The 144,179-nt window shown below is 43.7% G+C and overlaps 3 protein-coding genes across 3 annotated transcripts in view; 1 reads left to right on the top strand and 2 right to left on the bottom strand.

Annotated features, from left to right (window-relative positions):
• Nucleotides 1-8,635, bottom strand: part of rb1cc1 (RB1-inducible coiled-coil 1) — a 13,457-nt gene extending 4,822 nt beyond the window's left edge. The window contains exons 1-15 of the mRNA XM_061083807.1: nt 8,328-8,635; nt 7,226-7,358; nt 7,005-7,131; nt 6,729-6,899; nt 6,371-6,573; nt 5,681-6,128; nt 5,415-5,585; nt 5,143-5,327; nt 4,840-5,026; nt 3,986-4,067; nt 3,804-3,868; nt 3,588-3,691; nt 2,867-2,993; nt 648-2,581; nt 268-454 (exon numbers count right to left, since the gene is read on the bottom strand). Coding sequence (XP_060939790.1) covers nt 268-454; nt 648-2,581; nt 2,867-2,993; nt 3,588-3,691; nt 3,804-3,868; nt 3,986-4,067; nt 4,840-5,026; nt 5,143-5,327; nt 5,415-5,585; nt 5,681-6,128; nt 6,371-6,573; nt 6,729-6,899; nt 7,005-7,131; nt 7,226-7,296 — 4,062 coding nt within the window. The 5' untranslated portion in view covers nt 7,297-7,358; nt 8,328-8,635. The remainder of the gene's footprint in view (nt 1-267; nt 455-647; nt 2,582-2,866; nt 2,994-3,587; nt 3,692-3,803; nt 3,869-3,985; nt 4,068-4,839; nt 5,027-5,142; nt 5,328-5,414; nt 5,586-5,680; nt 6,129-6,370; nt 6,574-6,728; nt 6,900-7,004; nt 7,132-7,225; nt 7,359-8,327) is intronic.
• Nucleotides 8,636-59,158: 50,523 nt separating this feature from the next.
• On the top strand, nt 59,159-133,642 carry agap3 (ArfGAP with GTPase domain, ankyrin repeat and PH domain 3). Its single transcript, XM_061084608.1, has 21 exons — nt 59,159-59,279; nt 60,149-60,264; nt 61,177-61,242; nt 61,445-63,059; nt 68,946-69,004; nt 71,971-72,058; nt 75,861-75,946; nt 78,408-78,549; nt 79,525-79,659; nt 82,928-83,055; nt 83,669-83,824; nt 88,909-88,992; nt 93,998-94,102; nt 95,856-96,027; nt 102,366-102,515; nt 108,930-109,085; nt 121,241-121,395; nt 121,869-121,959; nt 123,052-123,274; nt 132,381-132,636; nt 133,418-133,642. Exons 1-21 carry the CDS (start codon nt 59,159-59,161, stop codon nt 133,640-133,642), a joined length of 4,329 nt encoding a protein of 1,442 aa, XP_060940591.1.
• A 7,818-nt stretch (nt 133,643-141,460) lies between these two features.
• On the bottom strand, nt 141,461-143,074 carry gbx1 (gastrulation brain homeobox 1). Its single transcript, XM_061085039.1, has 2 exons — nt 142,621-143,074; nt 141,461-141,975 (listed from the first exon to the last, which is right to left on the bottom strand). Exons 1-2 carry the CDS (start codon nt 143,072-143,074, stop codon nt 141,461-141,463), a joined length of 969 nt encoding a protein of 322 aa, XP_060941022.1.
• Between the last annotated feature and the right edge of the window lie 1,105 nt (nt 143,075-144,179).

Genomic DNA, 144,179 nt, shown 5'->3' with positions numbered 1-144,179 from the left:
AATACAAACACAAAAGAACTAGCTAGGTGTACCTAATAAACTGATAACTAATACAACAGCCTGGCTATAAATACTACCATAAGGAATTGTGTATTTGAAGTTGGTTGCTTAGATAAAGAAACAGAAATGAAAACCAGAGAAACCAAAGAAAACACATCTGTGGGCAGTACTTTTCTATGAGGGGCAATTTGGGGTTTAGTATCTTGCCCGAGGAAACTTCAGCATGCACAGCCGCCCCAAGTTCTTTTCCATTCTCTAAATACAAACCTGCGATTCTGCGATTAGTGATGTCTTGAGGTTCTGTATCTCCTCATTCTTCTTCTTCTCCAGGAGCTCTATCTGGGACAGCAGCGAGGCCCTCTCCTGCTGCATCTGCTCTTGTAGTGCAGAGTCCAGAGACAGAGGCGCTGCGGCATCTGCGAGTTCCTCAGCGTGCAGCGAAGACCCTTCATCACTGAAAGGCACGTAACAAACTTTTTAACCTGACAGGGTAATATGCAAACTATTTAACAGTTCATTCTTAACAAAGAGTAGAAAACATATTAACATATCTATCCGTGTGTCATTTTAAACAAACCATTAACTTTACTCAGGTTTTATAATGTGAAAAACAAACCAAAGCTACATATATATGTGGTGTCATTTACCTTTTTGAAGATAGTCTCTCATGAAGCTCACTCTCAAGTTCTTTGATTTTCTTTAACAGTCTGTTTTCCATCTCCTCCTTCTGCTGCTCCAACTCTTTAAAGGCTTCTGATGATGCCACATTGGTGGACTCTTGTTTTTCTAGTTCCGTCTCAGTGGCTCGTCTGTCCTGCTCTACTTTTTGGGAGAGCAGATCGTTTTCTGTCTGTAGTTTGTTGACGAGAGTCCTCTGCTCTTGCTCCAGTTCTCGGAAGCTGGTGAACTGCTTTTCTTTCTCTTCACTTTGAGCCACTTGCTGCTCTAATTCCTGCTTAAGTTTCTGTTTCTGCTCCGAATGGTTCCTCTCACCATCCTGGGACTGCTGCTGCAGGGAGCAGAGCTCATTGCGCAACAAGATAATTTCCTCCTCGTGTCTGTCCACCAGCTCAGAGATACAGTTGTCCTTCTCCCTCCTCATGAGACTCCTCAGCTCTGCCAGGCCCACTTCATACTCCTCATTTTTTACCTGAAGCTGCTTTTTGATGTCTGCCAGCTCTTTGCCGAGGACATTGGTCTCAGCCTCAACCTGAGACTTCACAGTCTCGGCCTGCTGAGTCTTGGCCTCCTCAAATAAGAGTTTCACCTCCTCAGTCTCTGACTCTTTGAGGACCAACTCCATCTCGAGTTTGCAACGGAGCTCACCAAGCTCAGTTATACGAGCCTCCAAGTCCTTGATCTGGTTTTCTTTCTCTTTAAGAGCAGTGGCATGTTGATCAGCGGCCTCATTTATATTTGCACTGTTTTCAGAAGCCAGATGTTCCAGAGCCTCCTTATTCTGCTGGGTAAGAGTCTCCAGCTGTGCCTTGTGCTCCTGCATCATTCTGACCTCCAACTCCTTTAAGTGAGATTGCTCCACAGCTTCCAACTCCTCTCGAATCCTCTGCTGGCCACGTTCGATCTCAATGTGCAGATTCTCAAGTTGGCTGGTCAGGGAGTCTCTTGCGGCTGAAAGCATCTTGATCTCTTCAGCTTGATCACTGATCATCTGCTCCAGGTTTTTGATCCTATCCGTCTGGCCTCTCTCCGTTTCCATCCACCGCTCTCTCTCATTCTCGAGATGAGAAAGTTCTTTCTCTTTGTGCTCCATACGGCCCTCCAGCTCCAGCATCGCACGCTGGACGTCCCTCACAATGTTCTGGTTTACTTGGTTTTCCTCCGTTAGTGTCTGAACCCGCTTCTCAAGCTCTTGCCGAACAGAGAGCAGCTCACTTTGATGCTGCTCCTTCAACTTCAGTTCATGGGTCAGGCAGAAGTTGTCCACAACGTTGTGCACCTCTGTGGTCATATTCCTCAGGACAAAGCCAAAGTCATGTTGTTCTTTAAACACTAGACCTCGTAAGTGATGGAGGTCATCCTTTACACTTCTTACGTTGGAATGGGACTCCTCTGCAGCAGACTGATACTTCTCAATAACTTTTTTGAGGACAGTGATCCTAAAATTCTCCCTCTCTAGTGTTGTGGTGTCCTGCATACGCTTATTGTCGATGGCGTTGATCACTGAAGAGTATAGAGACTCTACCATCATATCAGGGCTAGTAGGGTCACTGATGGGGTTCGGGGAGGTCAAGTTCCCTTCGATCACAAACTCATTGACAGCAGACATGAAATCAGACTCTGGGCTCTCTGCTAGAGAATCCAGGTCGAGGGAGCCCTGCTGCAGGACTGGGTCCATGTTCGGATGGCCGATGGTTTCAAAGTCAAACGTTTGTGCATCAATGCTGTCTGGGGACAGGTCCTCCAAAGGAGCTGGGACAGGAACGTGAAGGGGTTGGCAGCCTGGACCCTGAAGGCCAAGAGAGGTGGGGGTTTTGGAGGACCCCGGTGTGGTGCTCCCAGGTGTACTTTCAGACTGTGGGGTCTGCGTGGTTGATCTGTGAGCGCTATGAGAATAGGATACCTTGAAAATGAAACAGATGAAGGGAAAGGAAAAGGGGACAACTTAGTACTTAAACGAAGAGAGAACTAAACCATACTTTGTATGAACATTTTTGGGATTTCATTATGTGTATAAGAACCAATATGGATTATAAAAGTAACCAGTATTAAGTGTTTCATATCAATTAACCTAGACTGTTTCATAATGTTTAAAAAAAGTTTTACACTTTTTATAGTGACATAAGACTATGAAAAAACACAATCTCTTAAAAGTACAAATGAAGAGTGCTACTGAGGCTTTGATTACCCTTTGTTCGTTCAACAGGTCAGTGATAGTTTGGGTCATCTCATCCACACTCAGTGCTGCTTGAACCAGCTGGTGAAGCGTCTCTACATGACGATTTAAGGGCTCAAAGTCACACATTGTAGGAACCCTGAAAAGATTTGGGGAATGTCTTTAAGGACAGAATGATACAGTCAAGAGTAGGCGTCCAGAAGTTGTAGCTTTAAATTGTTTCAGGCCAATTTCCATGACCTAAGAAAAGGCTCCTGAAACCATCAATAACATTTGATAGATAAATAACTTAATTTATAACTTTGCTATCAACTTGAATCTGCCTCTATAAAATATACTGGGATTACGGGGAAAAAAAAACCATATCCAGTATGATTAACTACTAACAATCTCCTACACTGGGTGTGATAGATTTCAGTGTGTTAGTGTAGAGAAAGGCAGAAAGTTTTAAAATGAGCTGAAAAACTGAGTGAAATTCAAATTGATCTGGATTTACGTCATTCTCCTTAACTGCATTGTCACTTTATGCAACAATCAAATGTCTTGCAAGTGTTTCTGATAAGTTGTAATTACACCTATTGTTGTTGTTATAATCTCCAAACAAATTCATTTGATTTAGAAATTGGCATCAACTTCATGATCTACCATCAAATACCAGGTTGATTCTGGTAACATTATATAACTGACACAGTAATACCTCAAACCCCTTTAATGACTGAGGACACTGACTTACATAAGGAAAGGCTGCACCTCCACAGGACAACAAGTTTTCAAGAACTGCAGGTCGTCAAGTGAAATGTCTGGAAGTTCATCGTCAAACCTTCTCGGCTTTCGTGTCTATAAATAACAACAAACACCACAAGAGGAGAAACCTTGAAATTCAGCTGAAATAATATGCATGATAATATCACTATCAGCTTGGTCAAAGTACAAACAGTTTCCCACTTACACAGAATGATGTTGGAGGCCATGAATCCAGTCCTCTAAACAAACGATTTCTGAGGAAAGACTTCCCTGAAAAGAAGAACATCAACAGATCAAGGCTGATCTTTCAGAGACTTTTCAAAAGCTCACTGTTCTGTAAAGTGACGAAAACAAATGTCATCAGTTGAGTTTTCAAAAGAAACTTACTAAAGAGTTTCCCGAAGGATTCCCTTTTGAATTTCTCGGCCTCGTACAGTCGTTTGCCATCCTTCACAAGTGCATAGGCCCACTGAAGAGATAAATAGTCAAGAATTTAGTTAAATAACAGGTTTGTATGTTGTGGTTTTTTTCATAACTGTTCTGTTATTATCCTCATAATAAAAAATAAAAAAAGAAGAAACATTTTGAATACTGTTAAAGAAAACATAAAGTGAAGAAATGCAAGAAAAGCAGGAGTGGCTTCAAGTAGCATCAACCACTGTCTAAATACATGATGATGATCTCAGCAACAGAGGACAAATATGAGCAACTTAAAGTCAATTCTTGGCTTCAAAGTATGTCCTACTATGAAGATCCATTTAGACACAGCAATACAAAGAATGAGTTTTAGCATTTTGCTAATGCAGTGGGAGGAGCCACTGCATTAGGACACAGGTCCTTCTTGAGCCTGCTAAATGGGATGTGCCATGTGAAATGGCACAAAGACTCTCAAAATGCCAGCTTATCTTGCCAGCTCAGGCATGAATTATAATATTATCCTATTCTGTTGCATTTATTTTCTCAGAATTGCTAGATAGTGCAAGATAAAAAACTAATCTAAGTGAGCACTCTGTGCAACACTTAACAAAAAAACATAAAGTTTATGAGTAACTCAATCGTCAAGCAACTGTGTCTTATTTTCTCTTCGTCATGGTGGCAAAGTAAGTGAACTGCCCAATTACTTGAAACTTGTCAATTATTCACTCAGCGCTGAATGTCCCCAAAACAGCCGGATTCAGTGAGGCAAGAGAGGGATAGTCTAGACACGCAATTAGTTTCCAATAACGGCATTTAGCACTGACCTCTCTGTAGTGGCGCATAAACATTTTTCTTCTCACAACTTCCACCACCGCCAAGCAGTACATCTGGGGCACAGTACTGAGGGCCTCCACCACTCTGACTCGTTCCAATAGCTCTGTCAGGAGTCTGAGTAGAGCCTGAAGCTTCTCACTGTCCTGGTCTGCATGAAGCATCACGTAGCAGCACCATCTATTTCAAAAATGATGATTACCACCATTAAAGTTTGAAAATATGACTTAACATTTTGAAACATAAAACTAGCACAGACAATGAACACTGGGGGAAAAAGTGGTTTCAGGCTTTACTTGAGTCTGACTTGAAGGTTGTTTGCAAGTTCTTGTTTGGCAGTAGTGCACTTCTTTTTGATGTCGAGCAGCTTCCTGTGGTTGTTCAGCATGATCATCAGCTGGTTGGTGTGACTCAGACACAAGTCGGGCAGAACAGACGTATCCTTCAGGTTTTCAGCACGCTTCTGATTGGCCAAAAATCCCTGTAAGAGATAAAACAGCAGCGCAATTCATTAAAAACAGAAGAGGGAGAGAGTTATTAGATAGTGTTCATGTCTTACTTCGCGTACCTGAGCAAGTTCTTTTTGTTCGTTCACCAACTTCTTGCAGCTTGCAATCATTTGGTCGAGAGCATACAACCTGTCCTCAAGCCCCTTGATGGCTTTCATGTTTTGATTATCCAACTTATTAATAGTGTCACGACAATCTGTCAGGAAGGGTTGAATGACCCGTGGGTCAAGCTGAAAGAAAGACATGTTTTAATGGAAGACTCTCAACCCCCCATGTAAGACCTAACATTTAGAATTCCACATTGATTCATACATCATTGACTCACCCTATTGATGGAGTCAAAGCATTTCCTCACAACTGATTCCACATCATTGGGTCTGTCTTGCACGTTGATCCAGTCTAATAGTGTGACATTGAAGGAGGACGGGTTGGCAAACTCTGGGGTGTCGTCATCGTCGTCATCATCATCATCCTCATCATCATCATCTAATAGCGCAGCTCTCAGCCCACCCCTGTCAGTCATTTCATTTGTTTCATGGTCACCGGTTGGCTTACATGTGGCCGCTTGTGAAGCAGAGAAGGATGCTGATAACTTGGGGGGCCTCTTTGCCTCAGCAGTGTAGCGCGCAGACTCAGAGGACTTTTCTTCTTCTGTCCCATCTGAATCCTTTCCTGGGGTTGGACTGGAATTCTCCATGCTCTCTCTGTAACTGTGTCTTGTCAAACTTTCCAGCAGAGGTATCCTAGCCATTACAGAAACCGCTGTCCCTAACCTGCAATCAGAGAGATCGAGGACGAGGAGAACAAGCTCTTTTCATTTTAGCAGGAACACTTCTCGTTACTGTTATTTCAGACATTATTTGAGCTTAAATTGTCATTACATTATTCAAAATGTCAAAAAATATGTACTAAATACAATAATAGTTAATAATAATTATACAGCACTTTGTATTTCCAATTCCAGACTACTAGCTAGGGCTATCAAAATATTTTTGCTCTCCTTGGCAACACTTACTTTGTAAGTTTCACCTTAATTTCTTCCAACTCATGTTGATAATTTGAGTATGAAGCATCAAACTTCACTAGCAACTTCTGATAAGACAGAGTGCAGTCGTCCAGATTAGCCATGATGGCAGCCCAGCCTTGGTGTTGAAGGTGTTCATCATGAACCAAACGTTCACAGAAAGTGCAAAGTTTCGTGGCAACTTCAAACATTTCCTGGGAGGAACAAACATAATGTCAGGACAGTTATGATTATGAGCATTACATAACCATTTGGTTAGTTGCAATCATTTCAATTTCAAGGCAATTTCTCAGGACAGATATGTCCCAATGCAATGCACATTTAAAAACAGAAAAAAGTAGGTAACTACCAGAGCAAGTTGTGTTCGTGAGGCAACAGTGTGAAAAACAGCTGGCATCAGTAGAGACTCCTCCACCCGGACTTGAATCTCACTCTCAATCGAGAAGGTGGTTTTGGGGATCGTTGGATCCCGGTCACACAAGATCATCTCTTTGTTGAACAAGAATATGGGATTGGTTTCCTACAGGTGAACAATTAGATATCAGTAATCAGAACAGAGCATATGCTTCCCAGTATGCGCTATAGACAAATAAAGAAACACAAACAACAAGTTGTGTGGACTTACAGTGCCAGCACTGTAGCTGCAGACTCGTCTCTCTGCAGCCATACATTCCCCTCCATTGACAACAAGGACTTGATGTTGAGTTGCAATCTTATATTTGGCTTGGATGGCATGTTTAAGCTCCAGTACACTGAGAAAAAAGGAAGAGTGTATTTAGAACACAAAAGTGAGGACGTACTGACCACAACTTTAAACAATGTTTTGCTAAAATGCCAGTGTCTTACGTTTGGACAGCAAGGTCAGTGTCAAATGTCAGCGTGCAGCCATTGTTGACCTGGAACACATACAACTTCATGTTGACTCTCCCAGACTTCTACACACTTGCCTAACTTGCTCATTTAGTCATTCGAGGCCACCCTGTGAAACAAAGCACAAACATTAGATTGATGATTGTCACAGCTCATACATATTTATCAAACATTCTTTATCAGTAAATGAATGACGCTGCCATTCATTAAATGCACAAAGCCACCTGACAAACACCCATGCACAGCGTTTTCTGGACTAAATAACACATGAAGAGGACATTGTTTCAGTCTGTCTCTTCACATGGTCTATTCTTTTAACAGTAAGGTCCATCATGTCACCATACCCGTCCAACAAAACCCATAGTCTCTTGGACACTGAATAATTCAACCTCGGGCAGTCACCTTGTTGTTAGTTACTGGCTACTCTCAAGTTTGTGATGTTACAATTCACCTGATATGTTGCTCTAGTGTCAAACTGTCTTAAGACACACATAAAAGCTATTTAACATTTGCTCACGGTCATCTGAGGAGGTATTCACAACTGCAAAGCCAACTTTAGGACATTACTTCAATTAGCACCACTCACTGTTCACTGCTGTTAGCATGACAACATAAAACACCTCCTCAGCCAAGTTGCTAACCGAGGCTCAGACAACCTGAGCGTTGGTAAATGTCAGTTAATTGACGTTAATCGCAGCTAGCATGTCTCTTGGCCTGCTGTTGTCCCGTGTTACAGTGGGACGTGTTTTCCTTGACCCATTTTAAAACAGAGGACACTCAGTCGTTGCTCTTTTTACCCCAGAGGCCTCCAGTCATTCGCTGTTACAGTGTCAAAGAAGCAGCCAGCGCCAGCAGCTAGCCACCTAGCTTGTCTGGAGTAAACCGCTGACTGTGCTAACTGGCTATTAGCTAACACAGCTGTCAGGCTAGCGCAGGAACGCTATTTCTAATTTCGATGATTTTGACAAATGTGATAAGATTGACCACAACAGCCAACACCAACAGTTTCACACTCATTCAGATGTACAGATGATACCCCCTGCTGAGTTGATAACAAACACGACTGCGAGTGTCTTACCTCGCTTCTCTCGCATCTCCCCGTTCTTGGTCTCCACCTCGCTAGCCGACAAGCTAGCAACCGAGCTAGCTAGCTAACCTGTTTTAGCTGGGCATACATAGAGCTAGCTCGCCAAGCCACTTAGCTCACGTTAGCTGGACTAAATAAGACACGGACAGCTGACAGCCATGGTCAGTGGCACAGGTCAACCCTACTGGGGGTAAAGCAGACTTCTGATTTGGCAAAGTCCAGCGGAGATGTCGTAAGAGACTCGCCGGAGCCCTGGTTGTTTATCTCAGGTAGCTAACTATGCTAACACCCTCTCAGTAGCTCGGTCTGTTTTGTTGTTGTCATCTGCTGATGCGCAGAACGTGTACGAACCGACCAATACACACACAAGTTACACAAGTCAGGTTGACTTTTGTTCTGCGCATTTATAAGATAACTACACGCATTTTATTGTTGTCGATTGCATTTAGAAATATCTACGTGACATTTAAAGAAATACATGATAAGATATTAAAATGTTTTCTGGATTGTAAATGTTCTGGATTGATTTAGCGATCATAAAGGTAGGGTAGGGTTTTATCTTTCCTTCTTTTGCCATGCATTATTGTAAACATTTATAACTTGTATTTATTTATTTCAAATTATTTTACCTATTTAGTTATTCTGGCTTGACATAATCAGAATCCAAATCCGAATGTATTTATTGCCAAGTAGGTTTACACCTACCTGGAATTTGCTCTGGTTGTTGGTGCCTACAATGAACATAAAAACATAAAAACACAATAAATACAACACACATAAGAAAAAACAAAACAATATATAAAATAAAAATATATGAAAGATAAGAGATATAAAAAGTAAAGTAAAAAGTGAAATGCAAAACAGGAGAGCAATGTCAATTTGCAATATGCAATGTAAAACTACCTCCAACTTCAAATATATATATATATTACCAGTCTTTAAAAGAAAAGAAACACAGCCTCAAATATAATCTATACTATAACATTATTGTCCCATATTTTTATTTATGTTATTTTACTCTGTGATCCTTACATTTGTATTCCCTACATTGCCCATTAAGCCTACTGACGTCAATGAATTAAAGCTACTGACACATATGTGCGTTTCACTGATCGGGTTCAAAAGATTCGGCTCTGAAAACGGTGTCTAGTTCCCCATGAGTCTATGCGTTCGTCAATGTGCTTGCCCAGGTGCATTGTGGGAAACCGTGGAGTGTTTTGCTGCAACATAAGAAGGGGTGTGGTTTACGGAGGGCTGCAGTGTGTGGATGATCCTGTTTTGCTGCAAAGACTCAGACTGTTTATAAAAAGATGCAAAGATGAGGCAGTCTGGGGTTTGTAGCACAGCACTTCTCATTGTCTGACACATTACGTGATTTTAGCATGTGAGGGCTTTACATATGAAGTGAAGGACAATGCATGACAATAAAAAAATTAAGAGACATAGTATTATCGCAACTAATTTTAACTTGCTGTGACTGACAGCAAATAAATAAATTATATAATATATGGGCGACCTACCTTTCCAAAGAAAAACAGTACTGTTATACCCCTAAGAGTTTATTCTTAGTGTACCTTGATTATTATTATGACAGACCTTTTTTTTTTACAAAACATACATTTCAATATTGACAATAGCTCAAATAGAACAAAACAATAAATAAATGTCAGACTATCAATATGAAATAAATAAAAGTGGTGCATTATTAACATTAGTACTTCCTTTTGTTCACTATATTAACTGAAAGTATGTTTGTGTCTTACAACGTTTGAAACCAAAATGTGATTGGCATATCAATGGGTAATCAAACTGCATGGTCGTCAAGGTTACTGCATATTCATTATTTGCCATAATATATTATGTACTTATGTGAACTGATCCTATAATCAGTGTAATGTTCTATAAATCAAACTTCCTCTAGAGGTCACTGTGTCAAATGATTTATTTCAACCAATGTCGCAAATGGAAACAAGTGGGTGATTCCTTTATCTACCACTTCTTATTGCATCTAACATCATCTGAAATCAACTGAGTCAAACCAAATTAGGGGGAAGAATCTAAAATGTGATTCCCACAGTGACCTCTTCTGCTGCTATTTCTTGCTTTAAATACCAAAAAGGAGTGGATATTATAATATCCCACATAGTGATATAAAGCGTGTTTCCTAGGCCGCTGAGGGCTCTAACTCCTCATTAAACCTTTTATAAATAAAGTTGAAAAAAGTCTCCAGTGAACAGGATCTAAACTCCAAACAGGGGTAATGCTGCTGCATCACTTCCTGTAGCTGATTATTAAAACAAGCTCAAAATCATGTTTGTAAGCAATGCTCATGAATTATCATTAGTTCCAGCATATTGATGTAATAAAACAACATCTATTTTTGGAGCTGTTAAAAAGGGCCCAGGACCCCAAACAGAACATCAGGGTGACATGCCTTCTACCTCCATGCATTAAAATCCATGTAATCATCTCTTAGGTGTTGCCAAGTATTATACTCTAGCCCATAGAACACAATTTTGTACTGTGGTTCAGATATTTAGATTATCTACAGTAGACGGCTTTTATAAAGCATTGCACCAAGCAGAAATGTTTCAGAAAGTCTCTTGTTTATGCTTGAAACTGAAGCCTGATTTATTGGTGGTGGATGACCTTGTTGTTGTTTGCCAATAGTCCCCACATGTTCCTCCAGCTCCTCGTGAACTTTTAGAAATCAACTTCAGACCTGGAACAAAATTATTGCATCTTATGCCATGTGGAAATGTTGATGCAAAAAAAACCAGCAGTGAACTGGTTAGGTGACAGTTTGAAGGGTGGCAGTTTAAACTGGTCTGTCTGGCTGGTATCCAGCAGGGCTTAAACATAGTTAAGTTCCTCCTTTTTCAGTTGGCTCATGAAACGAATCTGCCTCTTTTTGACACTTATATGTCAGATTTTTCCCCCTCTTTATAAATTTATCCTTGACTGTTTATCTCATAAATTCATGTATGAAAACTCTATAAGTTTGTAATTATTAATATTTATGTACCTGCGTATTTTGGTGGTCCCATGATGTCAAGACAAAAACAAACGTAAATCAGCTCTGAATCTCACTTTCATGTGGGTATTAGGAAGAGCATTTCACTCTCAGGCTCAAGGCTCAAGTATTATCAGCATATTATTTAACTGAGAGGAGGTTTTATAATAATTATCATTCAGTGCCTTTTAAAAACGTCAACACACATCCATCAATTTTAACAGTGAAAGACAATATTTATAACATTGACCCACAACCTCCATCACCAAAGCTTTAAAGTCTGATCACAATCTAGCAACCAACAATCGGCGGTGTGGCCTGGGGGGTAGAGTGGTCGTTCTCCAACAGTAAGGTTGGCAGTTCAATCCCCACTCTTCCCCATCTGCATGCCGAAGTGTCCTTGGCAAGATACTGAAGCACTAAAATTGGCAGGACTTCAAGCACCTATTCATTGCACAATATGTAAATTAAAAATTAAATAAATAATTAAAAAATGTAAAAATTAAAAAAAATCATTATAATTGAAAATATATAATAATAATAATCCTTACAATTTCAATAGGGCCTCACTGTCTGTCAGTGCCTGTCAGTGCTCGGGCCCTAAAAAGACACAAAAACATTTAACAAGAATTGATCTGAAAACAAAATAATCTTAAAATCCTACTAGGTACCATTAAATCCTAGAAGGAGAAAAAAAAATCAACAAAAATCAACAAGGAAAAGCCAAAATAAGATGTGATGCATATTACAACAGAAATCTATAACCCTATCCTATAAAATACTCTTGACCTGACTTGTAACAGCTCCTCTTAGATGTAGGAGCTAGATTTGAACGAAAGGCTCTTCCACAACAAGTGTGTTAAAGAAAGGAGCCCCTGGCTACAGGATTTACTCTTGGCATTGTACATGAGCATACACTGGCCCTGGTTTTATGGCTATAATGAGAATTAACCACTGTCATCTGAAAGCACAAGTATTTAGGAGCATAACCAATAATACTATTGAACATATGATTCAGCTTCTGTTTCTCTACTCTGAGCTGTACTGGTAGCGGCCCTATTGAATTCCTCAATATGAGTAAAAGGGGATGCATTTAACAAACAGCCAATAACATTATTTTGCATCACTTACAGTTTCTTTCTAAGTTTGGTTGAAAAACCACTGTACAAAGCAGAACAGGCATAATCAGAATGACACTGTATTAATGAGGACGCCATTAGAAATAATCAAATGTACGGTGTAAAGGTTTACCAAACAGAAATCAATGGTCACATTTACAAACATGTTAAATAGATAATATACACATTAGATCAATATATAATAAAAATAACAAAACGAAAAAAGACAAATAATAAATGAACTGATACCAATGGGATGATACTTCTTGAATATTATTTCCATTGTTCAGCAGCCTATGTGCCTTACAGTTATGGGTATATTATATGATCAATAATAAAATAACTTAATTTCACCCAGTATGTACGGCTCTTTGCCAGAGGATGTTTCTAACTGCGGTTGGTGGATAAAAATGCAGTGATTAAAGAGTGGCTCCATCTCGTCTCCAGCAAAACATGAGATCAGAGTGAAATATCGTCCATCGGAAGTGGTTTGATCGTGAGGCTTTAATAATGGTTCACATGGAGGGTTTGGCCACAATGAGAAGGAAGAAATTCAGCCTGTCAATTTGAATTTAAGCCACATGTCTGCAAGTTAAAATACCCAGCAGTAAAAGAGACGTTTCATAAATATTTCTATGCTCAAAAGAGGAACTGGGCTGTTCTAGTATTCATGATAACTTCCAGTGTCCCGGGGCAGCTCTCACAGGCTTTCGCAGATCATTTAGGGCAAGAAACTAGATTACTCAATTGTGACACGAAACGCTTAACATGCTGAAGCCATCGTGCTGCGAACCAGGGCTGAACTTTAATATTTTACTCAGAGGAAGAGGAGAACTGCTCATCAGCATTAAACACAAAGTTTTATCACTTAATTTCTTTCAGTTAATTTGAACTTTTTCATAAAAATGGATGTAAAAATTATTAGACTTGAACATGAATGACTATTTTATATATTCTGTTATGCAACATCGTGAGAAAAGCACAGGGGTGTGACGCACATCACTCTGAGTCTTTGAGCCCTTGTGTAGAATAGTTACAGTTGTCATGACATGTCCGCCCTGCAGGCCACTCCTGTGTGTGTCACCAGGTGCCTGGTTGAAAACATAGCCCATAATAGCAGAACTAACATTATAATTTGTCAGATACATACATAAGGAACCAGGGAATTACCTGCATAATAACATGGCGTGCTGTAGGATGATGACAGTGATGTGTTTGAGAGGAGGAGTTCCTAATGTGGTCAACAGATGGAGGCAGAAGGCTGAGGACATTTAAAAACTCTCTGTTGATTGAGGGATAGCTGTCATGCCTTTCTACAAATTGGGGTTGGGTTTCTCTGTAGGAAGCAGTCATGCAGCACGTTGTTGACCTGGAACAGCATCATCCACATTCAAATACTGACCATAAGTAATTAAATTAATCTATAATACAGCAGATTGTTTCGAATCCACGTCTGTTCAGATACAACACAGCTGCAATAAACAATATAAAACTGTGTGTCATGATGCAGTTGGAAGTGTCTATCATCTCAGCAGTCACTTCAAGTTTGGCGACATAGAGAATAAAATAAACTTAGATGAACATACAAAAGTAAGATTTTGCAAGCATTGAAATACTATGAATAATGTACAACTCAAGTACCTCGGGTCAGTTGAAAATATCTTAATCCCTATTAGAATAGTCATTTAAAATACTACTTTTTTCTATTTCTATTTTAGTCTAGGTTGTAGTTTATTCCTCTGTGTTCTTATATTTTTTGCTACATATCTTACTTGTATAGACACTGAGCCACACTACACTTGATAGTTTTATACATCACTTAATTTTTAATCATCTTTTAAACATTTATTATTTTCATTTTTGCAGTAATTGTCGAGCATCAAACATCATACCACACCATACCATACATTTCCACACCACACACCATAACCATACCACAACATACCATAATTATACCACAGCACACCACAGCACACCATAACTATACCATACCACACCACATCAATAACCCACCATCCAGAATCTTGACTGACCGTGACAGTCACAAAGCCTCTAACAGCTGTTGTTGTAAATCACATTAATACCAGAAGGTGGCTCTGTTTCCTCCTTTATAACTGACCCATATAATGCCACTTCTAATTTACCTTTAATGCAAGACATTCAGATTTGTTCAAAAAATATGATAACTAATGAAATTATTGGTAAACTATCTATATATATATATATATATATATATATTGATGCCTTTTGTGCTTGGCTTTAAGTTTGGTGTTTATCCAAAAGACAGAACCACAGACGAACATCAATTCTCTCTTAACTGTGCAATATTCATTCTGTCTGTGCAATACAATGGTTTATGTGCAATCCACTCACTGTACATATTCTCACACTGTACATATTATTTTCTTGTCCTTACACTGGATATCCATATATTCATATACTAGTTTTTATTCCAGTCATATAGTTTTCTATATTTTTCTATTTCCTTACACTCTTATACACTTTTTTTTGCATGTTACTTATTATTACCTACTGATGCCTTTTGCTGACTCTTGCAGCTGTAATATTGCAAGTTTCCCCTTTGTTGGACTAATAAAGGTTTATCTTATCTTATCTTATCTTATCTTATCTTATCTTATCTTATCTTATCTCATCTCATCTCATCTTATCTGACAAGTAACTGCACGTCAACGTCCGCGTACACAGATGGCTGTGAGTGTGTGTGGGCCTGCGTGGGAAACAATCACTTGTGTTTGTTTGCTTCAAAGCCAAATAACAACAAGCCCAAATGTCATCTGCAGTGTGGCTGCAGCATCTCCTCGAGCATCCTGCAGCGGCCAGTTGTTGTTTTGTGTTAACAGTTGCATAACGCTCAGGTAGGTTATTACAATGATGTGCACGTTGCCACCCCCCCACCACCACCACCACTCTCTCTCCCTCCACCAGATCCCCAATCACACCCTCCCCCATCTCAAGTACAATTACGTGATGGGTGACGTTGCAGCATGCGGAGGAGGAGGAGGAGGGCGCTGGGCAGGGACCACTTGGACCAGAGAGGACTGAACGCGGTTTTCATTCCAGCGCAGAGACACACAACGCGTTCGAGGCTGCGGACCAGGAGAGCCCCATTGTCTCCTTCACCCAGAGGAAGACCCGGGTCCAGAGCACACAGCACAGGGCGGCGCAGCCCGGGGAGGAGTGTCCCAGACAAGTGGTGAGGCACCGCGGGTTCGGCCACAGACAAGACAGAGAGACAACCAGGGCCCTGCTGGACAGATCTGGCCAATAACGAGAAAATGAATCACAGTCAAGTCGTGCTGATATGAACACGAGTCGCGTTTCGTTGCAATCGGAGACCCCCTATTGATGCAGACCGAGTCCCAGCCCATCAGATCCCGAGGACTTCTTTTGTTCCTGATTCCCACGCTCGCACGTTCGCGTTGAGAAACAGTTGCAGTCGCTTCCGAAGAGACACACAACAAAACCCCCCCCCCCGAGATGAATTTCCAGTCGGGCGTCCCAGGGTCCGGTCTCTCGCAGCAGTCCCAGCCGGCCATGCCCACTCCGGGCACGGTCCCGGCGCAGGTCCCGGTCCCGGTGCCCCAGTCCATCCCGTCCCAGTTCGGATCCGGCTCGTCCGCGAGCTCGGGGGGCGGCCAGTTCGGCTCGGGGACGGTCTCGGGCCAGGCTGCCCAGCCCAACTCCCAGTTTGTTTTGTCCAACTCGGCGGCCATCAGGGCAGAGATCCACCGGTTCGAGTCCGTCCACCCGAACATCTACTCCATCTACGACCTGATCGAGCGCATCGACGACCTGGCCCTGCAGAACCAGATCCGGGAGCATGTGATCTCCATTGAAGGTGAGTGGAGGGGGGGGAACCATACTGGCTTTTCACTGTCGAGTGCTACCTTTCATTCATTAAGGGCTATGGGTGGGGGGGGGTGGGGGGGGGGTAGTGGGGTTGTTGTGTGAGGGAGAAAGAAAGGGAGAGAAAGGGAGGGGGCTCGTTTTCCTTCTTTTCCCTTTTACGCACACTTGGATACATTGTCGCGGGCTCATTGCCACAGTGTCAACAATCACACTTTGAGGCTGGGGGGGGGGGGGGGGGCGTAGCAGATTTCTCATTGTCCTGTCTGTGGGGCTGAGTTGCCCTCCGTGCACTGCAGTGGTAACAGGGAAATGTGCAGCTGCAGCCAGGAGAGGCAGCCTGTGCCTGCTGCTGCTGCTGCCTCAGGAAGAGCACGTCTCCATCTCACCCACCAAGGTCTGACCTCCAGTGAGGGTCTGGTATTTTATTTTGAAACCCACGCCAGAGAAAGAGATGCCGCCAAATGTTACACCAAGGTATCCTGATGATTGAACAATGCAGAGGCACAAATGGGACATAATAAGATACATTTAATTGTCCCAAACACATGCACAGACATGCACGAGCACACTCATGCAAGGAGGGAAACCTCTGCTTTTAACCCATCTGGTGCAGGACACACAGAGCAGTGAGCAGCCGTGTACGGCGCCCGGGGAGCAGATGTTGGGGGAGTAAGGTGCCTTGCTCAGGGGCACTAGACAGGGTAGGGAGAATCCTCTTGGATTTTGGACAGATCAATCCAGGTTCGTCTTTTTGTTGTTTCTCCGTGGAGTCGAACCAGAGACCTTTTCTGCCCATAGTCAAAGTTTCTGCCACTAGTCCACGGCCTCTAATGATGTGTCCCTGTATGGATGGCATTGCAGTCATCACCCTGCATATTCTCTGTCCCCCCTGGAAGTCAAGTCCAAGTGTCATGACCTGTCCGGGGTTATGACGACAGTGGCTGTGAAGCTGGACCACACATGTACGTGGAAGCTAACCACAGCAGCCTGTCAAGTCCCAGAGGGAAGGAGGATCATGCACTGACGTGTGAGTGTCTTCAATCATGGCAGCGGTTTCTTCCACTCACCCACACTGACACAGCAGTCAGGGTCCACCGCTGCCGATCAAAATCAGCTGTCATGGTCTGGAGGAGTGTAATAGCAGCTGTGCGCCATAGGCTCCGATGCTCTCCAGTGATGGCACATGAAAATCAGACACATTTGATTTATTATGTTTCTAGAATTTCAGGAAAATGATGGAGATCGGCTCGATTGATTTGTTGTTGCTGTAAATTATGAGTTGACAGTGAAATAGTGTAATGGTTGGTGTATGGTAACATCCTCAGCAGGGGTATTCAGCAGTATTCGGCTGTAATGGAAAGTAATGTAATTTGTCTAATACATAGTAATAGGTAGTTTGGTCAGCATTCAACAACTACAGCTCCCATGAAACACTTCCAGCAAACCAGTGGCAAACACTCATGGGAAATGTTGTTGAATTTTGACAAGATAATGCAACTAAAGAGGTGACAGTTATCAGTAAATGTAGATTTGTAATTTATAATAGTTATCAGCGGACCATAAGACTGTCGGGGAGGATTTAGACAATATTTCCTCTATATAGAAAAATGTATATACAAGCAGCTTTAGACACGTTCACATGGACAAGAATATTCCAATATTAACCTGATTATGACAGAAGTCTGAATAAGAAGCTGCCATGTAAACAACATCATTATCTTAACCTGAATAAGGACAATTTGACATGTAAACTATTGTGTGGCTACACCATTGCACATTGTCCTAGGTATATATTATTTTATCAGTTTTTACTTATTCATATCATAAGAATGTTTTTAGTTTGTATGGTATGTTTATTCTTTCAATCTATTCTAATGAGCAGCTACAGGACGGCTTCAAACTGAATTTCATTGTACTGGTGCAGTAACAACAAAATTCTTATTCCGATCTTAGTGGAATTTTGTAGACATGTATACGTTTAGTTGCAATATAACGTCCCATTGAAGTTCTCGCAGCGTTTTGTGACATGGACATATGTCGGTTACCAGCTGCTTGACGACTCAGGCCCTGAGCTCAAGTGTAAACAAGATGGAGGAACAAGGAGGAGTGGAAGCTTTCGCAGAGTTCGAAAGAAAACATTCAAAAGGGAACATAGAGTCATCGTGTATTAAACTATTTCAGGTTTGGCTTTTGAAATTCTCGCTGGAACGACCGAAGCATGACATAGTGGATGTTTGGTGACATAATTAGACTTTGCTCTGTAACATGTAGATGGGAGAATGAATGGAATACCCTGTAAGCAACTCGTGCAAATATCATAATCGCAGTAATGACTTATTCGGAATATAGTCAACAGTTGGAATATTGCTGTCCATGTGAACATAGTCTCCCATAGTATTCCTGAGGATTTATTGGAGAAACTCGAACTTTAAACTAACACTAAACACATATTTAGTGTTTAGGAGTGATGGAATAAGACAAATTAGAATGGAAATGAATGTCATCCTCATGAAGATATATGATCAACTCCTTTCCTTTTGGGTAGAGGGTGAATTTCAGTTTTCTTATTCATCTGATGTCATGGGTTGGTTGCATAATTGAGTTAGTGAATGCCTGTCTTTATTCTGCGTCTTGATGGGGTAACAGTGGAGCCTTTTTATGAGTTATCTCTTAGATGTTCCTTTTTTAGAATCAGACGAGTGCTTCACGCTTCATTCACAAAACAGTTTCCATCCAAACATTTTGTTTGTTCCTCTTAAACGATTAGCAAACACTTGACCCAAAGGAAATGAGCGCTCCTTCACTGTCAGGGCTCATATGCTCGGAAAATATCCAGGAGTAATTTTATGGCATTGAAATGTATTGTGATAATGGGTGAGTATTGTTTTTAGTTAGAGGATTTCTTTAACTTTAGGATATTGTGTTAACGTCTGAATATAAACAGCCAACTAGCCGACACCACTGTTTTACTGGAGCTTCTGTTGGTGAAGAAGCTCGTCCCTCTCGTTGCCACAAGACATGCACTGAATTCCGGACATTCTCCTGAAAGGGGCTGTGTGAGACAGCAAATGTCCAAGTCAATCTCTCTGGACATTCTCAAGAGTTTTTCCTGCCACCCCCCCAGTAAGACCATTACAGCAGAATATTGTCCAGTGAGTGAGTCAACTCATTGATGACGTTTCTCACACGCAAAAGCAAACGATTACAAATATCTTGGGTGCCTTACACGTAGATGATGCTAATGTAGATGTCAATTTGGAAAGTCAGTTAGATCCAAGAGCTTTTGGTGATAAGAACCACATGATGTGCTGCAAACAAAAACGTGTGATTCCCGCCCATGCGCCACGTCCTACCTCCTGTATTATCTGCTCAGGTGCCACACCTCACCTGAACGACCTGGGACATTTCCTGTTCTTGTGAATGCGTCTGTCTCGAAGAATCTCCCAAGTTGTTCTCTTTTTCTGAAAACGGCTTCGGTGCCATCTCAATTTTTCCCCTCGATGTGATGAAAATTCTCCGACTCTCTGATTCCAAACCTTAAGCTGATGCTTACCGCTGGTGTCTGCGGATATATCATTCCCCCAGTAGGTTGTCAAATTGTCCAACCTCTGCAATAAAAACAAAATGATGCTCTCGGCTTATACCAAATGTTGAACTGACAAATATTTAACCTTGGAGCCAAATTCATCCACTGGCAAACAACAGAATAGGCCCAGAAAAGCAATAGTAAATGGATATTTATTTATGAGTCAAATTATCCCATTGTAACAGGGTCAGGGTGGAATTTGGAGGAATGGTTTTGAATTGATATTTCTGTCTAAAGGCTCAAAACATCTTGATTTCCCTCTCACATAAACATTGTAATTGCTCTCAGATCTATTGTAGTAACTGTAACTGGGACTGCGACAGGAGACGTTGGCCAACTTCTCCTCACCTGTGCGTGGATCTGCAGAATCTGTTCCCCCTCAAACTTGCATCATTGCAGTCTCTGTTGCTAAGGAACCAGCAGCTCATGCATTAAGCTGAAAATGCTGAAGGGAGTGAATACAAATTACAGCCCTTACAAAATGAATTCCCATCGATATTGAGGCCTGGCTGTTGTTTTGTTGAGTAATAAGAGCTTCATATGATGATGGCACACCATGCTGGTTGTTGTTAGGTTTTTTTTTGTTGTTGTCTGCCTCACATTGTTCACCTTCACAGTGATTGATATGCAGGTTGCTGCTGTGTGGTTTCTGTGAACCAGCCCGTGTTACAATTACAAATAACGTGCAGGAACAAGCGATGGCTTGTTTTTCTCTTTTGTCTTTTCTTGTTGATACAAGACAACTGACGCCTATCTTTTGGGATTGAATAAGCTTGGATGATAACGACCAGGCTAAGAAATGTTTGAGCCTAATGGCAGTGCCAAATAGAGATAAGTGTATGGTAAGTGGATTGACTGTTAAAGTCTTAAGCTACGTATTTCACTGCTAATCTAAGAAGCTTGAACAAACATTGTTTAGTTCTCTGTGAGGGGGCCTAATATTTACTGCTGGGCCCCTGCTGCCTTCCATTTCCAACAGTACACAGAGCAAGCTGAAGATGGCCGCCTCGTACTGATCCAGACACGCACAAGTCCTCCAATACTGGAATACCTGACCTCAGATTTTCTCTTAGTATGTGTTAATTTGATGGTGCACAGCTTAAACCGGGAAAAGACACGACATATTCGCAAAGAGCAAACTATGTGAATAGTAAAGAGAGGTGCTTGAACCAGATTCTGGGTCATGAGATAACATAACAAGCCCGGAGGCGTGTGTATTCAAGTGGTGCCAATTCTCTGACATTTTTCAAGTAATGACATAAGCAAAAAAGCAACTGACACGTAGTAAACCTGGGACTTAAGTGGCTCTCTACCTGGTTGGTAAAACAGACGTGTGGTTCCAAAAGTCTGTGACCTCTGACCCTAGATGACTAATGAATATCTCTTGGAAATGGCTTCATCTGTATATGAGAAACCAGCTCATAGATACATTTTACCAAGATAGAAAACCATCAGCATTTTAAAAAAAAACATCAAGCACATTAACCAGCAGATTAGCAAACAGCTTGTTCCCGCCAAATAATTATAAATATATTCACAGTTTCTACAATGCAATTCAGGGCAGAACTGATCACAATTTGGAACATTGATTTTTTGGGAATGAGTAATAATAGAAAGTGATGCATAGATTGAATTGGACAATAAATCTGAATTCTTGCAATTACATGGAGTCTAGGAGGATAAAAACTCAATTTAGTTATCTGCATTGAATTGTGTAGACTCAGCATCCTGTTCAATGACAGACAAATCTCTCTCTTGATATCCCAGTGTTCAGACATTGCAGTGTCCGGCCCCTCCCCATCTCAGAGCCTCACTGTAGCGTGGCATGGATGATGCAGGGGGAACGTGAGGTTTGCCGCAGAAGAATTTTCAGCTGTCTGTCAAGAAATGCAAATGTATCTCAGGGTTGCTCCCCGGCAGTGATCAGCTGATGTCAAGTTAAACTCCTTCCAATGACTCACACATTGTCATGGAGAGAAACAGGATGTAAATAGCAATGGAAGTGTGAGTTAAACATTTCCACAAAATGTTCTGCGCATGGCTTTATAAATAGTGTCTGGCCTTTCATGTTGAGGCATAATTATAGTCTGCAAAGTTCAAATATGCACATTTTCAGTGTAAAGCTAAAGAAAGACTTTTCATAATGCATCAGTGTAATGTGTGAAATTGCAGGTACATTTTCTACAAAAGAATGAATGAATATTATGTGTAAATATGTTTCTCAGCGGCTCAAAACTCAAAAATCTGTGTCTTCTGCTGTTTAAACCTGGAACTCGAGTTGTGGACCAGGTTTGCTCTGGGAATTGATTGGAGGGTCAGTTCAAATGAGGAGTAAAAATCACTCGGAGGCAGCTGAAGCGATAGCATCTATACTCTGATTCCAGTTATATTTTTAGCCATTCATTTCAAAGTGGAGGAGCGTTCCATTAACAAGACTATGTCCTGGGAATAGTTTCCTTTGGTTCTATTTGCAATTGGAGCTCCGATTCTTCTACCCTAATTTATATTCCTGGCCAACCTGTTTAGCATGATGAGTTACATATTTTTTTTTTTTTACATTTGGAAGCATAGGAGGTACAAAAGCACTGTAGTCTGTGTATGTATTTCAAAGGGCAATAACTGCACAGGTCAGTGATGGACAGGGACCTTTTTACACTTTTAGCCTCGAGTTTGCTTTGCTCTCTGTTCACAGCGGGTGATGATTTCAGGACACTGACCTTTGTGCATTGTGAGGCTATTTCTTTTACCCCAAGTGTTGTGGGTTTACTTTGTTTGTAATGTTTTCTTGTGTCTTGAGGAGCTGCTGTTTTTTACAAAGCTGCAACAAAAGCCCCAACTGACTTTCATGTGTCCAACTGACTGTCTGTCGCCTAAATCCACTGCTACTCAAGAGGGGTTCTTGGGATTTCAAGAAAGGACTAATAAGCTTACACAATGGGACATTGTGAGCTCAAATAGCAGCAGGGACGACGCAGAGAGATACAGAAAGCACACAGACTGAAGCCTGGCAGCCCCCACTTCTTCTCTCTTGTCCTCAATCACCAAGGAGGGCATGAGCAGAGGGCTCATCGGCTAATCACAAGCAGACAATTATGATAATGCATCTTTCCGTTGCCGCAGAAAGCCCGATTCATTTCCTCATGACCACCGAGATCTGAAACAGAAACATCTTAATTAACACTGTTTTCATTGACCACATGCTGTGTGAGGCTGCAGCTTTTTAATTCAAGATTCATGATGGTGAGTGTAGTACCAGATAAATGCAGGTCTGGATTCTGGAGGTTTTCCATGCCTGTGTGCGTGTTTGCAGGGTTTGAATTTGCTCTGATGCGCTGGCCCCTGTCAGTGCAGGGGCCATCTGTGTCAGGAGCAATCTGCACAATGAGCTCATTATATTTCAAAACTGTATCTGTGTATATGGACTAGAAACTGTTATAGAGTTAGAAATGTCTCGTCAATACGACCAGCTGCGTCCCCTACACGGTGTGTCACTGTAAATTGCTGTTAATGTGGAACGCTGGTGTTTATAAAGCAGAGTGGAGCAGCTCAGTAAGTATTTACTAGTTGTAGATCTTGTGCCCAAATAAAGCCTCACACAAATACATCTGTGAAGCATGGAGGAGGTCCAACCGTGGCCTGTTGGCTCCCTCTTTCATTCTCTGTGTGTGCTGAGCCACATACACAGCACTGACACGGATATCTGTAGAAACTAGATACTAATTATTTTGCCATTGTACTGAGACACTGTACATTGCATAATGACTGGAAGCAGGGGTAAACAGCTACCGTTGCACTCTCTAAAGCTGTTTTTCAAGAGGGGCAGTATTTGAAGATGCAAATATCTGAGTCAGATGCTCTGTGGACATTTTCTGGAAACGTTCCTGCCAGGCCCCTAGTAAAAAATCTGGAAACTGTCCCAGTGAGCCCCTGTGAAAACACAGCAGGACAATTACCAGTGACAGAGTGGGTGTGTTTATGATGATGCTGCAGCACTCGTGAAACTGGAGTTTTGAGAGATTCAATTTAGAAATTGTTTTGAGCAGTAGTTCACCAGGAAATTCATGCAACTCTATGCAAAACTGCAAACTGTGAGAATTATACATGATCACAGTGAGGTTGCGTGTGAGATTTAGATGTGTTGATCTGAACGTTTTTCAGACAAAGCCAGGCTATAGCTGTTTATCCCTGCTTCCAGCCGTTATATCAACATACGCTATATGGGGGAAAAAGCCTCCTGACTCGTGAGCTCCATAATTGATGCACAGACATGAGAGGGGTATTTAGCTTCTCATATAAGTCATGGAGAGAAAATAAATATATGCAAGCCCCTCTACATAATATTAAACTGTTTTTCTTGCCAAATCTAAGAAACATGCATTTGAGGGAGATGCTGAGCTATATGGATGTTGGGGAGTGGCACATGTCTGAGACTGATAGGCCTTAAGGACATAATTATGGTTAATATTTCTGAGAAGTAGAAAGTACACATTTCATTTCAGTTGCATGTATGTTGTAATAAAAGATGGATCCATTTCCTGAGGTGGATAAAAAGCTGCTGAGCTGTATCTCACATTTCAGAGGTCCTTGGCACCACTGTAGATCCCTGAGTGGAGTCTGATGATGGGACGTAACACGGATCAATCTGAACACCACACACGTGTCAGACGCCCTAAGCGTGGATTGATGAGGTCAAATCTTCCTTTGATTTGCCGCTGGCTTGAGGAGATTGTCAGATCCTCGGTAGCTGTTCTGTAGCAGCCGAACCACCGCAGCGTTGTGCACGACCAGTATCATGTTTCAGCCATGTTTTAATCCTCGTGTGTAGCGTAAAAAAAAAAAGAAAAAAGAAAAACTCTTCACATGTGCACGTCACAAGTTTATTCTGGGGAGAGTAGTTGTAACAGAAGCCCCCCCCACCCCCCACCCCGACAGATGCACACCAGATAACAGGGTTTGCACATGCCTCTCTCTTTTCAAAAGACTCCCTGCGTTGTGATTGGCCCGGACAGCTCCTCTCCTCTCGTGCAGCTCATTACATCCCCATTGAACCGACTCTTGACCGCGGGTCGTCAGAGGTGACCCGGGCTGGTGAGCTGTAAACAGAGCCTGGGTGTGAGGGTCTGGGGGGTCCGCGGGGGTCAGAGTGCCCTTTTTGCATCAGCCCTGCTGTCCGCGCCCTGCTGCAGCGCCACAGCACTGGCTTATTGAATGTGACACTATCCTCCACAGCAGAATGTCCCCCATTGTGCCGGTGAACAAAGGCGCCCTCTCTCTCTCCCAATGACGGACAGCTAATTTTTTTCTTGTGTTCTGAATAAGGGGATGGCGGCCGAGCGAGCAAGTCAGCCCCTTTTTTGTTTTTTTTCTCCAAAGAGAAATTTAGAGTACGCTCGTCCTAATCTCTCACGAGCAGAAAGTAGAGGGTTGTTTTCTCTCCATCATTGTTAATGGCTCATGTGGAGTAGTTCTGATCTAATGTTTCACTGAGGCGAAGAGCCATTGAATTTCTGTGCCGAGTTCATTTTGAGTGACTGGGTTTTCAATACAGAATAAGAGACGGTGTTTTTTTGAAATTGTGACGATGGGACTTTAAGAATTCAAATGGCAGTGCACTATAATATAGTATATGCGATACTGTGTGGTGATGAGTCAGTATTACTCCTCTATTGTATAATATTCACCATCAAACAGTCTTTTTACAGTGGAATCAATTTGTAATATTATTTTTGTTTGTTTATTTTTTTCATGAGGATGATAACTCTTTTTAAGACAAAAAAAGCAATTAGAAGCCTGCACCTAAAACTGCAGATGTCATTTCAGCCCAATTAGCTCAGACATTAGCCTCTAACTGTTTCTCATTTTCAGTATTAATTATTTTGCCAAATATTTTCCAGGTTAATTGTTTTGTTTTAAAACATCTGCAAACAGTGAAATAATCATGTTTTTATTTCCCATGGTTCTTCAACAGTTCAAAATACAAAAAAACAATCAGTTGTATGACAACGTCAAACATAATTTTCTGCAAAGACTTTGGCATTTTGGTTAAAAGAAAAAGTAGCTGCACAATAATTTTCTGTCAAGTGATTGTCTTGTGATATTCATAACATCCGCTTTTTACCGTATTTGTTTTTAAGGCAGAGACGGCTGTTAAATCTAAATATACCATGGGCTCTTCCTCTCTCTTTTTTATTTTTTTTAATATGTGCATCATCCATATCCTACGTTGGAAGTGCTCATGTTTCCTGCCAGTGGGGTAGGGCTGGAAACAGATGGCTGCTGACAGAGGAAGGGGTTTGGAAAGCAGTGAGTGAGCAACAGATGGAAATGCGCATATGCCTCCAAGTCCCTCAGCCTGCCAGCAGTCCCGTGACTAACTGTGGGAAGATTCAGGCCTCTTCCAGGTTGGGGACCGTTGGAGGATCATGGTGAAGAAAGAAGTGCACCGCTCCATAGAAAATGTCTCTGAAAATGTCACATTGGGTGGATTCAGACCTCATTTGATTGGGGGGATGAATGTTGAATCCTGGCAATGAGCTGGGAAAGCAGGAGCATTTTCATAAAAACGCTCTTCAGAAGAGCAAGCGGGGATTTTGTTTTTGTTACCTTCATCTTCAGGAAAAAAATAAGCTGCACTGGCCTTTTCACTTTGAAGCGAATAATCAAACAAGGACTTCTCTGGCCCTCCAGGAGCACATTTTCTCCTCTGAATAGGAAAAGGCCAGATAGAGGAAGTGTGGCCAGCAGTGTGAGAGGCCGTAGCTCTGCAGACTACAGTATGCAAGCTATAGCTTTGGTGTCAGAAGGCTTTTTTACTCCTGCTCTTGAAGTGCCATGTAATTGAGAACATGCAGACTATTTAAAGGTTGCAGGGCCTTGGAAAATTCAATGTAATTCCCTCAAGAGCTCAGGGACATGTCGCCGTTTTTTTTTCTCTCTCTCTCTCTCTTGCATCAGTCAATCGTCAAGGACGTGCCCCCAGTTTGTTTGTTTCCACATGAGGCTGGTGGAGCTTTTCATGAAGGTCTCACTGTTCTGAAGAGCTGTGGTGTTCACTATCTGGCAGAACCACCTCCGTAAACATGGATTTCTAAAATCAAAGACATCAAAGCAAGTTCAAATCGGCCACTATGGTTTATTTTTAGTAGTCGAGGCTTAATGTGTATTCAGCAGTTTGACATTTGCTCCTACACGGCTCTAAATAGAAAAACCCTCACTGTTTATAATGTGTTACTACTCCTTAGCTTATCCTAATTGAAGTGAGAATAGTTGAAGTGTTGGCAGCGCTGCGTTCCTGAGGTGAGGCCTGTTGTCAGTATGGTGTGTTTAACATGTGCCAGCTGACTGTTATCAAACAGGTCCTACATTCCTTTGGTACATGTCATTGTTTTGATGGTTGTTTCGACATGTCCTCCGGCCTTGTGCTCGCTGTCTTTTAAACAGCTCACTATAAGGCAACATGTTTGTGTTTTCTAGTTTATTTTGTTAGATGATTGTAAGGAAAGAACACGCCATTGTGTGGGGGGGGGGTGCAGCAGACAGTTGGTTTTAATAAATATTTTAATAAGTTTTTGAGTCTGTGCTGGAGCATCTGTTACTCAGCTTACGTCTGGATTAGCTGTGATATTTTAGTCACTTGTTTTGTGAATCATAACCAAACACTGGTGGAAGGGTTTTGTTGTGGAGAGAATGTTTTATTCTGTGGGAATCATTAGAGCGGAAGTGTAATGTGACCCCCCCAACCCCACCCCTCCACCCCACATTTAGTGTTTATACCCCTGTTTCCTGCTTTCTGTGAATGGAATAAGCCGAAGTTGTTCCACTGCTGAATCCCCCTGGCCGTGACCCAGGACTGGGGGGGGGTATGTGAACCGCGTGTACAGCCCCCTCTTGGAACACAGCGGTTCCCATTTTGGAGCCGACATCTGAGGGGTTTCCAGAATGGCCTCTTAAAAAAATCACAGGACGTCGCCTCGGAACTGTTCTTCCTGCAGCGGCCATGTGGCTTAATGTTCTTCTCTCTTTGCATGTCTGGATTGGTGTTTGTTTCCTTTTATGTAATGTATCAATCAAGACCTTTTAAGACTGAGCTTTGAGTAGACTCTAACATCAGTGGCGCACAAACCAGATGCTGCGCTTAGCTGATAAACACATTAATAATAAGATCATAACTACAACCCTGGAATATTGGTATTGTCAGAAAACATTTTTTGTATTGAGCTAAATGTTGAATCAGGGGTGGATTTTACAGGGGGTCAGGGGGGTCCGGGGCCCTCATCGTAGGAATAACAAAGAGCCTCACTTATCAATAACTCACCTCATTATCAATAACTTTTTAATAAGGATAAGAGTTTTAATTGAAAGCACCAAACCTTCACCTTTAAATGTAATGGAATTTGTTATTGGGACATATTTTTTCCCACATAATGAAGACAAATCCTTGTGATTGATCTGACCATGTAATCAGATTTAGGTCCCCTCAACACAGTCATACCTGGACACACACACACAACCTACACACACACACACACACACACACACATTTAAATAATTATTTGAATCCACCAATCATATTCGTACAAAAAGGATTCAAACATTTCTCAGAGGTTGAATAGAGCTTAGTGACTCATGGGTACAAGAAACATCTCCTACGCCAAACAGCAAGACTACCTATAACAGCTGATACAGAGCAGAACTTTGCTAGTTGTTTAGATCGTCTCTTACTAAGTCCTGCCAGTCGTAGCCCACTGACCGAAAGTTTATGGACACGCCCCAGACTCCAAATATCAATACTACCAGTTTACATGTATAGCCTAGGTCTCTCATTTTAGCAACAATGAGCTGGTATTTGGTCAACTTGTCAAGGAAGGCTAAGTCAATATAGAGGTCATAGACACAGGCTACCTCAAGGACTACTACCTCCCTTTTAACCTTGTCCAACAAAACAACATCAAGGGTGTTAGGGATGCGTGTGTGTGTGTGTGTGTGTGTAGACACACACACACACACTTGTCTCTTTATAGTTGAGAGGACACTCATTGGTATAATGAATTCTCAATGCCCTTGTCCTCACAATGACAAAATGTCCTCACAATGATGGTATTGAACCAAAATTGGCCCTCACAAATAAAGGAATAACTCAAGTGCCTACTTTGCAATAGTAAACTTAACAAAGGGACTCGCAGACCTCTCAGTAGAATAAGACAGATTTCTATTGGACCAGCCTGCATTTTGTTTTTTCCGTACGACCTCGCACTAGAATCCTGGGTGAATCTCTCTGTGGCCATGAGCGGCTGGAGCTGCGTCTTTCAAAGAGCCAGGAGATCTAAACACAATTTAAAATGTTCATAACTCTCTTCATTTTCAATGGATTTTTCACATTTTGTAAATTACATTGGCATATTATATACTCATCTGGTTTTAGGGTCTAAGTTCATCATTGGGTGCAAAAACCCTCATTATCTGACTTTTCCAGAGGCATAATGGTTAATATCTCTTTGTTTGTTGGAAGCTTAATGACTTCAGTGCTGCACTACTTTTGTCTCTGTACGTGTATATCATAAAAAAGACAAGTGTTACAAAAGTGGAGCCCCTGGCAAAAAGACGCCACATTTATCTCAGGGATCAGCCAAAATTACAGTGAGCCACAAAATGCCAGGACACGAGAGACCGACGGCAAACATCAGAAGACCGAAGTGAATCAAGTCTGAAGAAGTTGTTTATAAGAGTCATATTCTCGACAGCCTGCCAGTTAAGTTACTTTGGAGGTTTGAAAGAAAAAGGTTAGTGTTCATCCTGAACCATTTATTTTTTCTAAACTCCGAGTCATGATATGAGTCGGTGCTGCAAACTGAGTAAGTGCATGGTCCTCTGTGTGAATGGACTCTCTGCTGAGCCCATTGGATATGAGCTGTTCAGAGTCTTGCTCAGGGCTGTGACAGAGCAGCTTCTCCACAGCCCCGGCTTTGGATGACGACATTTTATTTTCCTCGCTGAGGCTCCTGGCGTGAAAAGTGCAGTGTTCAGCAGCCCGACACTGTTCTCGGAAGATGAGCTCTCCACTCGATCCTGTGTTCGTGCACTGGAACAAACTGCTGCCCTCGAATAAAATACCGCACAATTAAAAAACGGAGGAATTATGGCGCTCCGTGTCGCCACACCGTACATCCCAGGACCCACTGTGCTCCTGGGCCCATTCTGTTGTGAAATTGAACCTACTGTTGTCTAAGGATGCCCCCCTAACCCTCCCACCCCCCCTCGCTGCTGAATTACAGCACAGAGCTCCATTTGTATCCATTTTCGCAAGACGTTTACAGCACATTTATTTCTTCGGAAAATTGGTTTCTTAGCAGCGCTGTGCTGTCGACTTGCTGAGCTCTGCTAATGTAAGTCCTTGCACCCGAAGAAGAGATGGTTCGAAGCGAGCGATAACTCACATTACTGCTGTTTTTCTAGGGCCTCTCCGAAGGTTTTCTCACTACTAAATAGTGGCTTTTCACATATTTGGCTTCGAGAGACCTCGGCTCAAAAAAGGGGTAGCGTTTGTTTTGTCAGAATCTGGCATGAAATCTGGCTCTGGCCTAAGAAATTGGCAGATAATCTGGGCCCGAGATAATTCAAAGCCACATTTTGTCTGTTTAAACAATAAAAAATAAAAAATAAATCTTCCTGTGGTCTCCTCATGCCAATGGGGCTTTTAGTAAATAGGACCCTACCTTTAGTGGGCTGGCGAGGGAGAGTTTGGGCATGATTTGTGGTCCACACAGAAAACAAATCCCCTTGGCCACACTCACGCTATCACATTTTCAGATGTCACATTTGGGAAAGATCCATCCGAGTGAAATCTTGGTTTACATCGTCAGGACAGACGTGGGTCACTTAGCATCGGCGGCCCAGAGGACATGTCCACGTGTCTCTCCACGCAGAGAAACCGTGAGGTGGATACTTGTGCAGTGTAGGAGCTGTGGTGATGCAGATCTCTGAGCGTGGTGCCGATCTGCTGGCGGACGAGTAGGCAGTGGTGTGTGTTATGTAACACCAGTAGGTGGCTGGAGTAGCTCTGCGTGAGTGTGTTCGTGGTGTTGTCTGCATGTGTGAATTTCCCCACACACACAGGCCTTTGCCCCTGGATACCCCGAGGAGATGGATGCGGTGGGGGGGTTGTGGTGGTAGGGACGCAGAAGGTGACGGAGCAGTGTCATGTTGTGACGGAGGATCATGAATTGGGGTCTTGGGGGGGTTGGGTGGCTTTGCCATCTAGGAAGCCTTCCAACACTACATGTCAGGCACAATCAATCTACACCATTTTGTCGGATTATAGCCCCCCCCCTTTCTCTTCCTCTTCCTCTCAGTATCTCTCTAGCCTCTGTGCAGATAATTGACCTCCCATCACACTGACTGCCGCCTCAGACCCTTTTGTTTGCAGCTGGTCCAGGACTAGACATCCTTATTTCTGACAAAGGAAGGATCAGATCTCTTCAGATAGAGTACCCGGAGGGCGACTCGACCTGAGCCTGAGTGAGCCACAGCTACTGCTCCGATTAGTTTGGATGGACGGGACAATTCAACACCGTATTTGTTCCCTGGAACATCGGCACAGGCCTGTTTGCAGCAGGGAAATTACAAGTGAGAGACATTTCAGCCTTTCAGTCGACTGTGAACATCCAATCATTCACCTTCCATGTTCCTTTATGTCAGTGTGAGTTCACAGGGAGATGGAGGTTGAACTGTGTGAGAGGCAGCGAGACACACACTCACATAACTACAGGCAGTTTCCTGTTTTTAATTTAAACTATTAGTTGATAAATTACCGGGTCGATTATTGGAAAACTAATCTACAACCATTTTTTATTGATTGTTAATCAATGAAATTGAAGGGGTGGGGCAAAATATCAATACGGCATTATATCATTGCCCTGACTCATGAGAAACGATTATCGACATGGCACCGAATGTCGATATTGACTTTTAGAAAGGACTTTGCCAGTTAATGGTGGTTTTACATTGAAATGATGGCACATGTGGACATTGACAAGTTACAGTGTGTGTTGTGGATCCCATCGTGAGTTACCTGGCATTTCCAAACCCTAATGAATACCATCAGGTTTTGGAGTGAAGGTTGGGACACATTCAGGACCAGGTCAGATCTCTCAGGGCCTCATATTCAGCTCTGAATCAATAGGACTAACACTAACACCCGAGTATCAGCTGTAGTTTTAGTCCCCAGTTGTTATTTTTTTGGTCTGTGTGTTCTCTTGGTCACAGTCACATCTCCTTTGCTGCCGTCACAACTAGTCAGGCTCATTATATGATGCAGCATGTGAATTAACTGGTGTCTCGGTGACTCATTGAAAACTGCTCTGGTTGCATATGACCCGTGCTGAGCAATGCAACACCTCAGCCTGCACTGACTCAAGGACGGGGATAGCTACTGCACGGCCAAACATGGAGCGCTTTTTGGATGACTCTGAGATATTGGACGTACGGTGGAAGGGAGAGGAGGCACCGCACACATTCATCTTTCCTCAACATGGAAGCAGTTTAGTTTGTTTGGTTGTTTCTGCAGAGTCCAACTTGGAACATCCTGGATAACTTGTCCTTCGTCTTGTGTCCATCTGGAGAAAATAACACCCACTCCACAAGCAGCATTTTTTCGGTTCCCTTGTTTAAAAAAAACGTAACGGAGCTGATTGAATGTTAAAAATGTTATATAATGTTAAAAAAAACAACCTTTTGGCAGATTATTATTGATCCTTTTTCTGTAAAGTCCTGCAGTAGAGAAGCATGGTTTCCTTTCCACACTCGTCCTGGTGCGATTGTTTGGATAAAGGTGCCTTGTAATATCAAGTCAGCCTGACCTGAGGTGCACAGAAAATAGCTATAAATGCAGGGCGGTCACAAAGAAAGTGGTTTGACGTGACGCACTTTCTTCCCTATGTCTGGCCTGTTTCTATCAGGTTAGATAGAAGCACAGGGGAGGCGGCACAGACAGATACAGATGAATACTCAACTTCCTCAGTTAAGAGTTTGGGGACTGGAGCTGGAACAGCACAAAGAAAGATAGTTTAAACTCTATAAAAACATCTCTGATGACCGGTGTGAAAATGTCAACTGTATGGGGATAAATCATATCCCGACGCCTCGTATTTCTTTGTGATGATTTCATGAATTATTCATGTGGTATTTAAGATACATTATTCAACTGCTTTATTGAGTTATGGCAGACTGATTGCAGTGTCATGAACAAGTATCAACAAACTGAACTGTCAACTGAATTGGCTGATTATTGCATCAATGGAAAATAAAACTTATCGGGTGGCTGATTGAGAATTGATTCTAAAGGGAACAAACCTGGGATCATATTTACAAGAAAAACCAGAATGACTAAGAATAAGCAATGATAAGAAAATTGACATGTGTTGACAGCAGAACTAGAATATCAGGTCTGATTTCTGTTAATTTACCACAGCGCATATGTAATAATGTTTTTTCTGAAATATTCGGTGATCATCAGTGTTTGGATGTGACCACAGATCCCTGGAATGATCAGCAGATAGGCTGGGGGTAGTGTACACATATAGGAGAATAAATACAATTGATTCTTAATGGAAGATGCTGTCTTGATGCGTAACCCACTGACGTCCGAACTGATTTATTTTCAACTTAACATGAATCGAACTCCTCATTGATTTTCTCTCTTTCCTTCCCCTAATGCCCGGCGCTGCCATCGGACCATCTTGACGGATTTCCAATATCATGCATCTCTGCAGGTAAGCCAAACAATCACGGGACATTAACAACACACACACACACACACACACACACACACACACACACACACACACACACACACACACACTCGAGAGCAGCGGCCATATTGTGATAAGTTGTTAAATGACACATCTGGATACAGAGATAGTCGGCCAGTTTCACCTTCCGTCTGCTCTGTTGATCTTCGAGCAGACAACCTGGACTTATTGCCCTTCCACCCTCAGTATTACTAACAACCAGCTGTTAGACTGCATTAATACCTGTGTCACAGGGAGGCCGAGCTCTGTGGCTGTGGCCATCTGGACATTGTGTGGGACAGCAGGTAACCCTGAGGGTCACGGCACTCCATAAGAAATGAATATAATATTTGCCTTTATGAGTTCAAATGCCCAAAGAGTTTTAACTTTCTGTCCCTATTTTATGTCAATTTGCAAACAGCCAATCCACCCATTAGCCTTTTGATATGTTGATCTGGCTACTGCCACATTCTAATCATTTGAGGGGTAGAGTCAAATTAGATGGGAGGGGGCACATTACTCTTTGGTTTCTGTGCTGAGTAGATTTTCAGTGTTATTATTTCTGACACGTGTCTTGTGAAGGGAAAGGAGCATATGGCCCCGGGGCAGGTTATAAGCAGGGCAGTTGAGATGACTCATTGAGGTCTAAGGAAAGCCAATCGTTCCCCATCTTCTTCTGGAGCGTGGGGGGGGGTCTCGTGGTGATCACCACCAGAGAGGATCGCAGATGGGTTTTGCCATCCTCTCAGCTGGCCTACTTCCCTGCCACTCATCACAACACACCAATTTGTCCAATCCGCGTGTTCCTTTTCTTTTGCTAAGCCAACCGTGTAATTATTGTCCACGTTTTGGCCTCGCTGCAGTGGAAGAGGCTCGACTTATTGTATGCAGACTTTCCATATGGTTGGGACGAAGGTGCTGTTAGTTATCGGATAGAGCCCTGCGTGGCATAAGCAGAATATGAAGATGGACAATGCGTCTCTGCTTCCTCCCACTGGCAGAATCAAAATTGCACGTTATAATGAGTCCTTTATGGGATTGGTCTGATTTTGATAAATGCCTTTACTGACTGTTTTTCATGCTCGGCAAAAGCAGATCAAATATACCAAAAGCTGTGACTCATCAACTTCGTTTGCGATTTATCATTCAATATCTGCGTCGGCCTGAGCATTTGCCATTTAACATGTGCACAGGTTAATGTTGTGTGTCAGTCGAGAGCAACTCCTACGACCCCTTCAGCTCTGACTCAGCTCCACAGATTGATAGAGATCCCTCCAGTTGTGTGGCAGCCGTGGGTGAGAGGTGCAGGTTTGAAGCTCCACTTGGCACCTGCCGGGCGATTGGGATTATTTTTACGTCTCTTAATTACTCGCTATCCACATGGGCCGCGTGGACTTGGCAGTGGGTGGCCACACGAAATCTAAAAGGCTTTGTTTGATAGAAATCCAATGACTTTCAGGTCTTTCAATGGGCACGGTGCACGACTGAACATTCGGTGACTGCACACGTTATGTAACAGCCGCTCTCACCTAATGTGCACCAACGGGAATTTAAGAGCAAGGCGTTAATCAAATATCAAACGTGTCCTTATCAGCCCGGCTTTCATGAACCTTTTATTGACTGTTTATCTGCTTCACTCATTTCAATGTCAGCACCACTGAAATGGTTTGTCTGTAATAAATTGAAAAAGTATTAAGTGCAGAGGATGGCAGAGGAGCAGGGAAAAAGACAGGCGTATCTAAAAAAAAGAACGTATTTATTTCGCTAAATGTAATGGGGAAAAGCAATTTTATTTCATTTATGAGACAGCCTCAGCACTGGTCTCATTTTATTATAGTTTACGGACAAACATAACCCTACACCTGAGGTTGTACATTTTTAGAGATATAAAAGATTTAAATACTCTGACATCTTCAAAGGGTAAAGTACCAATTTGTTAAATCCTTTAACAATATGTTGTTGGATCAGAAACTATTACTACTAACGATTCCATCATTATAATGACACCTCCACACCTCAACCTCTCATTTATAATTTGGTTTTAGATCTTCAAGCAGTATTTGTAAAAATAATTACATATTTACTCGCAGCACCGGGCTGTTTGTGTCGTAGCTTTGCTTTTATGTGTTTTTTGGATGCTTTTAGTAACATCAGATGCTGCATGCGCTGTAATTGACTTGAAGAGATGAGGCTTGAAAACAGCATCTGATGGTGATGGGAGGCTTCTGTGATCCACACGTCTTTCTTTACTTGCTTGGCTCTTACAGTCCTGTTTCTGTAATGACTATGAAATCAAAGAGGAAGACGCTCCTCCGGCACACGCGGCGCTGGAGTCCTTCATGTCCGCCCTGTGGTGGGGTTTATGGCTTCTGCGACTGAATGGAGTTGTGTAAGATCTGCAGCCTCGTACTTAAGGAAGAGGATCATAAATCAACTGGCACAGACACAACAGCAGCGCTCAACTTCAGAGTTGCCCTCCTCTTCTTCCTCCTCCGCTCCCCTCGCTCCAGCTCCTCCCGTTATGCCATCTGGAGGAGAAGGAAATGACTGCGAGATGATGGTGTCATTTTTCTCTTCTTCTAAGACCATTACTGATGGATCACCAGGCTCTCAGAGTATGAATATTGATGATGACGGCAATTTGGATGAAACGACAGAAGAATGTCTTTTCCTTTGTCACGTCGACGCTGCTCTTCACATTCCTTCGATGCGCGTTGAGCCCATAATTTGTCAAGTGGCAAGAGTCGCCACTTTTCCTTGTCTCATCGACTTTTCCGAACGAAGGGGGAAGCCTGCAATGTGTGTTTTCGAAGATTCTTTCAGCATCACATAGTGGGGTTTTGGCGAGAGCATCTCCTGAAAAGCCTCCAAAACTTAGAGAAAATAGAAGCTGATGCAATTCTTTCCACGCTATGGTCGGACTTAGCGTTTCCTTGGCCAGATGATTCGCTCTGCTGCTCCTGGAGTGTGAAATTTGCTGTGACGTGCTCACTCTCTCTCTTTTGTGGTCTTCTCACTCTATCTTTTGTCATCTTCCCATTCATTGTACCACACAGTCTGCAACGCTTCTTCTTTTTCTCTCTCTTCTTCTCACGCACACAGATTTGTTCTCGCTCAGGCCATGAATTATTTCAAGTGTTAGTTTTTTCACTTCTGTCTCACAATGGTTATCTAACAACAAAGGCTTTTTAGAATTGATGTTGCACACAGGTGAAAGTTTCTGTGTTAGCTAGAGCATCACTTTGATAGATTTGATTTATTCAACCTTCTGGCTTTTCCCTATTTGTGATATATTGGATAAGAATAAGAAGCCGGTACAGAAGCACACAAGTCATTATAGTTGTTTTCAGACAAATTCAAATATCTAGAACATTTGGTTCAGACATTTTCCACATTCTGCATTTAATGCAGCAGGAAATTGTCTGAGTCAGATGTAACAACAGGGGGAGCATGCAGGACGTGATATAAAAGTTCGGCTGAGGAAATCGACAGCACATCAACCTGAGCGTCTGTCCTTAACGCCAAAAACTCTTGAATCTTGTTGTCTTTCCAAGTAGACACCTTCGCCAGCATCTTCTATGTGTATGGCACCTCTATCTATGTTGTTTCTAGTTTTAGAAAAGTCATCAAAATGCCGGCTCGCTCATTGTGGGTTTTTGGGGACATTTCTCTGCTGTATTCTCACGTGGACTCACTTGGACAATCCTCTGGAAAGTTTACTAGGGGCCTGTTAGGACAAGTGCCCAAAAATGTCAGCAGCAACTGACTCTGATATTAGCGCCCTCTGGAAATGTTCAGGAAAATGTCTGGACTTCAGCGTGGTTGCTTGTAAAAGGTCCCCATTATAATTCCTCAGAGGTAAAATCTTCAGAATCTATGTTTTATCCAAGCATATGACTTGATTTGATCAAATTGTCTGTCACCTTAAATATGTCCTTCTCCCTTAAGTATGTAAAGAATCTTTAAAAAGTACCTTAAAAATGTAAGTTATTGTTATATCTGAAAGCAGCCAAATTTGCATTACACCTTTATCTCTATTTTGTTGAATGGCTTCATGTGGCCTCACGTAGCCTCTCTTGCATTGACTCTGCTACAACAGCATCACGTCCTGTTACTAATAAACAGCTTAACACATTTGTGAAGCACCAAGACACGGGAGCATCCGGTCTCCGTGGCCATGCCTGGCACATGACGGGAGGATGAGGAGGAGAATGGGACTCAGCCACCGGATGTGTAGTCAGGAACCAGTCATCAATCTCTTCCTGATCCCTCCGCTCACCCCCCTGTTCACCACCATCTGGAGAGGATGCCAGGGACTGGCCTGGTGGCCGAATTAGACTCGCAGCCTCGGAGCGCTGCCAGGCTCTAGAGGAAAATCCTGGAGGAAAAAGGCCTCTGTGCACTTCACGCTTGTCTGTCCTGCGTCCTTGCTCTGCGGTGTTGGACTGCAGCCGGCGGCGCTGACGTAGGCTGCCCTGCCTCTCAACAAGACAACATCCAGCTCATCTGGCATCCAAAAAACATGCCCGTAAGAGCAAATCTCCTGAGCGTGGATTAGTGGCGGGCTGCAGGGAAGCATCGGTTTTGGGTGCATTGCAATCAAGCAGCAGCCTGGATCCATGCAGTCGCTCTGTAATCTTTTTTAATCTTTACTTTGCAGGTTTCATTTAGCTGCATAAAAAGGATTTTCTTCTCCTCCTCTCTTTGCGGTGACCACCTAATTTTAAGCAGTTAGGGTCGAACTAGATGTAGAGGTGCCCGCTCTCTTTCTAAGCTCTATTCCTCGGAGAGCGCCGAACTGCAGAGAGCTGTCTTTCTCCAGGTAATGAGAGCGCTAGCTGCCTAATAGCTGGCCGCAAGAATAATGAGACCAAAGATGCTCTGAGCATGTGTTCACAGTGCTGCTGTACTTTAATATCGGCTGCCACGGGCTACTCTCTGTACTAATAATACTCCTCTGTGTGTGGATGATGGAGAATGCGACAGTTACTGTCAGCTCTGACCCTCTTGTCTTTGGATTCAGAGCAGGGCGGCTAATTGGTGATGTGAGCAGAGATGGAGAATTAAGCAATCCGCTCTCCATGGTTACCCAGGTTTTATGCTTACAGCAAAGCTACAGTAAGGAACATTTTGTCTCCGTCGGTGCGGCCGCTGAGCCAGATGGAATTCATGCTGCATGGAGAAGTCACTTTAGTTCGCTCAATGGACCGGCTGCTGCCAAAGACCTCTGATTATCTCCTACTTCGCGCCTATTTCACCCCCATCGCTGCCAGCTGTAGCCAAACTGGCCATAATAGACTCATGGCTACTTCTTTGCCTTCACCTTTCACATCCCGCGGGCTGTGCAGGGAAAAAGAGAGGAGGAGGAGGAGGAACAGGAAGTTATAATCGGCTGTTTGAGGGGGCGGGGATGTTTGTTGGGGAGTGGGCTGCCAGTGTTTGCGTGTGTGTGTGTTCACAGACTTAACAGCCTTGAATATGAGCCATGACTCTCATCCCGCGAGAGAAGCTCATCCTCGCTGATGAAGTGCCTCTGATGGATTGCCTCCTCCCCCCCCGCAGTAATATGGGTCACGGCCATGAGGGATCTTCAGTCAAGTCCAACACGACTACCACTTTACCCGGACTGATATCATTTTGGTACAAGGAGCTGAAAGCCAGGATTTTTTTAAAAACAAGTCCTGCCACCATCATCGGAAAACAATCACAATCGTATTTTATTCATCCATCCGTCCATTATCTCTACTGCTTTTCCTTTTACACTAGAGGAGGAAGTTGGAGCCAATGCCAGCTGACTTTGGGTAGAAGGTGTGATACACCCTGGACAGGTCCTCAGTGTATCACAGGGACAACAACTATTTACACTCACAAGACTCAGAGTCTCAACTAATCCCAGTGTTTGGACAGTAGGAGGAAGCTGGAGAAAACTCACGCTAACGCAGAAAGACCACGTTGGCCAAACTGGGATTCGAACCAGGAACCTTCTGGCTGTGAGACAACAGTGATAACCAGTGCAATTTTTGTTCAATATGAATATCTAAATGGTGCTTTAAACCAATTTCCACACTGCCAGCAATGTAATCTGTGTGAGCTATGGCTATTTGTGTTTCATTTAGTCGACCAAAGAATTGTCGATGTGCACATTTGTAATCTGAGTCTCCTTCCGAGTTGCAAACACAACAAAATGAAGAGGACATCACCTCAGTATTCTGACTGTTATCTACCGGAGCTCCAGCTCGGTGCAGCGCTCCTACCTAACTCCACTGTCACACCATTTTAAGATCTTACGGGTTTTTGCACAAGGTAATTACGAAAGCTGAGTTTCCGAGATTTTCATAATTGTGCTGCAGCGCAGTCAGGATTTGAAATTGAATCGTGTCTAGACGGGGAAAGCTGTAGTTGTGTTTTTTTTTATTGGAGGATTCATGCGTGTTAGAGAGAACACGGAGGAAGGAGTTGTTCTTCTCCAGCATAAAAATAAACGCTGCTCTGACCCGAGGGGTAAACACTACCTGAGCCTCTCGAATTGGCTTCTCGAATAAAAGGAGGTTTTTCTCATTTAAATTAATTTACCAGGAAATTGCTGAAGTTTGCGAAGGGTAAACAAGTCTCCCCCATTACATAAGGAACATAAACACAACCTGTTGGTGTACAGATTTACAAAGCACATGCATTTCCCCTCCGGCTCCGTTTAGCCGTGCAGCCGGGGCCGTGGTAATCAAGGCCTGGCATGCCACCTTGGATTTGCACAATATGTGCGCGTATTGTTTGTAGCATGTAGTGATTTGTAAGAGAAACAGCATGGAGCAATATGGTTTGTCCTCCCATAATGTATCGTCGGCCTCGCTGTGAAAGCAAGGTTTTCTCCTCTACCTCCCTCCCACTCTCTCTCCCTCCCTCCCTCACCCTCTTTTCCTTTCTCTCGCTCTCTGCAAGGGTGAACGTGGGCGGCAGCACAGAGCATGACAGCAGTGCTCTGTTGAATGTAGACTAGAAATGAGGAATAAAGAAAATACAACACCCATGAAAGCACTGAGGCTGTCCTGATAGAGGTGTTTTGTTGTTTTGTCTCGTTTTGTGTTGTGTGCAGTTGCGGAGTTCTGCCTCCATTTTGTGGCGTCTGCGCGCAAAAAGAACGATTGCTTGACTTCTGTAATTGGAAATTGGAATTCTTTAATTGACGCTGATTTTGTGTATTAATCTCCAGTTCGACTGTGGTGATTGGAGGTTTTGTCTGTGTTCATGCCGGAGGATGTTTGCATTCCATAAAGCTCGTGCTTCTCTGTTTCTCTTTTATGTAATCTTCCATTTCCTTCCATCGTCTGCACTCCTGCTGTGATTTGTACAGCGAAGGCCTTGTCAACGTGACACTGATGAGCACCAGCCTCTGTGTGTGTGTGTGTGTGTGTGTGTGTGTGTGTGTGCGAGCTGTGTGCACTCGTGCTTCATAGTGAGTTTGCCTGTGCATGTCACGCCCCCTTTGACAGAGCAACGGCACTGATGAATGCAACAGAGCAGCCGAGCTGAACTGAGCGTTATTTCCGATTCTGTCTCTCCTTTTTTTCCTTTTGGCTTATCTCTCACTCTTTCACTCTGACACAGGAGCAAACAGGAGATTTCAATTTCAGATTTCAATTTCCTAACCAGGGTTGTTTCCTGATAGAAAGAATCAAACGCTGCTGGTTAATCGGACGGCTGTTCAGCGTTCAGACTGGGCGTGGAGCGGTGGCTGCCATCGCTCGCTGGGCGACGAGTGACTGTGCAGAAAATCACTGGAGAGAGGATTATCTGGATGGCTCAGTGAACTACCGTTTAAAATGATGTTTCTGAATGATCTTAATTAGATTTCTAATTTAATGTAGCCGCAGGTCATTTGGAATTGGACGCGAACAACCTTGTCACTTTGGATAACGTATAAAAAGTGTTATAATCTATAAAGAGTGTTTGATTTGTATTTGACGACCTCCCAATGTGTCTCCTGTTATGTAACTGAAATGATGCTGTTTGCTGAGATTACCCATTAGTTTGTGTTTGATAATCGATTTTGATCATGCCTTTGGCTTCTCATCACAGCTTCAATTCTGCATTTATAAATCTCTTTGGTGAAATCCTCTCACAGTCACTGATGATTATTCTTATCGATCGTAGCTTTTTGTAGAGGGTCCATATCATTTTTTAACTCGCATCCTATTTGTGTGAAGATAGAAGACTGTAGATATTTATGCTCTCTGTCATCTATAACACTGAGAGAAAACAGTGGTGTAAATTCAGCTTCTTTCATTTCTCCATGTCGAACCTCACATTTATCTGGAGACGGACCAGTAACAATGAGCATCTGGTTTGCTCACAGAAAGCGACAGGCAGATGTCGGAATAAATTCATGAATGAACGGATGAATGAGAAATGAACCGTTGCGCAAATAAATGTAAAACAGAATTTGTCTTGACACTTAAACAGGCGCCAGGGTTTAGAGGGTTGCCTAGGCAACTGGTTGCCTGTGCGATGGATGGGCAAGTGGGCGTGGAGTCAACAGGGGTTTGTGGGCCGGTGAGAGTGGAGGCAGGCGATTGGCACACGCCGCACGGGGGCCTGTAGCCGGCGATCTGACAGCGATGTTGACCCTCGTCCATCTGCTGCGAAACGAGGAGGGTCGCAACAACGTGGCAAATTAGGAGAACAAACCCCCCCCGCTCGTTTGTGCAGCTGGAGGCCGACAGCGGTTTGTGAAAACACCCGCAGGGGACACCTGGCGAGGAAAGGAGCCGTGCTCTCTTCGGCTTCAGATGATTTTTGGATTATAGTCGTTATAGATGTTGTGGAGAAGTGTGACGCATCAGGGTTGTTGTCATGAGCTTACTGGTTCACATTCAGTGTTGTTATTTGATTGATTAGTGGATGGTATTTAAAATGCAGATTTTCAAAAGATTCATTAAGTCAGAATGTAGCTTCTCAAATCTAAGAATATATAATGGCTGCTTAATCTTACATTTTAAAGTTGCTTATTTGCCAACAGTGTAAAACTTTGTTTGTGTATAAAGTCAAAGCTTATTGTGAAAAATATGCCTGTTATTGGTACGTTGCAGGATGAGAATTGCTTGTCGTATTCCACCAAAACCCACAAACATTCAGATACAACAAATAACATCAACACATCCCCTCATCGAAAATAAATAAACAATCAGTCAATATTCTGTTGTTTTGGACTGTTGGTTACTAATCATTTGAATACCGTATTATGGTCTGCAGGATATTGTCATTTTATTGGCCAACAAATTAATCAATCATTCATTTTCGATACCAATATTCCAGTTCACACTTTCTCTCACTGACCTTTCACCCGTTGGTGTTAAGAGCTGTGAATCCTGTGTGAACCGCTGCAGAGGAAGGTTCAGGATCTTGTGGTTTCTACATTGGTTTGCACGGCAACCACAGTGAAGACCCCCCCGACCACACTGTGTTGATTGTGACACACGCTGCTCTATAAAAAAAACAGGTTGTGGGTTCACATGGAAACAACAGCAGCTGCCGTATAGGTACATTTATAAAAGGCAACACAAGAAATTATATTCGCTCTGCTGTAGGAGCCTAATTAGCATTACCTGCAAACATACAGTCCCCCAGTTCATGTGCATTGAGGAGCGTGTCATTTAATAGCAAATTATTTGCATAAAATCCGAAGCCTCTCTGCTGCGTTTTTCTCCTCGGCCGGTTACCTCAGCCATTTTGTTCTTACTTTGAGTGAGAGGCTGATCAACAGAGAGAGATTTCACCGAGGAGACGCAGTACGTGGGCCACTATCCCACTGATGAGCCTCTTATGTAATAGCTGCGTTCCATCCTTACTGTGCACGCTGGAGCTGGAGTGTCTGCAGTGAGCTCCGGCTGAGAGAGTCCACTTTTGCATGATCACGCTTTATTATCTAAGACCAAGGCTCTAGGCAGTCACTGCAAAAGATATTCAAATAAAAAGCCAAGATTTGGAATATGTCTCTATATATTTATTTACATTAAATAAGCAATATTTTTGATATTTCTTCATTATTTTTCTACATTTAAAACACATTAAAAACAGGTCTATAGCTGCAATTGTTTTGTGATTGTCCTAAAGTATTAAACATTTTCATGTAGCAACAGTGACCTCCTGTGGAAAGGCTCCGCCACCACATGCACACCAGCAGAGTTTTCTGTCTTGACCCCGAGAGGTGAAGCTCTGTTTATGCGCTTCGGCTGAAAGAGGAACAAAGTAGACGCACTCCATCACATTGAAGAGCGACTACGCAGGAGTCGCCGCAACAAACGGTATTACCCATGAGCACCGGGGGGGGGGATGCAGAAGCAGAGGGTCTCTGTTGTGTTACGCCTGTCTGTGCACAGTACGTGGGCAGAGCTTATGTCGGGATTTAGATGAATCTTCTCCGTTTATTGTGTCAAGGCTGTGCTCGCTTGTTGGCTAAAGTCAGATTAGCTGTTTGTTTACGCTCTGCAGCTGTCCCCCCCGCTCCAGGGCGCTGCACAGATGCTATTATGTGTTTTTTTGTTATCTGTGGATCTCGCCATCTATTCAGAGCCTCTGGAAAAAAAAGTGTTCAGTGTGTCAGAATAAGTCAGCGTCCTGTGGCTCTTTGGTTGAGTGGACCGGGACAGATCGGCTCCGAGCGAAGGGAGAAAGTCCTTTTCCCCACACATTGAAATCCGGACTGTTCCTCTGCAGTGGGATTATTTCAGTCTCATTTTCTTTTTTTTCAGGACAAGTTTATAGCAGAAGTGTTAAGGTAGCTCATGTAAGAGTAGCTGTTTGTGTCTTTACCTCCAGCCGCTATATGTTTTTGAGCTTGTTGAGAAGTAGAAAGCAAAGGTATGGAGGACCTACACACCCACCTTTTCCATCAAGGCCGGTTCGAAGGGAGTGCCTAATCTCGAAAGTAGGGACGGGAATCGGCAGGGACCTCCTGATACAATAATATCACGATACTTAGGTGGCGATACGATATGTATTGCGATTCTTTGGGTATTGCGATTCTGTAAATATTGCGATTCGATATTACGATTTCCTGGGATTTCTTTTGGTTATTTTTTTTTTTTAAATACTGGACCATGGAAAAATGTTGAATCATACCTTCAAATACAACACAGTCAAATTCACTTAGAGCTTTACCAGTTTTATTTCAAATATTAACATTAACTTAATGACTGCCGGTCAGCCAATAGAGAAAATAAATAAAAATGTGCCATTATTGTATAGCCCCAGTCAACTGCACACAAACTGACAGATTAAGAAATGTATGCCACTTAGGCTACTTTTAAACAATAAATAAAAGGTAAATTAAATAGAATGAATAAAAGTTTCCTTAAAATATAAACTTTGAAATAAACAAGAAGTAGGCTATTGTTGTTTGCATGTAGCCGATGCAAAGCTAGTGCTTGGGTATGTTTAGATTCTTGTGCAAAAACATGAGCTGGTCAACATGCTCTGGGGTGATGTTGCTCCCCCAATATATCCCCCCCGGTATAAACCAATAAATATGTTGTTTTTTTTTATCGATTTGGGAGGCAGCATATCGATTTAAAATCGTCATTCACAAGAATCGCGATTTGTAACTGAATCGATTTTTCCCCCCATCCCTACTCCAAACCAGTTAATTGTGTTTCTCGGCCAGAGAGTACGACCAATCCCACCAACCTGAATGTTGTGACCACCATTTAAATAATCAAAAAAACAGAGCTTGTCTTATGTGCAGTCCTCAAAGTAGTTTGAATATGTTATGGACATGTCATGTTTGGACACCGACATATGTTTTTGCAACACCTGAAAAAAGACACTGTTGCTATTGCTCCGTAGCAACCCTGGTTCACCTTGGTTAGCAACAGTGAACAAACCCATTAGAACAACAAGCAGATGGCAACAAGCTCCTTCTCTGAAGCATGTCAAATATCTGCTTTCATGCTCTCCTCCGGTAATAAGGCAGAAAGCAAAGTAGGAATGTCTGACTCTCCGACGCTCACATGCAGAAAGGCGGCTGCTCCGTGACATTACTCGTCGGTGAGTAAGCATCGCATCACGAAGACCTTGATCGGTGGATTCATGTTTTCTCTAGGCTCTGTTGCAGCGTGAGTCAGTGTGGGACCATTAGAAGGTATGGAGACACCAACAGGATCACAGCAGGCCGCGTAGCTATTTACATGTGAAGAGGATAATTAACAATCTGTCTCCCACGTATCATTTTTATTGGAATAGACATAAGAGTTGCCAGGAGAGAGAGAGAGTTTATTCACGGTCAGAGCCCCTACAGGATCTCTAGCAGGCCCTAGTCCTAAGTCAGTTGAAGTCGTGCCTCCTCGCTGGTGTTTGTTCCGCAGCGAAGGTGCATGTGTCATGACTTTCCCCGTGTGTGCTGTTCGAAGCAAAGTCTACTCCGAGCCGGGGGAAAGTGAAAAGCCAGCGCAAATCAGATTTAAATCCCGAGAGCAGCTGCTTATCTGTCAAAGTCTTCTACGAGCAAACATGTATTTACCTCCTCGCGCAGTTTACACAGGAAGTCGTTGGAGCAGCAGGAAATTACCATTGAGGCCGACACCGTATATAATCGCTTGATTCTTCCAAAAATGTTCTGTGTTGACACAAACACACACACACACACACACACACACGTATCCTCCTGGGCTTTCATTTCTGATAAATCATCAACTCTAGATGCCCATAAAACCCCTTGAGTCAAATAACTGTTATTTGCGGCAGCGGTGGACTGTAAAAGAACATTTCCATTACCGACAGACTCCTTGTCTCCAGCGTTTACAATGAGGGCTGAATTAATATCCGCTGGTTCGAGAGCCTCCAGCCATACAGGTTCATCACTGCTTTAATTTATGCACAAGAATAAAATCTCCTTTTGAATCTGATCTGATCACCGCTCCGCAGTAATATATCTGCTGAAGACGAAGATCCTCACAGCGATCAGTCATTGTGACAGCCAGGCTTTGTCTTCCAGCTCACATTAGGTCCCAGGGATTATCACTTGACGTCAGCTCAGGATTAATCGAGCTTTGTCACCTGTGGACACGCATGTGGATGCTCAGTGGTGGTTGGCACATAATGAAATACCATTCGGTCAGAAAATGAGCATCATCTAATCGTGCGATGGCATCATCCGTCTCTTTTAGTCGTGGCGATTGATACGAAACGACCCCTTTTTCCAGCTTGTTTCAATTTAAACTTTGGCTCTTTTATTGGCTTTCAGGGAGTTAAATCATCTGTTTGATCCTGGTTAATGGCGCCCGGTGCATCACAGGGTCCACTGTGCCTCTGACTGCATACCAACACAAAGGAATCACATCAAAGAACGTGGACGCACAGTCCTCAGGAAAAGTCTGTTTCTGTGAAGATGCTTCTAATAGGAGGAACCAGTCATGTCTTATTAGGTTTGATTCCTGTTACAGCATTTCCCATCATTCTAAGACTGTGGGTATCAATTATTATCACCATATAACATCATCTATAGCAGTGGCAGATCCAGGGGCGGGGCCAGGGGGCTAGTGTCCCAAAAAAATGTACTTACCAACAATACTAATGATAAATATGATCATTTTAAAGATATTTTATTTTCTAAGCCTTATTGGGAGAGGCGTTGGACTAGTGGCAGAAACTTGGACTATGGGCAGAAAAGGTCTCTGGTTCGTCTCTGGTTCGACTCCACGGAGAAACAACAAAAAGACGAACCTGGATTGATCTGTCCACAAATCCAAGAGGATTCTCCCTACCCTGTCTAGTCTACTGCTCCCGGGGCGCCGTACACAGCTGCCCACTGCTCTGTGTGTCCTGCACCAGATGGGTTAAAAGCAGATGTTAAATTTCCCTCCTGCATGTCTGTGCATGCGTTTGGGACAAATAAATGTATCTTAATCTTAATCTTATTGAATCATACAAGGTGCTTGGACAGGAAACCATTTTCAAAATATATTCATATACAAGGAATAACTTCTATGTGCACCTTTCTGAATCAGGTATTGTGCATTAATTTTGGACAAAGAATTGGCCCCTCTTTTAAATGGTGGCCCCTGATTCACAAAAATCCTAGATCCACCACTGATGAATAGCAATATAACAAAAGGTTCATTATATGGATATCGATATATTTCCAATGCATTTCGCAAGCCCCTAAAATCTAAGAAAGTTTGGTTCGACCAAGACTCTTTAGTTGAACACTCTGCCGAATCTGTATTTGGAGAAAACGAGCAATATAAATATATAAATATATAAGAATATGTGGTGGTAGAGTCCGTGCATGGGGCTAGTATAGCCAGTAAAGGGATGGACAGTTGGTTGGTATATAGTAATGAGAAGAGTAGAGAAGGGGAGGGCAGACTGAGGTAGACTCAAACTCAAACTAATGATAAATATGAATTTGTTTGGATATTTTATTTTCTAAACTTTATTGAAGAACACTATGTGCTTGAACAGAAAAACAATTATTAATATATTCATATATTTATGATATATAGTTGTTGCTCAAATGTATAGAGCCATCAGCTAACAAGGAATAACTTAAATGTGCACCTTGCTGAATCAGGTATTGTGCATTGATGTTGGACATAGAATTTGCCCCTTTTATAAATTGTAGCCCCTGATTAAGAAAAATCCTAGATCCACCACTGATGAATAGCAATATAACACAAGGTTCATTATATGTAGCGATATTGCCAATGTATTGTGCAAGCCTCTAAAATGTAAGAAATTTTGGTTCCACTAAGAATCTTCGGCTAAAAGCTCACAACACTTCGCTGTCCGAATCTGTATTTGGAGAAAACGAGCAATATCCATGGTGTCAGGGACACGGCAACACTAAGTCAGGGCAGCTTTACATTGCTTTGCTCCACAGGCTCCGGTCGGGTTCGGTCACAGAGCAGAACGCCTCTCAGGCTCGGGTCAGGTTCGGGTCGGGCTTGGTTGTTTTTCTCTCTACAGTCTTTTCAAAAGGTTAATCACCAAAAAGATGTGGAGCTGCTCCCCTGAAACACAACAAAGCTGTTCCTTAAAAAAGATCCGCTCTTCAGTTGTTCAGGGCCTGGCTGACGTACAGACGGTTTATAGCTGGGATATTGGATACCTTTCCTCTTGATGAAAAAGATGCCATCATGACAGTCTATTCGGTTCCTGACTAATATCTGGCTGCTCGTTCTGTCATTCATAAACTTCTGTATCAGCCCTCCGACTGTAGCAGCTCTGTTTCATCAGATAGACGAGACCTGCTTTATGAGACAGCGATGATGATGTCGATATAATGCCGGCCATCCTGCAGCTGTCGATGTGATGAGGAGCCACACTGACACACTGCTGCTGTGCTGATCTCATTGGCATGCAGCCGCAGTGGCCGGGCAGCCGCCTCCGACTCCACACGGGCAACTGTTCCATCCGTCAAACATAACAGCCCCCGGTTACACGAGCCTTTACCTTCTGATCCCCGGACGCCGACCTTGACCCTCCGGCGTTTGAACCGCCTCCGTCACACTAGAGGTGGAACAGAGGGAGACTTGGAATCCCAGTTATTTTTATTCTTTTGCACGGCGTGGTGTCTTTCCACCATTGGCTGTGAACCAGTGAAGTGTTATAGCACCTTTCAGCAGGTTTCCCCCCCCCCCCCGTTAGCCAAGCACCTGTCTCTTCCTGCCAGGAGCCCAGAAATAGTGCACTGCAGCAGTTTGCTTCTGCGAGGGGGGGGGGGCGGGCGGCCACGTGACCTCCGAAACCATCGTACCTACGGAGATGCCTGAGTAAAAATAGCCGAGCCGTCGTATCTCCTCCCAGTGCTGTAGATCAGGGAGTGTGCGGGGGGGCTTCCCCTTGAATTGCATTAATCCTGGAGTGACTACAGTTATTTATCACACAGGATTACACAGAAAGAAAATCACATTACGGACTCGCATCTTCCCAGAGGGTGTGGGTGCAAATGAAGGCGGTGAATCTTGGTGTTTTTTTTGAAGTGGCAGTTATTCGTTATGGTCTAGTTAAAGAACAGGTTTCCCCCTCGCGTGGGGACGCTGCTGCCGCTGCTGATGCGGTACTCGGCGAGGGCGGGGGGGCTGTGGGCGGGTGGGATCGAGTTAAGGATGAAGAGACGCAGGAGGTGGGAGGAAGAGGAACCTGGAGGAGATCACGTTCTTGTGTAATTTCTGCTGCTGTAAGGATTGTTTTGCAGTAGACCAAACCAAAAATCCTCAGCTCATTATCAGCTCCTTTTAGTGTGTGTCTGTTTCTGTGTGTGTGTGTGTGTGTGTGTGTGTGTGATACTCAAACACAATCCACTTCAGTGGCGAGGGGGAGAAATCAATTGCTGAAAAGTTGGCATGCACGGGATGTGGAGGAGGTTATGACACTTTAAATCTCAAAGAGGCCGTAATGTTGAGTAATACACACTGCACATGCTCTCTCATACATTAGAACTTATCATTAGGTGCAGTTAAGAGCTCTCTGGCATATGAAATATATATAATTCACTCTCGCTCATTAAACGCCCATTTGTTGCAATTAAAGTTCATTTCCGTTGCTAATTTACCTTTTTAATTCACATCGAAACTTACAGAAATGTTTCAGTCGTGTTTCCGGAAATAAGTGCGTTCCCATGGATGTTTGTTTCACAGTCTTAACTATACTTGTACGGCAGGTGCATGCTGGGACACTCTCCACAGAGCTGCACAGAGTTATTAAATATATCTCTTTGGAACTGCAGATATGCGCCACCATTAAATTGACTAGATCCTGACACTTCCCGACGGGAGATCTCCCCCTTGTCTAATAAAGAGGGCTCGTCAGCATTTGGAAGAATTCAATCCCGGGGGGGAGGATGTAAGTCGGAGCGAGTGGAGAGGATCTTCTTAGTAGTGATTTTCTGCAGAAATGGAGTGTTTAGATTGATATCAGTTAATGTGAATTCTGAGTATATTTGATATTTTTTCGCTCCAGGTTGAATACAGAGCACTCGTCTCTTCTCATGTTATCTCACGCATGCGTTTCGCCCGTCGTGTTACATCATCGGAACAAAAGAGTTCTTTTCATTTTGCTGATTTGGTGTTTGATTTCTGAAAAAAAAGCATTTGTTTTGTGACCGTTATTTAGAAAATAAAGTCTGTGTTTTCGTGGTTGTCAAAACCTGACAAAGACTCTGCGGTAAAAATATCAGACGGAGGCTCAGAAACTGTGAGTTCAGCAGAATGCGATGCCCTGCAGAGGATCTGATCTTCTGATCAGCAGTTTGGATATCCTCACGTTTAACTTCAGAGAGGAGGAAATGACAAAGATGAACACGTGTCTCCATATCAGCGTCGCGTTAAGCTGTGGTATTTGTTTCCCAATGTCCCAGGAAGTCCATCTAATGCATCTATTGCACAGTCCTGGGAGAGGGATCCCTCACATGTGTCTCTCTCTGAGGTTCCTCTGTTTTTCATTATTGTTGAGGGTTGAGAACAGAGGGTGTCACACCTTGTTAAGCCCTAAGAGGCAAATTGTGATTCGTGAATTCGGGCTGTACAAATAGAATTTGATTGATTGATCTTCCGTCTGCTGTTTTCTGACTCAGCTGACATTATATTGAAAACCCCTCCAGCCGGCCTCATTTCTCAACTTTTCCAGGAAACACTGGTTCTGCCACACCATCACTCAGCTTCCACACGTCCTTCTGTGTAATAACACTCAGTGTCTCCGGCTCACCTTGACCTCCTGTCCGTGCCCACATCCCACACGACGGAACCAACAAGCATGATGAAATGCTTCCTCCTCCGGAGTGCCGGGCAAGATACAGGATTATATGTCATTATGTAAAGGGCACCTAAAAATGTCAGGATGTGGGTGTAATGTAACTACTCCATACTGACTTTGACAAATAGAGCTGCCAGGGAGCTTCACCAATTAGGATGCAGATGTTTGCGTCGGCCTCAATGTGTAATTCAGCCCCTGTAGACGACTACTGAGCTGGAACTAAGCTTCGGTGTCTGTGGGACTGAAGACGTGTTCTCATCCTGAATACTGATGCGGTTCCTTCCTGAGGGACGCTCGGAGCGTGTAGGTAGAATTGTTACTTGATCCACCCGAAAGGAAAATACTGACATTCACATACATTAACTTCTATTCTAAAATACATATATACATATAATAAGCAGGGGTAGGTAACATTTCTGGTGTTTCCTGCACAATCCTTTTTTATATCACCTTGCAGCGATCACAGGCTCGTTGCTCGCTGTTGGCTGTTCCACTGAGCAGCTCTGTGTACACATCCCTCCGATGCCCTTAATTAACTGCGGAAAATCCTGCAGAAAAAACTGACACTATTCCAGCATCGGCAACAGCTTCCATAGCAACTGTAAAAAAAAGGAATTAAAGCAAAAAGAGTTTAAACGAGAGTCAAGACAAAAAATGCAATAAAACGTGTGTCACGTGCACACATGAAGTGCACATGCTCATCTGGAGGGAGGGGCTCAGGAAGGAGAGCCTCTATTCCAAGATGTAGAATGTCCCGGGGCAGAGACTCAACAATTAATCAATTATTCCACCTACTTCAGCTTTAAGATATTAATATACATCCATGTGCAGTTAATAGATAATATAAATTTCCTGCTAAAGCCTCACATTTGAATTTGGCCTATGCTAGCTGAAGGAGGGAATCTGTATCCATGGATTCGGTGTGTTTTGAAATTGAGATTTCATATTTGAAGTGGATATTCTGTGGAGGTTTTCCCATGTTAACTCCATCCTCTGCCTTTTGTGTCCACGCTAATCACCAGGTGCCGCGTTACCACGGTGCCCGTCCCACTGACGGCCTCTTAACTTGAACCGGTGGAGCGTGACTCCGCCGCCAGTCACCTGTGGAACTGAATGTCCCAGAGCTGCCTCACAGACTGTGGGTTGGAGATTCTCATCAGTCACAGATATGCGAGTTAAACGAACACAACAACCAATTAATCCCACGTTGAAATCAGAATCCGCGATGCGTCATCATTATCCCAGAGCCATTATCTGCTGAAGACTGATTACATAACCGTTTGCAATGTTGTGTCAGTGGCACTACACACAGACCGAGGAAACGCAGAGTCTTATCACACAGCTTTTTATGTTAGTCAACCTGAGGTTCGTGAACTGCATCAGCTTGATGGAAACAAATAAAGACTGTGTTGGACGCCTCGGCAGCTGCTCCTGCAGGTTTGAATGCTATTAGCACTGTTTGGTGGGGGGGGGTTATTGGTGAATGATGGTATTCCTCCTGGCTCCTTTGTAAACTGGTCTTGTCAACTTCATAACGAAGCTTCCCGGCTTATTGTCTCCGCGTGCATGGGCGGCGCAGGAGCGGAGACAAAAGGCGTGGGCGCTCACACGGGAGCTGGCGTCCAAATGTGACGCTATTCCTGGCCGTCGTTTGTTAAACTGCAAAGAATTAAAAAGAAAATTCATGTGAAAATGAGAAACGGAATTAAACAAAGTGTAGATTTTATTGCTTCTTCTTTATGTAGGTGCCGTATCTCAGAGCAACATCGGATGCTGTGTAGAAGAAAGGGTTTATGAAGGTGTTGTAAATAGCTGAAGTTACTTTACCACGATGTTTTCGAGATGACATCGGTTTGCGGTCGACTGGCGCCGTGATGGACAGTTCCATTTATTCTAACAACTGCAGGAATAGATACGAGGAACAGAAGAAGGGACGAGAGAAAGCAGCCGAAAGCCAGATGGCGCGTGACAGGTTACAGATGTTATTGGTTCGAAGGATGAAATTGGAGAGAGAAGATGATTCAGGTACCGTCACCACTTGAAGGCTGCGGATACTCCATGTTGGGTAGTGAAATGTGCGAAGCTGCAACATTTCCAACCAAGCTTGAAATTGTGATTCTTTCCATTTTAGATTGTGTTTCACAAACTGCGCCTCCTACCTCCAGCCTCATCTATCTGCTGCTTTACAGAGAGGCCAACAATTATAGCACATTAAAGCAATCACTGGCCATTATCCTCAGTGAATTGATTCACAAGTATACTTCATCCTTGCTCCCTGTACATGACCTCTCCGTGCGACGCGCCAGATGATATAGACGGCGGCTGCTTCTCCTGCATTAGAATAAAGAGGACGCCGGGCTATAGCACCATCAAAGCTGTTGCATAAAAGTGAGTCTGAAGGCAAGTTTTGAAAAGATGACACCAGAAGTAAGCGGGGGTTTGAAAAAAACTAATGTGTAGAGGAGGAGGAGGACCGGGAGCCACCAGCCCACACAAACCCGCCTGTAAAGGAAAGGAAAAAACACAAACCACACTGTGCAAAGCGCCGCAGCTTCCTCCCACCTCCTCTCCTCTCACTGGTCATCTTGTCATCTCTCCTACAAACCGTTTGTGTTGCCTCCGCGTGTTTCACAGCCCTTTCCTGGTCATTATTGAAATTCCCGCTGACCTTTTTTTCCTGTGTTTTGATTTCGTTTTTTTTTTTAAACAAATCTGCGAACAACCGGTCTCTCTGCACCTTGAATCTCTCCAGCTGAGTCATCGAACGGATTGTAACGTGCTGCACCAGTCAAAAGGTCGGCCACCCAGTTGGGCGGGGGGGGACAAATACACAAACAAACAAAACACTGACTCCTGAGTATCATTTTCTATTCAAGCAAGTATTTTGAATGTCAAAGATTTCAATGGGGGGGATTTAATGCTTAATATGCAGCTTAGGTTACACAACCAGTGCACACTGATATCCACCGTCTCTCTCCCATTCCAACTGTCCTGCGTCTCCGTCTCACACACACACACACACACACACACACACACACACACACACACACACACACACACACACACACACACACACACACACACACACACACACATACACAAACAAACACACACATTCTATACAAACGCAATAATGCAATCTCTCTGTCTCTCTCTCTCTCTCTCTCTCTCTCTCCTTCCGTCTTTCTCCTTTTCTCAAAAAAACTCCGGAATTTTAGAGGCCGAAGCGTCTGGAATTTTTTTCACAGCCTCCCACAGACGTCCTCGAACCTATCATTTTCTCTGCAGTGGAGCAATGGTGACGTATGCTTGTCGCTAGTGCAGCTGAATTTTAAAAAGGCTCTACGCCCACGCTCGGTACCACTACTGCAAGCCTAATTATCATAAACTTTCCTCGCTGTCTGTAGCCGTTCTGTCTCCGTGTTCCACTCTTCTGCCTTATTCACTTGCAGACAATCATTTTTACGTCGATGCAGAAAGAGCTCGGGTATATTTGTCTTTTGAAAATTTGCAGGTCATGGTGTAATCACCTGGGTGTGTGTGGGGGGGGGGGGGGGTATCAAAAACACGTGTTTGCATATCTCCACTGTGTGTGTTTGTGAGTGCAGCGGTGTTCCTGCACGCACAGATGCACAGATTGGCTTGAATCACACCCAAACTGTTGACATTGTGTCTGCGGGAGATTTTCATTATGGCATTTGGAAAGAAATACTCTTGTGCGTATCTATTTCAGTTTTCAGCGATGACAATCATTCCTGTTTGTGTTTTCTAATCAAATTATTCGGATGTTTCAGGGGAATTTGCTGTTTGTCAGACCCATCTGTGATGTTTGTGGGGAGCGATGGCAAGTGTTAATTATGCCACATTGAGCTGAGTAGTCACACCCAGGAAAACATCAACCTTCCAAAGGAACTTACAATTAGCGGTGCTAATTTATTCCCACATTTTTCTTCTAAAGATGTAGTGGCAGCCTTTTTAAGCTCTAGCTTGGCTGCCACAGCGGAAGGATCCGTCAGGGAATAACCAGGTGTTATCAAAACTAACAGCAATGTGGTAAATCCAATAAATATGGACATGAAGGCATTAACAATATAAAGAAATATCCGGTGGGCATTTAGTGCAGCTCATTTCTCCGTCAAGGCCAAACAATCCCACACATGTCTATCAAACTCTTACAATAGAAGAATAGAAAGAGAAAGAAAGTCTGATAATCTGCGCCACACTGTACGAACTACATCTCAACACTTTTTTGCAGAGCCAGACACGGATTAAAATATAAACTTCTATGTGGAGGTAATAACTCCACAATAATTAGAAATTGTTTTACAGACAGCCTCAGTAATCCTGTTATAGTATGCAAATGAGATCACACTTTCCATAACCGCAGAGCTGCAAGTAATGATTATTTTTTACTGTCAATTTATCTGACGTTTATTTTCCCAGGTTATTATTCCCTCTATAAAATGTAGAGAGAGCGAAAAGTCCCCAATATAAAACTAGGACCAACTAGTGTATAGAGCACGATATATCCAAAGATGTTCAGGTTATGGTAGAGAATATGTTTGCATATTAAATCATGCTATACCTGTGGATACCTCATAATATAAGTAAGAAACAGCAGTATAAGTACTGCTGTTTCTTTTAGAGATTATGTGCTTTTTGTGTGTTTTGATTAATAACACAGTCTGTTTTACTCCAGGTGCTCTGCAGGCACTGGGTGAGGAGAGAGCCCATAATACCAGGCCTCTTATGAAACCACATTTATTTGGCTCCAGACCAAATTGCAGAAACCCAAAAATATCATTCCTCCACACATGCCTGAATTTCTAAGATCCATGAATATTTCTCTGAGAATGAAATGTTGACGAACGCACTGTCTCTCAATGTGAAAGAAAAATGAAAATAATCCTGGATCAGCACCAAAATGTAATCCTCTCCTCAAAGTTTCTGCGTAATCCTGCTAACGGGCAAAAAAAAGATGAGAACATAACCTCCCCGGCTGAGGTAAGAAGTTGTATAAGCCATTGTACTGATAAGCAATAATAAGGATTTAGTAGCTGACAGTCATTAGAAAACTATGCTCAACAATAATACATCAATTTATTCTATATCCGACTATGTGGAAGCTGTTTGAGTTATTAGGGACGTTTTGACCCTAAATGACATTATAATAGTTTAAATGGAATTAGAGCAAGATAAAAAAAAGTATAAACAGAGACATCCATGGAGTCGCAAACATTTCAAATTCAGATGATGTTAGTACGGCTCGTTAAAAAGTTTCTCCGAACGCTTTAATGAGAGACGAAAGAAAATCTCCCAGTCTCGTCACGTTGGTCTCCATTCAGAATAAAGCAGCTTGCAGCCGAACAAGCCTAAATGCTAATGGTTTAACTCTTCATCATATTTAATACATGACCTTACAGCAGATAGCATGAATGCATAATTAGTGTTACACCAGTGAGCTCTGACGGTAATTTATAATAACTATTTAATGTTTTTGTCAATTGCTATTGAGATAAAGTTTTGATATGTATTTCTGGTCGTCATCATTTATTTATAGGCCTGTCCAATTCCTCTTCTTCTCTCTATTTACTCGAAACAAAGTCTCATCATATTATCAGTATTCTCTGCAGATAACATCAAATATGCAGGGGACGGCATCAGGAGTCATTTGGTTTGCCTGAAGCCTCGGGCGGAATCTCGTACACGGGCCCGTTAGCGATTCAGGGCTCGTGTGTCGGCCGTGTGATGACGTTAATCACAGTTTCTGACTCCGTCCAATGAGATCAGTCCTCTCTCCAATCAAGGGCCCGTCTGAAAGCTGTGAAAACGCTCCCCGGTTTCAGGGAAAACTCTGATTTACATTCACATGTTCGCATTGGGTTTATATTTGAAAAGCATGACATCAAGGAAAACATTAGTGTTCTCGTGAGTCACCGCTGAAAAGGTCTGACACCCATTTGTCGCGCGAAGCCTCTCGGCAAACAACCCTGACTGATGCAGCCGAGACACTCAAGTGTGCGGTTGGGCTTTCAGACACTAAATCGCACCACATTTGTCCTTTCGGGTGCTAGACGCTCATCTGGTGTCTAACGCAGATTATTTTTAAGTCGCTTCCTTCTTCTCGTCGTCGCGTTGGCCAGAGGAAGTAGACCGTCCTCTCGGAGAGAGAGAGCGTACATATGTGCACGGCCGTCTTCCTCACGCTGCTGACTCACGCTCTAATTCCGACGGAGGGTTAGGAAGCTTTACTCGTGCGGCGTTGATGCATCATGCTATCTGCTAGACAACATAGTGTCTGTGTCCTTATATAAATACACCCGAGCGTCTGTCATGTCTGCTGCTCAGACATATCTGTCCCTGCTTATAGGAATTATTAAACTATCACGGCCCCTTAAAGCTGCTTTGACACATTCGAATGAAAGCCCAGGATTTGACAAGCATATATCTAGAAGTTACTTTATGATGTGACTATATGTGACAGTATAATTCTTTCCTTTACTTTATTCAACACAGACTAGCTTACAAATGTGGGCCAAGTACAAACTTTAGGCTTCATAACAAAGGACATATCAAATAAAGAAAGTAGTTTAGTTTATTCATTTCGGTGTAATCCCACATCAATTTCACAAAACTGAACAAGACACTTTCGCAGTAATACAAATTCCATGAATAAAAAAGTAGAGGGATTTCTGTGTCACGCTGTGAACCCGTCTGATCCGAACAATCTCCCGCCGCGTTCTTCATTTGTGAAAAACAAGCTTTTGGCATTTTCCATAACGGCTGTGGTGGTGGTGGTAACACACATGATGAGACACGTGATAGACAAAATTAACAGAAAGACCTCTGTGCTGGTGGAGACTTTGAATGTAGCCCGAGGGGAAGTCACACAGTCGGGTCAGAGTCATGTTGGCAAAACAACAGCAGTATGTTTGTTACAGTGACCCTTACATGAGATGAGTATGTGACACACACACACACGCTGTGACATCCGCTCCCAACCGGGCAGATGTGTAAACACGTACAGAGGAGGAGGCGGAGAAGAATTCAGGAACCTCGAAACATGCCAATCCAGTTTTTCTGAATAACCCTCCCTGCTGCCATCAAGATACTATTACAAGAGGGAGAAGCATTTAGCTGCGGGACAGAGGAGGAGGAGGAGGAGGAGGAGGAGAGAGGGGGAAGACAAGAGGAGCTCTGTTACCTGGTCAGCGCGTTAAGATCCCGAGGATTTACCGCGACGCATGCTTCCTCTGGACCGATCCACAACAAAGACAACAGGATAGTGGATTAACCTTAATCCTATCAGGGTTTCTTATGTAGAACCCTGCTGACCAACACCTGCATTACCAATCACCCGGAGGAAGCGACTGCCATGTGAACCGTGACACACGGCCTCTCTGGGCCACTTCATCAGGCTTCTGCTGGTAACCACATTATCAGGTCTGCATGGAGGGAACATCCCGGCTCCGGCACCATGCAAGTGCCAGAAGAGAGTGAGTTGTTTTTTACAGACTTGATGGACAAAAAGCTGCAGAGGACTGACGTGCTGGAGCTGAGGAGAGAAGACAGAACCCAGGAGGACGGGACATCCAAGTGATAACCACAGATTTGGACTGACACCTGATAGTTCAGGCGTTTTTTCTTCATGAATGGTTGTTCTGTGAGTCATGGAGACGTCCCTCAGGTTGTAGGTGGACTACAGTATGTTGCTGTGCTTCGGGGGTCGAAGAAGAAATCGACACCACCAGGGCCAGTGGAGCGAAAAGGACGGCTTGCTCGATGATGAGCCCCATATCATCCTGAACCCCTACTACCTAGAAACAGGTAAAGGCCAGAGGAGTCAGCTCAGGCTCGGCAATAGTTCGTAGTCTCTCACTAATAAGATGCAAGATTTGCCCTGATAGTACATTTGGTTACAGTGCACGGCAAAACATAAAGCAGTGAGTCTCCTTAATATCTTAAATGTTTTCATTTGTTCGACCGACAGTCGGCTGATAAGAACGCAAACGCTGCAGAAGCTATGAAATGGCAAAGACCTTGATTCTGCCAGTTTCAAATGATGGTATTTCTTTTCTCTCTGTTCAACCTGAGGAAATGATCTGTGCGTCATCCATTACAGGGCTACAGGCTGCTTTTGTTACGAAGAGTAGAGTTTTTCAATCAACTTCTTGAATGGAGCGGCTGTGATGCTTGGGCTCAGACTTTACAGTTTCATGGTCATACTGGATTTCCCACAGTGACGCACTCAGACTCAACAGCCAGTGTTTCACTCTGTTTTAGGTTTCTGCCCAAAGCCCTCACAAGCAGTTCTACTCAATTGTACCCGTTTCCAAGTTTTATATATATATTTAGAATTTGAAAGCTTTATTGTCATTGCACGACTCTGTACAACGAAATTAGTTATCTAAAAAAACCCGATACATACTTACACAGATTCTTGCACACACACATTCATAATTAATATATAAATAATAGAAGAAAGGTCTGCGCATAATTTCATAAGCATAACAAAGGAAAAGTTCTAATGAAACTTTTCATATATAACGTTATATATAATATCTAGAGTGCTCCTTGAATATACTTGAGGGAAATTATAGCAACGTTAATGTTATGAATTAGTATTAATTTGGCCTCAGGAAAGAAAACCCCCCGTTTTCTGTTTCCTCCCTGCTATTTTCTCTTTTTGACCACAGAGGGGCAGTGTTTCAGTTCTGCAGAGCTGGTAAAACCTGGCTTCATTCAGCTGGTGCTGTATATTATAAAACAGGGATTCAGCAACTCATCAGAGACCACCACACCTCTAAAAAGAGTGGGAACATGTAAAAGCTGTTTACTTTAGGATTTTTTTTCCTCACTGGCTCAAAATGCTACAGTATTCACTATGAAGTTTGATCCTGAAGAACCTGGGGAGTGGATGTAGAGATATGTGATGCCCAGTGAAGTATTTCATTCCACGGTAACTTCAATTTCCTCACCATAAATAGTTGTCCAGGTCGGCCTTGGTATTAAACTGAAGCCCTCCCACAGTGTGTGGGCCGTGTAGTGGGAGCCACTGGAAGCTCTCTGTGGAGTTGTGTTGATTCACCATGTTACTAACACAGGTTCCGTTTGTGTTGAGAGGCAGAGCTTTTCTTTTTGTAACCACAATCCTTCACTTTGGTGATTGTTAAAATATGGGTTAATGAATAAAATACGTCGCTCGCGCTGCTCTCTCTTGTTCCATTAAATATGAAAAGGGATCCCCCGGTACAGTGAGTTGCCACAGGTCAGGGGAACACAAAGAGCCCATTCATGGCTGTTTTGTTGTGGGCTGCAGTCTCTGTTGATTACAGCAATGTGTAATCAGCTCTGTCTTCTCTCAATCGCATGTTCACCTCTGTCTGTTCCTGTCTCGGGGGGGCTACTCGCAGCTCAGGGGGTGTGTTTAATGCCCGTGGGATCCACTCCTTGTTTTCCATGTATCCAGGGGGGTTGGAAGGCAGCTGAAAGTTCAAACAGAGACACACTCCCTCATGCTCTGCATGGAGAGAGCACAGAGATTAAGGGGTTTGTCTGCACCGACAACAAGGAATGCTCACAGTTCGTAACTTGCCAAAGAGGAAGGATGATTCCGTTTTTTTCCCAAGTTTGCAACTTTTGCAGCTTTTACAGATTTGCCTCTGTTGCATAACAAGGACTGGATACCGTGTTTTTCTTTTGTTCGTCTGCCTGTGTGGGACAGGTAGAACACAGTGTGTGGAGAGAGCAGCTGAGTGAGTCTGCTGAGCAAAGGAGCCGGAGGATGCAGGTGCCAGCCAGGCTTTACTTTAACTTCTTTGAAGTTTTTTTCCCATGTCAAAGGTGAAGGATTATGCCTGGCATAGGAATTCGGCCGTCCAATGAATGACTTTATGAGCTCAACATCTACAACTTCCAGGCAGGATGTGAACATTTGCCTACATGCTATGTGCCTGCAGTAGTGTGTGAATAAGGATGTCTGTGTGAATCAGTGCAGTGCCATGCTATTCTTCAGCAGTGGGGCGGTGGATGCAACCCCAAGGAGTACAACTATTGACCAACTGCAGCAGGGGAAAAGCGTTTACCACATCTCTGTCACCCTGAAAGAAACACAGGGAGATGCACCGGTCTCAGGGAGTGGAATGGGCCGGGTCATCCACACCCTGGTGGAGAAAAGCCAGCCAGGAGGAGAGAGAATGAGTGTAGTGCCAATGGAGAAAAGCCCCAGGCTGGGCAGGGCAAGGCAGGAGCTCAACAAGTGGCCCTCCCTGGGCCGTGCAGGTAGAGCCGGGAGGCAAAGAGAGGAGGTAGTATTGGAGGAGAATGAGGAGGAGCTGGAGGAGGTGGAGGGAAAAATGAAGACCGACAGGTTTTTGAAACCACCCTCCAAAAACTCAGGTAACTCCTCACAGCAAGGAAGAGACGTGGCAGACGTAGCTGCTCAGAAATACACACAGGAGCATCGGGTTCGCAGCTCCACGTTAACCTCTGTCACCGTCCACGCCAGGGGGCTCGTCTTTGGGGGAAATGGCTCGGTCGCCGGACACAGCTCTCTGCCGCGGGCCTTGTTGCGAAGGCCGCGTCAGGATGGAGCCCCGGTCAGCAGGAGGACGGTGAGCATGTATGGCGACCCACTCCAGCAGCAAGGAGATTCTCAACCTGAACCAGAACGAGTGCTGCGGAGGCCCAGGAGTGTTTGCATGCTGGCAGGCCCAGGCCCAGTTCTGTTGGCGACCCAGCAACCCCTCAGCGGGGAAAGTATTTTAGAAAACAACCTGCCGTTCCGGACTAGGAGGGCTGAGCTGAGGGCAGTGGATGGCCTCAGTTCTTTCCTGGCTCAGCGGCCCTCATTCGCTGCAGAGGAGACCCCCAGGCTCCGCCACAGGAACTCAAAGCCCAGGCCTGTCAGCATGACAGTACTGGAGCTGAGGAAGAGGGGGTCTGATGACGAGATAGACAGTCAGAGGAGCTGCGGCCACACAGGAGGTGATGGAGGTTATCTCAAAGGGGGCTTCCGATGGAGGCTGTTTGGTAAAGCACCCCAAGATAACAGCAAAGAGAAGGACAGTGAGAAAGAAGAAAAATCTCCTCCCAAAATCAACAAGACTGATGCTCCAAAAAGTACTTTGAGCTCTTTAAGACGGAGCCTCAGTCTGCGAATCAGGAGGACCCGGCCCCGGGACAAAGCTAATTTTGGTTCTGAGGGGGAGTCAAAGGACGACTCTCGGACTAAAAGTACGGCCGAGGAGACAACAATGCCTCCGCGACCTTTCTCATACCTCACAGGGAGAATGCTCCCAGCCACTAGTGAGCAAACAGAGGATGGGGGCATGCAGTACATTCAGTATCACAGCAGGGGGAAGGTCAAGGTAATGGAGGTCCCCCTGTGTCCAACAAAACTGTCCTCCAAACCGGTTCAGGAAGAACCAAGCATATGGCAGCTCATAGCCAACCGCTTCAGGAGGAAAGAGCAGCCATTCAGTGGCAAAAGTGAATCCCAGCAGTCCCAGAGCAAAAACACTGGCCAAACCCCCCCGGCTGGGAATAATAAGTCACAGCCAGTCGCCATAGAGACTCCTGTAGGCATTGACTCCCACAAAGGTCAAGGTAAGACCTGCAAGATTGCTGAATCTATTTCTCAGTTCCTTTCTTCACATTTTAGCTCCTTGTGCACTGCAAAGAAAGCCACAGCTCAAGAGAAACATGGAAATGTGCTTCTCCCCCCCCCCCTTCTTCTTCCTTCTTTTCTTTAGTCGGACAGGCAAATGAAAAACACATGGGGAATTGTGAGTTTGGACGGCGTTCAAAAACGTCTGGTTCCAGAGAGTCCTTTTGGAATTTCTATTTCGGGGGCTTCTTTATTTCCCAGTGTCGTGAACCGCCTGTTTGTTTGCACTTACGCAGCAATTACTTTGCTTTACGTAAGAGTTTTGAAGTTGAGTAAATGGGTGGGCGAGCACAGTAAACTGGAATCACCAGATGACTGATAAGATCACATTATAATGGTTGGTTTTACAGTGGCGTAGCACAGCCCCAGAGCTGTCTCTGTGTCACCCGAACACAGGACAGAGACTGGATAATGCTGTCTGCTGGCCCGGCGCAGCCACGCAGCTCTAAGCAGTAGCATTAAAGCAGTTAGTGGCTGTGATGGGGATGCGTTTGGCAGCTGAGCAGAGCTAAATTAAGAGGGCTTACATGCTATAATGATGGGGAGAAGAGAAGAGGACTTAAGCACTGTGTTTAAAGGTTAACTCTGACAGAGGAGTGCGTTTGTCCAGTTGCCTGGAAGAGCTCGGAGACCAGAGGCAAATATTTGTAACTGTGAATTAAAAGGTGCGATTTTGCTACGTTTTCTGCGTTAAGCTCCGATTTCCCCACGTCACGCTAAAAGGCCTCATTAGTCGTCCGTGACAACTAAATGACGTCTTCCACCGTGCTTTGGTTCATTCTCATTAAGCTAACCTTTGAGTTAGCCGAGCAGATATGTCATTCTCCAGCCAATGTGGAGCTTGTCATGGGTCCTGAGGTCAACCCTGTTGTCGCGGTCTATTTGTGTTTGTGGATGACGTGTTACCAAGGTTACCTGCACCTTTGTTGTGCAGTGTCGGGTTGTATTCGTCCATTTATCCCTTTTGCACAGTCAGTCAGTCAGTCAGTCAGGCACCAGGAATGTAGGAGTGCCGATCAGCTTGAGCAAAGTGAGGCGTTCAATGCCCTGGGTGGGACTCTGTGCCTGTTGCTACCTGCTTAAGTGCTCGCTCCCTAAATTTAATCCAGAAAGCTGAAGCCCGGCCCTCCCACCGCTAAACACACACATGTGAACACACACACACTCAGTTTAAATGCGTCCTGATGATAACTTGTGAGTGCGGCCTGGGGGAGGGGTGCTGACAGGGGGAAAGGGGTAGAGCGCATCCCTTCAACAACATTCCTCTAATGAATCCACATTTAAATATCAGTCCCTTTAACATGAGACAATTTTTTCGTCAAGATCCATGAATTATTCTCTGATAAATTAACAAAAATGTTGAAAAAGTGAGATCCGCCCCTGATCCACATCGGTACCAAAATTGAATGAGTTCTTCCTTGGGTCATTCCCTCCCCCCCCCCCAGACCAAATGTCACGGAAATCTAGTAGTTCCTGCATTATCCTGTCAACTAACAAACAAGCAGACAAAATCAGTGACACACAGTCTGGACATGAGTGGAGGGAAATCTGTAAATATCCAAATATAATTTGTAATTGAGCATGAGCCACGGAAAAGTCTCCTCTCGGGTAAATGTTGTTCTACATTTCCGTTGATGAGTAGCATTGGGGTGTTCTCCAAACTAAAACTAGCTTTTGACAACAATTCTTCAAACAGTGGAATCAGCTTTGAACTCGAGTGGGGTCTGAAACTTGTTAGCGTCTGAATCCGCGGTTGATTGTTTCCTTCAGTTTGTTCTCTTGTCCTGTTCCGTGTCCCTAATCAGATGAGCTAAATCTGACACATTCCTCCCTAAGCTCCGCAAATGGAGTCGATCAACCTGAGCATTGTTGTGCGACACGTCTTGAAAACCCAATTTGCAAAGCTCGTGTTAAATTAGAACCCCGTTTGAACCAGGATGTCGAATTTATTTTCAGGGGGGGGGGAGTGATCAATGCGCGTCGTGCAGACAACACAAGGATTTAAGAGCTTTAAGTAGGGCAGAGCGTCCAGGCCGCATTAGACTGGCACGACATAAATGTTTTTACCTTGTTCTCTGGTGATTGTTTTTCCTCACCTACCTGCTTTGATGGAAACAACAGAGTGATGTTTGGGAGCCAGGTGGAAGAGACATACAAGCTCCGACTGTGATGTTCGCCGTGTATATTAAGCTGCAGTTTTTCCTACAAGCTCCTTTGCAGAAACTCTGACTGATGTGTGATTGTTTGCCCATGTGAGAATACAGCAGGTTGTTTTATTCTCAGCGAGTTGATGGGCGCGCCACAGACATAAAACTGAAATAAAAGAAAACTAATATTCTGGTATGAAAAATAGCTTTGAAAGGTCAAAGCCAGAGTCTTTCTGCTGTAAACAATAACATTTGATTTCTGGAATTCATACGTCATGTCCTGCCTCCTACACACTCTACCCAGGCACCCCTCACCTGAATGCTCCGGAGATCCTCCTGTTGTTGTGCATGTGTCTTACCTGGAGAATCTCCTGCTGTAGTGACATATCAAGGTCTGGACCCAATTGTCCGGACATTTTATGGGGTTCATGCCTACGGAACCATTTTGTAAAGACGTGGATGATGAAAGTAGATCGACCTAGGAATGTCGGTTGGTCGTGAGGTTGGCAAATCGAGGGGAAGTAGAATTACTAATTGCCAGCTAAGAACACACTCTGTAATTTATGACGGTGGGAACGCACGGTCGGAAAGTCAGTGGAAGTTTTTCGACCTCAGCCTTGTCCCCTCTCATTCCCAAAACCGCTCCGGAGTCGCTGCATTTAGGCAACGCGTGCATGTGTGTGCATGCGCCCGCACTCCAATCACCATCTGCGCCGGGGTTTCTGCTCACATTGCATTTCCATTTTTCGTGAAATGGAATAAGTTTGAGCAGGAGGGGAGGGGAGGGGTTTGGGGGAGTTGATTGTGCTCCGCTACCTTCAGACTGAAACGGTCATTTTTATGTGAGTGGACATGAGCAGTGAAGTGAAAAACAGGACAAACAAGCTGGCAGCCCAGTTTTTCCCCTCGCAGAGACAAAGACACTGGTGTCCTCTGTGAGCTGTACACACGCTGGGGGCTTCCTGTTTCTATCGGCTTTCTGGGACACGGTAATGTGGGGATGCTCATATTTAAAGGATGACGTAACACGGAGCACATGGTTTCAATTTGGGCTCTTTTTTTCTTTTCTGTAGCAGGCGACCAAACTGGTTGTGCTGCCGCTGCTATAAAGATGGCAGCGAGTCGGGCACGTTCCCAATGCTGTAGGGTCTGTTTGTGAGACGGGAAAAATAAAAATACACTTTTTACAGTGAGAGATTTGATTGTGTGTTAAGTCTTTTGCAATTTTGCATAACAGATCCTCATTTCCACTTCCCTTCTCTGTCTTTTATCTTTTTATGTCCTTGAGAGCCTAAGTGCTGTTGTTAGGATCAGCGGTGAGGGAACAAGCTCGTCAGCAGAGCAGAGATTCAATTTCTGCCGAGGCTTTGATGACACTCGGTTTCCCTGCGTGGTTTTCTATGAACTGGTCATTGATTGAAATTGTCCCCTTTGAGTCTGATTACCTGAAGTGTGCATTTTTACATCTTTGCTGTTTTTATGTGTATGTTTGTCTGGAAGTTAGCAGCTTTACATAAAACTACAGGACAGATCACTACGGAACTCGGAATGACATTGGGAGATGGGGCTTTGCAGGTTTTTGGACGTTTTCACCAATTTCCCAGGAAATAATTTATGGATCTACATAAAAGGAATCAGGCATATTTAGGGAACTAATATCTGAGTGTGTGAAATTTGGTGCAGTCTGTATTTCAGGGGACTGTTGGGCCTCTACTGAGGGTTATCCTAGCTGCCTCTGTGTTAATGTTGGGTTACCGCAGCAAACACTAAATACTGGAACCCTCCAATGTGTTTGTCTAATTGTTAGTTGTGACTTTTTCATCTTTACCAACCCTCCAATTATGTGACGGAAAACATTCACAGGCCATAAATGAAAACCTTCATATAATGGGACTAATGGAAGTTTACAAAACGACAGGAAATCCAAGGAAATGAGGCGACAACCTTTTATCTGATATCACCTCAGAAGAGCACTGATTTGTTTCCTGCTTTTTAAAACCGAATCAGGTGAGCGCCTTCCAATCATGTCCCGACATGTCCGAGCTCCACATGAGGGACGTGTTGTTTTAGAGACGATGCTCTGTCCCACGTACGAACCGCGGTGGAAGGCCCGTCCTACTCGTCTCCCCTCCCACGACGAGTGAGACACACAAAGCTCTTTGTAAAGGGAGATCAGAAAATACGTAAACATTTCAGCTGAGGGGCCTTTTACTCTAATTGTAGTGAGTAAAGGAATTTTTGGCTCAGGTCTGCTCAGCTGTGAGTCACGGCCCATGTGCTTTAAGCATAAATCATATAGACAAAACACAAATGTTTCTCATAGTGAGCATGGATACTGGACTGTTTACGCTGTCACTCTATTCATATTCTCACTGTCCAGGGCACAAAGGGAAACCGCTGCTGCTGCAACCAACAGGCTTAGAGTAATGAGGGCCCCCTGTTGGGTGGATTTAAACTTTAATTGTTATGGTTTAGACCCTGGGGGGGGCGTACCGCACACCTTGTTACCTGGAGACAGGAAGTCTACACTCCTGTATTAGAGATAGCATCTTCTACTCGGAGGCTTTAGAGCCATGATCCAAAACAGGAAGGTGGCCTTCGTTCTAATAGTTGTTATGACCCAGCAGTGTGTGCTCCCTCTCTGTGGGAAACTGGCAGCAGAGTTAGTATTTGTTTTCAGTTTTTTTTTTACTCCTGAGGGTTTTCGTGGTTCTTTAAAGTACTCTCTCCCACTGGCCATTTTTAAAGCTCTACTACCGAGTCTCGAAATGTCACTAGGAAGCAGCCGACAAGTAGAATCAGGACCTTTTAATAGGTGTCTATTAAATGGATTAGCTAAATCCTCCTCAGGAATGGCTCTGTGTTGAAACCTTATATAGAGATTCTGCTAACAAGTGTTTCACAAAGTTCTTCTTTAGTTTGGTGTGTTTCATAGGTTGTCAAGTTGTAGAATTGTACTCAGTACAGAGCGCATACATCCAACAGTCCCCTTAATATGAATCACGATGCCCCAAATTTCCCATGGCTGATATTTTTTTACCAAGTACCGTGAATTATTCCCTTGGACAATCCGTGAAAATGTCAAAACCTCCTTATCTCAATATGTTAAAGAGAGTGGGGGTAAAATTCTGGATCAGACCCCTTAATAGTGGCAGTTGCAGATAGATTTCCTGTTGATTTATTAATTCTCTTTTAATTGCAGCTCTAATTTGTTAAGCTGTTTGGTTTTCTACTTACGCTGATCAAATATTTTATTGTAATAGCTGGGGCAAAAAAACAAAGAACTGAGGTTATGGCAGAAGTAAAGGTCAAAGTGCACCAGGTTGAAAAGCAATATCTTCCTTACTGTTATCCTCCAGCTTCAGTTAGCCGGGTGCAGCACGTTATCTATGTGTAAAGGTAATAAAAAACGAGGGGAAATCAGGACAGTGTGTCGTTGGAAAGATACTAAATACCTGACAAGATTGCTGAGGTGTCATCATATCGGTTTTTACAGCTGAACGATCCATCACAGAACTTGTTGCACACATTATGACAGCTCACAAACTGCAGCTGTAAAGACACTTCATCATTATCACTACATCATCCAGTGGGACATACTGCTGTACCTGCAGCTGGGGTCAGATGGGAAACTGCTGCTTGAAATAACCTGCTTTCTCTCCTCTTTTCTCGTTTCAGACTCTTTTGTCAACAGTCAGGAGTGGACATTGAGTCGGTCAGTGCCAGAGCTGAAAGTGGTGAGAGAACATTTCAAATTACTAACTGTCCCCTCTGTCAGTTCGCCCCCTCGCACGGTTTCATCTCGCCGATGAGAGATCACAGCGTCAGTCAGTGGGAAAGCACGTTCTCTGTCCATCTAGAACCGGTCCTGTATTTTGCATGAGCGAGAACTGGCCGGACATTTCCTCCCTGGCTGGTATAGTGGGTGATTTTTAATGGGATGCGTTGGCATGGAGATGCAGGGTTGCTTGCAGCAGGACACGAGATGAGTGACAGTTTTGGGCGAGACTAGTGACACATCCTGGGTCTGATCCCAGCAGCCAGTGAAACACACACACACACACACACACACACACACACACACACACACACACACACACACACACACACACACACACACACACACACACACACACACACACACAGAGCCAATGCCAAATGCGCAGCTAACATCCTCACATGGTTTAATGTCTTCCACCCATAGAGACGAGCTGCCTTGAAAACCTGCTCTCCACCGTTCTGCCAGCTGAAATGATAATTCCATGTTAGGTAAATTCATTGTTGCAGCACCTTGCAAAGGAGAAAACTTCAATGGGATAAAAAGAGGGGTGTGTGGGGGGGAGATTCACAGCGGCGAGCGCAAAGACAAACTTTCTTCTTTCGTCTTTCAAGCTCTTGAAATGCTTCAGTTCCCTTTTATATTTCTACGGTGTTAATTGGCAGCTGCACACAGGGGTTTACCAAACGGACCTGGAGAGACTGAATTAAGTGTTTCCATGATTCAACTTTCACAGAGTAGCTGTTCAGCGATAAGGTCACACTGAACAGAGGCTTATGATTTAAAAAAAAAAAAAATAAGATGGCAAAGTCATTTTCTTCTTTTTCATGCCACTGAGATAGTAATGATCGCAGCTGGGGTCGAATTATTATTTGAAATGATGAGGAATCCTCTCAAACATCTGCTCCAGCTGTGCAGCTGCACCCTGGCTCCTGTACTTTCATGATGGCAGCTCAACCGTGGTCAAACCTTTACGTGATCGTCCTCCTTTGAAATCTGCACACTCACATTCCCACATCAGAGTTGAAAGAGAGTAAAAGCTTTCCCGCTGATGAGGCAATTTGATTTCATGAAGCCCATATAGCAGCAGGTTACAAAGCAAAGCAGTGAAAACAGCAGGAACCCTGGATCCGCTCCACGTTTCAAGTCGATTTTTGTTGACTCATAGCTTTCAAGGAACATAGCTGACAACTTTTACTAACTTAAAGCGTATGCGTAGTTAATTCTGCCGGGGGAACCTCTCCATATATACACTTCAATTATGGAGAGGGTCGACTTGGAAAGACCTGAAACAGATCTGTTCTCCTGTGCCTCACACGTCCCTATAATTAGAACCATACCTGACTTTAACACCCACTAATGATCCGGAGAAGAGGAGGGCGATGGTGGGAGGAGGAGGAGGAGGAGGAGGAGGAGGAGGAGGAGGAGGAGGAGGAGGAGGAGGAGGAGGAGGAGGAAGAGGGAGGGGATGAGGCATGTTGCAGCCTTTGTTCTTCCCAGACATGCTGGCTTCATCGGCCCACCCTCCACCATGCATCACCCTGAAGGCGCTGCAGTAGTTGGGCTCGGCCCGGACACCAGGGAGAGGAAGCAGGGAAGAGGTGGAAACCAAATCGATGTTGGCCACAGGACTTTCCTCATAATGATTCAACCTCACACAGCCTGTGTAACGGACCGGCCCTTTTGTGGTTCTGTTCCTCGACTACAAAACAACAGCACTTTCCGTCACTGCCCACCCTTTTCTAAGCATACAGTACTTTTGATTTGATTTGCAACATTTACAGAAGCAGAATAAGTCCCGTTTCTATTTTCAGTAAAAGTTGCATAACTCTGAAAGGTAATTACAGCCAGAGCGATGTTGCAATTCTGAGGCAGATACTAATGTGGATTATTTGAGGTTTTAAAATTAGGCCATTATTCATTTTGCACATCGTACACCAGCACTTCCCACGCTGATGAATAAATAATTCTATTTATGGCTGTAATGGGGGTGCATGTGCTCCATACAAAGGTCGTACAAGTACACAGACTTAAGAGTCAAAGATAAGTTGAACTGAAACTATGAGGTCTGACTGACGAGATGGACCACAGCACGAGGACACGGCAAATAGTGCTGCACACACCAAGATAGAGATCTATCATCTTATTATGAGAAGTGTAAAAAACTTTATTTATACAGCACTTTTCAAAAATCAAGTTTAAAGGTGTGCAACATTTTACAGTTCATACATATAGACGTCGAGATACCTTCAAAAATCACAACTAACATTATATATGTTAACAGCCGTATGCTACCCACCCTGTAAGGAAGTGATGGTTGCTTTTTTCGTTTTGTAATTAGCAAGACTAGAGCCACCCCTCAGAATGAATGTCTTTCATACTGTACATAATGCCTTTTTAATGTGGGACTTTCCAGCATGAAAGATTATAAGTATTAGAAGTGTTTTGGCTAGCTCTCACTAACGCTACTTTACCGGAAATCATCTATTCTTTGACGCTTTAAAAACGATACTTGCCAGTGGCAGTACAGGGAAACTGCTGATGTGGAGCAGTTAAGTGAAGGTGAAGATTTAATGTTTATCACTTTGTCACCTAGATGCAGTTTTTTTTGTTGTTGACCGTAATAAAAAGTCAATAATGGGCTGAAACCTGCAAAACCACTTTTATGATTGACGTTAAATGTTCACTGTTGACCTCGGAAAGAGCTTGACAAAAATAGGGTTGGCATTTTTTGTATTTACAAATTCTTCTGACACAATTTGTGGCCTCGCTCAGTGGAGGAAATTGCTGAGCAAGGCTGAAAGCTCCAGGAACACCTTGTGCTGAGATCGTTTTTTTTTTCAGGTCACCATTATGGTCTCTTATGTCTCCTTCCTCTGCTGTGAACATGTCATACTCACTGTATTTCTGCTCTGGTCCCTGCAGGGCATTGTGGGGAATCTGTCCAGTGGGAAGTCGGCCTTGGTGCACCGGTACCTGACGGGGACGTACGTGCAGGAGGAGTCTCCCGAAGGTAAGAGTCTCCTGGAGGTGAAGGGTCAGGAGCTTATATATACAGTCTATGGTCAGGAGGAGCTGATTCAATCCCAAAGTGAAGTGTGGCTCCTTTAATGTCATTATCACGCTGCTCATTTACCTCACAGCTTGTGTGAAATAACATTTTTACTGACGAATGAAAGTGAAGTGACGTGAGGCTCGATGATGTCGCCCGATGATGCTTTTCAAAAGTCAAATTATACAGACACCCGCTGACTGCTAAATTAGCTTCCTTTTGTTTTTCACCAGAATAAAGTGGAGTTGGCTCTGACTGCTCCTCTGCTCAGATGGGTGGTTTATCAGGACGTGTGTATTAGGATGTTTACATGACGCATGGCACCAGTTTGCCTTGTGAGAGTGTTTTTCCTAATTAGCCTGTTGTGTGTTTGATTATATCAAGCTTCTCGATGCCAGCATTTATAATTGGTGTGGCTCAGTTGATGAATTTCCATTTCGTTCCTCCACTATCACTGGTGAGATAATGACAAAGTGTAACTTTCCCAGTAAATTAGGGATGTGAAGGTTCCGCATGAAGGTAAAACTGAACTCCATCAATTATCTGAGACTTCAGATGTAAGATTTTGATCACAGCCGTAAAGCATTAACTTCCTGGGTGTCCTGATGGAGAATGAGCCGGTTCAACATGTCTCCGTATGTCTCATCTGCAGGAAGGGACCCCCCCACGCCAGTTGTAACTAACTTGTTAAGATTTGAAAATCTGATATCCTAGAATTTATCAGCAAAAATCATACTGAGAACGCCCCCTTCTGGCCCCGAAAGGTACGTCCTCTCCTTCGAAATACGCACAGAGATGTTGGCAAACCCAGACTTAGCTGATGATCTTTGAGGGGTTTTGCAGTGTTTCATTTTACGAGTAATTATAGCGAGGATGAGACATGAAGTGCATAATTAGTTTCTGGCATTTCACTGCACCAAGGGAGGAAAATGTTCATAGCTTAATTAGTCCTCGAGAAATCAATGGTGGAAAAATGCAGGAAAAACAGAGCGAGTGTTGTTGCTGTAATCAAGGAACAAACGTGAGCTCTTGCACGGCGGCGTGTTGCTGTGATACAACATACCTGTCTCATGATGAGCAGCTGCCCTTTGCTTCTTATGTGCTCTGACACATGACTTTGCTTCAGGTCGGGCGTTTGCATTGCAGAAAGCTTTGCCCAGCGGAGGAAGGTTCAGCAGCCATGCCTGTGTGTGTGTGTGTGTGTGTGTTTGTGTGTTTTCTCGTCAGTGTTTTGTTCCTGGGCTTTTGCTATGATATCTGAAAAAAATAAGGTACCGGGGTGTGTTGCCATGGCAACACCGGATGGAGCTCTGTCGGATTGTGGCTCTGTGTCAAGGTCTAAGCCTCGTGGTAAGCAGAGTGTGCTCACTGCGTGTTAAACCGTGCCCACCGACTCACCGTCTCTCTGTAGGCAGTTTGCACGGTTATTAGTCGCCTTATTTTAATGTGAGCTTTGACAACACGTTTAAATTATTCATCATTACTCCTCACCGTGTCGGAGGAAGAGAAGAGCCTGACAGTGTGCTGCATTTTACTCCCAGCGCTGCTTTTCAGTTTTTCGATGCGTTGTATCAACTCGGCTCTAAATTAAGACAACGGCCTCCTGGATGATTATGTAACTGAAATATTTGCCTCAGATTCCACGCGTGTTTTTCGCCACATCCGCACGCCTCCGTTACACAAACTGGTTTCAGTGAGGCTTCTCCGGCGTGACATGCAGGACTCGCTGCCAGCGTCCACACAAACTGTGATGAATCTGGTCTCGGCGTAATGAGATCCTCCTCATCTCTTCTCTCCCTTTGAGCAGGATTCAGAAACGCACAGACACGTAGTTTCTCAGTCCTTTGTCTGAATCTCCAAAGCTGTGTGAGTTCAGTGGAAGAGAGAGAAAAAAGAAGCTGGCTGGTGGTTCATGAATCTCTCTCTATCGCTCTCTCTGTCTCTCTCTCTCTCTCTGTTACACAACCAGCATCCTCCCGGGCTCGAGAGCTGGTGCAAAAGGCTGGGAGAGTCCCCCATTTGCCAAGCGGGCTAAAGTGGACTTAACCGGGTGGAAGCTTGGCTCGAGTGATACGTATTTGCTTGTTCAGACAGGAAATCTTTCTGCCTATTCAAAATGACAAGAACTAGCTACTGTATTTCCCTCCATATCTCTCCTATGATGTGAGATCAGTGCTTCTAGATGTTAGCAAACATATCTGCTTGTGAAATACCTGGAAACATATAGCAGGTGTAATTTTATTTAGCCTTTTATTCATGTCTGGATATTTCCTTTGCTTTTTTTCATCATATTTCCCATTCATAAGGCACAGCTTCCAATGCTTTCTAATGTAAATGTTCCTAATCCCCATAGGATCCCAAAACTATTCAGATTATATGCAAAATCTAATTTATTGCGGAGTTCTCCCATCAGCCTGCTGTTTATCTGCAGCCAGCGTTACTAGCGGCAAGGAATATGCATTTGAATCTGAAAGGGAATGAAGAGGTTGCATAACACTCCGTTGCGGCCAAGTGTCAGCTCCTCACTACTACCCTGTAGACATGGTGTGACACGAGGCACACCAGTTCAGAGGATTTCTGATTTGATCTCCCATTGATTCCCTCCCTCTCATTTTAATCCATGCGTTAATTTATTCCAATATTCCTATCTCTTCACTAGTGTAGCTCACTCAGTGAAGTGATGGATAGAGTGTACATGCAGCCTGATGGTGTTTGTAAAGTGAGAGCTGGGTCTTTCCAGGACTCGCGGCGGTGGCGCTGAACTCGTTCGCTCAGCAGCTGTGCATTAGACATGCTAAACGGGGATTTCTCGTCCGTATAATTGGCTCCGGAGAGACCTGGCTTCCTGTCGGCATATGATCATATAACGGCAACACTTTGAGGAAAATCAAGAAGCTGCAGTTTAACTCACTTCACCAAACTTTTTTCTTAGACATGTCGAGCTGTGCTTTGAGGAAAAATGGTTTATTTTACGATTGAAAATATAATGTTACAGTTCTCCTTTAAATGACTAGACGTATATTATATATATCTTGTCCTTAAATTCTCCTTCATGTTTCCAACAATGTTGGAACTCTGAGAAATCCCTGAACGTATTCAAGGGAACGGGATGTGTCATCTTCATCGCTACCATATCTACGCTACCTGTGGCTTTACTCTTCTCCGCTACAACTTACAGGGAAACCGACGTATGAGGAAGGAACAAACCCTCCACTAGCCAGTTAGCTATTATCTCCCTCCATTGTTGGAAGTGGTCACTAGCAATGAATGACTGTCTAACGCAGGGTCAGAGGGGCACTGGTCCTAGCTGGAATCCGATTGGCCCTTTTCCTGTCAGTACTCATTCAAACAGCCACCTATATACGAACACATTGGGATTGAACAACGAACAATTTGTCAAAGTGCAGCTCAAAGCTATAACGCTAACCTTGAACAAGGAATGACTTCAATAAGCACCTTACTGAATCAGGAATCGTTCATGGATGTCGGACATATACTGTGTTGCCAATTTAGATGTATCCCTGAGTCTCATCAGGTAGATTTTCATCTGCAATGGTGGTGAAGACCAAAACTGCATTCAACCCGGTCTCTTGTTGTTTTGATCGAGAGACTCCTAGTGGTCATAGTAACATATAGTTAATTTAACTGGTGATGTGTTGTTGTACCTCTGGAAAGACAGCATTTTTTTTGCTAGTACTCGGCCGTAAACAACATGGAATTTTAATTGACTCTTGAAATAAATATCTCTCCTCTTCTTCATCAGGTGGACGGTTCAAGAAAGAAATCGTGGTGGACGGACAGAGCTACCTTCTTCTGATCCGAGATGAAGGAGGCCCTCCAGAGCTGCAGGTACGACCGCTGTTCCTTCTCTCCGAGGGTCCAGAGATGAGACTGCAGACTGTGATGCAGATGGGAACCGTTCACAGACAGAGCGTCACTGCTCTGCAGGACTGTCTGGAGCAGTGTGACGCTGCTCTGTGGTCCTTCTTCCTAAAGCACTCAAAGGGCAGCAACAGATCAATGAGCAATCTGAGCCAAAATCTTTGTGTGGGTGTGTGTGTGTGTGTGTGTGTGTGTGTGTGTGTGTGTGTGTGTGTGTGTGTGAGATCAAAGGGACAGTGCAGCAGATATGGATGCGTCCCTTTACTTTGTGAAATATGAAGAGTATTCGAGTGGGATGTTATTGATAATGTGATCAGTCGGTTTATGCTTCTTCAAATGTGATAAATGGAGGAATTTCTTCCCACTAATCCAGTCCTGATAAATGACGGAGCAGCCGTCAGATACACTCAGTTATTCCATGTTTTTTCCAGACAGTGTTGGGTCTTACCTCCCACATACTGATGATCCAGGGCTTAAATCAACTTAGCATCTGGTGCCCATGCTTTCTGAATATAGGCTGATATTCATTCTGACTTTCTGATTGCACAGTATCTGCATCACCCTGTTTTGACATTGATATAAACAACTTCTGTGTGACTGAGTAACTACTAAATAATTCTATCAAATATAAGTTATGGAGTAGAAATGTGGTATTATCTTCTGAAATGTGCTGGAGTACAGTGGAATAGAAAGCAGCATAAATTGGAAATATTCGAGTGAAATCACATATAAAGCTGCTAAAATACATTTTTATTAAAATCAATGAAAACAACTGCTGCATCAAATGTGATCTGACAAGTCACACAGACCTATCACTGAGTTCCACAGTTCCTCTCAGTGTTATAGACATTTTTATGTCCTTTCATTTACAGGGTTGATTCCCGCAGCCTGCAGTGAATAATGCCCAAGAATCCATATTGTTTGAGCTCTAAAATCAATATTTCTTGTTCCTTCTGCTAAGTAGCAGAATAAGTATAAAACATTAATACAGGTTCATGCACCAGACTTAAGTTCATTAATGTAGTTATTTCCCACCACTGGAAAACAACTGTCTTGGGAGTGTTTTAGCTTTCCCCTGTCTTTTTATTAGCAAAGCCTAATGTTCAACACTTAATTTACTTTGCTAACACGCAAAAACGTGGTATATGTGGCAGAGCGTGACTATTAGGGCTTGTTGAGTTTTCTATTGGATTTTGGAGTTTCATTTCTTAACTATGAGCTATTTGTCCCCGCTGTTTAAAGCTGCACCTACAGTCCATAGATTAGAAAAGAATCTAATAAGCCACGCGCCCCAGAGAGAACACAAGCCGACCCGCTGCAGGCTTCATTCATAAGATTCAGTGTCTCCTGTCACATGTGATCTGGGTGTGAATTCATCATTCGGTGTCTACGAGCCGCCGCAGCCACAGGTACCCGAGCTCACATTTACACTTGCATCATCTCGCCCTGTGAGATCGGGGAATAGGAGTGAGTTCAGCTCGGTTGTCGGCTGACTGTGTAATTAGTGGCATAATTAAAGGCCTCTGTTATGTTCCCACTCACAGGGAGGCTGAGCTGAGTTGTGGCTCGGAGGCTTGAAGAAGTGGGGGAACACAAGGGGGATAGTTATCATTTGATTGTCACCGTTAGGGCTACTCTGGGTTCTGCTCCGGCTGAGAATGGATGGTGATTAGGATTGATTTTCCTCCGCCCGGGGGGGGGGGACCTCTCGCAATTTGATCGTAAAGTATGTGGAGATTATGAATGTATGCGACAGTGCAGATAGAATGGTTCCAAGATTATGATAGCGGAGGGGATACATAAAACAGAAAGGGCTTCAGTGGCAGGGTTCCATTCTTCACTGTCAGGCCACCTGGTGACGGTGCCCAGCCAGTGGGTTGTAGCTTCTGCTGCACTGCCCCCTTCTGTCTGTATGTGTGAACTGCCATTACAAGATAAGACGCATGAAAAACCAGCTCAGATGTCTTTATATTGATATACATGTTTGATGAAAGCATTCAGGCAATCGTTCTTGAAAAATCAATAAATAACCAACAAGACAGTATATTAAACCCCCATACAATCCTTTCATTTCTTTGTTTTAAATGATTGAAACTACAGTTGTCATAAGAAAACATGTGTAAATTCTGAATGTATCACATATTTTTCATTTCAACATCTTAATTTCCCTGTTTCACTTATAACTCGATGTTCTGTATATTGATACTGGAAGTTTCAGTTTCCGCATTAAAATAGTTGAAGCTGTTTGTCGGAACACGACGGCTCCAAACTAGTAATAAGTTCTATTACTCGTACGGACACGAAACCACATTTCTGAGCGGCGCGGTGGCTCTAAAACAAACCGTTAATTTGTGTGAATGTTCTCGTGCTGTAATGAGGTTTTATTTTTCACAGTGATTCAACGTCACCTCCTCTGCTTTGTCCTCAGTTCGCTGCCTGGGTGGATGCGGTGGTTTTCGTCTTCAGCCTGGAGGATGAGATCAGCTTCCAGACGGTCTACAATTACTTTCTGCGCCTCTCCAGCTACAGGAACACAGCTGAGGTCCCCATGGTCCTCGTTGGAACACAAGGTGTCTGATCTGATCTGATACACACTTCTGTTTTATCAAGATATTGCTTCCTCTGAAATTGAGTGATACTTTCCTTGCACAGGAAGTAGTCTATGTTCTTACACCGTCTTTATACTATACGGGATCCAATAAGGGTCTGAAACCGTTGCCAGTTTCATAGTAAACCATCGTAACATTACCTGTGGTTAATAGTACCGATCAAGTTTTTATCAGTATTAAAATCATGGTTTATTATCGTGGTAATATGGTTGATACTGTGCAGAACCAACAAAGTCTCCATGACACAATCAGCCTACTTGGCTGAAAACTGAACAGTGGAAAACACTGGTTTAATATGCTGCCATCATCATATTCAAAAAATGACTTACAAATTAGATTTTTATAATAATTACACTTCTTCGAGCTAGAGTCTTCTTCATTTAAAGATAATGTTGCACGTTTGATATTTTGTGGTGGCTACATTATTTTCTTTTATTGATAATAGATACATTGATTTAATATCAAACGTGTTGAAATTACTTTAGTTAGTGTATCAGTACTTTTATAACATTGTCAGCATACTTTTTAATAATACAACGATAACACTGATAACTTTACTATGATCAGGTTATGACGTTTTCACAACATTAGTTAATTAATACATTAATTTCTATTCTTTTAATTTCTTTATTGTCATGAAATGCCATTCAAGATTAAAAATGAGTTGATCCTGCTGACGTGTGTTCGAGCCTGATTGTCAGTATCTTATTTCAGTAAATCTCTGTAGTACAAACACTGTTAGAAACACATCAATGCGACGTCAAGTCAAATGTGTCTGAAAATAATCCAAAATAATAATTGGGCTCCAAGGGAGCCACAGGTGCAGACAGACGATCTAACACTTTGCAGACGCTAACACAAATATAGAATCCCTGCAGCCATATCCATCATATTAAAGGTTTGAGTAACATTTATCTTCTTATCCTGTCCTCTCAGATGCAATCAGTGCTGCCAACCCCCGAGTGATCGATGACTCGCGGGCCAGGAAGTTGTCAAATGACCTGAAGCGCTGCACTTACTACGAGACCTGCTCCACCTACGGCCTGAATGTGGAGAGAGTCTTCCAGGACGGTGAGAGGGGGGGGCGTCTGATGGGGTCGACTTGTGATAGATGGGAAACAACAAGGTGGAGGCTTTTAGTAGAGCACGTACCTCCACTCTGACCAACCAGTCTCCTTAAGTTCAATCAAGCTGGAGGATGTTCCGTAATATTTACAGACAAAACCAATTCATCAAAGAGGTTATTGACAGATTATCTATACTGATTCTTATTCGGTTACAGTCCGAGTTTTCAGTTTAGTACCTTATTTCCAGGCCAGGTCCCTCATTGCAAAGGCAGTTGAACCAAAGGCTGTGTTTATTAACTGATCACCATCATACATTTTTATCAGTCTTATTTCAGAAAAATTTAAATATTGTAGGTTGATTTCTTGACAAAGCCACACCCAGGATACAGGATTTGTTCAACTCAAGTCTAGATAGGTGAGTTAAAAGCTATCAGCCAATCAATCACTTATCCCCTCTGACAAAATATCACATCAATATAATGTTTAATCAACATTTTTGTTCTAATCTTCTGCGTCAGTCTGTTAAACATGAGTAGAGCAGGTATTAAAATTCACTGCTGGTGATTTGTTTCCCTTCATGTTCTTCTAACTATTGTGAGTTTCCCGAGTCACATACATTTCCTTCACTCACATGAAGGTTTATTCAAATGCATTAATTCCCTGTGTGCTGCCGCTCAGCAGCTGTGATTGGCAGTGTTCTTTTATGAACAGTTGAGGAGACATTAAAAGGCTCACTTCAATTAATTCTGCCGCTGCTTTTTTCAATTAAATTCAATACAATCGTCAAACACTACAACAAGTAATTATGGAAGCTAAACCCATGATGTAGGTTTGCATACAAATGTGCCGCTCCAAGCGAGAGAGAGACTGGTTAATATGCAGTTGCTGATAAATGGGGAATTTCACTTTTAATGTCTCTTAAAAGAATCTGAAAACTTTCTTCCTTTTTTCCCCCGGAATCCATAATTGAAGTCATGAAAGTGTCATTTTGAAACTCGGCTACTTAAACTGTGGCACATTCTCCCCTGAAGGCTGCGGCTCCTGTGAGAGCTCGTCATCCCGCCGCACAACATCTGAATATGCAACACAATGTTCACTTTGCATTTCATCGACTGTCGATGCAGAGACGTGTTGTCTTCCCCGCCCTCCCCGCCTTAATTGTTTCCTGAAGCCCATTTTGAGATGATTAGAAGAGATGGAGTGTTGGCTGTCTGCTGGTAGAAGTCGCTCTGCACTGTGCGTTATCTTTTTCCGTATCTTTTTCCCGCCGCGCCGCAGCAGGCAGCCGGGCATCATGGTCCCAGCTGTCGGCCCAACTTCAAATCATCTCTCTTTCCCCTCGGTGCTAATTCACGTCACGCGCCCGCCAAACATCTCCTCCCTCCCTCGCCACTCCACCCCTCACTGGAGTGTGCCATGAATTAAACGACGGATCGTACCAACTGCAAACCGGCAAATCAGGTTGTTCGGATGGTGACAATAGTCTCATTTGGTTAACATCACGCCGCAGAGCTGAGTGAAAGACAAAAAAAAACAAATGGTGTGATTACTCTTCTTGGAAATAGAGGTAGCTTTTTTTCCCCCTCCCCCCGGAGATGTGAATAAGCCATTTAGCAGTGAGCTGCTCGCTACCTGACTGGAAAACAAATGGCCCGAGGTGGTTGGGATAATGTGCTCAGATGCTTCTGCGTCTGACTGGAATTAGCTTTGCTTACTTTGCTGTGCTTTATTGGATTAATATGGTTCATGATAGCGTTCTGTTCGGGGGGAAATGGAAAATAGTTTTCTTTTGGATTTCAGCCCAGTGTGGACATGACTGACATTTGCAAACGCTGTGTAGAATCCACACAAAAACACACACACACACAGTAGTTTACCCACAGGTACAGCTGCTGTTTATATCCTGTGTGTGTGTGTTTAGAAAACTAAGCAGGGTGAAAATCCATAATATCATAAGGAGGAAAATGTCATTGAAATTCAGCATGTAAGCTAAAAACCAGGCAGATGTCTCCTTAGACAAAATGTACTGATTATCAATATTATTCTCTGACCAAATAAGATTAGGCAGATTGATCCTTCGATGATGTAAGAGATTCAATACTTTTAATAGAAGAGCACGATCAATATGGATGTGTAGGAGTAAAACATTTCCAATACCAATATATCAGCTGATTCCTATAAGACATCATATCAAATGTTTATGGCAAAGAAATGCAATTGATTCTTTATTAGAAATAACTCAAATACAACCAAATACTGTATAAAGTACTTAGTTCCATCCATTATGTTTAGGGTTATGGGCCAACAACCATTCATGCTCACATTTCATGCATATGGTCAATTTAGAGTCTCCAATCAGCCTGACCCCTGTCTGTCTCTGGTCTGAGGGAGTAAGCTGAAGTACCTGCACCCACGAGATCAGTGGAGGCACGTGAGGCGACAGTACTAATCACTGTGCGGATTCACATGTAGAACCTGAATTCAAAAAATAAGATTATTTATTTATTCTGTAAGATACAAGTTTTCATATTGGCTCATATTTGAAAACTAAGACTAAAATCTATATATCTGAGAAAGACCCAGAGTGGATGTTTTACATTAGGGTTCTGAGCTCTCAACAAATGCAGCATTTCAAACAGATTGTGTCCTATTTTATATTTTAAACATTCTCCAATTGCTGATCCACCTTTTGCTCTTTTCCCTCCTCACCATGTATTTCATGTTTTCCCATGAAAACAAAACAAGTCAGAGGTCAACCTAGAAAACACTGTTTTGGAAACAAGTGTCACACACACACACAAGGAGATACACTGTCTGCACAAACTGAAGCCAGAGCAGCTTTAGTGATACTTGGCACAGACTCTGAATCTACTGGAGGGATGAGCACGAGTCTTCTAATTATTCCCTCATTTGGTATTTTGATGATGCTGGTGGAGGGTGTGTTGTTGTTTGGATATCACCCACAGGTACGCTCATAAAACCTCTCAGTGACCCCTTTAAATATGCAAGCATCTGCTCTCATTTTGTTATTCACATTTGTCCTCGTCAGGTTTTTCACCCTCCTGTGTGTGTATAATTAAAACCAGTGGCCGTGTAGGTTTATACACGCCTATAGTCTGACTTTTAAATAACAGAGGCTGCCTGAAGTCAGTCAGTATTTATTCCTTGCTGAAATCTATAGTCTCAATGATTTCTCACCACAATAAAAGTGCTATTATTGGATCAAATGAGAAGTCAAAAGCATCGTGTGTCTTTGCCTCTCTCTCCTCCAGTTGCCCAGAAGGTCGTGGCCATGAGGAAAAAGCAGCAGCTGTCTATTGGTCCATGCAAATCTCTCCCTAACTCTCCCAGCCACTCATCAGTCCCTGCTGCATCCATCCCCTCTGTTCATATCAACCAGGTGAGAGGGAAATGTTCATAGACAGAACTGTGCTTTTGATGTACCTTTAATCCAAATAACCCTTAAAGGTGTCCCTTAAAGGTTCAGTGTGTAGAATTTAGTGACATCTAGTGGTGAAGTGTCATGTTGCAGCTGAATACCCGTCACGTCACCCTCCACTTCCAAACATGACAGAGAACCTGTGGCAGCCTTCAGTTGAAATAAAGACTCAAAAGGTGTTTAGTTTGTCCAGTCTGGGCTCCTGTAAAAAACATGGCGTCCTCCGTAGTGGAGACTCGCTCCTGATGTAAATATATAGTATGTAAATATAAAGGACTATTCTAGGGTAAAAAAAGATATAAACAATTCTTACAATTTAAATGAAACACAGTCGTGAAAACGTCAATAGGATTATTTTATATTCAATTTCTGCCAATAGATCCTTTCATCTGAATCCTACACACTGGACCTTTTAAAGATCTTGTCCACATTAAATATGTCCGTAACTAAACTGCTTGTTTGTTTTTATTCACTCTCCATTTCTGATTTTCAATCTCACTCCCTCCCTCCCTCCCTCTGCTCTCTCTCTCCCTCTGCTCTCTGTCGGTTCCTCTTAATCTCCCTCTCTCCCCAGGCGGCCAATGGTGGGGGTGCGTTCAGCGACTACTCCTCCTCTGTTCCCTCCACCCCCAGCATAAGCCAGCGGGAGATGCGCATTGAGACCATAGCTGCCTCCAACACGCCCACGCCCATCCGCAAGCAGTCGAAGCGCCGCTCCAACATTTTCACAGTAAGTATGCGACAGCTGATGCAAAGCAACACCCACTCTCACTACTAGGAGGCATGTTGCCAGGCACACTTTGTCCACCAGAGGGAGACAGGTAGCTCGAAACGCACCCAAGCCACCACTCCTGCCTCCGTCGGAGGAAATGGAAAACGTCTCGTTCACACAGCACCACGGGCAAAGGAGAAAAATAAAAAAGACTACATAGAAATTATATTTGCTCCCCCAAAATGTTCCAAATAAAAAAAGATCAAAGGAATATCAAAGAAAGCACTGTGGAAAAAAAACCATCAACTCTTCTCATGTCCTTTTTCTTTTATAATTGGATGTAGTAAGTGCCCATGGATTAAGTTTCTCATCTCAGCCATAGCAAACTGGGCCCTCTGCGCCGTCTAACCCCCCCCCCCCAACCCCCCTCTTATTTGTACTAGACTCTTACTTTGCTGTTACTTCCCTTATGGGGAGCAACAGACTGCAAACTTCGTCTCTGCTGACCAAGCTAAAGTCAAAAAGCCAGAGCCAGAACTATATGGCCCGTTTACATGCTGCTAATAATGCATGCCAGCACCTTCTGACATAGAACCGCCCACTCATCATCTCGCTGAGTCTAGATAACCCCCCCGATCCTCACCCCACTCACGTCTATTCTGGCCCGACTGCGAGATTCACTACCACACCAGTGCCCCCCCCCCCCCATGTCTGCCTGCCCTACACCCCGTGTCCAGTCGTATTCTCCCTCTGCTCTAACCAAAAGCACATGTGCGCACTAACCACTTCAATTTCCTGAGCTGTCCCAAGCTTGTCTTTTACTCGTAGCCCTCTTCTTCTTCTTCTTACCAGTGTGCATCCCTCTCTCCTCCTCCTCCTCCTCCGTCCTCCTCTCTCTTACACCAGCCTCCTTCTCTGCTGCTAAAACTTTTCCTTGAATCTCACGCAGCCGGACCTCCGCCTCTCCAAGCTCAGGGAGGTCTGTAGAAAAGAAATCCTACCACCATACGGCCTTGTTAATCCTCAGATCTATTAATTAATCGTGTGAAGAGCTTGTTTGAAAAAACTTCCGAATGCATTTTCAAACCCGACGTGACTCGACGACCGACTCTTGTTTTACAAAAGCAAATTTATCCCCATTATTACCGTTTTTTTTTAGTTTTTCTTCAGAACTTTTTTTGCTCTATGAAACGGAGATCAGGCTACATGAGATTCCTTCTCTCCTAATAGTCTCCCTTCCATCCTCTCAAACACCCCTGTCTCCTCCACCTGTCTCCTCCTCACCTACTTCCTGTTGCAATCTGACCCTGTCTCCCATCTCCTGCCTCCTTCTCTCCGCCATCTCTTTCAAACTAACCCCCTCTCTCACCTCCCAATCCATTCCCCTCCCTCCTCGTTGTCTCCCACCGCCCTCACCCCCGTCAGCCCAGCTGCTGTGGGAGCCGCATGCACTGTGGCCTCTGAGCAGTACAGGCTGTGTGCTAGTTCCCCTTGTTGTCTCCCTTCCCCCTGCTAGGTAGTGACTAACCATGTCCACCAGAGAAATGAGCCTCTCCCCGTCCGCATCATGGAGATGCCGAAGCACGCCACCTACCCGGTGTGGGTGCCAGAGTGGCAGGCCGAGCGGGAGTTTCAGCTCATGACCTTCTGAGGAGCGGCGAGCCGAGGGTGGGAGGAGGAGGAGGAGGAGGAGGGAGGGTGAGGGAGGAGAGGAGGAGGAGGAAGCTGAGGAAGGAGGCGGGGGAGGAAAAGTGAACAGGGCGATGTCGACATTTCTCCAGTGACACTTGAAGAGTGCGGTGGGCTGAGGAGAGAGGAAGACTCACAATGCCGACCCTTTTTTTTTTGTTGCCGTTTTACCAAACAACAGAAAGAGAAAAAGATTTCAGCAAGACAAGATTGTCGAGGATTTCCCTGTCATAGCTTTGTCCATTCTGAAAAAAAAAATCCAGCCTCTGTGTTACAAAATAAAAGTCCCGCGAGTCACCGATAAGACCGCTGGCTGCCATCCGTTTTTTCTAGCCAAGCTCTTGTAAGTACATCACTCTCTGTTGATTTTTTGGAGAGGAGTTCTGAATGAAAGAAAATATGCCTTAATGTCATCAGTAGATGAGCTTTGTCGGACCAGTAACAGACTCACACAAGTCATGACATCCAAGAAACTTTGTTGAAGGAGAAAATTGCTACAAGTCGTCCAAATGTATTCAGATATAAAGTCAAATTTCTCTGCGCTGGCATTGGGACTCTTGAAGTTATAAAATCCTTTGCGACGTTCAGTTTAATTGGTTCAACACCGTCTGCTTCTGGTTTTCGGCCTGAATGTAATCTGTCAACAAAAGCTTCAGATGTAGTTTAACAGAAAAGCCCCTTGAAAATGTCCGAATCATTTTTGAAGGTAAAATAGTTTCTTTTTTTCTTTTTCTTTTATTTAAGTATTAAAACCCGAAGCTTTACTACAGAAGATCTTCTCACTCTTGTCTTTTCACCGAACTCACAAATCAATCTCACCCCAGCCAGTCATTTCAAGCCAGTTTTATACCATGTCTGTCCTCGGCCACTAGGTGTCAGCACAGTACGCATTATTCTTTCCTAGTGCTTCCATGGTCAAAACCTCTTAGATCTGTTTTGTAAACTTGTCTGTGGTCTCCTGACGTCTTCAGGCTGTCCGTCCCTTTTCGTGTTGAAAAGCACACTGTCGAGGAATTTAGAGAAAATACTCCAACGTTTTTTATACTTAAATCCATCCAACTCATTCATTAATATTCAATTATTAATGTCCGCCATTCCGTGTTTACCCCATTCCATATTTTCGAGTTCCTTTACTTGTTAGTGGATCTCAAAAATAAAAGCAAAAAAAAACTAAAAAAAAAAAAAATAACCATTTGACACTGTTTTTCAATATTTGCAGATTTGTGCTACTGTTTCCAACCTTTCTTCAACAAAAAGGGCTTTCCACCTCCTTCCGAATTAGAAGAGCATGATGGTTTTTAAAAACAAAAGAGTCCCCCTGCTTTGCCAGTCCTGATAGAGAGGAGGTTATTGATTGAGGACTTAGAGCTCGTCGCTGCTTCGCCCTCGCTGCTGTCTTGCACTTAGGGTAATGCATAGAGCTCGCACTATATGGAATCCATAGGCTTAAGTCGGGTCCATGCGGGAGTGTTTGAGCGCACTCAACGTAGACTGTCCAAGTGTCACCACGCGAGACAGACTGTAGGGACTCTCCTGGAAACGCCCCGTCCACCCCTTTGCCCCCCGTCCACCCTTTGCCCACCCCCGTCCACCCTTTGCCCCCCCAACCCCCAACCCCACCCGACTGTCATTCAGACATCCCATAAGAAACAAGTAACCCACGCTGTACACTCAAGTCACTCTTGGAACTGTTATCCAGCCAAAAGGACACAACCGTTCCTAACATGACATCACACTGCCTTTTGCCATAAATGAGGACTCAAGGACTAGAGGTGCCAAGTTTTTATTTTTGTTTTTTATTCTTCCTTCTAGATTTTCCGACATTACTTTGGTCTGTTTTACTTTGTTGTGTTCTTTGAGTCATTCTTACTTTCCAGAGAGTATTGAAGTATTGAATGGAAAAAGAAAAAATGTGGTACAAATGTGTTTATCATAGAGGTATTTTAGATTAGAGTAACTTGGGGTTATTTTATGAAGGCCTTCATAAAAACATAGTGTGTCAGGGTGTGTCAGAGATATTATATTGAAAAGTTGCCAACAAATGAAACCTGGGTTGCACCGACTTGTATGAATGTAGTTAACCGTTAACCTTTGTTTTCCTATTTTATTTATTTCAATTTATTTATTTCCTTTGCACATTCTCTTCTTTTCCTTTCCTTTCCTTTGTTTATTTGGGTTTGATTTAGGTTTGGTACAGAGATTATGAACTCTTGCATAATCGCTTTTTTCTATCATGAACGGATTGACAACTATAGACTGCTGTATATCTTGTATTGTATTTTATTTACAATGGTACTCTATAAAAAGTACATACATATAAGGAATATATGAAATAATGCCTTTATTGTCCATCCTATATTTTGTGGGAACTGCAATGTTTGGGTCAATCTGTTGAATATTTTGAAGTGAATTTGTGACTTGCTTTGTATGGTGTCTGTATAGAAGCTAAACAAGTCATCATTAAAAAAAATAAAATGTTGGAAAAAAAATGGTCAACACCAGAGTTGGTTTACTTGAACTCAGACTCTACCTCTTCTCCATTGGTGACTGGACATTTCTCATGATCTGAGTGAGACCATCAACCCTCATGTCTGTCCCTGCCTGTTCCTCATCTCCTTATCTGTGTCGGGGTGGGAAGGTTAACCTGATTTATAACCATGCAATTTGAATTTATTGACTGTCTAACCACTTTGTTTTTCCTGCAACGAAACTTAACCTGTTTTGGTTTTGTTGCATTTTTGTGACGTTCCAATGGTTTTTGCATTTGCAAATGAACTTCCTGTCCCAGCAGGTTTTGCAGGTCAGAGGAAGCTACGTGCAGTCAAGTCGTCTGCTTCAAAATAACCATTCTCCCCTTCTCTCCCTCTAACCTGTTGTGACTTGTAACTAATGCACCGGGCTACAAAAGCCTTGAATCAGTGCATCTGTACTGATGTTGCTCTGGGTGTAGCAGCAGCTGGTCTGCAGGGGTCCACTAAGGGCCCCCCCCCTGCTCTGGGTCTCAATCAGAGCTGGACGGATCCAGCTCAGGGTTTCAGGGCTGAGTCATGACTCAATGTGTGGTCGTCCTCTGTGTTGAGATGTGTCTAGTGTGGTCTTGGTTTGGTCTCTTTTTTAAGTTCCTCTGTTTTGAACTTGCACGTCGATGTTACCGCTGTTTGTTCCGCTGGTCTGCTTGTCTGTTCATTTTTCGAGCTTCTTTTTATTTTGCCAACGTCCAGTTTCTCCACAAGTACTGAGAAAACACAACCAACCTCTCCCCACCTCACTCCGCTGACCCCCAGTCGCTCTCTCTCTCTCCCACACACACACGCACACCCCAACACTCCCCTCACTCACACCCAGACTCCCACTCTGCCTCGTCGCGGGTGTGTCGCTTCAGTTGCTGACTTGACTCTCTTGTTTCCTTGCAGTCACGGAAAGCCAGTGAACAAGCAAAGAGCGTTGACAGTAAAACAGACAGCATAGGCAGTGGAAGAGCCATACCGATCAAACAGGTGAGCACATCTTTGTTTTTCTCCCAGTTCCCCCCCTTTCCCCCTCGGTAAGTAAATCACTCTATGGTGTTATTTGTCTTCCTCTGATATTCGCTGTTGTAAAGATTGAATCTGTGTAAAGGCCAAAGAATTAATCAGTGTCGCTGGAACGCTGGATTTAGAAATGTGCCAATGTGACCACTAGATGGCGCTATAACACAGGATAACATAGTACCTCGATGCCAGTACAAGCAGAGAGAAGGAGGCCAGGCTGTTAACCAACATTATATCGTTATTAGCAAAGACATTTACCTGTTTGTGTAAATTACTGAGCTCTATATAATAATATTCAGGTTTAATGTTTTAAAGGCAAATGCATTAATTTAATTGTAGGTACATTTGCGTAATTGAATAAACACAGTTAATTAAAAAACAATTATATGTTACTCAAATGATTATAACTGTTAATAAAGGCTTATTTTAATTAAGTGTGTAAACGCTGATATATTGACTAAACTTACAATAACACATAAACCACATTAAAATCAGTTATTGTCTAGTTTTATTTCTCGTGTTTGAACTCACCAGTTTGATGATTCCAGTTCTGTGATCAGTTTCTTTAATAATCTTCAATCTTCAATCCTGGATTGTGCCATTTAATATAAAAGCATTTGGTCTAAGCTGGAATATTATTATTATTGCTCATAATTGTGTGTGGGTGGTGTTCCCTCATAAAGGTTCATTCATGCTCATCCATACAATCAGCGTCGATAACCATTCATTTGATGAAGATTTCATCAGGTGTCCCAGGAGACGTAATTTTCTTCGGTCTGATTTTTTCTCATAGGTGATTTCATATTCTGTTATTTAGTATTATATAATCAGTAACATGATTTTTTTTCTTTCATTGTGATTTCCCTTTATTCTCTTTATTATTATTGTTTTATTTCTCATTTTATATATCCTTGCACAGTAGCAGTAAGGATCGTTCCTAAACGTCCCGGCTGTGACCAAAGGGAGTAATTGACACATTGATTAGTAATCACTCGTGATTACATGAGGGCTTTCCAGCACGGGTCAGCATCCTCACATTATCCTCTTTACCTGCAAATGATACAAGATGACACGGTGAGCCAGACCTTCTCGCTGCGTTGGGTAGAAAATTGCCGAGGCTTTGGTCCAACTGGAATAATGTCAGGGTGACACTTCCAAGCCCCCCCGCTCAATCAGAGAGCAGCGCTGAGGGGAAGCCACAGTTTAACAGACACTGTATCTCTCAGTCCATCCGTCTGAGAGACGCTCATGTTACTGATAAAACATTTCATGATATTGATTTTTTTTATTGTGTTGCAGCTCTTTTATAGATAAATTTCACTTATTAAGAAAACACAAGTTTCATTTTCCATTTTATTAATGCACAACATGAAATATAGGGTTTTCATGGGATCTTAAAAAATTCTAAAATTCAATCAAAATTCTCAGGCCTTAGTATTTAAAACTTAATTTATTTCAAAAGCGAAGTGGAACAGATAACTGATACAATCAGCCCGATCAGAGTTTTATCTCAGTGCGATCGTATCGGCGGTCGGAAAGACAACTCCCACCCGTAGCATGTGAGATAATGTGGCGTTTCCAGGGTAATTCTCTACGCTACTTCACTTCATCTTCAATTATCTAAGTACTTGTTTGACTCTGATATTCCTTCTCATCACATCGGACGTCCTTGACATTGGTCTTAAATTTCACTCATTATGGTCTTTAAAAGTCTTTCATTTAACTTGCTAAAACCTGCTGAAACCCTCATAACAGAACTTTTGAAAAGTGGCCTGTCACAAAACAACATGACATTTCTATTTGATCTCAGTGTGCGCTCTTGGTTTTTTTAAATGTAGATTAGTGTAATTCCCGGCAGAACCCGGCTAATCTGCAGGTCGATTTACAGATTTAAAAAGAAATCCCCCTCTGAGCCGTCTTGACTGTAAACGCTGCCGCTCTTATCTCAAACATTACATAGAGTCCAGGGCCAATTTCCCTCAGTATCAGGGAAACTTCTGACCAGATAACCAATCGCCACCTTTATCTACGGAGATTTTTTTTGAAGGGCTGGTTGTGGTGGTGGGGGGGGGGTTGTTACAGGTTGGGAGGAGGGTTGGAGTGGAGTGGAGGGGGGGGCAGTGGTGTGACTGTAGCTGATCTCCAGCCCAGTCAAATGCACAATCAAGGGGATCAAAGTGTCAATGTGGGGCTTAATTACCACACACACACACACACACACACACACACACACACACACACACACACACCCCCGCCTCACCCCATCAGGCCAAATTACACACAGAGTGACCCCCCCCCCCCTCCCTCCCATCCTTCACTCTCTCCCTCTGCTCCCCCTCCCCAACTCCCATCTATAAAAATAGTGAGAGAGGATAACAATGCACTCACTGCTGAGGAGCTGCTGGCGGCTCCAGTAGTGAGTGCATTCCCGCCCCATCACCGGACCCCTCCCACACACACACACACACACACACACACACACACACACACACACACACACACACACACTCCCCGCTCCTCTGCTACAAAGGGCCGGCCTATCACTCAGCCCCAGTGGCAGGATGCAGCTTTCTCCCGGTCGTCTGACAAAAGGAAGGCAGAGACACTATCTCCTCCGTGGAGATATGACAATTGTGTGGAGAAGGAGAGCGCGTCTGTTCATCGGCCTGTTTCCTTATGTCGCACAGGCTGGACACACTCGTCTCCTTTTGTGTGTGTGTGGGTGTAGTCGTGTGCTTTCTAACACACACACACACACACACAATGTCAAATGATCTCATAAAAATCCACAGTACTCGATCCAACGTGACGAATAACAGAACAATTATGATTAATGATTTCGAATCATTTGACGAGTTCCAGTTAAAATGTGTAACCGTTCATTACAAAGCAGGAGAATTAGTGTGCACGTGTTCAAATATTTGTCTCAGCGTCTCCATCGATCCACTTCACAACTCGGCTGATAATAAATATCTGAAACTCCGCACTGATTGCATGTATAGATTTGTGTATGCTTCAGTAAGAGCCCGAGATGAGCAACCTATGTGCTTGTAAAACATGCATTATAAAGTTGCCAGAGGCTCCGCACCCGGATCATTTACTCTGTATGATTAGAGCCATTTAAAAAGTGTTTACTGTTCCATTATTGACTGGATTGAGAGGAGTCTGGGCAGTCAGCAACTTATCGATTGAAGGACACGATGTTTCTTCCTGGAAAATCCCCAGAACTATCAATAGTTAACCAAGGCTTTTTCGTTTATTAATAACTAGAATGGCACTTAGTAGATCTAATACCTTGGCCATGGCACAACAGTCCCCTTAAATTCAATTAAGCTGCACCAAAATGCACACACTTCATATCAGTTCCCTAAATATCCATGAATTATTCTCTGGGAAAATAAAATATGTTGCAATGTTAAAGTGAAGGAAAACTCATTACTGGAACTGCCCCCTGATCCAGAGCCGCAATGAAATTGAATGAGTCCTTCCCTGACCCATCCACCAAGTTTCGTGACAATCCGTCCAGTAGTTGTTGTGTAATGCAAACAAACATTGATGAAAACACAACCTCCTTGGATGAGAACATTTACAATTTAGATGTGTTTTTCACTCCGCATTAAGGAGCATTAAAAAGCTATTGAACCAATTTAATACATCATATGAAATATTTATAGAATTTATAGAAATTTATCATTTTTATTTCTATTTCATTGGATTGAAATTTCCATCCAGTTATATAAGTTCAGTACTTAAAAATAAAATTAAAGACAAAGTGTATTAAGCAACAGACAAGTTGGATGCTGGTTTGTTTTTTGGTTGTTTTCGTTGTTTAATATATAATTTTCTAACTTTTATACGAAATTTAGAGTAAAGTTTTGGAACATATTTAAAGTTTTACTGGCAGGAATGTTAATAATAAGAAATAAGGAAGAAGCCCAAACTCTGAAGTCCCACCCACCCAAAAAAAGACTCAGGGTTGGGATTAGGATGATTGTCGGCTAACAGCCTGGTGCCCAGGTCACAGAGGGTCAACTCTTCCTGATGTGTTAATAAGGATTAAAGCCTACAGGATGGGCCTGGCTAGCAAAACACAACCCCTCTAACCCCCCACCACCCCAGCACACACACACACACACACACACACACACACACACACACACACACACACACACACACACACACACACACACACACACACACACACACACACACACACACACACACACACACACACACACACACACACACAGACCCTGGCTGTAAAAGCACAAACATTGCCTCGGCCTAATCCCCTAATTAAGCGTGCCCCTCCTCACTGTTTAACCCCGGAGAGCCTCCTGGCCCCTTTACAGTCCGCGGCATTTGGCCACCTCCAGCCGAGGAACTGCATTGTTTACCGCTGGATTTACTCTGCAGATAAAAACCATCTGAGGGCCTGAAGGGCCTCAGAAGATAAAGTAGAATAGAATAAGACCCGAGTGGAGGGTCTTTGAAGAGGGGGAGATCACACTCACTAATTCCAGGATTGAGAGGTCTTCCAGAGTTCAGCATGTTATGTGTATGAATGCAGGGAGGAGGTCTGGCAAATTGGATTGTCTCTCTTTTGTGAATGGCCCCTGAGCCCGAGGAACTGAGCCAGTTCTGTGGGATCAAGTGGTCACAGCGGAAAAACTAACATATCATTAAACCTGTCACCCAAACAAATGACACAAAAGGAAGAATGAAGAATAAAGGGGATTTAATTACATTGTTTTATTATGAGTTTATTTTTTTTTTGTTTCATAATTGTCACTTGTTTGCTCCATGTCTTTCATTAAACCAAACCGCTCCATGTCACCACCGTAACAAATGTGTAGTAGCAATGATAATAATATTGTTATTTTTTGGTATTTAACGTCTATAATGGCTCGTGTCCTGCACCCTGCTGCTCGGAGGAGAGCTGCTCCTCACCGTGATGTCTTCTCTCTTACAGGGAATCCTTCTGAAGCGAAGTGGCAAATCCCTCAACAAGGAGTGGAAAAAGAAATATGTCACACTGTGTGATAACGGCGTCCTCACTTACCACCCCAGCTTACACGTGAGTCTCAAAATCCCGGCCCGTCCTACCATGACTTCCCATTTCTTTTTTTCCAATCGGCTTTATGTGTTTGTCACACCACTGTCTGTACATGAGCGTGCGGCTGGAGGTTTCCTCAGCTGCTGAGCAGGGTCCTCTCGAAGCGATTACATTTGCCACCGCTGCTCCGGTGAACCTGATCTCAACGAGAGTCATCGCTGTATATAACGGCTACGTCAGCTAACCTGGTGGCTTCAGGCTCAGTGTTAAGAAACCGGGTGTCCTAGTGGTCATCACTGGGCCTCCCCTGTGGTGCCCATCCCCAGTGCCGGCTAATGGAGACATGGCTGCTGCGTGCCCGCTGCGCCCGGACTCCACGCTGGCTTGTATTTATAATGGCGCTCACTGCATGGCAGCAGAGCCTGACCGGCCTCCCACATCCATCTTTGTCAGAGTCCCGCTGGGCCACTAATACCTCTTAAACACTCGGCTGGCTGGCAGCAGACAGCTCAGGAGCCCGGCGTTCTCAAAAATCACTTTGATTCCTCCCCGTCACTCTCCGGCATATCTGATATGTTTAGATCGTTTGCTCGGGTATGAAAGATGTTTGTAGCATCTTGTGTCTAATGAGAAAACCTCCAACTTTGAACACGAGTCCAACAGTTGAACCCTGTGTGTGTGTGTGTGTGTGTGTGTGTGTGTGTGTGTGTGTGTGTGTGTGTGTGGCCTCGTGGCACTGACAGTGTGTTAGTGGTTTAATTTACAAGCAGTTATTAGTCGAGCCGCGCTGTGCTACAGTGATGTATGTAATTGACTGAACGGGCTATCTCTCGATCATTACAGCTATTACAGGTCACCGGGACAATCTATGAATCTATGAATCTGTTGACTTACGGAGGGGAGGTGAAATCAGGCCGACAGTAACATTAGCACGCTAACAGCTCCGGCTCATTTGGAGCAGCGGAGCAGAGAAGGAGTAAGGAAGGGAGAGATGGAGGGAAGGAGAGAGGGAGGACGAGAAGAGGGGGAGGGAGGCAGAGTGAGAGTGGAAGAGGGGAACCTTTAATTTCGCAGTCAGCCAAGCCATCCACACAATCACCTTCTGTTAATTCTATCTGCTACATCAATTAAATTGTTTGTAGAAACTAATTGAATGTGGCTTAATCACACATCTTAATAGCTTTGCACGCTTCGATCTGGCTGTTAATTCCAGCAATAAAATGAAATGAGAGCGCTCACTGGGTAATTAGCGAGGAGGCTTGGGAAAGAAATGAGTGCTTTATGATACGGTAATAAAGCAGAGGAGCCAGTGGGGGGACGGCAAAGGCCGAGCTCGCCGCTATCTGGGTCTTTTTTCTGCTGAGCCCAATGATTTTCACCTTGGCTTCCCACATTTGGGGCGGCAGTCGCTTTTAAACCACATCAAACGGCCAAATTGAAAGCGAATGAGACTGTTTGCATGCATTAAGCCCAGCCGCTCGCTGTGTGGAGCGGCGGCGTGGGCACAGGTGACGTGTAATGGCTTTACGATAATCTCCCCACCATCACACACCCTTAGCGGAGGGTCGAAGATGGGTTGTGACTAATGGGGGTGGAAATTGAATCGTCTTTTAATTTGTTTTTCCCTCCATAATTCCTGGATTCTTGTTGGTTCCAATGTGTGTAATCACTCCCCTGAGTTGAAGGAAACATTTCAAATTAGTTGGACTCTACTTGTGTGGAGTGCGGACCACTTACAGTCGTCGTGCTCTGCTTGTGTCTTTACCGGATGCAGGACTACATGCAGAATGTGCATGGGAAGGAGATTGACCTGCTGAGGACCACGGTCAAGGTTCCCGGGAAGCGACCACCGAGGGCGGTGTCCACCGTCGCTCCCACGGCGAGTCCCAAGACCAACGGGCTGACCAAGGACCGCAGCGCCCTGCAGCTGGGCATCGGAAGCACAGGTACACGCCCCCCCCCCATTACAAGGCTGAAGGCCTCTGGTTCTGTTGCACTTTTTTAATTACCAAGACTTAATGTTTTGTTTTTACAAGAGTCGAAACATTGAATCGATCAATGGATGATTTAACTAAGACCTTAAGATACATATTTAAAGATATATTTTTTCCAAGTGTTAGAATTTCCTGCTCTTCTGTTTTATATCACAGTAAATCTTTGTTTTTTAAACGTTTGATCACCAGAACAAGGAATTTAAAATCCTCACACTGTGCTTCAGGAAGTCATTTTTCATGATTTTCATAATAAAACAATTAATCGCTCAATTAAGAAAGTAATCAGCAGATCAAATAATCATTAAAAGAGTGGTTTGTTCCAAAGCTTCGGGTATATTGGTACGACATTTCAGCTTTAAGTAAATTTTTGAAGTTGTTTTGTTGAAGTTTATATCAAACGCACACGTGGAAGGTACAGAGAGGTCTCATAGGAAAACCAGTCACAGGTACGATATGTAATGGTTACTCAATGAGCCTTTTATTACTCTGCTAATCTTCTATGTAGTCAGTTTGCGATTATTCATAAAAATGGCTCCCAACAGGTTAATTATCTTCTGTCTGTATGTTTCATTCATGCAAATCAGCTGTTTCATACCACACACAATGATGACTTAATGAGCATCTATGAGAAATCGATTAATTCTCCAAATTACCAAAGAGGGGATTAACATTGTGTTTAAACAACGCGTCCATGTAAAGGAAAAAATCACACAAAAGAATCAAAGAGGTTGGTTTTCTTTGACTATTTGACACTGACCTAGTTATTTGTCATCATCGGTGGTGGTGGGGGGGGGGGGGGGGGGGGGGTCACGGCATCAGAGACACTTTGGTCCTGACCAGAGTTTCTCCACCAATCAAGTTTATAAATAACCCCCCGTGCCACCGGAGGCTGCAGAGAGTCTGGCGGGCTTAAAAAAAAAAGAGTGGAAGTCGGTGATTGGATTTGAGGCTTAGAATTAAGAGTAATTAATACTAATTAGCAAAGTGATCCCCAGAGGGAGGCGGGCCCTTCATCAGCTGTGAAATGGGCACCGTGCTTCCATCGCTCAGGCTGCGTCTAACCGGCTGAGAGCGGGTTCAGCGCCAGAGACGGGTCAGCCGGGACCGCTGGCGCCGGCCGGGCCTGGTTCCTGGTGACTGGTGATCCCGGCCAAAGAGCTGCCACCGCGGCCCGGGTTCATCACTCACCAGCAGAAAGATGTAGGAGTTTACACAGCGGAGGACACTGGACGGAGGTTGTTTCACCGCACAGACTGTTAACCTTGAGTGTTGGGTTGAGGAGTGGGGGGGGGGGGGGGCATCAGGGCGGACAAAAGCAGCTTGAAAAACAGGCCAGATAAGGTTCTTCGTGGGAAACCGTGCCAACTGGTTTGTTTTCCTCCTTTTAGTTAATTTTTTTTCTCCTCAACAATGTTATTTTCTCCTCGTGTTCATTTCCCGGACGAGACTCCTCCATGACAAATTCAAGATTCTCCGTTTCCATCCATTTGCGCATCAGGGAACAATGTGAGGGAGATTTGCCTTAATCTCCACTTAGGAAAAGAAAGGTTACAAATCACATCAGGTCTCTCTCCGGGTGGAGGACCCTTTCCTGATTATGCGATCGGGATTTTGATTTCATTAGACATGCAATTGATGAAGGGAACAAAGGGGTAATTTTTTATTCACGGCATCCAAATCACAAGCCTTGTCTTTGCCTTTGGTAATTCATTCATTCCTTAGATCTAAAGACCTTTATAATCACTGGGAGAAGAGGGATAGCGACGGAGAGAAGGATGGGCGGAGTGGAGGGGGGGGGGGTGCGATGGGAAGATGAAGAGGAGAGGTTGAGAAGACGGAGAGTAAATGAGGGAACGCATGCGCCCAGGAGTTTGCCAAGCGGCCAGGTTTAATTCCTTGGCTGGGTGCGGAGCGGAACCGTTTTAAATATGATCCTCCCTGTTAACACGCATCCTGCCGTGTCACCGGCGACAGATCCATTGTATCAGAGTATTAATGGGCCCAGTCACTTTTAATCAATCCTGTGGGGGAGAGGGAGGCATGTGGAAGGAGAGGTGGAGGTTTTAGGAAAGTGTTTAGCTCGGTCCGCTCTCACTCTGCGCCACAGTTTGTCTCCTGTTCTCGTCTGTAGCTTCGTAGAATCCAACGTGTTCTGACCGTGCAGCAGCTTCATGAAACATCTGCCTCCAGCACTGGTGCAGTGTGTGTGTGTGTGGTATGAATGAAGGGTTTAAAGTATTTTCTTTTGTTACACACTGGATGTAGTAGTTACAATATTATTACCACCTATAATGTGTTCCGTTGCACTGGAACTTTTAATTCTATTAATATTAAATCAAAAGTGGATATTGTTTTATAAAAGATTAGATCAGAAATATTTTGGAATTGTAAATTGTTTCAGTCTCGTCTGTTTTTTTTTACACTAAATTTTCAATGCTCCGTTCTCCGGCTTCTATTGGGTCTTGTTTGCACGTCGCTTAAGACAAAGGCCTCTGCCAATTAAGTAAATGTAACATGAGCATTAATTTGTATTTCCACCAGTGATAGTGGAAGGAGCTGGAAGTTTCTAGATCCTTAATGCTTGCCTATTAGTTTTTCATGCCCTCCATACGCCACAGGCAGACAGCAGCTGACTCCGAGGCGTGGTTTCTACTGTTGGAGGGAAGTTTTTGCTCAAGGGGGAATGTTGTGTGTCTTTTGATACGAGTATAGAGTATAGACCGGACCTGCTCAATATGACAAGTGCCCTGTGATAACTTATTATAACGAAAAGGATCTATTTAATTTAATCACATGACTCTGACATCAAAAGTTGCATCTGACTGAAGCTGGAGCTTTCAGCTCTTGGTACCTGGCTGTTAATTGGTTGTTGTGACAACAAATATCCTTTAGATAAGCCTCAAGCTCTTTTTTTATTCCTTAATTTAATAAAAAATATGTGTAATAAACATAAACAAAATTTTTTTAAACGCAGAGTTACTTATTGTTCAATTTTGGATTTAATTTGTTCATATTGCTTCATCTTTATGGAAATCGCATCCAAAGTTTGTCGCAGGGACACAGTGACCTCTGACAATTTAATCTCCATTTCTTACTCAGCTAAAACAAATATCAATACAAAACTGCAGTAAATATTTACATAACTTAGGAGTCAGACTAATGTGGATGATGTAGAGTTACTTTGAAGCATTTTAAACCTAGGTGTGGATACACCCGCCTGACTGGCAGCCGTGTCGGGGCTGGAGGGCTGCGTCCGGGCGGTGGTCGGGGGGGCGATGGCGGTGGATTACACACAGATGATGCGCCGCCCGGCCCACATTAGCATGAATGCTTCATTATCCCACTACTTGTACATAATGGCAACAACTCCACGGAGGGGTCAGGCCTCGTCACGGCTCATCAGCTCACTGACGGCCCGGCCTAAAGAGAAATGAGAAGCAAGGCAGCGCTGCTCCCTGCTAATCCATCGCCTCTACTTAACACCCCCGCCCTGGATCGCCTGCAGCTCACACACACACACACACACTATATGGCTTCTGTTATCTCTATACACACATGATGATACAGTCAGGGAGAAGTTCTCATTATCTGGGTTTACACTTTGTACGTTTTTGTTAATTCTGACGAGAAACATGCAAAAGTTCATGTAGTAACATCTTTAATAATTTGTATCTTCCTCATCTTTAATGATTGTTTTTTATGATCATATCTGCATCTATTAGAGTAAGGAAGTACTCACATTCATTATTTAAGTCAAAATAATAATACCACAGGGTGAAAGTACTTAATTAAAAGTGAAACATCTCCAATGTAATTAGGTAGAAGTATTATCAGCAAGATGTGACAAAGCACTCGTTATAGTCTGCTTCCTCAGTGTCCTATTATTAAATGTTAAATGATTTTATCATTAATACCTATACATACATTTTTAAGATACATATTAAGTTGAAGCTGGATGCAGATTTCTTTACTTTAAGCTGTTGGGTTTAATCAATTCAAATCCATGCAGTTTTAAAAAAAATTGTGGAAATAAATACTGTAGTGGCCAATTAAATTAAGTGCTATTAAATATTAGCCATTGAAATATAATGGAGGAACAGGAAATACTCCAGTAAAGTTGAGGACAGAACTTGGTTACACCTTCTTCTTAGTTACCACTGTCTAGATTTCAAACAGTTTCAAAGCTGGATGGTTAAATTTAATCATAAAAATAGATATGATGTGGATATAATGATATATTGATGATGTTAATTATAGTGATCAAGTGTATCACTTCTGTCCGACTAAAAGGTTTTCCTGCATTATAGTGTTTTTTAGTTTTTTTTAATTGTTTTTGAACATTTACTAGATTGAAATGAAATGACACTTTGGTTTATTTCTACTTGACCCCATCCAGCCATTAGATGTGATCCTACATCGCAGTGCATCAGTCACCACCACAGTCCAGTGTGTAGCTCCAGTGTTGGAGCTGGAGAACACATGGAGTCAGGCCTGGCTGGAGCTGGGAGTTCACTGCTCTTTTAATGCCACGAGCTGATTATTTCTCCACTGTAATTACATTATCCTCCCCTTTATGCAGGAGTGGTCTCTGGGGACTAATGGGTACAGCCATGTATAATTCATTAATCATTAGCATCCAATTTGACAATTAGACCTGATTGTTGAATTTTGAATATCAATCGAAGTTGCCTTGTAGTTATAAGAGTTTTTTTCTTTTTTTTTAATCTTTTTTTTTCTGGTATCATAGAGTCAAACTTTGAGAATAAAAATTGACTGATATGCAGCGTTATTGTTTTAACTGTTATAACAATGATGATGATCAAACATGTAATTCTGTAATATCAGGTCTCTACTGAAAACAAAGCAACACGCAGCTCTGGTTGTTTATTAAATCATATTTTTAAATGCCCTTAATTCAGTAATGATTCGAGCAATCAGAGGCCTTTTTAAAGACGTCCTGAACTTATTTACTGGATCGCTCATCCATCTCCTTTTTTCAAAAACAAAGTTCTACATTTTCTTTCCAGTACCCCTACTCTTCGTTCCTGTTCCCCTCCTCCTCCTCCTCCTCCTCCTCCTCCTCCTCCTCCTCCGCTCTGATTTCAGCATGCTAATTTAGTCGGCGCTCCTCAGCATGATTCCCTCGCTCTCTCGCCCGTTCTCGCTGCGATTCTGCTCCCTCCCCTCTGGGACCCGAAGATTAATATTCCCGGGCCCAACAAGATAATTACTGATACTAATTAGACATGATTATGTGAATTTGATACACTTATTACTCTAGATAATGAGTAGGACATATTATCCTAACAAGCACCCGTGCCGCTTAGTTTACTTTACACACGACCCGCACACTATATTCTCTGTTATTGTCACCTCAATCAGAAACGGATATTCTCCTGTAATTGTTGAATAAAAGGACCTGATGTGTGATACCTACAAGATAAAGAAAACATGTGTAGAAAGTCAGAAATTACTTTTTTTTCTAAAACAAAACATTTCAATGTCATTATCTATTTATCTTATTAAATTTGATTAGTTTTTCCTTGTAGCTGTGTAACCTGAAGATTTTAGCTGATAGATATTGTGATTTTTTTTTTATTCTAGCAGGTAATGTTTTTGTAAACAACCCATCTTTTCATTTAGGTGATTCAAAACATTTTAAATTCAATTAAATAAAAACTAATTCTGTAGGAAACACCCTAATTATCAAGTTTGGAATCAATTATTTTGGTTTATTGCATATTAAAGCCAAAGCTGTTATTTCGGATTCCCCTCACGTGCCTGTGAAATGTATCTATGGAGTTTTTTCCGAGTAGTTAGGACGAGTTGTAGCGGCTGCTCGTGAACAGGAGGGAAGGACCTCACATGGCGCAGCCTAGCCCATGAATTAGTAAAGAGAGCCAGGCGTCCGTGGCTCGCCTGATTGGAAGTTGGGGAGAGAACGCCTGCTGACGCCAGTGGAGATCGATGTGGCAGTCAGAGGGATGAGGCGAGATAATTAGCGTTCAGAGTGTATCTTGTTAATTAAGGGCTAATTAGAGGCAGAGGCAGAGGGAGAGCGCTACTGTGTGTGTCTGTGTGAGGGGGGGGGGGGTGGTTTGACAGAGAGATTTGCACAAATAAGATGGCAGTGGCATTAAAGTGCTTTAGAAACTACTAAAAAACTCAAGTACATCATTGTCACTTCTTTACAGACTTTTTTCCCTCAAAGGAAACAATCGGTCAGGAAATCAAACGTCACGTGAGAAACCAGGATTCATGTTTTTGTTTTTTTGTCTTGTGTTTTCCAGGTGCTCCTCACTCCAACAGCAGCTCGTCCCTGCAGACCGGCGCCTCGGTGTTCGGCGGCAGCAAGGACGGCATGCACCAGCGCTCCTTCTCCGTGTCCAGCGCCGACCAGTGGAATGAAGCCATCAACACCAGTACAAGCAGCGGAGCTCGTAAGAAACCCTCTACTCTCTCAATCCCAAAGTCTAAAAAGTCAAGATTTCACCTCCACAACGACGAGGAGCTCAGTGCATTAAAAAACCAAATCAGACCGAATCTGAACTGGAACCGTTGGCGTGACGGCGACGCCATTTCCTGAATTTTCTCCGAACGTGCGTAACAAGCCTCATTTTCATAACGAGCTGATCATGTCTGTGATCGCTGTGACCTTTGGCGGTGGCAGCTCTGTGATGGAGGCGCCGTGCTCGGAGCGGAGGAACGGTGACGGTTAACTCTCCGCCACCGATGCATCTCCGCTCGCCGCCTCGGTGTCACATCGCGCCCTGTCACTGTACTCGAGTGAAATAAGATAATACATTCACCATGCATGTCTGCCCCCCCCCCCCCGTCCCTGCCTCCCTCCCTCCGCAACTCCCCACCCTGTCTTTACCTTCCATCTTACTCTCTGCACCCTCCTCCTCCTCCTCCCTCTGTTTTCCTCTTTTCTTCCGAAGAGGAAAATGAATGCTTTTCGGGGGTACCATTCATCACCAGTTATTTCCCTCTCTTTGTGGTTGGCAGTAAAAAAGCACTTAAATGCACATCAACAGAATAACAGTCATTTCCATGCATGTTTGCACTCTGGTAGTTCTCATTAGCGCGGCGGCGGCTCCCTCCCTCCCCATGGGCTCCCAGGGGCCCCGGCAGTTTAAAGAGCGCACTTTATGAGCGCCGCTGGAGTCCAACCGCACGGCCCTCGTGGTTCCGCAGACAAGCCTGTCTCTCATTTGGAGCTGCCAAACGATCAATTCTGCCTGGACGCAGGCACTTCCATCACCCCCTACCCCTGCCTCCCATCAGCAGCATGCCCAAAGCAGAATTACTTAGATTCGTGGGGTCCTCAAATAAATGAGCGCAAGTGCGTGTGTTGGGTTGTGTGTGTGTGTGTGTTCTTGCTGAATATTTTTATTTTTTTTAGCTGTTTGTATGTGAGTTTTTTCCACAGAGAGTGTTTGCATCTGCATTATAATATGTGTGTGTGTGTGGGTGAAATATTGTGTGTCTGGGGAAGCTGGTCTGCGACGGACAAATAGAATTTCCTAACCGTCGCGCTCTGGACAAATAAGATGGCTCCAGAATTTCTCATTTTCTTGTTTGGGAATCTGCAGAGCTCTCAATATTCACATAGCTCATTAACCAACATCCAGACTTCAACTAAATCAAATCCACAATCTGCTCCATTATTCCATTTCCTTCAATTATTTCCATGCTCTACTCCTAAGGTAACCACAAATGAGCTCCAATGAGGCAAATGAGCTGCAAATAATAGTAGAAACGTGGTTTTTCTTTTTGTCACATGATGGATCTGTCGTTTGTCCTTGGGAAGGAGTTTCTCTGTAATCAGCGAGTGCAGCTTAAGGCCTGTAATGTGAACGGGAAGAACCAAAACTTTTTCTCAGAACGACTCGTTTTCATGTCTCCACACGACTGAGGAATCAGAGTCAGAGGACGTGTCTGCAGTGCGAAGCCGATCAGAAAACACAAACCTGATTGAAATGCGACCCTCTTATCTCTCATCCTAATGTGCCTTCAATAATCAATAGAGGGTTGTTCCACGGGGACGGGGGGGGGGGCTCGTGTCTTGTCGTTTGAATTGACTCGCACCAGGCCCAATCACTCCATTATCCTTGGTGAAGGTTGCAGGTTAAAACAAAATGTGATTCTGAGATGCAAAAACAGCAGATTGATGATTCGCCCGGAGAATGAATGCGTCTTAGCCAGGTAACCATTTCCATATTATTTAAAAGAATGTGCTCATTTGTAAACCTATTGGCAGAAGCAAGAGGTGCTAACGTCGCTTGAATATTGAGCGCAGATTTTTGATTAAATCCCGGCCCAATTTTTCCATTGCTTGCATTCATAAAGGCGGCCATTCTTAATGCGCCGCGAGCTTGTTTAGATGCTGCTCTCCTCCGTACACCTCAATCTTTGAACCTGAATTAAAAGCTGCGGCGCTCAAACAGCTGCCGGAGCGATGTGATTGGATTGTCGATGACAGGAACTCGAGTCAAAGTGTGAGTAATGTCACGTTCACAACATCAAAGAACTCCTGCAAATCAGTGCCCTTCATAGGGGCTCGTTCAGTAATGAATTCACTATTATCCTATTGTGAGATGATGGAGATGGTGCAGTTCACGACCTGAAAAATATATATAACAAATGAACTTATGTTAAAATGGCCGATTGAGGAAGATAATCAGATCAATCCATGAGGAAAATAATGGATCAAAATATTATCTAACACTTGATCGGGTGAGTTCAAATCCAGAATATCATGACATGATGATAAATCTACACTCGTTAGGGCAGTTTTAATGGCCAAAGAGACAAGTCTGCATCACCTGCAACTAGGGTTGCAAAATTCCGGGAATATTCAAACTTGGAAACTTTCCATGGGAATTAACGGGAATATACAGGAATTAACGGGAATTAAAGGGAATAAACTGGAAATGTTGTGGGTAATTTATACTAACTGTATTTACCTTGTCATATACAGACATAAATATAAACATTTTGTTTTGTCATAGGCTGAATTGAGCCCTGAGGAAACTTTGGGCACTTGACCATATGCTTCTGCATCATTGTGTCATTCTTCAGGTCTTTGAACAGTATTTGCAAATGAACACAGCCTTTCCTTCTACATTGGATGGGGTGAAATGTCTCCACACATGAGATAGTGCACGTGGCATTGTTCTGTAGAATAAGATGAGAAAAAAGTTTGTAAAAAAACACTAATGCAATGCCAGAGATATAAATAGTTAGCCAAACAATTGGAATCGTCTGTAAACATATTTTACAATTGATGGATAAATGAATGGAAATAGGCAGATGAACAGATGAACAATCCTCAATCAGCATGCTAATATATTTTCCCAGTAATATCATCGAAACTTACCTGACTAGTCCTGCACACTACAGCAGGCCTCAGTAGCCCTGCTGTAGTGTGAAGGATGCTGGGAGTTATCTGTGCATGTGATGGAAGAATGCACAGTGGAGGGTTGAAATTCAACGTCTTTAAAATAGAGTTTTGAATGATGTTTTTATTGCTCAGCGTTTAATTTGCCTATTTATTTATTTTTCAAAATTCCCGAGCTTAACTTCCCATGGAAACTTTCCGCCCCTTTGCAACCCTACCTGCGACTCACCGGCTGCACCGCGTTCATTTCTGTATCCGATCTTTCTCTCCTCTTGGTTTACATATCAGGACCCAGGTAGTTAATGCACAGATAGCCTTTTCCTTTTCCTGTGGCACTGTGTTTTATGTCTCGGCCTCCTGATGCGAGCGTGATAGCATGCAGGGCGTTTGATTTCGACGCCGGGCCGTAATGAAGTTTGACATTTAGTTTGGAGAGAGCAGCGGAGCGCGATCAGGCCTTGATTAGCGTTGCTCTAATTGAGGATAATAAGGGGAGGCGGTGATTGTTTCTAATTTTTGCCATTAATTGCAGCTGTTGGTTTTGATTGAGGACAGGCAGGGCTGCCATGTCAAGGGGCCTGGTGGAATCATAGTGCTCCTCACCCAAAGCCTCTTGAATAACAATGAAATGACTCCCCCCCCCCCCCCTTCTCTTCACCCCCCCCTGCCTCGCTCTCCCTCACCCATTCGCAGTTTGGCGTTGGTAGAGGCAGGAAGCTGTTAGCGGTCCCCTCTTTGTCTTCCCCACAGCCTTCATCATGGAACGTGTTTAAACTGTCATCTCCGTGGTGGGAGTATAATACAGTGTAATCACAGGTTAGGCTCCGACCTGTTCTGCTGCCCAGGTGATCTCAGCTGAGGAGGAGAGAGACTCCTGATCCCAGTGTGCTTCATTACCCAGCTTGGTGGCTGATGGCCCTCATGCACGCTAATAGCCGGCTAATATCGCCACTGTGAGTCGTCCACGCGCCGAAACAATCCAGTTCCAACTTCATAATTCTCAATTTAAGAAATAATCTGGCAATCATGCATGGCTCGCAGAGCGGAGAAGCACTTAAAGGCCGGAGACTTCACATTATATAAAACCATCATGGTGATTTCGTTTTGCCGCTCGCTGGCGTTTCCAGCTCCACAGCTTCATGCTACTAACGTCTTAGAGGCTGATTCGTGCAAACAAAGGAAGGAATATCACCCAGGATATGTTTCAGGTGCAGGTTGAGCATGGCCGGGGTCATTTTCCACAACATTAGGGGCAGAAATTGATAATTAGAGGTGTTTATGACACGGCCCGGGCCCCCGAGGGGCCGCCCTCCCCTTTAACCTCAAGCGACATTAAACAAATGCTGCCTGTCACGTCTGAGGCAGGTCGCCGCTCTCGTCTTCCACCCGCCATACAGAGCGGTGCTGGCGGGACAGACGCTGGGACGCAGAGGGTTGGGGGGGGGGGTTGCACATTGAGGACCCCTGTGCCCCCAGCTGTCTGAGCCAGCTAATGACTCGTCTCAGGGGGGCTGTTGTAAGAGAGCAGGGAAATTGAAACAGACGCCTCGGCTAAGAGCTGCTACATGTGTGGCTGTGTGCTGCCATTCAACTCACCAGAGAGCTTAATGTATGTAGCAGCACACCCACCAATGTTATGTTTATTAATGTGACGGCATATAATCAATATGGCTATTTTTCAAGTAACACATGACTATTAATGCTGAGATATTGATGCGAGGGTCTCTTGGCGTCTGACAAATTACAGATGAATTTGGCGATTTTTTTATTTTTTTTCCCACACAAATTAAATCCTTGTAAATATCAGTTTCCCGTCGTGACGGATCTGAAGTTGAGGACGGACGTAGCGATGTGTCGTCTCAGGTGTCGTCTCCCACATTCTGCCCACGCTCACACGCTGCGTCCCGGGGCCTCGGAGCGCCACTCGTCCCTCACGTTAGCATCGTCAGTCGCCCGCTGAGCCCATCTCCCTCCTCACACACAGCCCCATCTCCCTAAAGGTAATGACCGAATTAGGCCTAATGTTGTACACTGGCTAATGGCACTACTGCCTTCACATTATAGCGTGTGCAAACTGGCAACGACAACAGCAATAATCCCTGAGCCCCTTGTCCTCCTGCACTCCGCCCCTGGGGCCGGGACGCTGCACGGGGAAATGAATGGAGTTTGCCACACTACAATGAGCTTTTGATGGGAGACAATGGAGGAGGCTGCCAGCCCCACACAGGGTGGTGAGAGGAGAGCAATATGGGGCCCATCCACCGGCCCTCCCTTCCCTCCTTCCCCCAGGCCCCTGCCCCCCCCCACCCCCACTCCCAGATTCATAATGGCATCCGGAGGGGGAAAGAAGGGAAAGTGATGTCAAATGTCAGGAAATCAGAAAGATGGCAAGCTGACAACCCCCCCCCCCCTCCTATCGGCCCGTGCCTCCCGTCCCTTTGCCCAACGGTAGCACAGGTTAATATCACATTTATAAAATCACTTACAAGAAACAAAGCCGGCTCTTAGCCCCCCCCCCGTCACTCGCTGACAGTCATATAGAGAGCTTTGCTGCGGGCGAACTCAGGTAACCATTTGTTCTCTGACGGCCTCTCGCACCTCCACCTTGTCCTCCGTCTCCAGCCCGAGTCACACAGTTACTTCTGTGGCACTCACAGCCGTTTCCAACTCCACCGCTCGTTTGTGACGTGTGACAAGTCGGCCCCAGTTTTGCATGAGGCTCTGATAATGTCATTTATTATTCATGTTCGGTGTCATTTCACGACGATGCACAGTGATGCGCGTCTCTCCTCACTTTCACTTCAAATGGTCAATCTTGAACATGAACACGTTTTTATTCCCCGTGTTAAAATGTTCTAATAATTTCTTGGTGAATGGGCATAACATCTCCTAACTGGAAACTTAAATGATCAGGACAGAGCTTATTAGGGCCCGAGCACTGACATCAAAGGTCAGGTGAGGCCCTATTGAAATTGTAAGGATTATTATTATTATTATTATTATTATTATTATTATTATTATTCAGGCAAATTAATTGGCTTTTTGAGGACTTTACCATGCTCAAATTCTTAACAAAATTTGCAGAAAGTTAGAAAGTGGTGAAAATGTACGTATTCTGAAGGAATTGTCAATGGGCATCGCAAAATGGCTCAACGGTGCCCCCCGAGACCCCTGGAACGTGTTCACATTGACCGGTCGATCGATATACAGGTGTATCATGACCAGACAAACAAAAAAGTCTTTAGGTGCAATTGGAAAAACACAACAGGAAGCCTGCTATTTTGCATTTGGTGGCCATTATGGCCATATTCCACATTTTTACTTTGATGTACTTGTACTTACCCTTATAATACTAACCCATTAGTGGGTCAGTATTTTACTTCATGTTATATTAGTTTGATAATAATGATAATAACAATTATGGTCTTTTTTCCTGTTTGTCTCTTTTCAGCTAACGGGATGAGTGACCCAACGACTTCCAGTGTCGGCAGCGCGACCAGTCCGAAGCTCGAGCCGCCTCCTTCGCCTCACGCCAACCGCAAGAAGCACAGACGGAAAAAGAGCACGGGCATCACCAAGCCAGACGGCTTATCTGCAGGCAATGAAGGTACAAACTAAAAATCATTTTAATCAGCTTTAATTTTGAAATTACCAAAACTTGTTCACGGGTTACGCTGGTGGTCAAACATTCACATAGAGATGAATTATTTTATAAATCTCTTTGTGGAGCACGAGAGAGTGAAGCCCTCGTGTGTTTCAGTTACTTCTGCATTTTCAAAATAGATTGTGTGTGAACGACACAATAAGCACTTTGTTGTGAAGCCAGTGAGGGATCCTGTCAGTGGAGGTGCACACACGACACACAGGCTAAACCTGAGTTCTACGAGCAGCTCCTTCATGAGGCTCTGAGCTGGTGGGTTGAAGAAAATGGTGAATTACTCAGTGAATATAAGAAGTGATGGGAACTGCTGGTGCTGAAGGAGACAAGTGTAGAGAGTTTCCACATTAAACTGCGGAGAAACTTGTTATATCTTTTTATTGAATCGAGTGAGCCATAAAGCAGCCACTCACCAATTCCCTTTTAATCAGTCCTGATCAGATTTCTCCTCTCATTATAAAAACAAATATTGAATCCTCTATTTTCTGGCTGGCTTTGTCTGTGAGGCACACAGAGGTATGTAGCTGTGTGTCTCCACCCTGGCCCCCTGCGCTCTGCACCGTCACAGCCCCCCATCTCTTTTTACTGCCGTATGAATAGCTCGATCTCCAGAAGCCGTTGCCCTTCTCAGCAGGGGAGTGGCACTCGGCTCTCCACCCAATTAATAATGATTCTCCAGCCCAATGATGAATTGAGTGCCCTAATTGGATGGCATTGTGAAAACACTGAGACGCATTTCAGAGGCCATAAAACTGATGTCACCAGAGCGATGATCAATCAACAAGATTGATACGCGGGATAACAACAACAATGGCGTTGACGCCCCCTAAATGGAGCTTAGCATTTATAATCATTATACTTTTTTATCATGGTCTCTGACAGCTGCTCTTTAAAGTCTGAATGGGTCTGTTGACCACATTGTTGTTCAGAGGGAACATCATCAGCAGCTCGGAGAGATAAGTGCTGTGAGATAAGTGGCTGCTGTGCGAAGCCGGTCCGGCCACGCTCCAGCGCTGCTGCCCCAAGTTAGTTTGTGATCGAGTTACGTGATTGGTCAGCCAGCCGATGTCCGTGAGTTCCTTCATTTAATGTCTCTCTTTCAAAATGAACCGGCACATTTAATTATCTGCCACCTTTTAGTGAGTTTTTCGAAAATGGCAACCAGCAACAAATATAGCAACTTTTTTTTTTTTTTAAACTCTTTATTTATAGATCATTTTCATCTTTTAGTACAGGGAGGTAAAACAAAAGACAGATACAAAACATTGAACAATTACCCAAATTCAAGGTCCAGGGGTGATCAATAAATCCAAAAGAGAAAGTATCAAACCCAGTACGTGCATACAGTCTCACTCATTGGCCAAGTAGGCTTGCCATTTCTGCCATCGTTTTTCACCTAAATCTTTTTGGAGTCTGACTGAATAAGTCATTTGCTCTAGTACATGTAGTTGTTTTACAATATTAACAAAAGAGTCTGTAGTGGGAGCGTTTTTCTGGAGCCAACATTTTGTGATGGCCTTTTTACTTGCAGCCAGCAAGACCCTAAGTAGGTATATATCAGCTTTACTCAACCCATCTGGCATATTCCCAAGATAGAGAATTGTGAATAATACATTCATATTAAAGCATAGAACCTTTGAAACCATTTTTGCCACTTCTCTCCAGAAAGACTGGATGAAGGGGCAAGACCAAAAAATATGGGCATGATCAGCAAAGACCTCTCCGCATTCTCTCCAGCAGGCCAGTTGTGCACCAGTCTGTTTGGCCCTTTGCTTGGGAGTTATAAAAAAAACGAATCAAGCTTTTCCAACAGAAGTCTCTCCAAGTCCAGGAGTTGGTGGAGGATGACTGCGTTTCCCAAGCGTTCAGCCACATGTCCTCTGTTATCACAATGTTCAACTCTTTTTCCCATCGTTGTTTCACATAGTATGTAGAATCCTTCTTCAATGAGGTAATGCTGTGGTATAACTTGCTTAGAAGTCCTTTAATATTCAATATAGCAACTTTTTATTAAAACTTCCACAGAAGAGAGTCCACCAGTTTAGCCGGCATGTAGGAGGCACCCCCAAAACCTGCAGCTTTTAGACGTGCACTGCTACCCCTGAACTTTCCTAGACTTTCCCCAGAGGAGCTGTTAATGTGAACCCAAATGTCCGAATCTGTGGAACCCCATAAAACAGGCTTCACACTGCCAGCACCCTCGTACAAAGTCTGTGTAATGTCCGACTGAGCCGATCAGGGCTGATAGAAGTCGGGATGCAAATACGAAACCATGGTATCACAAAGATATTAACTGGTCGGTTTTGATTCCACAATGGATTTCAACTTCATCCTCAATTCTCACAATGACCACACACAGTCCAGAAATATACTTATATAGTCTTGACTTGTCTGGTAGATAGTAGACAGTGACAACAGGCACTATTTTGGGGTAGAATGTACTATTTTAGTTTGTGGTCACATCAGCATCAGTAGTAGTCGTCGTAGTGGGACTGATTATTTACATTTAGATCATATGTGATGAGTTGCTTTGTAAATACAGAATCAGTCTGCAGCTCCCGGCAACTTCGCAAACCTGGACTCTTTTGAGGACGTCCATTCCTTCACTTTGATTTGACATTACTTAGCTCCTAATGGGTGTCTCCTGGCAGAATTACACATGAGTGATGGCTGGTATCACCAAAACATTATCAGATCTCGTTGATAGATGTCCTACATCCACCATAACCCAAGTCAGAGGAAGTGTGAGAACAATCAGACTGGAGGAGGCAGATTGCAAATGTTTCTCAGGTTATCAAACACGCTCACTGTTTTCTATCTTTTTCATTGTTCTCTGTGAGGTTTTCTATTAGCATCAACTTGTCTGTTCTGCTGAATGCTTTGGAATACAGACATATCACTTAAATATTGGATTCGCCCACGTCTGCGATGTGAGTTGTGTCTCCCAGTGAAAGAACAGGCGCTAGAGAGAGAGAGGGAAAGAGAGAGAGAGAGAGGAGGTGGGATCCTTGAATAAATTGCTATCAGTTTGTCTCATTTACGGGGCAATCAGAAGCGTGCAATGCAGGCTGAAATTGAATTTTAGTAGTTGTGAAGCATCATCAATCAAAACAGTGTGAGCGTCTTAAGGTGAGGAATCATTTTGGCCAACATGGAACGTGTAGGATGTTCATGGGAAGAAACTGTAGCGGCGCCATTATTTTGCAAATGTGGCACCAGCACAGTACTTAGCGAGCCCCTCTGCTTGGCTGCTGAAGTGGCAGAAAATTATTATAAAAGGCTAAATAGCAAACATATTTGCGCATAAACTTTCAAACAGGTCTTAAAATCACCTTTAGAGCTGATCTTACACTTGGCCCACAGAGTGACACATTGTCCAGCAGCCACGTTGATTTGTTGATCAATTTATCAATAAAAACCTGGTCTGAAATCAACGGCTCAGTATTTCAGTGATATTTTAAGGGCACATCATCAAAATAGAAACTATAGAACAGCACATGAGAGCACATACCTCTACCAGTGTTCCCTTTTAATTATGTAGACAGTTGCGGCTGCCAAATTCTAATTTGTCACACCACAGTTTCTTAATGAAGCAATAAAATGTTCTCATAATAACTTTAGAGATCTCTAACTAGATTTTTTTGCTCCGTTGCTGAATGCCTTAGCTGTGTGCGCTGCTATCTGCCATGTGCTCACTCGAGCTATCCTCCATAAAGTAGTGACCGGCAGAGGTGGAGCAGCCGAGTGCAGGAGGCAGGAAGTGACGTATTAACTCTGCTGTGGAGATCACATGATTTTCTTAACAAAACAGATCGTGTTCACACATCGACTTCTGGATTTCTACGAACATTATACTAGGAGGCCAGGCGTAGAAAATCTGCAGAGACTGCGGAGAAGCTCATTCGTCCTCCGTAGAAAATACGGTGGAACTGCAGAGTTCAGTGCACGTCTGAAAGCAGCTAGAGGTGCAACTGCTGTTGACAAGGAACCCGTAGGTGGCTTGCAATTTATTTAGAACTTCACTTTCACTCTTTAGTCTGTGCACCTGTCCCTCGGAATCTGTTGTGCATGAGAGCAACGTTCGTGCACGTGCATCCCATGGATTGAAAGAATTCTGTGTGAAACTTAATTCCTTGACCCGCCCATTTACTCAGATCCTTTCTCTCCCAACTTTCACCACATCCCTCCACCAAGTTTTGTGGAAATCTGTTCAGTAGTTTTTTTTGCGTATTCTAGCTAACTAACTATTTAACTGACAAACAAAACATAGGTAATAAACATGTGTCTACACTTTCTGCCTCTTCACCTGCTCCACCTCAGGGAGCTTTGGACGAATCATTTTATCTCGGGCGCAAGCAAATCGGTTTCATCTGCAGACGAGCATTCTCTCTTACTACCTGCACATCTGCCCTTACAATTGCAACCTGCTATGGTGCAAGTGCAACTAAACCAGCATGAGTGGATTTGGACACACCCTAAATGCACTTTCTCCATGTGCTTCAGACCGCTCCTTAGATTGTTTAAACACAGCCTATCTTCTACTGGTTACAGAGAGGAACTTGTGTTACATCAGTGTGAAGCCATATTTATTTCAAATCAATGTTAAAAGCCGAATTTGAATCGTTATGAATCCCGTGTGACGTCTGCACCTCCACCGAGGATATGCACAACGGACACAGTCCCTAATATCCTATGCACTGTCAGAGCTGTGTGCTGTAATGAACTTCTCATGTGCTTAAAGAATGATGCAGGATGCATGGCGAGACAACTGACAGGCCCGTAATGTGTTTCCCAGCAGCCGCCCGGCGACGAGCTCTCTCGGTGTGTCGCTCGCCATAAACCCACTGGAAAATCGATGGCCGATAAAGAGTTGTGTTCAGGGGGAGCCCCCTCTGATTAATGCAGACTGTCAGGGAGCATCATTAATGTATTTCTCTTTTAAAGAAAGTGTATCAAATACTCATTGTTTTTGGGGGGGGTTCCAGAGGACGGAGGAGCAGGATCGGAGGGAAGTTGTGTCGAGAGAGACGCTCCTTCCCTGATGCTTAGATATTTATGGATGGAGATATTTACATGTGCGAAGGTCACAGAAATCAGGGAGAAAGCCGGAGCCGAGTGTTTGTCTCAATGCTTCTAATGTAAAGCAGGTGTTAAGGTCTTGATTTACATCTGCATCGCCAGATATTTGATTCGATGCCTTTTGAGATGCAGACGTCATATTTAGCCAAATCTCATCATTTTTGAAAACTTGTATAAAACTAAAAGATAACAGACAAAAGGAAGAAAGACATGCAGCTGTTGTGAACTCACTCACATACCTGAGGTTGGTTAACTTAATTTTTTTGGTAAATTCTTAATTATTTAAAAAAGGACGATAAGAAAATTAATTTAAGTGAATCAGTAGATTTAAAAGGGTGATGATAGGGTTAATGTTAATTAACAGTAGTCAAAGATATTACACCCACTCCTCAAGAATTAAGTTTAATCAAATAGTTTGGATCAGTGAATGTGAGCAGAAAATTAAAAAATGCACATAAGGTATGTGTACATGTTTTCACAAATGTAAATATAGCAGTTAAATCCCTGTTAAACATTAAATGTATTGTCATTCTGCTAGAATACACAAAACAAACAACAACATCCCTGCACTTCCAAGGTGCTTAGATGAATATGCAGTGTGAACAATATTGCAATACTGTGAGAATAATAGAAGGTTGAAGAGTGATTAGTTAACCAGCATGTTTCAGCTCGACCTCTTCACTAGAGTAACAGAATAAACGAGCTGCTGACAGACCCATTGATTTACTGTATGAAGAAAGGGAGGAGCATCATACGATCAAGATGTCTGGGATGTATGTGGGAGCGTTAATGTCCCAAGTCAGTTGCTCCAGATATTTTCAGCAGTTTTTCCTGTGATGCCTCTGGTGAAATGTCCACAAAAACATGTGTGGCAAAAAATAATACAAATACCTCCGGATGAAAAGGAGGGGGGCCATAGTACACATAGAGGATGATGAAGATGTCAACTTGGAAAGACATCGACATTCACAAGCTTTTAACCATCAGGGCTGACATTGGCCAATATGCTATAAACAAAACGTGGATTTATGTAGTGGAATTTACAAGTCCTACCTTCTGCATGACCTGGAAAATCTCCTTCTTTCTTAGTATTTGTAAAGCAAACTCAAGAAGATGTCTAGACCCAATTTTCTGTTAATCAGTTTCAACTAGAAGCATCGGAAAGAATGGAAAAGTCCTTCAAAGTGTGTTTCACTACAAAAGTTTTCAAGTTAAATCCGAAAAAACAAACATCAAACTTCAATCCTAATGGTTCTGACTCGTTTCCTGATGGAGAACATGTGTCCCCTTCCCACTACGAGACAGATGTACCTGCGCCTACTGTCAATAATCAATAATAATGTGAAGTTTGCACTGAGAGGACAAGTTAATCCAGTCTCCTATTGTCCTGTTCTTTAGTAAACTAAGGGTTAACATCCTCTGGAGTCCAGCTGAGGATTAGGAAATGGAGGTTTAACTGCCTGTGCTAATGGTGGGTGTTTATCTCAATACTTTGTTTTGTCACTCCCCGACTCGCTCTCATTTCCGAAAGCTGTCCCTGGAGCCTCCACTCTTTGTAATGGCTTAGCTTTGTGAGCGCCACAGAACGGAGGGAAAGGAATAACAAGATTCTCATTTGGGCTCCATACACACTGCCCACAGATATCTGTATAATTGGTCCCGTTTTCATTCGGGCTCTGTTGTTAAATGCACTAGCTATTAGGCTGGTGGTGCTGGTGCTGATTTCATGTGTTTGTTTATTGTTGGAAGGTGTGCGGCTTGTTTGTGTGAGCATGTGCGTGGGCCTGTAAAAGTGCTCAGAATCGTGTGTGTGTGTGTCAGATAGATAAAGAGTGTACTCTATCTCGCTATCTCTCTCTCCCTCTCTCTCTCTCTCGCCCTCCCTCCCTCCCTGCTCTCTTCTTTCTGAGTTTGGTCGTGGTTCCCCCGGGGCCCCTGTCGCAGTAATGGCCTGCTCCTGATTGCTCTGATACAGGTTAGGAATATTGGCTTTAATGATGTGTAAAATGAGCAAGCAGTGCCTGTGACATTTACAGATGGCACCGCCTTGGCCTGTTCTTCCCAACTGCTCGTTAATTCACGGGAACGGCGAGCACTTCTTTAAGTGACTGCCTGATGCATGCACACGACACAACACAACACGTCCCGCGCACAACACAACAATCGCTCACCTCCTGCACCTCTGCACCTTGTCATCATTTCAGCCAAGTGATCACATACAAATGGATTAAAAAAAAATGAGGGAGTCCTCAAGGCTCAGAGCCGGTTGCTGAGTCCTTTCCGAGGGTTTTTCACGCCGGTCCTCCAGAGGTCTTTGGGAGGCTTAGACAGAAAATATGCTGTATAGACAGCCCAGCTGGGCTGAGCACCGAGCCCTGGGGTGGTAATCTGGTCCACAGGTCCTCGGTGGTGCATCTGCTGCACACGCACAGCAAAAGAGGGATCACCGTCCTCGGGTCACCCTCTCACGTTCCACTTTGATTTCCAGGTCAAGGATGTACGGTACCTACATGATTTACAGTTCTTAAAAACTGGGAAATTGTTCCTTTAATGACAGCGATTAACTCAGAGTGTAAAAACTATTTCAAGTGAACGTCATTTAAAAGAAAAAGTATCAAAGTTTCTAATCACTGCTGCCAGCAACACTCTTCTGGAGTTTTCGAGTACCTAACTTAGAGGTTTGGTAATGCAGTTGCCTTGTAAGGTTTAAAAACCCTTTGCTATAACTTGGCTGTTCAGCCATTGTTCCCACTCTGTACACCAGTTGTCCAGTACCTCATCTGGTTAAGATATATTTTATGTACATTTCTCTTCTGTAAGCATTAACTACGGCTGTCAGATAAATTCAGTTGTGTACATTTTCTCAATTACTATATTAAATACTAAAATACTCAAGTTAAGTACAAGTACCTCTAAACTTCACTAGGTTAATGTACTTGCACTGCACCCAGTAAACATTGAAATATATCTACCACCTATTTGTTTCGCGGGGCAGCCATTTATTATTTCACTTTATTGAATTGCGGTGATGTTGCTGCCAGAAGCCATCAAGCACAACATCTGTAACTGAGCGGTTCCCAAACAGTTTTATGATCCTTGTAAATGGTGGACAACGACTATCTTTATCCGTTCATTCCTCTTTGTAGCTCTATGGCCATTACACTCTAATTTCCTTTTTATTATGCCATGTTAATTAAGGAAAATCATATTTCGCTCAATCTTCACAGTTGGCTCCCCCCGTTGCCTTTGAGTTGTGTTCTTCCTTGTCCGCCCACTCGCGGGGTCCTGTTAATTTATTTCTAATTGGCACGAACTTGTTGATTGTCGGCTGGCAGACGGATGTGGTCAGGAGGTTAATGCTCGTGTTAATGTGACAAGGTGATGGTTCCTGCGCCGGCCGTTCTCTAAGTGCAACCATTGAGTAATAACCGAAGCGCTAATGGCCCTTTTACAAGCTCATCATGGCAGGTGCCTGCAAGACGACGGTGATACCTGTGACATGTTGTTCCGGCTCAGATTTAACATGCGTGTGCGTGATCAGCACTTTGACCTACAAGCCTTCATGCAGCATCATGGAGCCGAGTAATGACGATACCTGTGTCACGCATAAAAACTTCCCCGCTGCACAGGCTCCTCTGTCTCTTTAGTGGCCAGCGCGTCCCGTGTGCATTACTATGCATGGAGAATTAGATTTGTTTTCCCTCGTATACTCATCAGTTTAAAAAACCAGCCATCCGTCGCTTTTTTAATCTCCATAATGAAAGTGTTTTAATGCCTCCAATTTATTGCCTGGGCAGCCAACAGAATAATTAGCTTTGTTCGGGGTTTTTTAAAAAGATGAAAACACAAGTACAACAACGTGTGAGTCCAGGAGCCACAGATTCTAATCAAATGCGTTATGTACCTGCAGGTACGTTGGAGAAGAAGAAATTGATTTATTTTCGATGTAATCTAATTAATCAAGCTTTATTTATTTTTAAATGTTATCTTTATCCTGTGTATTTTGGGCTTTTATTGTCTTTCACCCTTAAGGTTCCTTTTTAAATTGACCTTTTTGATATTTCAATCCGTGCCATGGCTTCAAAACGTCACACCCACTGAAAGACTGTTTCACTCCGAGTCTAAATAAAGAGGTTCCCAAGTCTTTTATTGATTCTCTGTGACCTGTAGTCAATTTCACAAGCTGAATCAGATAATTGAAGTCGGTGTCGAGCTAATTGGATTATTGCTTTCCCCCTGAAGAGATGGCCCCCCCCACCGCAGCACGGGGATCGCTACATTAGTGGCGTCCGTCAGACATCTGTCATCCGAGTGGCACGGAGCTACATCTAGCAGCATGTGTGTAGGGGGGGGGATTGATCGTAAATATAAAGTGTAGTTGTCTTTTTAAAACCGATGATTTGTCTGCAGATCTTTTTTTATCATCAGATTACCATGAACACAGGTTTCATTTGATAATAAAGGTTTCAGCGCTCATCAAATGTCAGAACGGATTAGAGACGAAATACATTAGTGATTTTAGTGATAAATGACGTCAACACTTTGGTTGATTAATACACAACATTAATAACATATCAGCAGAACTATTTCCAGGACAAAGTGGATAAAATCTACACAGAAAAAAACAAAAAAATGACATTCCCCTTGTGTCTGCCTGCCTCCAGTCCTCCGAACATGCTTTATGCAAATGAGACGACTATTTGCATAGACATAATTAGGTAATTACAAATCATTTGGCTATGAGCTCAAGCATGTGCAGAGACCAGAGATGTAACACGAGTCACATTGTACAGTACCGAGTTAATGAATTGCTTCCGAGCAGCAGAGGCATCGCGGCATGTGTTGGAACATATGTCGTGTCAGACCCCTTGTTTGGAAACGACAGGTGACATGTTCATAAGTCTCAGTTTAACACGATGAGAGGATGTAACAGAGCCTCTTCGGATTCACCCTCTTCAAAACCTGTTTCAGGTCAAGTTCAATAAAAATAAATCTAATACACAACATAAGGGGGTATTTAGTTGTTTAAACAATCTAGTTGAGTTTGCAGAATTATAAAAACCCAAAAGACCCGTCTCATTAAATCATGGAGAGGCTGCATAGGTCCTTACAGAGGAATAACATAAATTAATAGCTATACTAAAAAAGCTTTGAGAAAGAGGAATTGATTTCTATCAAATACGTTAAAAACAAACACACAATCTTGAAATATCAGAAGCCAGTGCCGGCAGTTTGTTCAGAAGTCACTATTCTAATTTCCGCAAAACACCAACGCTCAAAATTTGTCTTACTACCCTGGTAGGGTCATCAAAAGTATTTCTTGGAAATGTGATGAGGTCAAGAGGCTGGAACTACGAGTCCAGGATCCAAAATGGGATTTTTTTTTTGGTTTGTTTGTTCTTTGACTGATATCACTGTAGCTGATTGTCAGAGATTGTCTTGACATATTAGATTTCATCTGACAAAACTTTATCTGATGTGACTCCGACCATCTGAGACTGAGTCTGCTGGGGAGTTGAGATAACAAGAAAGAAGAGTGCAGCCGAGGTCTGACCTGAACCTGAAAGGGAATCTTGTTTTTGTATCTGAATTCATATGCAGTGTAGAAAATCAAGTGGACAGCCCAGCCAACGTGACTGAACCCGACCGGAGCCTGAATATCATTCAAAGAATATTGTCCCCACACTCTCCATATAAGGTCGTGCACGTGTTGGAACCAGTGGCGAAAAGAAGCATCGACTCAAAATTAGAGAAACTCATGGGGCCTCTATATTTACCGGAGCAGGGAAGATAAAACACAGATTTTGTGACTTTAAACCACAAGGTAAATGATTTCATGAGCCAGTAGAACAACTATGTGCTAGAAATTTAATTGTGACGCAGAGAAAATTAGAGAAAAAGTAAAATAAAGTCATGTAAGAATGACATAATGGTGAGAGTTGGGTTAGTTTACAGAGCGGCTGTCCCTAACAATGGTTAATCACAAAAAGGTAGACACTCTTCTTCGTTGGTGCTGGTCAACGCTGCAGAGTAGTTTTACAATAAGCCAAATCGTCAACAGAACAGACGTTGGCTGAATCTGGAAAGATTATTTATGACAGTTTGTGCTTGTGAGGTCAGAAGCAACCTGATTTTGATATTTTCACCAGAATGTACAAGGAGCCTGGATAAACTGTTGCTGCACCATTATCTCCAAATGTGGTGCAGCAGTAGTGAGCAAGACTCTTCTGCTCACAGACGTATTATACAACCTCAAGTTCTTTCTTATAATGGAAGGCTAAATGGCTAAATAGCTGTACATAAACTTTCAAATAGGTTAAAAGCTTTAAAATCACAGTTATGTCTCGATCTTGCCCCTGGTCCCAACGTGGCCCATAATCATGATACATCTTTGCTATAATTTTTTTCTTCTCTGATTGAGTTTGTACAGTAACACTATAACAACTTGAGTCTCAATAAATGCTTAAAGCATAAAAGAAGGTTGAATCATAAAGACCTCATAAACATAAAATGTATTATTGTGCTGCCGGTGATTAGTAATTGCGATGCTCTTTTGAAGTCGCAGCAAATGGAATCAAAACTATACGTTGGCATTTATGAGTTTATGAGATTCTGAGGGCATCATCACACAAAGCGGCGTTGCCACAGGACCACAGGAGGGGCCGAGGAGAAATCACTCCCAATGTTGCTGAGTTTAACAGGAGCTCATTCCGTGGAGCATCCGTGCAGAGACGGGCCTCAATCACTGAGCCGCTGATTTGCAGAGTCAGATTGCTCAGCCGATGTGTGACTGTGTGTGTGTGTGTCTGTGTGTGTGTGTGTGTGTGTGTGTGTGTGGTTGTGTGTGTGTGTGCTGCTCCAGCTGACGTGTGCCTCCTCCGTGTGGTGACAGATGATTTTCTACCACACAGATATGCAGCAGAAGTAAACCACGTGCTCACGCGACGTCCAAAAAAAACTTGAAACAGCGCCCACGTGCATTCTCGATTAAGCTAATTGTGATTTTTTCCGTTTGTGTTTTTCAGAGCAAGAGGATTCCTTCGAGTTCATCATCGTGTCGCTGACGGGTCAGACGTGGAACTTTGAGGCGTCCACGTACGAGGAGCGGGAGCTGTGGGTCCAATCCATCGAGAGCCAGATCTTCGCCAGCCTGCAGTCGTGTGAGAGCATCAAAAATAAGGTACGGTCGAAACTGGACCGGGGATTCTGGGCCGATCATCGGATTACAGCATCGTCATCATGTTTCAGTTCTGCTGCTTCATTCTCACACACACACACACACACACACACACACACACACACACACACACACACATACACACCTCCTTCTTTTCCGACCTTTATTGTGCCCTCACCCTCCCCCGCCCATGCTCACCCACCACAAGCCGTCACATGTGGGAGGTTGTCAGACAGGTGCGCCGCAGTGTGGGCGATCTCTTATTAGAACTGACAGACATCAGAGACAGAACACGGCTTGTGTCAGCACACTGGGGAGACACGGCCTCAATTTCATATTCATATTCCCTCTGCCCTCCTTCCCTCCCTCCATCACCTGTTGTCTGTGCTTTGAGTCTGTTTGTAATGTTCTTTTTGCCTTCACTTGCAAATGATTAGTTCCTGCCGACTTATTCTTTCCCCTTGGTTGGTTTACAGTCTCGGTTAGGAAGCCAAAGCGATGCGATGGCCATTCAGTCCGTACGTAACGTGAGAGGGAACAGCTTCTGTGTGGACTGTGACGGACCCAGTGAGTATGAGTCTTCATCTACACACCTGATGTCTTACACACGAAGGATTTGTTATAATAACAAACTGAACTTTTCTGTGAATCTATATATGTTCAAAAATTAAGGCATTTGGCTTCAAGGGTTAAACGTGATGGATATTGCTTGTTGTACCTTTACTCGTGTATGTCTATAGTCAAAATCTTTAAAATTCAAAAGTAAAATTTTGTATCATGACTATGAGCAGCCTTTACCACAGGATTAGTTCAGTCTATGGCGGTGTAGCTCTCTCGCAACAGATTCCTCATTCCACAACTGCAGCTGAAACTATAACTGTCTGCTTGGATGGTAACAAGTTTATGGATAGCAAATAGCACTGCACACAGCTACACGATGCAGCATCAGAATTAAACACCAAGTTAGAGATCTCTTATGTTATTATGAGAGGTTTTTGTTTTGAATTGCTTCATTATGAAACTGTGCCAGTATAAATTAGATTACAGCAGACCGCCACAGTCTCTGTGATTAATAGGAAACAATGAGAAGATTGTTTGGAACATATAAATGAGTGTAATCTTAATAAAATTATTTCTTTGTAAATCATCAGTTCAGACAAATTGGGGAAGCTCCTCTCATTCTTCTGCATTATCCTCATGATGGGTATTACTTGTTGTACCTTTACTCATGTATATCTATAGTCAAAATCTTTAAAATTCAAAAGTTAATTTTCTTATCATGACTAGGAGCAGCCTTAACCACAGGATTAGTTCAGTCTATGGAGGTGTAGCTCTCTCGCAACAGATTCCACATTCCACAACTGCAGCTGAAACTATAACTGTCTGCATGGATGGTAACAACTTTATGGAAGCATATAACGCTGCACACAACTACACGATGCAGCATCAGAGTTAAACACCAAGTTAGAGATCTCTTATGTTATTGTGAGAGGTTTTTGTTTTGAATTGCTTTATTATGAAACTGTGCCGGTATAAATTATATAAGAGCAGAGCTTAATTACATTATTTCTCTGTAAATCGTCAGTTCAGACAAATTGGCGAAGCTTCTCTCATTCTTCTGCTCTATCCTCATGATGGTTTTTCTCCTCTCCCATACAGACCCAGACTGGGCCAGTTTGAACCTCGGCGCCCTGATGTGCATCGAGTGCTCGGGCATCCACAGGAACCTGGGCACGCACCTGTCCCGCGTCCGCTCCCTGGACCTGGACGACTGGCCGGTGGAGCTCAGCATGGTGATGACGGCCATCGGGAACGCCATGGCCAACAGCGTGTGGGAGGGCGCCTTGGAAGGATACAGCAAGCCGGGGAGCGACAGCATCAGGTTAGCACCCGTCTGCAAATAAAAAGGTGGCGCTTAATGAACCAGAGCGGAGATTATAGAAGGAGAAGCCAGAGCTGCCTTCTCCCCCGTTAGCTGCCGTTTATTTGCCGGCCACATTTCTGCGCAGGCACTTCACGCCACAAAATGCCCCATAAGAAGCACCAGGGGTCCATAAATGTCAGGGTGTTGAGCCAGGGACACAGTATTTATGTTTCAGTCCGTACTGTACACAGTGATCACAATGCCTCAGCCAGTACCTTGTTGACATCTATATCTGCCTCTCTTCTTTTATCTCATATCTCCATCTGTTCTCGACCCATAATTCAGGATAGTGTTGAGTTTGACATTTTGCACTTACCAGATAAATACCATGTCCTGCTCCAAATCCATCAACTTTGTCACTTGACGCGTACACGCTAATCCAGAAAAGATGCTATCTCAACCAAATCCGACACTCCCCAAACCCTCTGTTGCATCTTTGCATCAGTGTATTTAATTGAAAGTTTTCCATGTTTTTAACATACACCCTTTAAGAAATATACACATCATCCCATGCTCCCCGGCCCTAACTCCCCTCCGCGGCCCCTCTTCCCTCTGAGGTCCCCAGATCCGGTAGGAGGATTGTTTATCTCTCGGTGACAGGTGAGACCTGGCGTCCCAGTCTGACTAATGACCTGCTGTGTGGCTGTGCAGGTAATTAAGCAAGCCATTATGGAGTAACCCCACCCCCAAGAGCCAGGCCCTCGGGCCCCGAGCCGCCCTGTCACATATCCATCACACGTGGCCGGGTCATCACTCTGTCTGTCACCGGGGAAAGTGTCTGTGGGCTCAATGCTAGTGGCATTCCACTGTTTTAACATCGTAGTGTTATAACTTTGTTAAAACAAGTGACAGACCAGCAGGGAAACATGACTGGGTTCTTTTTACTACGACCGTTAACCCGTCTGCGTTCTCTGATGCTTCACCAATCGTATATCAATCAAGAATTACATAAATATGATCAAGTACAGCGTGAAGGCTTAACATGGGAGCAGGATGCATGTTGTGCTGTCACCTAATTAGATATTGATGACACCACATTGATTAATCTGATCAGAGAAAGTGCTGTTGTATGCTTCCTTTTATTATAAATCGAATCTCAACCAGTGCTGAACATGACTCATTATTAACCAGTCAATTATTTGATTAATTTTCCAGCAAAAAAAACGAAACATCCCCAACATGGAGATTATCTTCAGTTTATATAGTTGTGAATTAAATAAATGGGGCATCAGCTAACCCTTTAAAAAAAGGTAAATGACAATAGTGAAGTGTTCACTTAGGCTGTGGTATTGTGGTACTGCGAGTATTTTTTCCCATGTTTTCTAACATTTTGAATTTGTATATCTTCAATAAATAACAAGAAGCTCACTTTACTATGAAGAAGTCTGAGCAACCTATGATAACCAGGTACCAGATCAAATCAAGTTTAATATTTCTTGTCGATGGATTTTTTGTGATATTCAGCACAAAGTTGTGGAAGTGCTGACACTGTGGTTGTGTGCTTTTGAAAAGACTTCAAACGTGCACACACATTCACTGTTCACATTCACATTGCACAAGTCATTGTGACTGTATTCATGTTTCCAAATGAACAATTCTTTGTTTTCTCAGTCCACTGAACCTCCCGAATCCATCCTCCGCTTTTTTCGGCCAGTTCAGCGCTGAATGATGGCCTACAGTTATTTATTGAATGGTATCTGTGCTAAAGTGCTCCACCGTGGACTTGATGAAAGATTATTGATGTTGATTCCTCTCCGTACCACTGTCAGTCCCACGTCGCCTCCGGCCCGAAGGTTCTTCATTGTCTTAAAAATCCAATGGTGTCCCGCGGCAGCGTCTCCATTAGTCTCCACTGTCAAACAATAAATCTCATTTTCAGCATAACTAATCCTCAGACAAAAAACTGCTTTTGTAAATATCACACATGGCCACTGGTCATTGAGAGGCTGCTGATTTTGTCGCTGATAGAAGATTGTAGCCTCGTGGGGTAAACGGTAGCATCAAATTATTTAGGCTTTATAGTGAATGATGAATTAAGACCCACTTAATGGGATGTAGTTTTTTCTTCATCTTTTTCTCTACACAATATATCCTCCTCCTCCTCCTCCTCCTCCTCTGTGGGTGATTCTCTTAACTTGAGTGCAGCACATGCGGAAGGATTTTAATTGTGTCACATCAGTGACATGAAGCAGCTTTGTGATGGCACCTCGGCAGGCAGTGTATGGCTCCCGACTCCCACTAAACATTAGAGACACCTAATCTAAACGATTCAGTAACTACCTGAATATCAGCTCAGTGTCTGATTGAATGTCTCCTGCAAGACTAGTTTTACCTCTCGCATTTTTGAGGTTTAACTTAAAGGCGTTCATCCACAAGATTGGTTTAGCTTATGATATTCAGGAAGGCAGGAACACAATATATAGATTTGTCGTACGCGGAGCCGCACAGCAACACTGAGACTACTGGTGTACGTCAGACTGATTGCAGGCTTTTAAATTGGAAACATGCTCATATCCTTGCATATGTGCATGCGTGTCACCTGAAAAATAGGAAGAATGCACGGTACCACTTTCTAATGAGTCACCTGTTATGAAGCATTTTAAATGGAAATTACAAAGTTAATAAATACTTTTCTTTTAAAGATGTATAGGCAGCTACTAGGAAAACAGGATGGATATTGAGGTTGTGGGAAATCCCTTTCTGGTTACTCCTTGGTAATAATGCATTTAAAGGTTGTTAATCTATTAATAAACACTCATGAGGCTTCTCACTTTCTGCTTAGTCGTTAATTCTGCAGGTTTGAGTTTCCATATGTTGTTATAAATACTCAGATTTTAGTCACAATGTTGGTTAGCAACCCAAAAGTTGTCCCTATTTATGTCCTAAAGCTTATATGTACATTATTATTGATTTATTAAACACGAATAAAGCCATTAGTTGCCATTAATAACCCATTCATGAAATCATGTCTGATCAGTTTACGGCTAAATAATCTGTGAGAGATCATTTGCGGACGCTCTGCATTGTGGCTGATCTCTGCGGTCAGCATATCGTGGGGGGGGATTGTTCTTTTAATTAGCACCGGGGCGTCGTTGTGTTTTGCACGCCACCTCTAATTGCTTCACATGTTGGTGTAAGAAAACACCACAAAGTATTTTAGCGGATACCGTGGGAGGGGGGAGGTCCAATGACTAACTTTAGCCTTATCCTCTGCATGAGCTCACACACACACACACACACACACAAACACACACACACACACACACACACACACACACACACACACACACACACACACACACAGACACCAGTTCTCATTTGGGGGAGATGTCCTGGAGCGTGGACGGATGTGGACGGCTATCCCTCACTGGCGCCGGCCTCTCACTGTCACCCTCTGTGGGCTCCGCGCCCCCCCCGGCCACAGGCAGGTAATAGCTCTGATGAGAGCCCTCCACTTTGTTTCAGAAATAATTTGCCACTCCTGCCGCCTGCAGGGGCCGCGCGGTAATAAAAATGAATCACATCGCTAACCTCTCCAAACCTGGCCCCCCCCCCCCCCCCCCGCTGCCCGTGTTAACCCCTGGTGCCCCGGCGCTGGCATCTGGCTCCGCCTCTCGTCCTCTCTGGTTGTGTGAGGCTCCCGGTTCAGGACCCGTGCGTTGGTCGACTTCCAGGCCGCTCACAGGTTAGGAGGAGTCGCTGGAACGCCAACTCTCGGAAGAGCTTTCAGAATAGCCCGGCCTTGCCAGCAGCCCTGGTGGAAGGAGGAGTAATTAATTAAGACAAATTAATGACGGGGTCTTCCCCATGTCCTCCCTCTCTCACTCTCTCCCTCTGTCATTCCCTGCCTCTCTCGCTCTCTCGCTCTCTCCAAATGAAACCCACAGGTCAGTAATTAGCCCTGTGTGGGAGAAGTGGCACCACGGCCACTAATTGCCCACATGGCATCGGGTTTCAGAGCCAGGTGGACGCAGAGGAAGGGCTGAGTCATTGTGGCACAGTCCACTTAACCGATGCCATTTAGCTTCAATATTGTTAACATTACGAAATCGTGACAAAAGGCTCTAACCCGATGACATGAAATAAAAAAAGATCTGCTTCTCCCTGGGCTTTGTACGCCGGGCCAGGGTTCAGCAAGGGTTAAAAGCATGAACATTTAAAGGTATTAGTTTATCTGGCACAAAAACCCGTCCACTCGATCACACGGGGTCTGACAACCTCATTAATGTCACAATATATTCAGCCTCTCTCTCTCTCTCTCTCTGCCGGCCTCTAGAGCTCAGCACATTGGTTCTGGTCGTCCACTCTTTCTTGAAGGAGGGGAAAGAACCAATGTCTACTCCACTTGTAAAAAATATTTGCCTAAATTCTTTTGCCGCCGTTCTCCTCCGAGAGGACGGCGCCGTGTCCACACTGTACCCGCTGGACCGTGGGGGGGGTGGGGGGGCCGCATTTAGCACTTTTTATGCCGCGGCGTTTACTGTGTTGCTCCGTCATTTCTGGCCCCTAGCAACCTTTGATGCTTTGGGGCCCAGCTTTCTTTCCCCGTTGTGTTCGCTTTCTCTTTTTTTCTCTTCTTCTTCATCTGTCTTCTCCCTCCGAGCTGCCTCTTCGTCTTTCTGCTGCTGTCCCCTCTTCCTCGCTCCCCCCTTGTCTCTTTCCCTCCCCTCGGTTTGTGGAAGTGGAGCTGTCGGCTGCATGGGAATCGGGCCCATACAAGCTGCCCACCCCCACTGAGAGGTCTGTTCAGGCTGCCCCGAGCCCCCAGCACCACCCCCCATTAAACCCCCCCCGTCCGAAACCCTTCAACGCCACCATTTCTCCCCTTCACTGCGTCTGTTTGATGTGTCCGCAGTGAATTTGGATGCTCGGGGAAAGAGTGGGAGGAGCCCGAGGAGCTTTGATTGTTTATGGGGACTGTGCGTTTGAAAGATGTGCTGGTGGTGGGACGGACTTCCTCCTCTTCCTATGGACCGATGCACCTTTATTGCAGGCGACCAGATTGGTCATTCTGTGGCTCCTCCGCCGCTGGCTCCGCCCCCTCCTCCGTCTGAGTTTCCCCTTCCTATAAATTCCCAGTTCGCCTTTGTCTTTCAGGCTTGACTAATTATCCTTGTTTGTACCTCTTTATTTGAATTCAGTCATGTGTTCTTGACTCCGTGGGCCGGGTTTAGGAGAATCATTCCGCCATTTGCCACTTAATTAAGTCAGGGTCAGGATCCATTGCTCAACGGCGAGCTGAAGGGACAGAGCTCTAATAGAATTATAAAAGAGGCCTTTCTCTACTGTTAGGGGCTGCCTTTTATCTAGGTGGGCTCTGCGCAGGCAAATGAAAGGGGACACCAGGAATCCCGTTTCCACTTAGGACTCGGTAAGCATTTTGGTGTTTGCCCAGGACTTCTCGCAAATAAAACTCCGTGAAAGCAAAGTTCAACAATGATGCTCGGCCGCGAGGTAACTCTGAATAATGGAGGTGGTTTGTGGCGAAGCTTGTTTTTTTACTTGAAAGAGGCAGAGGCATTTTTATTGGGATCTTTAAGCTCCTCCGTGTCCCCTCAGCAACAGAGACATTTGGAACAAGTATGCGCTCGGAGCCGGGGTGGTGTCTCGTAACCTCTGCCCATGTGTAACCTTTATGTGTGTGTGTGTATATAAGAGGAACCATCAGTTCAATTTCCTTAATATCCCCCATGCTGTGAAAATTCACTCTCCTCTCCCTCCCCGCCCCCCCCCCCTCCCTCCCTCCCGCTCGGACCAGGCGTTTTTTTGACATGCTAAATCTTCCGATTTTATTTTTCTTCCTCCTGTGGTGAGGAAGTGTCCTTTTCAAGGGTCTCGGTTTCCCCCCTGACTGTCTAAACCCTACCTCTGTTTGGATTGTTTTTTCTATTTCAAACAAAGAGACAGAAGGGGATTACCATTTCACTTCCTTCCACACTCTTTCTTTCAAGTGGCAGCAGCTGGGGAATTTTTAAAAAAACCACTGCTTGCTTGCTTTAGCTTTTTCTTTTTCATCTAAAAAAAAAAGCTGTGGTTGGATTGTGAGCTCGGCATCAGTCGTGGTTTTTTTTTTGGGGCCGTTTTTTTCAGCGCAGGCTAACAAAGTGTCCTCAGGGCTCCTTTCTGAGATGTTGACGTCTTCTTAATGGCTCTGCTCAGCCTTTTTGTTTTTCGCATCTCTGTGCTAACTTTCTGCCTCATTTAGCTCATATCAATTCACCGGGCTCCACAGATTCGGCGTCTCATTCAGGGTCTAGCTTTCTGCTGCACACGTTTGGACAACAGCTCTTACGCCGCTCGTTTCTTACCGCGCTTACATTTTTGTTAAAGGTCGAGCTTCTGCCTCGGAGGGTTACTTCAGAGGTTATAGAGTTTTTTTAGACTTTATCCTCTTTGGCAGTAAAAAAACACAGAGACACTTGTTTTCAAAGGCTCCACCGGAAATAGGAGGGGAGGGCAGGACAGCCCCTTCCTGCTCTGAGCAGTCCACTGCCTCTAAGGCCAATTGATTTGCTAACAGGCTTGTCCTCACATAATGACTGAGTGGGGATTGATGGAGGTCTTACACCATAAAACTCCGAGCCACTGCAATTGCCTGCCATTAGGGCTGTATTGTTGTTCACATAATACCCTCAGCCTTAAGAAAAGATTTGCTTATGGTGAAGCAGGGGAAAGGACTTCTCCCCGACACGTTTTCTCCTGCTCCGGCTTTAAGACAATTTTAAGTTGCTTTATGAGCTTCCAGTTGAGCCTGGCAGTTAATCAGTTGGTGCTTTGGCGCTGATAAAGGCTTTTCCGTCACATCCTCAGCTCCTGTAGTTAGGGCCGGTGCCGCGCTCCTCTGTGCGAGAAGAACAGCTCCGCGAGGGGAATCTGGCAGCTGACATATGAGTCTGAAAATGGTTGCTGTCTGTGGTGAGTTGGCAGCCATGACACCCGGCCGCGAAGGTCGTAATCAGGGAGAGTGAGTAATGCTGATCTGGTTACAGTCGTTGAAAACGGCTGCTGTAATTGAAAAGGAGCTATTTGGTGATTTCCGTAAAGAGCACATTCACTTCAATTTCAACATATTTTCTGATATACAAATATATTTTTTCCGAGCTCTGGTGGTACATGTGCAGATAGTTTTGTTTTTATTGTCTGAGACTTTTGAGATGTAACTGAGTACCACATTTTAAGGAGTGACATATTTTTAAAACGATTTCAAGGTCATTGGATAGGAGAAACCAGGATGTTGAATCTGGGAAAATAAGCAATATTCCATAATTTTCTTATTATCAACAAATAATATTATCAACAAAATATTATCTGTGTTGATAAAACCTGATGTAGCCTATAAGTCTGTGTCATAGATTTACATTGTCCTCCTCAGCATTCCCCACACAATGTATTCAATCTATGACTGTAGCACACTTCTCACATGCAACATATCTGAGTGACAGTTAAACCGACTAATGAGTAAAAGACAAGTGTGGCTAAAACTATGAGGACTGATTTTCCGCATGGAAGGTACAAACTTTAAGGTGTGCAAGCAAACAACTCTGCAAGGAGCTGCTATGCATTGCAGCAACAGGTATTCTATGTTTTTTAAAGAGGAGTGGTGAGATAGGGTATTAGAGAACCCCTCTGGGTAATTTTGAGTTAATCCCACATACAACAATAAATTTGCTGGTGCATCAAGTCTCTGTTATTTTAATAGTCCCGCAGTAATTTTTTACTAATATTTGAGTCATGACTGTTAAAAATCTAGTAGTATTCAAAAGAGATCAGGCTGGTTGGTTTTGGTCTTGGAATTATGAATTTGTGGGCAATAAGGAAAACATAGAAAAACATTGGACGTATAGGCGACTCTAAACACAATTTGTCAAAAGTTTATTCTTTTCCGCTGTTGCTAAAACCATCAAAACAAACAAGAATAAGTCTAGTTTAATGTGCATGTGTGATGTGTCATTGTTCATCTCAAAGGTGGATTTGGGTGATTAGGTTGTGCTCCATCAGTGTTTTGCCGTGATTATGATGAAATGGAATTGAAGTGAATGAGATTGTCAGTTTGCACTTGCTGCTGCTGAGCCTCACTCCTTTCACACGGAGTCCCACGAGAGCCTTGTCACTCCAGCCAGCGTCGCCGCTCCAACTTATCCGTTCAAACCTCCTTCTCTCTGTCACTCATCCCCTGATCCAGACAACAGCCTCTTTCTGCTCGCCTTATCACACCGGCTGACAGGGTCACAGGGTTAGTGCCACACTGGGCATGCTCACTCATTCACATATTGATATTGATTTTTTCTTTTTCTTTTTTTATTTGGACAGTTTGTATGTGGGCAGAGAATGAAACGGGGGGGGTCAAGATGGAGCGCGATAGATAGAATTCTGTCCGGGCGATAGAGGACGGAGGAGTCTTCCCTCGGCCTCTATTCTCTGCTGCGAGCTGGAAGTGGAGGAGCCCCACATCGCACTGTCCCTCCTCTGGCCGCCATTCAGCCCCATCGATCTGACTCGGGGCCCGGCCCCCCCGAGGGAGACCGGGGCCCGGAGACACACTGCCTCTTTTGTGGAAGGGGTCCATCAGTTCAGACTGACAGCCGACAGCGCTGATAAAAAAACGAAGACCCCTCCTTCCTGTATTGTCCGCGGCAGACATGCTGTTAGAGATGTGTAACCTTTAGAAAGCTGGCCAGACTCTAACCGTCTTGCTGTCGACTGTAATCACTAGAAAGTGGAATGTTGCCCAAAGCGTCACACCCTTTGGCATTCTCTCATCTCTCCAGCCCATCTCACTGTGTTATTTCCCACTGTGATAGCAGAGGCTAGTGGCTTTCCTGCGCTCTAATCATTTAGAAATGTCACTTTACACCAGTGAGTCTCTCAGGCCAATTACAGTAATGTTTCCCTCAGGTGTCCACGTTCCGCCTTTTCTATGTGTTTACTCCTTTAAATCGCTGCTTCTGAAGTATGAGCGACTCATTAAAAGTTCCTTAACTTTGGTGCTAAATTGTGGATGCCGTGGTTCCTCATGCTTCGATGTGCCTGACCTGTAGCGTCCCTGTCATTTCCTTCTCTCCAGGGAGGAGAAGGAGCGCTGGATCCGGGCCAAGTACGAGCAGAAGCTGTTCCTGGTGGGGCTGCCCCAGTCCGACGTGCCCCTGGGGCAGCAGCTGCTCCGGGCGGTGGTGGAGGATGACCTGAGGTTGGTGGTGCTGCTGCTGGCCCACGGCACCAAGGAGGAGGTGAACGAGACCTACGGGGACGGGGACGGACGCACCGCTCTGCACCTCTCCTGTGCCATGGCCAACGTGGTGATCACACAGCTGCTCATCTGGGTGAGTGGGACGAACGTGTTTATTGTTAGAAATTAGAGTTGGGTGAGTGAACTGGGAGTTTAAATGGGAAAGGACAGATTATCCAACAGCCACTTATACTCTTTTTATTCTAAAGTTATTTTTTTCTAATATTCTTTTTTTTTTAGAATATTTTATTTTTCCAAATATTTTCACAATGTAAGAGAACATGCAGAGCATACAGAGCACTCTACATTAAACATCACAGAAAATTACATAACAAAATAAAAAATAATTCCCCCCACCCAAAGAGAAAACAAAAAACAAAAAAAGTTGGTGCATAGGATGACACATCACAGAGAAATACCGCAATGACACAGTAAATAATGTAATTCAGAGCTCCAAATAGTTACAGTCCAATGGTACCGTTGGTGGTGTATCCTTGTACTCCAAATAAGGCTGCCAGATTTTCAAAAATAACTTATATTTCTTTCTGAGACTATATGTAATCTTTTCAAGAGGAATACAACTGTTCATTTCCACAGACCATCAGTCTATGAGAGTCGGGGAATCAGACTTCCAAGTCATTGCTATACATTTCCTGGCCACACTTAAAGCAATTTCTGCAAATTTAATTTGGAGCTTTGTTAAAGACCCGTAGAAAGTTGTGAAGTTTCCCAGTAAACATAGCTCAGGATCCAATGGAAAGGTAACTCCTGTGATCTTAGTTAAGGCATTACTTTTTTCTAATATTCTTAATAAATACTGCTGAAAGTCAAATCTCTCTGATCAACCTTTTACACCCCTCGGTTCTCTCCTGCAGTACGGTGTGGACGTGAAGAGCCGCGACGCTCGCAGCCAGACGCCGCTGTCCTACGCCCGGCGAGCCGGCAGCCAGGAGTGCGCGGACATCTTGCTTCAGCACGGCTGCCCCAACGAAGCGTGCACCCTCACCTTGGTGGCCACGCCCAACATGAGCCGCCGCAACCCCAACATCAACAACAACAACGCCCAGTGCGAGCTCAACCGCAGCATCAGCATCATGTAGGAGGCAGCGAGCGGCCGGCGAGGAAACAGACATTAAAAAAACAAACCCTGCACCCCCCCTTCCCCCTTCCCCCCCGTCTCTTTCCAGTACTTCCTCCTGTTTCACACTGTGTAACCCAGAGTCAGCAGCGACGGAGAGATTTCAGGAGTAACGGACTCATTGTTAATATTCCCCCACGCTGGCAGGAGTGGGTCCTGTGACGATCGGACATTGTACATTGTTTGTTTTATATTGTTATTTTGTAATTGTTTTGTTAAATTCACTCAATCTTGGTCTGAAACGATCACGATGAGCTTTAAAGCTTTATGTTCTTCAAGCGTCAACCAAACAAATGACTTACTTTGGCATTCATACCTACCCTACGAAAAGCATTTCCTTAATGCTTGAACATTTCCTTTCACGTCTTCCCCTCTTGCAGCGTGAGCTGATTTTATAATGAGCGCAAATGAGAAACTTCCTTCAAATTTTCAAGCCGAGGCATAATAACATGAAACTGTGAGGAATAGTTTTCGCGGTGACAAAACACTGATGTGGGAAGGAAACTAAATCTTCCACCATATCAATGGCTGTTGCAGCTTTTAGTAATGATGCATGGCTTCAACACGGCTATCAAACTCTTGACATACTATTCATATACAAAGGCAAAGCAATAATAGCCGAAGAGTCCAAATGATTGAGAATCTTAATGAGTCCGGATCATCATAAAGAAGTTGATTGCAGCGTTCCTACGGGGTGAAAGTGAGTCATTTCCTCCGCCACCCTTATCATGATCCTCCAGTAAAAATGTCCGTGACTATAAAGGAATTAAGGGGCACGATGTTTTATGACCATCGAGCCACATGGCTTTGTGAGCGAGCCTCTTCAATCAGAATGCATTCAAATTCAAGAGTTTGATTGAAACTGTGAAATTGCACCATTATCATGTCTTTTTTGGAGTAATTTTTTTTCGATTGACCAGATTGTGTTGATAATTGTTTGACACAGATTCGTGCGATTTCAAAACCATGAGCGTACTGGAATATCCTTTCACCTCCCGTGGCCAAAGGCTGTGAACCTGCTACTCCAGAGTGCGTTTCCTCCATTATTGCTGTGAAATACATATGTGGTACTTATGTGTGTACGTACTGTACGACACGTGTGTGCTTTGCGTCTTCGTCGTCCGTGATCGTGTGCAGCCGAGGGAGCGACTGGGCATTTCTGTTCGTAAACTCTGGAGAAAGGACACTGGAGAGAAGACTGCAGTGAAGAGTTGGGAACATAACTGTGTTTTAATGTACAGACCTCTGTAAAAAAAATAAGTAGTTCTTGTTCCATCACCTTATTCCTTATAAGAACAGTTTAAACGTACTCTGACTTTTAGAAGTAAGAAGCTACCCTTCCCTTCCCCTTGACCCTGTGTACCCCCCCCCCCCCACCCTGAGAGCCTGTCCGCCTAAAGCAGAACTCCCTGCTCCCTGCAACAAGATGCATTCAAGTGACGGAAACCAGAGCGACATTTAGGGATTAGAATGACTTAAGGAGGTTCATAGAGCGAAGTAATTAGTTTGACCCTGTGTGCATTAATGCAAATGGACAGTATTCCACACACACGATAAGCCCGTTCATTTAGTAAATTAAGACTTTGGCACCTCAGTGAAATCAGGTGTTAACACTACGTCTACAGTGTGTTTTCCCATATTTGTTGAACTGCCTTTTTTTAAAGTTTCAAACCTTCTTGATTTGCTCAGTTTACAAAGGCAGGATGTATGTTTACGTTTTTGTTTACAACAAGAAAATGAAAATGAATCAGTGGTGCTCAATACAGACCGATGTTGAAAATGTGGAATTAAAGGTTTTGGGGGGAAATGTGCTTTAATTAGCTTTTTCCCAAGAGTTTAATTAGAAGATTGACACCACTCTCATGTCTGTATTTAAAGAGCTGGAGGCAGGAAGCATTATTCCTGAAATGATCCGATTAAAAACGTTATAGAAACAACTGCAAATTCAACCATTTACCTTTTGAATATACCTGAACCATACCTGTGGTACCGGCCTTATTTCTGATCTGTACTTGACTCGATTTCAAGTACATTTCCGTGTAGGAGATTATTTGAGGGGAGTTTTAAAGTGTACAGTGATGACTGAACTTTTATTGACGTACTGTAGATGCTGAACAAAAAAAACACTAGAAACTGCCTGTTCTACCCCCAAACACAACATGAAGTGTACATATTAGCTTATTGCCTTTATCTACAGACAAGCTCCTCTTAGAGAAACAAACTGAACTGGTTTTTTGAACCATATTTTAATATGTTGCTTTTGTTTCTCCTTTGGCATATTTTTTAAAGGTACTTTTGTTTGGTCTCAACATTAACTGACCATCTTTGGTACTTGTGTATAATGATGTACATTTGACATATTTATAATGCAGTATGTAAATATCTTTTTTTTTTGGTTCCGTTTTGTTTGAGTTCATTTTCCTATTGTAATTTCCTTTTTACGTTCAGAACGTGAAACAAAGCAAAAGCTAAAGAGTAACTTGTTGTACGCTTGGATGCTTGGCTGACTGTTGACCTATTAATAAACACTCAACGATGTAGCCTTCCCTGGATTTAGGGAAATCGAAGCACGTGTCTTGTGTTGTTCATTCATCATCCATCACGCCCCCGTCGCTTCTGTACCTGATCTACTGAAGCCTAACAGAGGAGGTGAGGCTCTCAAATTAAAAATAGCACCCTCCTTTCAAGAGGAACTGCCATTCCACGTTCTTCTCCCTCTGCGTGCTCCTTTCGTCAGACCTCACCGGATCAAATCTTATTCATGTGGCCCTGAGAGAAAGCAGGTGTGTGTGTGTGTCGAGGTAAGTAAAGCGACCTCTCCACTTCCTGCTCGTGGGACCCCCAACAGTTGTTGAAAGAGGATTTAGATAAAAAGCTGGGCTTAGTGTCAGGCAGCACGACACCGTGGGGAAAAGTGAAAGGTCTCAGTGTTCAGAGGAGTCAAGCCCTCACTAATCCACTTCTTATTTCCTGCTAATCTCGTCTGGGCATATCTTCATCCCCTTCCTCTCTCTGTTGGCTGGCATTGTTTGTGCTTTATTAACCTGGTGTCTCTTTTATTTGGCCTCTTCCTCCCTCGACGCTGGATTGACATTAAGCCACAGTACAAAGAGTCGCGCTTGAAGGAACCAGGAAACTTATTTCAGCAGGAAGCCAGTTGACATCAGTTGGGTCCTGCATGAGCACTTTTCGGCCGTGATTAAAACAGTTTAGGTTAATTCAGATATTTGAGTATTTCTTTTACACTCTGAGCTCTTTTCAGTGGTTTTAACTTGCATGTCAGAATTTGCATTTGAATCAGAATCCGATTATTCCAAATAACAGTTACTTATATAAACAAATAGAGAAATTCTAACAATTTCAAGCTCCTGAAACCTTTCAGGACTTGTAACATGTTTCATCATCCAACCGTCCGACAGACACAGATCAACACATGTCCGATTTTCACTCTCCTTTTGGCTCCGTTTTTGGTCTCCACCATCACCTAAAGGAAATATTTGGCTTTTTGCAGCTAAACACTCCACCAGCTAGATCCTAACTTTATCCGTCTGCCATTTTTTGCTGGACTGGCATTTTCCTCTGAGTTTTTAAATCGTTTCCTTCTCCTGGAAACAACCTTCACGAGAGAGCTGTGGGCCATAAAACTAATACATCGACATTAAACGTGCTAAAAACAATTCACCAGAGTGAGGTGATAATAATCTTGTTACTTTGTCACAAACACCTTTTAATGTGACCCATCGTTAATATCAAAATATTAATTTGTAGCAGCTTTAAGATTTAAGTTAGTGCTTAAAATGCCAGGCCTCGATCACACTAAACTATCCTGATGGCCATTACAGATTTTTTACGCCTCCTGAGAAATATTATCCAAAGGAAAATCTGCCCTGTAATTTATTACCATGCACACGTCTTGGCAGAGCCCCGGCCACTTGTGTTTGTTGTGGCGAGACTAGAGAGCTCGCCTGCACTGCTGTGTGTTTTGATATTTCATCAGGGCCTGCTAAACAGTGAGGAGGGCTCTCCGCCGCCCACCTCTTCTCAGACAAATTGCCTCCAAGATTGCAGAGGTGGGTCTGAGGCTGATGGATGGCTACACAAAGACCTGACGAGACCATATTTGCAAACATTAAATCCATATTTCCATAACATGTAGGCTCTGCTTGGCCACGGGCCACTTTAACAGGCTGCTTAGCAAGCAGTCAGAGACATGACTGTTGTTTTAAGGTGTCGCCGAGCGGTGGCTTGTCTCACATGTTTGTTTCTGCTCGTCTTGATCTGGTTACACTCGCTTCCTGTTTTTTTTCTTCCTTCCATCACTCGTTTAACCTCTTCAACCAGTAATTATATCCACTCCTCTCTCTCCATCTGACCATCTCTCCTCTCCCTAATCCCCCCCAGACCTGAACATCCATTTATCAATTTCAGCTCCATCATGTCTAACCAGTGCATCCATGTTGCACCCTGCCCTTTCTGACGGCCTCAAACCTATGTCTCTCCTCTCATTTCCATATCCTTGAACCTCGAACTAATCAGTGGATTTCGGCACCATCTCTGCCTCTCTTTCTCTCCCCCGCTGCCAACCTGGTTCTCTCCTCCGCCACCATGCTCTCTCCATCCTCCTCTCTCTCCTTTGTTTTACATAAACGCTCTGTTCCCATCAGTCTCTCCCATTCTCCCCCTTTTCTCACTTCTCCCCACTCCCTTTCTCTCTCTCTCTTTCTTTCCCCCGTTGGCTTTTGCCTGCATTTCTCTGTTAATTTGCCTGAGAATGCATTAGCTGTAATGAAGGCTGAGGGCCGAGGGAATCCTCCAGGGTTCCATTAATCATCCCCCCTCAGACAGGCAACCTTGATTACAAGTGGCAAGAAATTCATTAGAGCCGGGCCTCTGACAACTCTTATCTCCGCCACTAGATCTGACTCATTAGGCAGCCAAATTAAAGCTATGATGGCCCTGATGAAACTCATCGCTTGTTTATCTTGTGCGATTTGATGCATCTGCCCATACATCACTGTAGCCGCCACCGTCCGGACCCTCCCAAGAAGTCAGGCCTCCAGTCGGTGCTGAGCAGTCTGCACACTCACACGAGCAGCAAGTAATGAGGTCCCTCCTCTCTCTCTCTCTCTGTCTCTCTCTCTGTGTCTGTCTCTGTGTCTCTCTCTCCAGGTGGGAATGTGGAAATGGTTTAATGTCTTCGCTGAAGAGAATTTCTGATGTTTCCATTTGTGATTCAAGTAGCAAACTGATACAGATGCCGTCTTGAGACCAAATTGTGGCTTTAATGGACGAGAGATTGGTCAAACTTTTATTGAAACAAGAAAATGAATTCAAAAACATACTAAATCTGTAAAAGCTCTTTGTATTCAGTGATTTGATTGCTAAAAAAACACCTTTTCGAGTCAATACATTTACAAATAAGGACAATAATCTCACTCGACTAATCAAACTGAATTGCAATGGTCACCGCTCACATCATCCTGATAATAACAGCCGCCGATGAAGAGAGTGTCTGGGCTGTGTCATGGCTCCTCATTGTCATCTCCTCCACGCAGCTCATGGGGACTGAAATAGCCGCCGCTGCACTCTGGCACGGCGTCGTGGAATTGACCATCTATATTAGTCAGCTCTTGGACCATAATAAAACTTCCAGTGCTGTCTCACATGATCATCACTCCTTGAGTCTCCGTCCGAGTGTCACAGTCCTGATGTATGAGGTGGACAGCAAAATAAACTTTACTACTCATGGGTGTCCGGGTCATGAGGTGTCTGTAAACACTGAGGTCAAACAGAGATGGGAGTAATTCTCATCCGCAGGAGGCTTTAAAGGGATGGTGTGTTTCCTGATTTGTCTGATAATTCCTCCACACTTTAGAAAAATACCAATTCAAGAGTTGATTTAGTAGAATATTAACGTTAATAAAATATTTGAAGAATCATACTTCAACAGAGGTCTGCTGCAGGTTTAAACGTGGCTTGAGGCGTGAGGTTAAAAATGTGGGAATCAAAACCCTCTCTCATCCAAAAGTGAAATTATTCCAACATTAGACGTTTCTGGAAACACTTCAGAGAAACTGTGTAAACCCAGAATCCTGCAAGATGTTAATTTTCATTTCAAGGCGTCTTCTCCGTTTTCCTGTAAGAGGATATTTATGTGGTCAGAGAATGTTTTAGTTACACGTTATTTTAATAATGCTGGTCAGTAATGTTACGTTGCCGTGTAACGTTCCATGTGAATAGGTCAAGGCATTTATTTGTTTATGTCACTTAGTTACCGATGAATAATATAAATAATCATGCAGCTATAGGAAATAGATTTTATATCGATATATGGTTTTTCAAGCTTAAACTCCACAACTGGAAAACTAACATTCTTACAAATATGTATCATATTGATGAAATATACCAAATTTAATGTCATCGTTTATATATTTTTTAATTTTCTTTGAATTCCCAATGAGTATTAATATTTATCAGTATTTATCAAATCAAGTTTGGACAAAATATTGCTTAAATTAACAAATTTACACATGAATTAAGAAATCTCTTGTATCCATAGTGTGATTAACCACAGAAACAACATATTTATCTCAAATAAAATAGCGTTTGAATCCTCGGTAACTTACTGATGAAATTACTGCGGATGACTTATTTGTTGCAGTTAAATATTTTTTTGTTGTCAGATGAGAACAAGCTGCGGTCTGATTGCTCCTGTGTGGTGACTGGGAGAGAAGTTCATCCCAGTGTGTTGAATGTGCTCAGTCTAATGAGGATCCATCAGTCCACTTGAGACAACATGGCCTCCTAAAGAGAAATCAATCACTTCTGCAGACATCATCTGCCTTTTAGGTCCTGATGATTTTTGTGGAGGGGAAGAAAATATTAATATGATTTGATTCACAATCTAAAAACACTCTTAAATTACCACGATGAAGCAGTTTGAATATAAACGATTAAAGTATCATGCATTTTGTCAGGGGAAATAATCTTATTAGAAATATTTTCAGAATGATATTAATATTTACAGTTTTACTTTAAATGTGTTCAATAGTAAAATAACCACCTGATTAAAGTAACTGTTTTAGACTCATTAAATTAGGGTAAAAATAATTCGCTCTGTTCAAAGAGTGCAGGCCACATTTTTAATTTTCACAAAATAAAATAATTCCTGCACATATTTTTCCCAACAAGCACAAAAACAAAAACCTTGTTATTCTAACTAACCTCTCAGTAATAATGATTCAATCTGCATTCAAACGTTCGTATAAAGCGATTTATTAGGTCAATATACTTTACACTTGTCCCTTATTTGTTTGGTCAAAACCTCCTTCACATCTTTTCTTATTTTTTTTCCACATGGAGCTGTCGAAGCTGGATCCTCCGGTCGCCCCGAAACAAAATAAAGTAAAACCTCTTAAGTTACATGCAAATGTGGTTCAACAAATTTACTAAAACACGAAACGAAACTCCAGAATAGTTTCACCAAATGAGGACATGCACATAACCAACAGAACAATTTGGCCCCTACATATAAATACTTAAAAAATCTTTACAGTCTCATCTCATCATAGTGCCCGTTTATATTTACATATTCACACAACAATAAATAAAAAATCATGACAGCATTTTTGCCAAATAATTCATCTGCCTGCGAGAAAATCCTCAGACGAAAAGAACGGAATCCTCCTCATTGTGCTTCATGCGTTCAACAAATCAGTGGAACATATAGAGTCAATGTAAGTGTTTGTTTTTTTCATTATCATCATGAGTATTTCTGAGTTCATGGCCTGGTCCCTTGCTCTATCTGTTGGTGCTGACTCCTCACGGCAAACCTGTTGACGTGCACGGGGATGGGCACCACGATTTTGGGGTTCCGCACCGGTTCTCCTGAGCGGTTGTTGACGTTCCCGGCTTTGATCCGTTTCCACTTGGCCCTGCGGTTCTGAAACCAGATCTTCACCTGCACCTCGCTGAGCTTCAGTGCGTGTGCGATCTGGGAGCGCTCAGTCAGAGAAAGGTACTTTTTACAGTGAAACTCCTTTTCAAGTTCCAGCAGCTGCTCGCTGGTGAAAGCTGTTCGTCTCCTGCGGCTCTTCCCCGCCGAGCTGCCGGGGGGAAGCGCCTCCTGCGAGCCGGCCTTCAGCTTGCTCTTCTGGGTCAGGGAGCCACAGTTGTTCCCGTCAGAGAAGCTCTCGTTCTCGCTGTCCACGGAGCTGTCCTCCCGGTCGCTGCAGGCCGTGTCCGCAGATTTCAGGTCCAGCTTCTCGTCGTCTGAACTGTACAGTTTGGTCTCACCTGAAATGTGCAGGAAAAAAAGAAAGGACACGTTAACATTCATCCAAGAGCCCCAAAAAACAGGATTACGCACATCACATTGTGGCGTTTTGATGTGGCTGGTAAAGATAATAGGTAACACACACTCGTTGAGAAAAATCCATGGAATGTTTATAAAGAGAAACATAAATGGTGAACAAATAAAGGAGCATCACAACTTTGTGTGTGTGTGTAAAAGCAGATTTTAAGTTTTCACTGGTGGCCTTTCCATCATATTTTAAGTGCAACTCAAGAGAAACAAATGTTCTGAAGTTTTCCTTAGCATGCTCTCCTATTTGTTTAGTTTTTTTGTTTAGAAAAATACTTTGATCAACAATTAGAAATAAATCTAATTATATTTATAAATATTTTGATTATAACAATTACTGTCTCCTTCCAAACTTCCACCAACTTCTATCCACAGGATATAAATCGACACTGGGAGTTTTCTCATTAATATTTCGGACATTTCTTTCGAGCAACACTAATAAGACGAGTTTCTCTTCGTTGGATCCTCCCTGGTTCCGCTGCTGCTCGCAGACTTTCTGAGTGTTGGACCAGTGACCTCCGCTCGGAAGCATTTTTACGCACAGTGGACACACCAATGAATCACAAGGCCGATCTTACCTGATATCGTCTGAAAAGTTTCCGAGAAGTTGAGCAGATCGGAGCCCTTGTCGCGGCCGTGCAGCTCCTCGGAGCGCGGACTGTCCTGCTGCCTCCTCGACCCGGGCTCGGCTGCGCTGAGCCGCGGCCCGGGGAGCTCCTGTGGCGGATAGAAACTGTCCGGCGGATCCGAGAAGCTCGGCATGGTCGTGGTGAGGGCGACCATGGAGGGCACCCCCTGTCCCAAGCTGGCGCAGAACGTGTTGGTGAGCCGTCCCGCGAAGGAAGCCAAAGGCGCAAGCGGAGGAATCCCCGAGGTCAGAGGCGAGTGGGACAAACCCTGCGGGATAACCAGAGACCTGTAGGGCATGAACATGGGGTAGCCGGTGTAGAGCAGGTGTCCCGGCCTGGGCTGGGGGGTCCCTATGAGGGAATCGATTGAGAACGCAGTCCCCTGGACCCCGGGTCTGTGCATGTTGCAGGTGGGCACGTTTTTACGCAGTGGAAAAAACTTGGAAGCAGGTGTCCCCTTCCTTCCTGTGCCGCGCGTAAAAACTTTTTTCAGCGTGAGGACGGAGCGTAGTGAAAGTAGATCCTCTGGCGCGGTGTCATCCCTGGGAGTGGAGCTGGTCTCCGGGTCTGTGTGAGCTCTATATGCGTGGGTCAGTGGGGCGCTTTGCCGTGTGCACCCCCCGCTCCGATGCACCTTCTCCCTCTGGTTCGTCACACACACTGAGACGCGACACACACGCTCTCTCCCTTCTCTTGTCTCTCTGCCTCCCTATCACACCTCCGCCCCTCTCCGCTGCACCGCGTGTGTGCGTAATGTGTGCGTAATGTGTGCGCGCAGAGAGAGAGAGAGAGAGAGGGAGGGAGAGAGAGAGAGAGGGAGACAGCGCATTGGTTATAATCCCCAATACAAGAGGGATGAAAAGGGGGAGTTTCCCTAGGGGCTCATCCATCTTCCTCAAATTACGCTTCATTTCCTTATTCAGCCTCTGACTTTTTTGGCCGTCCTGAGAGGCGGTGTGGTTTCCCAGTGGAGACCAAATAGACGGGTCGCACCCCCCTCCTCACCCCTCTTTCTCCTCCCCCCTTTTTTTAAAGCCAGGTTTTCACCATTGACTTGCAAAAAAAAAAAAAAAGAAAAGAAAAGAAAGAAAACGGGTGTGAGAGACTGCTCCAGCCCTTCCCCTTCTATAATCGTTGACCACACCAACCCAATCAGCTATTATTAATTTTGATTGATGATAAGTAATTACTCTGGATGCGAGGGGACGGCGTAAAACAACGGTGGCTTTTGTTGGAATATTGGGGCCGATGGGCATCCGAGTCAGGAGAGGAGGAGAGAGGAGGAGAGAGGGGGTGAGAGGCAGATGTTTCTCCGCTCTCTGTCCTATGCTCCCCGGCTAAAAACAATACGTTTTGGGCCTCAGGGGAGGGGAGGGAGAGAAAAAGGAGAGAAGTTGCTGCAACAATTGTTCCCAGGAGAGAGATACTCCGCGAGAAATTAGATCCACATAAAAGGCCTTAACGCAGAGGTCAACTGCAGCGTGGACACGGACACTCCGGGGCCAAAG

Source organism: Limanda limanda, chromosome 13, assembly GCF_963576545.1.
Source record: "Limanda limanda chromosome 13, fLimLim1.1, whole genome shotgun sequence".
Classification (NCBI taxonomy): domain Eukaryota; kingdom Metazoa; phylum Chordata; class Actinopteri; order Pleuronectiformes; family Pleuronectidae; genus Limanda; species Limanda limanda.
This window is presented reverse-complemented; position numbering and strand designations above follow the sequence as displayed.

Bases quoted from the DNA above. Each gene is read 5' to 3' on its own strand.
- agap3 (XM_061084608.1), top strand. From the start codon at position 59,159: ATGTTGCTGTGCTTCGGGGGTCGAAGAAGAAATCGACACCACCAGGGC. The intron at 123,275-132,380 runs GTTAGCACCCGT...CCTTCTCTCCAG, and splicing joins CCGGGGAGCGACAGCATCAG to GGAGGAGAAGGAGCGCTGGA. The intron at 132,637-133,417 runs GTGAGTGGGACG...TCTCTCCTGCAG, and splicing joins TCACACAGCTGCTCATCTGG to TACGGTGTGGACGTGAAGAG.
- gbx1 (XM_061085039.1), bottom strand. From the start codon at position 143,074: ATGCACAGACCCGGGGTCCAGGGGACTGCGTTCTCAATCGATTCCCTC. The intron at 141,976-142,620 runs GTAAGATCGGCC...TGCACATTTCAG, and splicing joins AACTTTTCAGACGATATCAG to GTGAGACCAAACTGTACAGT.